The 144,179-nt window shown below is 44.7% G+C and overlaps 2 protein-coding genes across 7 annotated transcripts; both read right to left on the bottom strand.

Annotated features, from left to right (window-relative positions):
• Positions 1–19,351: 19,351 nt before the first annotated feature.
• On the bottom strand, positions 19,352–36,035 carry LOC308222218 (serine/arginine-rich splicing factor 5-like). Of its 4 annotated transcripts, none has more exons than XM_080619958.1 (8): positions 35,902–36,035; positions 33,513–33,651; positions 29,952–30,022; positions 29,105–29,191; positions 26,787–26,859; positions 23,089–23,162; positions 22,063–22,173; positions 19,352–20,888 (listed from the first exon to the last, which is right to left on the bottom strand). In XM_080619958.1, exons 2-8 carry the CDS (start codon positions 33,636–33,638, stop codon positions 20,597–20,599), a joined length of 834 nt encoding a protein of 277 aa, XP_080476084.1. In that variant the 5' UTR covers positions 33,639–33,651; positions 35,902–36,035; the 3' UTR covers positions 19,352–20,596. The 4 variants fall into 4 exon arrangements, with proteins under 4 accessions (XP_080476084.1, XP_080476085.1, XP_080476086.1 ...); XM_080619959.1 differs by lacking the exon at positions 35,902–36,035 and adding an exon at positions 35,329–35,877; XM_080619960.1 differs by lacking the exon at positions 35,902–36,035 and adding an exon at positions 35,437–35,877.
• A 1,349-nt stretch (positions 36,036–37,384) lies between these two features.
• On the bottom strand, positions 37,385–133,698 carry ACTN1 (actinin alpha 1). Of its 3 annotated transcripts, XM_080619956.1 has the most exons (22): positions 133,468–133,698; positions 91,451–91,565; positions 85,951–86,070; positions 78,408–78,494; positions 77,806–77,893; positions 76,783–76,861; positions 71,711–71,792; positions 70,001–70,086; positions 63,228–63,320; positions 58,621–58,851; positions 57,955–58,102; positions 57,232–57,382; positions 54,664–54,772; positions 54,041–54,181; positions 52,060–52,242; positions 51,342–51,476; positions 50,349–50,528; positions 49,304–49,450; positions 47,251–47,331; positions 46,643–46,708; positions 44,988–45,146; positions 37,385–43,189 (listed from the first exon to the last, which is right to left on the bottom strand). In XM_080619956.1, the coding sequence occupies exons 1-22, from the start codon at positions 133,570–133,572 to the stop codon at positions 43,031–43,033; spliced, it is 2,745 nt and encodes a 914-aa protein (XP_080476082.1). In that variant the 5' UTR covers positions 133,573–133,698; the 3' UTR covers positions 37,385–43,030. The 3 variants fall into 3 exon arrangements, with proteins under 3 accessions (XP_080476082.1, XP_080476080.1, XP_080476081.1); XM_080619954.1 differs by lacking the exon at positions 46,643–46,708 and having other exon boundaries at positions 37,386–43,189; XM_080619955.1 differs by lacking the exon at positions 47,251–47,331 and having other exon boundaries at positions 37,390–43,189.
• Between the last annotated feature and the right edge of the window lie 10,481 nt (positions 133,699–144,179).

Here is a 144,179-nt window from a genome sequence, read left to right as displayed (position 1 = left end):
GGAAGTGAAACCTAAGATCACGGTACCATTAAAAAAAAAAAAATTGGTCACAGCTCATTTGTTTTTCTACTTTATTCTTTCTTTCATTTTAAAAAGTTACTTTGCTTTGCCTTGAATGGAATTTATTGAAATTACTGGTAACATATTAAGTCTTCACTCTCTGTTTCTCTCCTGAGGAAATATCTCATTTGCTCTTATTTGAAACTGTTGACTCTGAGGGGGGTGTTTACAGCTCATGACGTACTCACAGTATGGTGCAACCCAGAGCAGAGGGAACAACACGGGTTCCTCCTAAGCACAGCCAGAGCTGGCCTGTGCACTGCTCACAAGGTGTCTTGTAAACATTTATTCATTCTTGCACACACACTCCCTTCCCTCCCCCCATCAGGTGAGGAAATATTATTGTCACCATTTCACAGATGGAAGAAGTGAATGCAGATAGGTTTGGTGACTCACCCACAGCCACTGAGGCAGATCTAGAGCTGAGGTGTTAAGCTCCTAGCCACCTAATTTAACCCAGCAGGTCACGTTCCCACCCAGGGCTGACAATATAGGCAGTGTCAGCTCTATCTACCTGCCACCTACTTGTCCTGTGAAGCAGTAATGCTCATCTTTACGTTTGCAGAATGAGATCAGATTGCTGTGGCCTACTCCATGCAATGGTGTCATCACAGTGCGATATATTATTATGATATCATGATGTGATTATGCATGAAACTAACGCAAGGACACACAGAGAACAGAGGTAGGCAGCTGGAAATCAGCGACCATTGCTCTCCAACCACATCAAACATACACCCTAAAACAGGGTGTTGGTTGATCCCACCACACTGCAAAGATCTGCAAATGATCTGTATGCTGGGCAGCGGCTCCCCACCTTCTTTGTTGGGACCTGGGTTAATTTCTGCCCTATGCAGTCCTGGTGCAAACAGCCAAAGTAGGAAAGATGGCTCTGTGAGGCAGTGGAAGGAAAATATTTGCTTCTCCAGTGGAAATCGCTCTCAAAGCCTATGGTCAGTAGATAAAGATCATGGTCCCAGTTCTCCAGTGAGGCTGGCTGTCTTTGAGTGCTAAGCACTTACTGGAAACTAAGCCTCCTCCTGAAGGTGGTTCAATACAAGCACTCAGGAAATCGAGCCTTCAGTGTCTCATCACAGCTGAACATTCAGGGCTACATGTTGCCACTGTTTGCTCTGTTTTGCTATTTAAGATCCTCTCCCACACGGAATCAAGAACAAAAACAATAAAAATACCCCACTCCTTATTATCTTGTTTGCTTTTCACACTGTTTACATGGGGCATGATTTCACTCATGTCCAATTCATCCCAGATGACTCAGATTAGTCAGTTCCACTTTCTGAGATGGGTCTGTCTGTCTGTCTGCTGCTCAAGCCCTGCAGGATGCTGGCACAACCAGCCTCACATTACAAGAGGGGAGGTTAGATTTCCCTGTGCGAATCTTAACTTTTATTTTTAAATAAATCGCTTGGTATTTCCTTCTGTTAAATATCACCTTTGTAACATGTCATTCCAATTAAGCTGGTGTTGCTTTTTGCTTTGCCACATGCAAAACTTGTTTCCACCACCACAATGAAGTTTGCAGAGAGATTCTCCTTGATTTCTGTGAGCTTCAGACCCATCTCTCAGGAGCTGTTACTGCACCTCTTGAGAGAAACAGCAAAACACCCACTGATTTCAAGGTGTCAGAGATTAGGGTCTCAGAAGGACTTGGGAGTGGGAAGGGAATGCATTTGAGTACCTGGAATGTTCAAAGGCCTCCCTACATCTCTTCTACCATGGTGAATGGTTTTGGGGTGTCCTGGGACTCTACAGTTGTAGGGAAATGGAGAGGCAGAAGAATCTCTTGAGCATCTAGAAGGAGGATGGCTCGCTCTTCTTCCTCTGGCCCTCCTTAAGGGACTAAGTGCCAGCCAAACAGTGCTGGCTTGTAAACAGTCATGACACCTTTCTGGACAATTGTCTCTGGACTTGAGGTTTCCTTTCCTTACTGAGGGTTGAACCGGAGTTTTCAGGATGTAGAGGAAGGCAGGGTGGCCAGTGCTGTGATGGGTGTCAGGAGAGCATGGGCTGCTGTGTGGAAGAGCCTCGAGTCAGCACCTTTCATCCACAGAAACAGAAGAGCCCCTGTTGTTGAACTGGCAGAGAGTTAATCTCATAGTTAAAGTATTACTGAGCTCTACCTGCTCTTATCCTTCCACAGTGCAAGGGGCAATGGGCTCAGTAGGTCAACTGGCCAGTACCTGACAGCAGCTAAAGGGACCCAGTCAAGGCCCAGAATTTGACCTGTGCCTCCTTGGTTAGATCCTTTTCCACAGTCATGTCATTCTTTTATAGCCCTTATGCATGCTTCAGTGTGTTTTGTGCTAAACAGAACAAAGTAAAAACCCTGCAGAGAAGAAAGCCCAGGCTGAAGCTAGATACAATCAGTACAGGCTTCATCAGCTGTCCTGCAGCAACACAGGGGTGCACAGGGTGCTTGTGAGAGCAGCCTTGGCACCCGTGGCTGAGAAGAGAAAGTCAAATCGTTAGAACAGTGCAAAACACAGTGCCTCAATTTCAGGAGTCCCCAGTGGGGAAGACAGTGTGCCAGCTGTGAGAGACAAATAAAACAACTAGTTGAGGAGTCACAAATTCAGGGCAGACGCCCAGGCAACACCCCGCCTTCTTCTCTTAAGAGGCATATAGCCAACACCAGTGGCACTAGTAATCAGAGTCCTGGGGGCTTGTTTGCTGCTGTGCCTACCCTAGCCACAGATCTCTGCCCCCAGACCTAAACCACCAACACTGCAAGTTACTATTTTGCTGGCCAAAAGCTCTCTAACTTGGAACAGGGAACAATCCTTGCTATCTCTACAGGTTCCAGCTCGGTGATGTGCGCTACACCCATTCATCTAAATGCAGAATTAACTCTGAAACAAATGATAAGGTTTTAAATGCCATCACACAGCTGATTTATTTCCCCACTGTCCCAAAGTGCTTCCCAGGTGCTGAAAAGCTTAGCTGCCAAGATCTCCATAGCCTCTGCTGACAACCTCAGAGACGCAGCTCTGTATTGCATCATCTTTCCTACTTGTGCAGGCCCCAAATGCTTTCAGCCATCAACATGCTCAGCCACAGAGCCCCCTGCAGTGGTGGTGTCACAGTTCTTCCCCTGACGCAGCCGAGGAGACATGAGGAGGCTCAGCAAGAAGTGACTTGTCCCTGCTGATAGGGCAAGTGGGTGCTGGAGCAGCACCACCAGCTGATTCCTCCAGTCTTCCATGCGTGTCTTCCCACCTCACAGCAGTGTGTTTTGCCTTGATGTTAGTGGAGTTACAACAAGCGCAAGCTAGGTGTGAGCTCACACTACAACACATTGGTTGTGCTGAAGACACAAGGTCATCCCACCCTTGGGAAGGAGACAGAGGACACAGGTGTATGTATGCACACATGAGCACACCTCCATGGCTGTGTGTAAACACACATGTCTACACAGAGCTTCCATTTGGAACTGTGCCCTGCGTGGCAAATATCTCTTCAGGCAGAAAAACATCACTGCCTCAGTTCCTGCAACAGAATCATTTTTGTTTTTCTTTCAGGTTCTGGAGTTACTTCTGGTTTACAAAAATAGCACCGCTCGAGGCAGCCTTCCTGATAGGTGGAATAGTTTCCCCTTGAGAAGAAACTGGTGGAAATCCCCTCTTCTGAGACATTTTTAACTTTGCCAGAAAATGTACAATGGGAGTGACTGCTTTAACTAGTGAGCTGACTGGGATGAGCTAATGGGTTTTTCCATCTCTGGTGTCTAGTTCCAGGGATTTCCATGAATTGCTGTCAGGACAGAAGAAGGCAAGAGATTGCAACTGTGGGATCTGCTGTTTCAGCTCCACTGACACGTCATTCCCTCAGGACACCCAATGACCTGGTTAATCTAGTTCTTTGCTTCTGACTTCTCCTCGTAAATGATTTATCAACTGGCGTGGATCCCTGTTTGCTTAAGGAGGCGTGTGACGACCTCTAGCAGACCAGCTGCACAAAGCTACAGCCTGCATTTGGCACCCAGCTGCTGGTCCCAGCTCGTGACCCTTGGCACAGGGAGCACAAGGACGGGGCTCCAGCAGAGACGGGTGGCAAGGGCTGAGGCAGGGAACTGTGGGTAGTGTTTACATGGCTCTGTGGAGAGCCCTGGTGACTAAGCCATCAGCTCATCAGCAAGGGTGCTTGAAGGCTTGCCTCGGCCTGTCCTGACCCCCACAACACAGAGTCCTGACTGGGCAGCCGGATGCCATGTTCAGTGTATACAGACTGTGGGGTACAGGTCATGGGAAGCATTAGCTGTGCCAGAGCCAGCCTTGGGGTCCATGTGCTCCAGAAGAAAAAATAACGTGAACATCCACCACCTTATCCATCCTCACAAAGTAGCATCAGTGGCAATGACACTCTGGTGCAGCTCTGGAGGTCTTCATCATCTGCACACGTAGGTCAATATATGTGTCACCACACACAAAACACTGCAACTAAAAAGACGATGGTGCAGATCTAAACTCAAGCACTCAAGCCAGGGAGGAGAGGGATGATCCTGCAAGCTTTACATCCTGCCTTTGTATGTGAGGCTAAAGGAGTGTGGAGAGAGATCAGATATCACTAACTGGGTATCCTCCTAAAAAATTGTCTATGGGCAACTCCCTGCCTTCCCTCCAGACCAGTTATTGCTGCTTCCTGCTCTGATTGTTTCAAATCCAGTTATCTTGAGTTATGCCTGTTCCAGCAAATACAGTGCAGCAGAGGGGAGGTCCCGTTCATGTCGATGTTGTATGCATGCCACAGATCACAGAGATTAGCATGGGAGGAATAACCCAGATGATCTGCTTGAGTCAGGTATTGGGAAGCTTACAACAGAGCTGTGTAACCATTAGAAATGTAAAACTGTTTAACAGATGAAAAGCCATGCTGAATTTCCAGATGGCTGGAGGCTGTTTCACAGGGGCAGCACACAGCAGAAAAGGAAGCTGAGGAAGCCCACTCCAGCACTGGCCCGGACAGCACTGTTTCCAGAAGCATGGTGTTACACCACCCAAGGGCCACATCATCAGGCAGGGCTGGCTTAGGCTGCGGCAAGGAACCTGCAGCCACACGTAGGCAGAGGCATGGGGTGTGTTTTTCTCTCACATAAAGGTGGACCTGGAGCAGCTTTCAGTTTCCTGGGACCTGAGAGGTAGTTTTGTTCATATCACAAGAGGACTGAAGGTGCAACTTCTCTTTCCTTTTCTGGGGGCACACCACCGCCTTCCTTTCCTTGTGCCTCAACGGGAACTCTCTGTTCATGCATCACAAGCTCCCACTCTATACATTGTACAGCACATCAACATCACAGAACAACAACCAGCTGGTGGGATGTGTGAGTGGTAATTCCACCTGGCCAGGAGCAGCTGTAAGTACCCTGTGGCTCAAAACCCCAAACTATGTCCCCAGGAATGTATTCAGTCTAGGCTGACCCCACACACCCTGTGATATCCTAGTTGTAGTTGCAGAGCAGAGGGGCAGGACAGGGAAAGAAAGGAAGGCTAGCAAGTTATCCCAAAATAGTATTTCCAAGCTTTTAATATGGGTGGATGTATTTTAGGTATAACCTTCAATGTGAATTCCCAAGTACTGATAGATTATATATAGGTAACTCAGGGTTCAGGCTTAGCTTCAAGCCTGATCTCACTAAGTGTTCACACCGCAGTCCTACTCTGCAAACAGCAGAAAAGAGCCTGGTCCATAGAGAAACTATGTCCTTACCAGCAGCACAAGTACTCTTGGCTTTGCAAACCCAAAAACTTTTACTGAGGATAGCACAGATGTAGAGTGATGCAAGTGCAAAATTCCCCAAAAGCATTACCCTGTCCCTAGGGAGCTGAAACAAGAGCCGAATTTTCTTATTGACTTCTTCTGTGGCAGATGCACAGATTTAAGAACAGAACATAAAAAAAGCACCCAGAAACTCTTTGGCAGAGCCAGGACTGGAACCTGTTTCTTCTCATCTGCAGTCTCCCAGGTTGTGAGAGAGATTGCTTCCAGGTGCCTGGCTTTGTTCTGGTCCTGGCAACAGAAGGCCATTTTCTGGTCCATTCTCTGTCTTTCCCAAAGGGGTTTTAATTTGCATTTTGACCACAACCAAACAGATATTTTCATTGAGCTGTTCATGCAGAAACCATTTTATTGAGCTGTTCTGATTTTGGTGTGCTAAATTCACCCATCTGGCAGAGCACTTTACTGCAAGACAGAACTCACGTATCTATTAGTTGGGTCTTACCATAGGAGATCCTACCGGGATGCTCTGGTCAAGGCTACAGCTACCTGCTGTGTCAGGGGTATGCTCCTTTACCACCACCGTTCTGGGAAGGCTGGCTCAGAGTTAAGAGGCAGCTGATGTGTCTTATTCGGGTCCATTGCTGATGAGGTTCACATTAAATCTACTGGCAAGATCTAAACAACAAGATTGAATGCAGAAGGGCACAGTTATGGATGAATAAAAGTAAAGGGAATAATAACCTGCTTTTCCTGGACCTGGCCCAGAATTCACTAAAGGGATTTCCATGAGCATTAGTAGGATTCAAATCAGACCATAAATTTATTGCAAATTTTCTTCTGCTTTATTAAAGTGGGGGAAAAAAAACCCAAACCCACAACCTAAACCCCTATATGTTTAAGGTTGTTTCCCCTTTTTCTCATATATTTATTCTTTCTGCTCCTTCCTGGCACTGAGAAGACTATACCCCACCTCTGAGAAGACCATGATCTGACAACTACCCATAAAATGAGAAGTGCATTCCCGAGCCCCCAGCTTTGCTGGTCCTGAGAAACAACCAACTCAGCCCTGCTCTGCTTCGAGGCTCATCACTCGTACTGGGCACTGTCATAACAGAATTACACACTGAGGGAATGTTCTTCCTATCCGACTGTCATTTCCCCAAATATCAATTAAAAATTGTCACATTTCTGTACTCTGTGGATGTCATCTGCCTTATGTGTGCACTTTGTTAATGCTGGGTTGTGACACACACTTCCCACAAGTTGTCTAGGGAGGAGAATTACAAGTATCGAGGCACTTTAAGATGCCAGCAGAGTGCCTAATTGGATTACAAAAGGGCATTCCTCCTGCCACCTTTTGATTTCAGTGCAGGCTGGACATGTAACTATTCCCATCCCTAGATACCAAACAACTTTAGTAGACAGCCTGAGTTCCCTCTTAGACTATGGCACTTAGCTCTCAATGTGTTGCGAGGATGGAAGAAATAATGACTATGAGTTCTCAGGAAATACAGAAATGGGGTCAACTAAGTAACTTTTAAGTCAGTTAGAAAGACAATTTATTAACACTTTCTGCTAACAGCCAGCTTTGATAGATTCCCATGATTCTCACTGCCAGCATCTCCATTCCCATAAATAAATATTTATGACCCTTCTCCCTCAAAAGGCTGGTTTATCTCCTTTAAAATAGAAAGAGCATGAAGATACGTCTATCAACATTAGGGATATTAACTCTACCTTTTTATCCCCATGTTTAAAAAAGAAGCAAAGCATTCAAAGCTTAAAGTGGAAAGTCAATCACACAGAATGGCTATGGATGGGAGTCATTAAATGCCGGCTGCATTTTTTTTTATCGAAACAATAAAGCAATTTACTGTACAAATAGCTTTGGCAAAGTAGGGTTTAGGTTCTGTCAAAGTTTACAGCCCTGTATCCCTGAAAGTCAAGTATAGCAGCAAAGCCTTTGACCCTTCTGAGCACTGAGGAGGGGCTGGCTCTCACCCCAGGAGAGCTGCTGGCACATCAGGCAAAGCACACACCAAATGTGTGCAAGTGTGAGGCCTAAAGGAGCTACTGCATCTTGGCTTTGATTTCCATGTAACTTCACAAATGTTAGGGTCAATTCCCAGGAAACAACTCCTGGTCCATTACAGGCAATGTGGAGTCCAGAGAGGATCAAAGCCATACTCCTCATTTTAAACAAGAGGGAAAAAAAAAAACCCCAAACAAATCCAGTTTGTTTCAATGCAGTATTACCTGCCCATATATTTTGTCTGAACTACTGAAGTGTGAGGCCTGTCTCACACTTTATGCTCCTTTTTCAGAAGGAAAGCCTTTCTGTATTTTTCAGCATTGTGGTGCATGAGCGATAGCGCTGCCACCTAGAGGCCACAGTGACTTTCCAGCACATTCCCTTGGACAGCAATGGCACTGGCAATAACCTGTTACCCTTATTACCCCTTTGTAAAGAATTTCTCATTCCTGAATCAACATCTCTCATTCAAGAATTGTGTATTCTGCCTTAAACAATCCAGCTTAAGAATAGGCTATATAATGAATGTGTCCACCATAGGGCTGAAGGACAGTATGAAATATGAGATACAAAGCAGAGTCTCTCAGAGATATCTGAGGGGCTTTGGGGAGCTCTAGGCTTCTGGGAGTGGTATTAAATATGTGGTTTTGAAAGAGTTATAGCAGGAAGAATTGAGTATGGGACAGGGCTCTGTGTTGCCTTCTTATTCACATCAAGCTCTATAGCCACAGAGTAAGCATGACTTTCACCTGCTCATCCCGTTGCTACTGCTCAGAGCTGCCAGGCTTGGGAAGACTTTGCTCTGGAAATGCCACAGAACTGTATCGGTTTTGGCTCCGAATGTGCTTTTCTCTCATCCCTACAGCAATCTCATTTCTCTCCATCAATAAGCAGTGGGACCAGGTCTGCTGAAACCAGCAGCAAGCTCTGGCTACCAAGGCCTGGACACAGTCCTTCCCAACCTGTCTGTGAACTGAATACTGCAAGTCAAACTGATCCAAACTCCTGACAACTGGAACCAGTCTGGAACTTGTCTTGGTGGTTACAGCCTGTACAGGAGAGTCACATCCCAGCTCACACACTCCATCCCAGTGGCTGCTCTTCTGCCTTGCTGCCTGAACTCTCTAATCTGGTTCAGGAATGGCCTTTCCCCATGCCTTTCCCTACAGCAGGCATAGGAGTCATTTAATACTGGCAAAGGTTAAAAGGAACAACGCAGAGGACATTCATGGCAACCTACTGCTGTCCACAATGCCCCATGCTGATTTGAGGTGTGTTAGACCCTTCCACATCCCACACACCTCAGGCAGCCGTGCAGGCTGAAGTGGAGCAGACAAGTGAGGGTTGCACAGTGATACTCTGGCCTTGCAGCTGGAGAACCCCAATCAAATGCCCTTGCAAAGCACTTCAGTTTTGCTTGCACACTGCCTGCCCTGTGCCCTGCACTGGCTGTATTGCAAAATCCCCGGTTGATGTGACTAAGAGTCATGCTCTGCAGCCTCAGCTTCAGTTTCTACCTCTCACAGACCTGAAATGGAGACAGGGAAGCGTCAGATGCTTTCTGTTCTCCTTACCCAGGACTCTCTAACCATGGGTGGTTTTGAGTCCAAGGAGCTGGAGTGACCTTTCAGTCAATACTGTTGTGTGAGTGGCTAAATAAAAACAGATCTGAACCCAGTCAGTGCTGCTTACATCAAGGAGAAGGGAAGCAGTCACTGACTCCAGCAAGTGCTAGCAAAGTTCTGCAAGAAGTGGCTAAAAATAGGGCTGCCCCCTACAACACTTCCGTCCTGCTTTTGACATACTCACAGCTTTCACATCCTATTGGCCTCACTGTTTCCTTGTTGAGGGCTTGCCTCATGCTCCAGCGTCACAGAGCAGCCCTTCCTGCTGTGGACAACCTCAGGAGCTTTGAAGTACAGGCAGCTCCCTCCCACCCCAGTGTAAGTGGCCACTTCCCCTGCCCTCTTTACATGTACTTCAGCCACAAACAAGAAGTGGGGCAAGCCCCCACTGACGGTCTCGCCCTAAGAAGACACTAAAAGTCTCAGAGATACTGAAGACCAGAAAAGCCTTTCCACAGTGGACTGTTTTCTCAGTAAATTAAATGGTGGGAAGTGTTTGTCTGAATACCCTGAAAATTCCCAAACACTACCTTTCAATTTTCACGCTTATTCTTGGAGAACTTAGAGCTGAAAATGGCCTGAACCTGCCTCTTGAGGAAAAAAGAAAGCAAATGAACCCAGAATGCAGAGGAGGGGATGCAAATGGGAACTCTTCTGAGTGGTCTGAGGCTTAGATGCCTTTGCCCCTGGAGCCAGGGAGATGGCTATTAGGAGGCCAGTGATACTGTGTGGATATCAGATGATGGAGGTGCATTAGCAATGAACTGTAGGAGGAGAAAGAGCATTGCCAGTTCTGCCAGTGCTGTCCACAAGAACAGAATGGGTAGCCATCACTGTTAAGCTGAGGAGAAACCAACAAAGTCTGTTAACCCAGATGAAATGGAGACTGTTGAAAACACCCTCTGCTGTTTGCCCAAGGCTTTCCAAATCCTGGGAAAGTAATGCCTCTGGGAATTTGGGCTGATGGGGAGCTCATTAGCACTTCTGTATTCCCTGCTTTTCAGTCCAGCAGGTACTAGGAGGACAAGGCAGCACATGCTGGATTTCTTGAATTTTCCTTTGGATCAGGGAAATCAAAGACCAGAAATTTGCCTTCTTCTCTGGACCACAGACAATTAAGCAACTCACCACTTTGTTGCCACACTACAGGGGTCCAGGCAATCTGGGAGCTCCTCCAGGAGCCTGGCTGTTGTAGCCTCAAGCTCTCAAGCAGAGGAATCTTGTCTTAAATGAGCAACACTTCACAGAACCTGATTCTACTCCCAGGTAACAGGGGTGATTCAAGAAAGCCAGCTGAATCCCCTTGCTGTAAAAGGACTGATGATGAGAAAGGACTGAGCCCCTTCACTGGGCTGGGGGATGTTGTCCTGGGGTAGCCTTGATGGAGCCCTGAGTTTGGCTGAAGGCTGGAGTGTGGAGAGGCTGCCTTGGGGGGTTGGCTTGGTAAAGGCCATACATCTCTGAAGCGGAACAGGGAAAGGCACACCTGGGGAAGGAGCCCCCAGCCACCCCCCAGGACAGGCTCCATGGAATAACAGCCCTGTTAGGAGAGGGCTGCTTCAGGGCTCTGGGTGGTAAAACACAGCAGAAAAACATTCTGCTCTGAAGTCGCACCTAGACAGCAAGAAATTTTCTCCAGACCAAGCCAAAAGCTATTTCCTGCAGCCTCTTTGTTACCAGACTCCTTTGGGGGAGTGGCAACATTTGGTGCCAGAAATAGGGCCATGGTAGGAGAAGGGTGCAGCCGCAGTCCTGGGCAGCTCCTGTGGGTACACAAGTGTGGTGAGGACGATGGAGGGGTTCCTGGTTCCTCAGCACACAGTTTTACACTTCTCAGTCTGGTGCAGAGGAGGCGCATTTGTAAGTTCTTGCAAAACCTTGCTAACCACTCTCCTCTTAAGACCAGTCTGTGTAGGTTTCCTGGGTGGTTGGTTTGTGGTTTTTACCGTTGCAGTTTAGTTTCTGGATCTTAATTCAACCTCTCCATCTGCCTCCCTAGCTCTGCCAGACTCACAAAGGTGAGCAGCTTGGGCCCTTGGTGAAGCTGTACCTCTGGGTCCTTCAGAAGCTGTTGTGGGATCTGGGGAGCTACCCCGAGGCTGTGGCTGGTCCACAGGCCTTCAGGTCAATCCTCATGGTGGCCTTCATGATGGGTGGACTTCCAAGGGCCTGAGGCAGTGCCAGGGAGTCGGAGGGATGGGACACACAGTATCTGCATGGTCCTTTGAGAAAACTGCACATGCTTCAGCCCCTGAGTTGATTTTTGAGCTCCCCTCCCCTTTTCCTTCCGCTCCGCTGGCAGTTGAGCGTGAAGAAACCACACGAGGGAGGCAAGACTGAGTTTCTCGTGCTCCAGTCAGGGTGTTGTTAGGGTTGTGTGTGTGTGTGTGTGTGTGTGCGCGCGCGTGCTTTGTTTCCACCAAGGCGAAGGCTCGCATCACAGGGGCTATGAGGACGGATGTGGCAACCTGCTCCTGGAAAGGGCGTTTATCTCCCTGAGACAGTGCCACAGCGCCACCTGCTGGCCCTGCCGACCTGCGCCATGGCGGCGGCAGCCCTGCCGCAAATGGCGGCCCTCAGGGGCTGCGCGGCGGCAGGGCGGGGACAAGCCCTGCCGGGGCTCTACCGGAGTTTTTGCCCGCCCCCTGAGGGCGGTGCGGCCATGGCACCAGAGGTGGGGCCTGTGCCCGTGCTCACTGCGCAGCTCTTGTCGAGAGCTCTTGGAGAGCTGTGTATGCTTTGAAAGCCGTGCTTGCAGCCATGCTGTGAGTGCCCCGTTTGCTTCATGGGAACCATCTGATAATAAAGGGTGCTAAAACTTCCCTCTGGGGGACACTGCAGGTGCCTTCAGATCTACTTGCTTAGGTGCCGGACAAACCACATTGTTAGTAAACTGCAGTAAACTGTCATGGTGAAGAAGCACATGGGGCAGCTTTAGACCCACCTCGGATACAGCACCAGCTGCCACATAACATCACAATGTCTTCACCATGAGTACAAGCATAACCACACTCACCAGGCTCTTCTTCCACATACAGCTATTACTGGTGTTCAGGTAGTACAGACAAATGTAGGTCAGGAAAGTGCGCAGTGCAGGGTTGCGAGGTCTGCTGAGCAGCTCGCTCATAGTTTGTGAGGTGTTCGCTGAGTGATTCGGGATCTCGAGTTACTGAGCATCATCTGTTCTGGCTGGGAAATACTGCACAGTCTGATCATTTTGGTGCCTGAGGATAAGAGGTGCAAGCTACTGGACTAAAAGAAGTTCAGGAGAGTAGGTACAATGAGCAGAAAATGTGGATTTTAGACCATACATGTGCCATAACTGAGAAAAGGTAAAGCAAACTGAAACAAAATGAAGGGCAGGTGTGGGCAGAAAACTTGCAGCCAGCATTTTGGCAAACCTGAAAGAGCAGTCTGTATGATCAGTAGTGGTTCATGCACAGTGCCAGAAATGGGCTGTGACAATCTGAAAGAAAAGAACGCAGAAGCTTTTTAAACAAGAAGAAAACTTGTATTTTTGGGCACAACACTTTTCAGTTAGGCATTTACTGGAACTGGCAGCGATGCAGAGAACATGGTAATGGCCATGTGTCTAAGAAACTGCAGAGCTTCTTGCTTATACTTTTTGTTAAACAGCCAGTGTGATCTGAAAGTTTACTGGGAAAAAGAGAAGGAACAAAGCCAAGTGCAATCAAAACCAACACTTCAGGCTGAAGCATTAGATGTGCTTAACTCCAGCTACAGTAAATTCCACCTTTGGCCAGAAGCATGGAAGGGCAAGGCTGCCTACAGAAGCCAGATACTGATTCTCTGGTGGCCAGCACCAGCAGAAAAGCAGACTGCTGATGGTCAAGGCCTAGGCCATGGCACAGCCTGCTTCGGAGGGCTCTGTCTGGCCTCTGGAACGCTGCTGGCTTGGACTCCCCATATCCTGAGGCACTTAGAGATATCCCAACCAGAAGTTACAGTGGCGAGTAGGGCCTAGATCTACAGTCCCGTTCACTGAGTTTGAGGAATAATTCTTTCAGTTGTAGATGTGAAATGCAAAGATTTCACTCAGTTTCCTTTCTTTCCCTGTATATCTTTTCTTTATATCTGTTTCCAGGTACTGCAGAGCCAACATACACTGCACCACCGCAGCCCTCCCATCAACTAAAATCTGGCTCAAATTTATCAGCAGTTTGGGGTACTTCTGCTTTCAAGGCTCTACAGTGGGAGCATTTCACTTTTTAAGTGAATGCTCTTTAGCTTTACTAATGGGTGCTCACTTCTGTGAAAAGAGTGTCCTGCTACCTCTTACCTCTATGAACCACAAAGTAATACCCATGGGTCTTTGATAGGCAAGGAAAAATCAGTTCCCTTAGGACACCAGAGAGTTGGTTGTTGGGTTAAACACATCCAGCATGCAGGTAGGGTGCTGAACCTGATGTCGGGGTCTCCAGTGATGTATCACACCTACACACACACAATTCTTGGTCAGAACTGAAACATCTACTCTAAGGCATCTTGATCTGCACCTTTCCAGGTCAACCTGCCACTGCTAAATGGCCACATAGCACAAGGGTTTTCTAGAGTGGAAAAGGAGAGAGCAGGGGAAGAAGACATTCATCCCTGGTTGCAGGAAAAAGCCATCACACAACACAAAAGTATCATTCATTATCAGTGAAACTCTGTCTTTTATTTTAAGCCCTTCATTAATCTTGAAGAGCAGGTTTTACCATGCACTCTTCTTTCCCTCATCACACCCTCATGGTCCTAGGCCCAGCAAATCAATAGCACTGATTGTCCTTTGAACATTTTGAGACTACCCAGACATACAGAATTGCCTTTAGCTAGTATTTCATTACACCATATAATTTGCCCTTGTTTCTAACCCAGCCCCCCAGCCTGTTGACCCTTGCACTTTCCTCTTGGTTCTGGCTCTATCCAAGGCCTGAATGGCTCCCTTATGTGAAGTCAGCGTTTCTTCTGTCCCCCCTTTAAGGGGATAGGCATAGAGCACTCCGCTTGTGCCTCTCCCTCGGCTTTAGCCCTCCTTCAGGCGTAACTGTCAGCTAATCAACGTTTTTGTCCCGGTGTATCACTCCCAGGGGGGAGGGCTAACGACTCTCTTGTAGGTTTGCAAAGAGAGGGGGTGGAGGGTTAACCGACTGCAGGGCTGGTAACATGGGGAACGTGCCCTCAGGTACTGTACGCACAGATCACTGCGTCTTCTAGCGAAAAATGGCTAAGGAGGGGGAATGAAGGAAACAGACTGGAAATTACACGCTTCCAAAACCCTTGTAAGGAAGCTAAAGCCCCTTAGGAACTGTACAGCACTCGGCTCTAAGATCGGGGTGCAGCAGGAGGAGCGGGCAGAGCGGAGAGCTTGGCACCTCAGAACTCATCGTCCTGGACCCTCTGCTAGAGCAGTGGCAGGGCGCCGCGGCTACAGATTCCTGAGGCATTGTTTCCTATTCGGAAGCGCTCTGCAACCTCGCCTCAGTTTTGGAAGAGACCGTTTTTTTCTCTCCCGAGCGGGAACAAACCCGGGCTCGGCACGTTTCGTGGCTGCACAAGCTGCGGCAGCAAGCACAGCCGATAGACGGCGCGGGCCTGGCCGGTGAGGACCGTGCGGGCACATCCTGCTGCACTCACGTCCGCGTTCGGCACCCGCAGCAAATAACGCCCCACTCACCTCTTTCTCTCATCTGTAAAGCAGAGCCGTGATGTGGCCAGGTAGAATAAAGTTGATCTTCACAAACTGCTGGGACACCCTTGGATGAAGAGCTCTGTTTTAAATGGATAAAAATGTAATTAATAACAAGTGCCACTAACATCACAGATAACACACTCTTAATTTTGGGGTGGGATGTAGCAAGTTACCGAAGTGCAACTAATTGCAGTGATCCACTTCCAGCTGTGTCCTGTGCTGCAGTTACATGCTGTAGCGTAAGGCTTCCACTGGGATGAAAATGTCCTGTGTAAGAGAAGCACAAGAAATGCTGGGCAGGAGACTGAAGGTGTTCTGTTTGGAGACTGACTGCTTGGAGAACAGAACAGGAGGATAAAGTCAGGAAAACCAGCATACCAGTGTTTCTGAGGGAGGCAAACAGAAGGATCACAGAGGAGTTACACCCCAGATCCTAATTCCAACTTCTCCCTCCCAGGGAGGACTGGAAAAAGCAGTGTTGTAAGGGACCCAGAGTACCGACTTTCGTGTTGTAATTGACTTGGCTTCTGGAGGACAGGATGAGCACAAGACAAGGGGCAGGCACAGGGATAGCAGCCTGTCTTGCCAGCAGCGAGCTGCTCTAGTGCAGCTCTATCATCCATATTACCCAACTGCACCCCTAAGGTACAAGTGGAATCTTTGAATCTAATATAAATTTGACATTTGTGTTGTCTTATGCCACCTCCATTTGTTGAGGAGAAACCTGTGAAAACTGTTTTTCGAGGATCAAATTAGCAGAATAAAGGTGGGAGTAATGACAGATTTACTTGTAGATGTATCATTACTTAAGAGCTTTGTTCCTTTCAGCTTTGCAGGGCTGGAAGCAGCAGCTTTCTGCCAGTTGGAAAGGATGATTCCTAGCTTTCTCATGGGAAGTGTCAGATGTTGGAACATTCTGCCTGTAAAAGATGTGACTTTAATACATTAAAGAAGTCTATTTATGGTTATTTTAAAGAGACGCTTGCATTCCTGTGCTCTGTAAAGTTGGAACTAAAGCACCTGATACAGATAATTTGTTCCACTGCAATCTAAAAGTGTTCTATTACTGAAATAATCTGGTTTCTGAAATACATTGTTGTCCTGCTTTTGGCTGGGACAGAGTTAATTTTCTTCCCACTAGCTGGTACAGAGCTGTATTTTGGGTTTAGTATGACAATAATGTTGATAACACTGATGGTTTCAGGAGTCGTTAAGTAATGTTTAAACAGTCCTTAGTCTTTCAGCTTCGCATGACCTATCAGAAGGCTGGAGTTGCACAAGAAGCTGCGAAAGGACACAGCCATGTCTGCTGACTCCAACTCCACAGGGATATTCCATACTGTGATGTCATGCTCAGTGTGACAAACTGTGGGGAAAGCTGGCTGGAGGTTGCTGCTGCTGCTCAGGAACTTGCTGGGCATCAGTCAGTGAGTGCATCACTTGTTATATATATGCTAATTCTTCTATCATTATTTTTTTCCTTTTCTGTCCCATTAAACTGCCTTTATTTCAACCCACAAGTTTTCTCACTTTTACTGTTCTGATCCTCTTCCCCATCCCATGGGGGGGAGCGAGCAAGTGGCTGTGTGGTGGCTAGTTGCTGGCTGGAGTTAAACCACGACAGTAGTTCAGCCAAGTTTCAGTGATAATGTGTTCCCTAAAGAGTCTACCAAGCAAGTCTACATCTGCTAAGCCAGACACCTACCAGACTCGTAGATACCATTTTCTCACAGGAACACTTTAGATTTCTTTAGACCTTTTGCTCTTCAGCAGAACACCAAATACTCTTAAGGAAAACAAGCAAGCACATGTGCTCCCACATTTATATACCTCAAGATAAGTGCTGGAAGAAACCTCTAGATTTCAGCTGTTGATGTGAGTATAAAGGCTGTATTCACTTCTGTGGTCTGTGTGTACCAGTCTTGACATTGAAACTGACACCTCTCAAAACTCAAACTCCCTCTTGGCCTTTTTTTGCCCTTCGCAGCTTCTATATGCCCCAGTCCCTCTCCTTCCTCCTCAAGACTTTCCTACACTTACTGACCACCAAGCAAGTATTTTATCCATCCTGCTGAACTGTCTTTTGAACCCCCTTGCACCAATTCACAATGCCCTAAAACTACAAATTCCGGACTGGGTTTGCTCCAAGTTGAGGTCAGACATAACCAACTTCAGAGTGGCATGAGCTGTCCATCAAAGCAATTAAGTGTACACAGTTGTAGCTTATTTTACACATCAGGTGAGGTCAAAACATTAAACTCCAGTGAAAATAGTAGTTTCCATTTATAACTCTGCTGTGTGTTAACAGGGCTGTGCTGCTCTGAAGACCGAGCAAAATTGTTAAGAATTCCTGGTATGATAGTCCTGAGGTTTAGGCTTGAGGTTTTTGTTGTGGGTTTTTGTTTGGTTCTTTTTTTCCTAAAGGCAAAAAAAAAAAAAAAAATCCAACCTGCTATTGATAGTCTGTCTTCTTTTAGAAAATAGGAAAAAAAAAAGAAAGTGGTGACACAGCAGGAAACAGGGAGCAGGGGATACCACTCTTCCAGCTTCTCCCCCAAGTACATTTTAAAGGATTAAGGTCTTTTGACATGGAAAAAGCCACAGGGGAAAAAAAAATAATAATAAAAAAAATGTCATGTTCACAGTAAGTAAAAATTTGGGCTTTGAAATCCGTAACTTCTCCAGGCACCAAAATTAATATACCAGAAGAAACAACTCAGAGCTTAGTAACCAGGGACTCAACCTCTCCTTTAAGAAAACTGTTTAGCTCTTAAAGGTTCCTATCCTTGACCTTCAAATAAACATTGAGAAAGTTGCCAAGTCCACATCTATCATAACCAAACCTTTCTGCAGAGAAAGATCAGATTAAATATTCTTAGTACTTGAATAGCTCACCTTTTCCTCACCTAAACTCCTTTGTGTATCTTAGGGGAACAAAGAGCCACTGCTTGCCGCCTTGAAAAACATGTAAAAACGTAAGTAAGAAGTCTTGTTTCCATTGTGTCACATTGGTAACACCACCCTACAATCTGCAGTCCTTAGTTACCTGTTGCTACATTTAGAAACCAGTACTACAGTTAACTTAGATGTGACTGTGCTGGCAAAGACATTTAAACCACTACTAAACCAGCACAGGTAAGAAACACCAAAATGGGTGTTTCTACACTAAACAACTGTCAGTTCAATCATACAATTTAAAATAAATTACCCCCCCTGTACTTCTAACCAGTATTAATAGCAACACAACTCTATGGGTAGAGCAGACTTTAGGTTCAGAAATAAGCTGTATGTATTCATAGTTGCAATCACAACAATTATAAACTTTCTTATAACCTCAAGGTATGTGGGGGGGAAGGGAGGGCTGGTTCTTTGGTATACATTCATCTTACTGACTAAATCAACAGAAAATTATGGAAGAGAAATGACATTGTACAAGAAAGAATCAATAATACAGTTCACAAGATCTGCATTAGGTCCGTGTTTAAACAAGTTGCAAGGTAAGCATGCTGTGGTCAGATGCATTCAAGGTCTCCAATAACGCCTTTGCCAATCTCAAAGGTACTACGCGAGGCAGTGGACATTCTGGGATTTTTTGATAACGTAACAAATATCAAAGCAAGCAACACTGACATTTAACACAGCTGAGCATACCCCAGCTTTCCCAGCAGTCGTATCTAGCAAGATTCCTCTGCAAAGTGAGTTCTGTTTGTTCCTTGTGTACTTTCTGAACTGCTGGCATATTGAGATCCATCAAGCCAAACATGAAAGAACATGACTAGCATCAACTTGCTCTAGAAGGGCATGAGCATTGAACTCTTAGATGAACAGAAGTAGTTCGGGCAAGGTAAGAACCTCTGGAACAGTATTTCAAAAGTGACAAATGATTTTACCTATAGAAAGACTCCAACAACTACGGGCATTTGGCTGTTGGTTCTTCTGCTGAACTGCTAGACAAGAAGGTATTGCACAAAACTGTCTGCAAGAAGTGAAGAAAGACTACAATTTGCCATCCATTCAAACAGCCACGACACTAAAATCCCATCATGTCCTCCTATTAGGCAGCATCTGTTCTGTGTCATAACTGGTTTCTAGTTTACATTTTGCTTGCTGCCACATGGCTACACCTTCAAATAAATTTTCTTGTCATCATTCTTGCAAGATTTTATGAAGTGAACAACAGCACAGTAACATTACTGAACAAAATAGCAGAGTAAGCCAGAAAAAGGTTTTATTTTATTAGGAATGGTACATTTAAACACACATAAGACTTTGGGATTAATTTACATAGTTTTCAAAAAATGTTTCCCTTCTTTAACAATACAGAAGCTAAAAAAAAAAAAAAAAAATCTAATTCCAAATTATAAGAACAAACAGTATTTGCAGTGGAAATTTCTATTAATCAGAACAACTCTGCATTCAGGAGATGTAAAGAAATTACCCTCTTTATGCTTTAACACGATTCACTTTTTCTGTCACAACTGACTACAATTTTCCTGGGATTTTTTGCTGCTGTCATTACTAAAGAACCTTCCTTTCCATCAAGACTAATGCTGGTCATACACACATTATTCAGTATCATACTTTTGGGTATGAAAGCTATGTCACTTTTATAAACATCAAAAACATGGACATGCATATTGACATTTCTGTGCAGTTTTATGGAGTCACCTGTCAAATAAGGCCTCTACATACAATACCACATACTACTCAATTACTGGAAAATTATTATAATGGATTCCCAATAGTCCTGACATCCAGATGGTATGTCTCATTTTAATGGGGAATTCCAGCTTTCATTACTGCTTAACATTGTATTGATTCACTATCCAAATGAGCAACATTCAACTAACCAATGTGTATTCCTGAACATCTTTGTCAAATTAAACATATTATCAAGGTCATTTAAAAGTTGGAACTTAAACAGCCTGTTAAGCCAAGCAATGGGGAAAAAAAGTGAACTCTAAACTAAATTCAGCTGGTCCATTCATTCTCACACAGAAAAGTATCCACAGAACCTTAAAGGAATAAAATCTATACTTCCTGTTCTCAGACTTAATACCAAGGACAAAAGCTAACATAATATTTTGGAAGTCAAAGGCCTTGGAGGTGGAAGGGGGAAGTGGAGAACAAGAAAGGGAGAAAGCAGCATATTGTCTCATCCCATTACCTCAGCATTATGTGTATGTAATATATCTATGATAGAAATGTTTACTAATAGCAAGGAAAAAAAAATAAAGACGACTTCCCACTCCAGACTTCACTGAAAGGAGAAAGCTGAGAGCCCCTCCTCACAGAGATGGCCTATTTGATGACAGGCACTTTGGCAATGTAAGAGGAGGTTACCCTTTCATCATGTTAACTCTTCCCCTCCCAGTTCTCATGTACAATTTGCCTCAAGTCTTCAAGAAACTTGAATCAAATTAAATGCATTAAGACATCTCTAAAAGCAGGTTAACTACGGCTATGAGCAGAGCTCGACCTAGAACGAGATTTTCTCTTAGAAGCAGAGGGAGATGGGGAAGAAGCTAGCAAGCTGGAGCGGTGGCTTTTCTGGGAATAACTCTTTTTAGGTGTACGACTGCGAGAACGAGATCGGGATCGAGATCGGGAGCGGGATCGAGATCGGGATCTGGACCTGGACCTTGATCTTGACCTGGACCTGGACCGGCTGTCCGATCTAGAAGATCCTGTAGACCTGGACCTGCTGCGAGATCTTGAGTAACTCCTTGATCGTGATCTGCTTCTGGAGAAACACAATTGAAAGCTGTAGTCTCACCTCCTAACTCAATTTAAAATACTCTGTGTTTAAATTCCAAACTACTTTGTATGCACAGCACATCCATCTGAACGCACTAAACACAGCGTTCACTTATTTCAATGTGCTGCTAGATTTCTGTTATGTTCCACCACAACTTCTTAGTATCTTCTTAGACCAAGGCTAGCCTTAACAATCTCTGCTATCAGGAGCTGCTAGCCTTGACATTCTCTGCTAGCTTGGCAAAGTATGCACTGCCTAATAAAAGCTGCTTTCCTCCACCCCGAGGGGAGGAACTTTAGCCATTTATCAAGAAAAGCCCAAAAATGAAAATTCAAATCTATGGTGTTTGTTCTGTCTAGAAACACCATGTAAATTAGTAAGGGTTTCTTTCAAGATGCTAAAAAAAGTCTCTAAAGCATGGAACACCAGCACACTTTAAGGACTGGAAGTTTAACACCTCTTCTAGCTATGTGTCCCTTTTTCCATCAGAAGAAATGGATTTATTTTTAATTAGAACAATGAAAGAGCTGCAGCTAACAGGGTTTTTAACGACTAAATGGCAGAACTACTTTGGGAATAATGCAAGCAAGCTCACCACTTTTACTCTCATGAGAAAGTTGGCTTTCACAATTTGAGACATGTTTCACAGGACTGTGAAGCAGCTTCCATTAAATTAAAAGGCTTTTGAATACCTTTTTTTTTTTTTTTCATTTAAATACCAATTCTCATCTAAAAATCTTGCCGAAGGAAGCTGTGAATGCTCCATCCCCGGTGGTGTTCAAGGCCAGGATGGAGAGAGCCTTGGGTGACATGGTTTATTGTATGGTGTCCCTGCTCATGGTGGGAGGGTTGGAACTAGATGATCTTAGGTCCTTTCCAACCCTAACTATTCTATGACTCTATGATTCTAAAAAAAACCCAAAACAAAACAAAAAAAACCCCACAAACAAAACCAAACCAAACTAAAACTCTCCTTATTCTGTTCTCTTTATCCTGTTTTCAGCAGATTTGTTCTTATTTAAATCTGTTTACAATGCTAAGAAGTGCTCCTGTGCAGTGGTATTTAGCTTAGGGCCACAGAACTAGATTATAAAACTTTGGCATTGGTACTTCCCAAATCCATGCCCTCAGCAGAATTTTATCAGGTCAGGTGACATACCTATGCCTTCTGTGATCTTCAGTCAATTTAATCCTGCGTCCATTCAGCTCAGTGCCATCCAGTTTTTCCAGTGCACTCTTCATATCACTGTAAGATGCAAATTCCACAACCCTGTATATCATGAGAAAAACAAGACATTTCAGAGAAACTGAAAAAGCAGAAAGAACAAGTTTGGGCTTTTTTCAATCTGTTGATTCATAGCTTGATGTTTTATCTTCTGAAAGGTAATTTTTAATGTGGTTAACAAGAAAATATGATACAGTCTTAGCCATCCATACCCTTCACATCTTCTTAAACATTACCAGAACCCTCATCTGCAATGAGATGGGAGAAAATCCAGAAAGCTCCACATACCTGCACCAGCTGAGGAAATACCTTTCAATCCTCCACTAAACTGCATTCTGCTGTCCAAGAATCAAAATATACTTGCAGGCTCTCCTGCCCTCTTCAGGTTTAACAGTGAACAGAAAAATCCCGTCGTCTTTCTGTTTTCTCAAAAAAACCCCCAAACAAAAACTAAGTAGCATTTGCTTGCAGTAGCTCTAGAGCACAGACACTCTATTCCCTCCTCCTTCCTGCTCTGTCATGCAGGACCTTTAGTCTGCAGAACTAAGAATGGAGAGCAGGGAGCTAGGTATTCCCTATAGAGACTGGTTACACTAATTTCCCATGACTTTGCTGAAACAGTGCAAAGTGGCCACAGACAGGAGGTACTTTAGCCTCAGGAGTTAGATCGTAAATGATTATACATAAATAACCCTAAGTTAAAGACAGCAGAACTCAACTGCTGAAACTGTATTCTCCTTTCCCTTTCTGCTTTGACACAGTGTTCACGGTAGAGAGTAGAGGCTGAGTTCCATACCACTTCTGAACTCCTGTTTACTGACTCTGCTTTATTTCTAAATTGGAGAAATTTCAGCATCTAAGCCACACCACAGATTTAAGTTTTGTTTCTTTTCTATTACAAGGATAATCTTGCCTTTAACAGTTTTGGTTATCATACAGATTTAGACAAAATGAACTTACCCTTCATTCCTGTTGTTTCTGTGAGCATCCACATAGGTGACCTCCCCTGCCTTTCTCATGACATCTTTCAAGTCCTGCAGCAAAAGTTAACTTTTTAGCCAGTTAAACAGGACACAAATAAGTCAGCTAGCAGCAAGGAATACTTCCCTAAAACTTTCCCTTCTAAAACAGCTTAATGCTTGTATTATATATATAAATACATAATTTAGAAGTTTTTGAAATAACCTATGTAATAGCAGCTGCATAAAAGGACCCCTTATTTTTACAACTACAGTGACTAAAACATTGCTTTTAAAATTGTCCTACATCCCAAAACCAGCTGTTCTGAACACATAATGCAATACTTAAAATACCAACATATGCACTGAAATCAGAACTATTACAGATGGAAAAATTAGTATTAAATGCAAATTTTCATGACTAATGCCCCAGTTAAAGGACAATCCAGCATACGTAGACAAATTCATTCTATACGGTCACCTCCCCCAACGTCACAGCAAAATTCAAAGCAAAAAGGTGTAGCTACTTACTGTATAATTAGTAATTTTCCAAAGGGGATTTTTCTTATATTTCACTTGAATATCGGTCACACTACAATGCTACGTCAATAAACACCCTTGTATTTAAATTAATAGAGGCTAAACACACAGACACTGTAAAATTACTTGCTCAGCAACAGGATAAAGTACAAACAAATAATGTAAAAGGTCACTAAAAAGCTAATCATTTGTATAAATTAAAGCAGTACTTTTACCAAACAGTATCTGGTATTTTACAATCCCAGACTACTCACCGCAACACACCACAAGTGGCAGATGATATAAGAAGGTACCTTAAGCAAAGAGCTGCTTGTCCAATACCTAGCTGGCCAAGAGGAACTCTCTTACATGAGAAAGGCAGAGTGATGGCTCATAGCAATACGCTTCACGGAGGTACCAGAGGCCCTGAAAGCACTGGACATAGTCTCCAGAAGTGGCTAAAGAACCCGAGGATGATCTGTGCTAGCCAATCGAGACCAAACCCAGGCAAACCAAGATCTAGATCGCCAAAAAACAGGAGTGTCATAGGAACCAAAAGGAAAATTCAGAACAGGCCAAACCCTAGAATTTCAGCCACTAGAAAACCCCCAAATCTTTGGTTCTTTTTCCTCCACACCAGAAAACCGAGAGTTAACCAAATCAAGGTTGTTAGAAGAGGTTCAAAATGCACTTGGTTAGAAATATGCTTAAGGAAGAAAAGACTACAAAACAAAAAGCCAAGAAAAACTTTAGAACATTTGCTACAGAATATAAGAAGGTTTAGTTTTATCTACTCTTTTAAATGAAAATTCAATAGATTTATTTTAAAAACTGGCATATGCAAACTAGTAGATACTTTGTTTCACATGCGCTTAACAAAAAGAAACCTTAATAGTAAATGGAAAATAGGCCCTACAGCTCCATTAAAAGTATTACTTCAACCTTGATATACTTGTTTAGAGACAAAGAACAAAATTTTGGCTCTGCTCAAGTCAACAAGAGCTTCACTGGACCAGGACTGATAAGTCAAAAGGAAGTTAGAAAATGTTAATCTACATAATTCTTTTCTAATTCAATAAATACGCTTTAAAACTGAGGGCCCTCCCCAGACTTGCCAGACTATACACTGAATCCTAAGGATCATCGTCATGAAATAGCACTTGTAATGTCAACATGATTAAGACACTAACATTACTGCTCAAAAAAGAGTAAGTCTGCATGTGCTATAAAAGCTCATATTATTTGCTATTATTAGAGGAATGTTTGAAAGTTACCTGGTTTTACTTAAACAGTGTAACAGTCAACTTTTATCCTAAGTTTACTGTTGTGGTTCACCTTAAACAGCACAGACTGTGCTGCTGTCCTTAGCAGCAAAGGAAAATAAGGTGTTGGACAAACATAAGTAGAAAAAACACGTATTAAAAATTACATCTTGAGGTAACACAGGTCTACTTTTCCCAACTGCTTGAAAACTCACAAATACTGAAGAACTAATGAGGGTGGTTGGAAAGCTACATATGTTTGCTAAAATAAGGAGAATTCTGACAGTTTGTCTGCTAATCAGATGTAAGAGTATCTGATAACAATACAGACAGCAATTTGATGAAACTGATCTGAATTTTGTTTGTGGTTTGTTTGTTGAATATCCCAACACAATAACCTTTAAAGGAGATAAAAGTTCTCAAAGAATGGGGAGAACCAAAGATGAATATGTGTGTAGGTTTTAAAGCAAGATTCTGTATCGATTGTGCTTGCTAGAAGCTTAGCGATTAGAAAGGAAGAACAGTGCCACTACTGTTAATGTGTTAGCTATTTTAATCTGTTGTGTCAGTAGCATAGTTACAAGAAGTTAAAGTACTATGGTCAGTATCAAAGCAGTACAGCTTCAAAACTAAGTGCATATGGATGTTAGCTTCAAATGATTTCTATTTAGGCAGGTATCAAGAAGTCAAGTCTCTTATGCTAACTGATCATATATTTAAGAGTCATTAAAACATTTCATTAGGATCCTAAAGATTCATCAGTATGAAATCTGAATTGGGTGGGCTTCAGTCTAAAATAGTAAGTACACATAAAGCCATTATAAATATTCACAAGAAAGTTACAGAAATGTTAATTTCTCCCCACCTCAAGTTATGAATTTAACATCAAACAGCATTATAGGATTTGTTCTCCTTAACACTCCATTGTGGCTTACTTCTCTGGTCCTTACTGTTGTTTCCAAGTCCTGTGTTTTATAACAATCTCTTCACATACATCACTGTATAGCACACCCAGAAGATACATAGATTAAATCCACTTGCTCATCACACCAAAAGTGCTCATCGCACCAAAACTCAAAGTTGTTTTTTTTTCTCCAGTTATTCAGTAATTAACCCAACCGTACACTTATGAACCTTTTGAACCTGTCATGCAGAAGATAAACAAACCTAGTTTAACCGTTTATCTGCATGGACTGTACCCAAGCTCTTACGAAACACATCAGTGGAGCTCCAGGCAAGCCAAACAGCCTCCTCATGTGGATGTAGCTGCAAGACCAAGGCTTTGAACATTCAGCATGTTCTACTGCATCTTCCAGTAACCTAATTGAACTCTCTTTAGTCAAAGAATATAAAGGTTAATGAATGAGACTAATATCCACTATTCATTCAGCTTCTGTCAATGGCATCTGTTGCTGTGCCTTTAAGCTTTCTATAGACTGTATACTACTCAGAACACAACTAAAGGAACTGATTATTACCAGACTCTCAATCATGCATCACGTCACCAAAATATTTTGCAAAGCATAAGAAAAGACGGTAAGTTTCACGCAAAAACAAAGGCATGCAATTCCAGGTGTAATAGTACAAAAGGGTGACATAGTTTGAATGGATGCTATGTTTCAAAAGTTTAGAAACAATCTAGAGTCTTGGAAAGTTTTTATCAGTTGGTAAACACAAGTAAGCAAGAATTGGCTTCCAAGTACAAAATATAATTACAGAACTACCTGCACAGCTGTGAAACAAAAGGCTTCTTTAAATGTTTAAATGCTAATTTTCAGCAATCACTGGAGCTTTTTTGCACATTTTGAAATTCAGGTTAAATATTTATGATGGCTTTATTAAGAAATTGGTCTGAGAACAGTCTATTTACAGGGTAAGAAAATAAGATGTAAAAAAAGAAGATAAGATGTTAACTCACCTGCCAGCTGATACGGGATGAAAGGTTTTCAACTATGATCCTGTGTTCAGTACGAACAGGAGGTCCATACCGGCTACAAGAGTTCAGAGGGAAACAAAAAAAGGAAAAAGTCTCCAGTGTAACAAATTTAGAACCTAGGAAGTCTGATGTCTTCTAGAGTTTGTTAAGAGATTTAATTATTTTCCTTGTTGCTGGACTGCAGATCTGATTGTACCTAGTAAAGAATATAATTAAGAGTCCACTACAAGAAGAGAGCTGCTACAAAGTGATTGAAAAGGATTTTAATGAAGAACTTTATGCCAACGTAGTCAATATAGCTGCCATTTTTTCTAGATACACTGAAATAAGTGCCTAGTAGAATGTAAACAATGTAGAGAGAATTTGCTTAATTTGGTCCATTTTTTAATCTATTTTTTTTTTTTAGTTGGTAGGATTAATTCTGCTTTACGTCAGGGAGATGGGAGGCACAATTTAAACGCATCTTAGTTCATGCTTCTAAATTCTTGTTAATATTTATAAATGCTACCATGACCTGTATTAGGTATTTCTGTGGATAGAAATACTATTATTTTAGTAAAATGAGCTGCTTGCCCTGAAACAACAGTAGAATTTTTCAGTTCCTGAATTAAAGCCCATGTTTTTCACCTAACCAAAAATTAAAGACGCTCTCAAAAATAAAAATGTGTCTTGAAAACTTTCATACAGAAGAGTAAGGCACCTGGAAAAAATACTGCCCTTGCAGGTCATTTCTGTTCCCAATCATTCTGAATCCAAAGGAATCTGAGAACTATGGGAAAAGGTATGCCAGCCTTTTGACAAGTAATGTGGGATTCCAACAATGGCACTACTTTCTATTACTACCAAAAATTCAAGAATCAAGAACACTGATCTGAAAGAAAATTATTCTCACCTTCTCCTCTCATAGAAACATAATCCTGAATTGTGCATATTGATTTGTACACTGAAGCACAGGCAATTTCATTTCAGGGCATACCTCAAAGTGTCCCAATTTTTTTCAGAACATCCAGATCTTCCAGGCATTTAAACAGAGGTCCCAAAGTCCCAAAACTGGCAGGCTGAGTCTCATTTTTCCATTATTGCAAACCGCAGTCTCTTCCTGTCTGGCATCGGCAGTCTGACATCATGAACATGACTACAACGTCAGATGCCCAGGACCTCCAATCACACTTCCTACTTTAAAAGTCCACTTTTAGCCTGGACCTCGGACCAATTACACCGCATCAAGGTTACTGCCACTAAAGAAAAAATAATCTAATTAGCATACTTGCATATGCAAATTAGATGCTCCAGACACTGGTTTGTAACTGGCAGTAATTCTCACTTTGAAACAGAGGTTTATGTCAGTTAAGTCTCCGTCTTCCTTCCAAGCTCTACTCTGCATATGCCACAGCGAGAAGTGTTTCTACAGAGTAAATTATTCCATACATATTTACTTCACGCAGATAAAGTACGAAGATGTAACATGTAGTTGTTTGGTGGAATATATATGCAAATCTGCAGAACTTTCACCAACTCCGCTGCAAGCTAGTGCAAAGTTCACCATTGGCTCAAATCACTGACCGTGAATAACTCGACAACTACTCCAGGTCCACTACAGGTATTCTAGATATGAGCTACATCCTGGTTTTCAGATTCTGCTGCTGAACAGAGACTTTAATTCTCCAAGGCACCTTCTCAGTCAGAAAAGTTAGTCATCTGGTATTTAAACACTTCTGCACATGCTGGTATCTTGTGCCCTAGCACTGGTTCTCAAATACAGTTCCTTTTGTATGCTGTGCTGAAGTAAGCATTTTGATAAACATACAGGTGGAAATATGAAAGTTTGGTTAGGCAGTAAATACCCTGAACTACTGCTCTACAATTACTCTAATTAGCCTGTTTAACAATTACTCTAATTAGTCAGTTTAATGACAAAAGCCTCAAAAGAAAAGCTCTGGCATTTTTCTTGATTCCATGTTAAGGACAGCCAATCCAACTGCAGCATTACTCCTTCACATCATTTACACAACAGCAGGAAGCAAGACCATTGTATTGCCTACAACACAGAGACGGAGCGCTTCATACTGGGTTTGTGAATCTCTTTGACAGTTAAATTGCTTTAAAATCCAGATTCTACTCAGCCAGAGGAGGTAAATAACAGTTACAGACCTCCAACATTTGAAAACATGAAACTGCTCTTGTGAAGCTATACAAGGAAATAGAGCTGGATCCCTAACTCCAACCACAGGAAGAAAACAGTATTTCAGTACAGGTCTTAAGTTACTGTGTTAGCAGGTAACAGAGTCCAGATCACCTACCTAGATCCACTTTGCGACTGGTAATAACTGAACCGTTGTGGGAATCTGCCCCTCCCTCTTCGGGCTCGAGCATGCTCAATTGTAACCCTTATGAGAGGAATAAAACAAGCAAACAAAAAATATAACACAAATTTTAGGTATTGGACACTGACTTAAATCTTTCACAAGCACACTGTGCACATGTGCACAAACAAGAATTATCTTGCCCTTGCAAGCAATGATTTATAACACAGTCACCGATGTTTCTTAAAGTGCCAGAACAGTAGTATTCTCATCTCCCTCTGATTTCCATGAAAGTTGTCACAGCTCTGTAATTCAGACTGAAAATTGAATTTGCTCAACTGGAGCTGAAGGGTAATCACAGAGGAAAACAGAGTACCAAAAGAAGTAATAACAAACTAATGATCTAAACCCAGCTTCCACAATCAAACTTAAAATTACTGTAACATACAATGACTATAATCCACATTGTTGCAAACTGAAGGGCAACATCTCAAATGAAAGGCTATCAACTTATCTTCTGATATCAACAGGCAGATAAATAACAAATTCAATTCACTTTTGCTTAGAGACAAGACCTTGAGTTAGCTCTGAAGGAGAAATAAGTGCAAGTGCAGAAAACAGCCAGCCATACTCCAAACCATCTCTCCTCCAATCCCAAACTATTTTTGCCTTATGTAAGACTATATATAGCCAGGATCCCAATGAATCTCTTCAGATGAAGTTATGGAAGGTGTATCCCACCACAGAGCCACAAGAAATGGATGTCAGAGCACAAGCTAATGCACTGTATTTGTATGCAAAGCACTTTTGCTGTTCTAAAGCGAAATCATGGTATCACACTTACCTTTCATCACACAGCTCTTTACCATTAAGTTCATAAATTGCATCATCAGCATCCCTGTGGTCTTCAAATTCCTAGAAAGAATAAGGAATAAAACCATGTTTTTCCTGCACAGTATATGCAAATGCTACAAAAAAGTTGTTTTTGTTTTTTTTTTTTAATTTTACATTCCTACAGCAAGTATCAGCCAGACCTTCGAACAAAGAAGCGAATTCCTAGTGTATTTATGACTGAAAACCAAGATGTTCCCATTCATGATCATTTCTTCTCCCTCCACCCCACAAAGTCTTTTGCCTCCCTCAGTTGTTTCAGTATAGCTACTTGCAGGACCTATACAAAATAAATTAATTGAATGACCTGGCTTATTACAGACATACCCAAATCCTTTTTGGGAGAGTGGTGTGTGTGGGATTACTTCAAGGCATACAGTTTAAAACAAAGCCCTACAAACAAGGGAAATCCTATATAATGGCATGAACTGACCAACTGCAAAAAAAGCAGTGCACTCCCAAAATCCTCTGAGGAATTCTGAGGCTGATTCAATTCTTACTGAACTGACAAAGAGTAAATCAGAAAAGAAAAAACAAACCCAAACCCAACCAAATATGCCCTTCTGATTTTTCTCTGAGCTAATTCAGCTCACTAGTCTGTGCAAGAAGAGTAAGAAACATAAGCCCCTCTTCAGAATTTGCCACCTATGGGTCTGGATCAGCTAGAATATGTAATTCCATATATTGTTGCAATGGAATCTGTCACTTCACTTTTGGCAGCAATGCTACTTTAGTCAGCATGAGTAGCCTCTGCCCACTATCCAGCCCACTAGTTCTTGGCAAAGTTGTTTGTACAGCTCTGCAGGAAACTAGGTCAAGAAACCCATCCAGATGAAAAACAGCACACTTCGTGCAGTAGGTGGAGTGGAAAAGACTGTTATTTTTCTACTAGATCAGCTTCCCAGGTAGGTTTGTTATGTGGCTGAACAATAGGGGTAATTCCACGTGAGGCAAGGGGAGAAAGGAAAGAAAAAGCAGTGAGAACAAGCAGCTGCTTGAACCAGAAATGTGGATGGAGAAAGAAAATTATGGAAGCACAGCGGAAGAGCAGCAAACAACAGAGAAGCAGCTTCTCAAGTTGAAGAAAGCACTTGCGTAACTATTAACAGCCTTTCAGAAGCAATACTGGCTTAAGCAATCTTCCCCCTTCTGCACTGGAATCTGTTTCACTACCAAGTGCAACACCACACATTCTTACATGATGATGCAAAGATTATATTCAGAAAATTAATGTAGGCCCAGTATTTAAGAGTATCAATAGCTAGCACCTACAACTCCCCATTATTTCAGCTAGTTTCTAACAAACTGAGTGTCTGCAAGTCTGTCTCGCTTCACATACTAGTTTTATGGTCTGAAGTTTGAAAACATTCTGTGCTGAAATCTACAAAATCTGAGTAAATGTAATTAGTTTCAAAGATCAAGCAATTACTTCAATTAAGCACAATGAAATATGCTTTTAACACTACCAAAATGTTAAGATCAAAATCCCTGGGTTTTTAAGACGTTTTATAAATACAGATTTTAAATAACCAAACCCAAAGATGAACTGAGAGCCCATGACAAGTGAGGTACTGCAAAGGATAATGCTATTCAATGTATTTATAAATGATCTAGATGATGAGATTGAGTGCACCCTCACCAATTTTGTGGCTGACACTACAGTGGGAGAAGAAATAGACAAAACAGAAGGAAAAAACACTACACAGAGACACCCTGATAGGCTGAAAGATTAGGCCAACAAGAACTGCAAGTTTTAACAAAACATGACAACAGTGAAGTCCTGCACCTGGAATAGAATGATCAGGCTGGGATCTGAGTGGCTGGAGTGTAGCTCTGCTGTTAAAGACATGAACAGACTCTCCTTGTGGAGAGTCAGCAACATGGCTTTGCTGCAACTAAAGCATACCATGTCCTGCCTGGGCTGCAGCAGCCAGCAGACTAAGGGATGTGATTATTCCACCTTGGCAACTTTTATGCCACACCTGGAACAGTGTTCCAGTTCTGGTCCCTCCAGCTCAAGAAAGACTGGAGCAGGACCAGCAGAGGGCTACCATAACTGATCACAAGGTTTGAGAACAAGGAAAGGTCGGTTGAGAGAGCTGTGTTTGCTCAGCCTGAAGAAAAGGCAGCTCAAAGGTCTTCCAAAACCTAGAACACAGTTACAGAGGTGATAGAAGGGCTTTACTCAGCTGGATGCACAGTGACAGTATGATATGTAAAGGTCAGGAAGGTTTTGATCAGATGTAAGGAAAAAATTCTTCACCATGAGAACAATTAAAATTTTTAGACAGAGTTACGAGACAATTATTCAAGCTTATTAGTGAGCGCTGAAAAGAAAATACTTCTGCCTAGGAACTGGAAGAAGAGAGGAAGGAGGGTTGACTGATTCATGTGCAGGAGTTGAACACAAGTAGCTCCTGAGTGAGTCAACAGTCCTGCCCAAGAAGAAAAGAGGAATGCTCAAGCAAAGGTGATTAAGAAATAGTAGCAATTGGAAATGACACTCTAAATAAACTCAGGCTCACATCTAGATCAGCCTTTTATCTCTGGACTTCACAAGGCAGGTATTTACCTATTGGCAGTCAACAAGTAGCAGCTCATACTGCAAGGCAATCAGGAACCAGCACATATAAACGTCAAGAAGCAATACTTGCATGACACTAAAGTAGGCAAAGCCTGTTGTTTTATTCTTTCCCCACAGCTTCACCCAAGGGATTGATCATGGCAGAACAAGCATATAAGTTTGCCGTAGTGTGAGGGCAGTAGCTGCATTTCCAGTTAGAACTCAGTGCTGCAGAACAGCTAATTCTCTGCTCTCAGGAGCCAATAGTTAAGGAACTGGCTGAGCCTGAGTCAGCTTGGGAATCTAAAGCTATAAAAATTTGGACAACAGTTTAGGACCATAAAGCCCTAGAAAGCAGTGGTAGGAAACTAAGATTCAATGAACTGTGAATATCATTTAATAGTTTGACAGACATATACGCCCTGTGAACATGTATTGATGGTGAACATGCCTTACTTTAGCCACAGAAGAGTTAAAAGCTGTGCTGCTTAAATCCAACAGCAAGCACCTATTACAGCTTCTCACCTGTTGCCGTAGCCAACTACTTTGCTTTTATGTCAGGTCATTACTTAGAGACAAAACCAAGCAGACTAGAACTGAGAGAGAAACATAAGTGACTCTTATAAACTTTTCTCCAGGTCAAGACTTTGTTGAGTTTTGTAATGCTGCAACAGGACATTTATACTGTCTCCTGAAATAAATGATAAAATTAAAATCCATGGAAGATTATGATCAATGTACTTAATGTAACTAGAATATTACCAAGATTTTGAGAAAAAAACAGCCAAAACCAGGTAAAACTGTAATCCTAATATCTGAAAAGCAGCCTGAAATGTATATTAATATCTTCCATGGGAAATACTGCTCTCTTAAGCATCTTCCCTTCTTTGACATGAGCCTAGCAAGGCTAGTACCTGCAAGCAAGAGAAAGGAAAACAAAGTATTACTTACCACAAATCCAAATCCATTTTTAAGATGTATTTCTCTTATGCGTCCATATCCTTTGAAGAATTTCTCCACATCCCGTTCGCGAGCACGTGAGCTTAGGTGTCCAACAAAGACACGGCAGCCACTCATCTTTAGGTTGATGCTAAAAAAAACCCCCACTACTGTTTATCAGATTAACAAACTTAAAATAAGTTGATTAAGATCATGTTTGACATCTCAGAAATCTCAGTTAAGTAGGATTCAATTTTATTGTTCTCCAGGTATATATATTAAATCCCCCGTTCTCTATAGCCAGAGAAGTCATAAAGTCCTGTCTTACTAACTTCTAGCAGATCCTATGCAGGACTCTCAGCTTTGTCCTTTCTAGTCATATAAACTTAAGGGTTCTTGTAGCTGAAATAATGGTTTTGTTTGCTCTTAGACTAGTAAGGCTTTTGTATCACAGAGCATGAAAACCCCCCACTCAATCAGCTCCACAATGAACTTACTCGGCTAGCAGCAGTTAAAAAAAAACCCTAAACCTAAACTGTTATCCCAGTGACTAGTATAACATTCTCAAACTTTTGCTTTCACCTGAAAGAACTGCTGCAACAAAAGTTATATTAGCATTCAAAAGATAAAAGGCAGCCATCAAACTATTTTGATTTGCATTAACCATAAAATAACTTACTGTAACAAATTATAAATAAGAAACGTTTTATTATTACAAGATTTCAACAACAACAAAACCAAAGGCTATTTTGGACGTTAAGATTTTGAAAACTACCTATCAATGCAGGATACATAATCTGAAATACTTTATGGAAGCTCCACTGTCTACTTTGCGTATGTCACTTTTTCAGTTTATGCGATTTAGGGTTTTTTTTTTTAGTTTCTGTAACTGGAAAATATTAATAATTTGGCTCACTCACTAAGCTTGCTGTCATACAAACCCCAAAAAATCCAAGCCCTAAGGAACAAAAATACAGCATGACCTTATATTACAATACTGGGCTGTAAAGCAGATAGAGTAAACAGACAAGGTGTCACATTAGCTGTGAATGTAGTTCCAATCTGGATGCAGTATTTTGAATTAGTGTTCCCTTCCATGTTAACACCCATTGGGTTTCTATAGATCAGATTCTTTACTTGGGTTTGCTGTGCCATCAGAGATATGCCAGAACTTTGGAAGACATGGTACTGGCCTTCTTATAGGGCAAGGGGTAAACGTGTGTCAGCACGCTCCTAGAGTAGCCTAAACTGTTCCCAAATCATGTCCTGAGGTGACAGCTATTTAATTGCTTTCACGTGAGAAGTTTTGTTCTTCCCTTAGAAAAACCTATGCTGCCCTTTGTAACCATTTCTCCTTTGTGCTCACTTGCATTTTTATGCCCACTTGGAAATCCAGCTCAAACTGATTCAGCTCCCTCACAGAGTAGCTAGTCTTCCGACATATTGTTTCCTTGATGCACCCTGACCACACAAACACTGGCAAGGCCAGCAGTGGGTATTAAGGGCAGGCCAGGCCTTTGCAGAGAAAAGGCAGACTTACGTAACTACGTGCTTTAAAACACGGTGAGAAGAGTCACTTTATCAACAAGCACTCATTTTGGGAACGATATAGGTTTGACAGATTATAAAATGCCTGCATAACTGCTGTTCATACTTTTAGCTGTCAATTCCAGTAAAACAAGAATCGCAGAAAGAAATAAACATGAGGTGGATGGAATTGCTTGAGAAACTGTCACAGATACAGTATAAGATGTGCAAACGATCTGTCTATGTATTATTTACTCGAACATCAGGGAGCATAACGGATGCGAGATCTCGAGGTCTGTACCGATACAAGAAAGACGCAGTCTCACGCGTTGCTCCTAACACAATGAAACCGCGTTTGCTCACTGGCTCACAAGATACCACATAGGGGCAGAAAAGCACGGGCCCGCACCGAAAGACCAGCTGCTCGCTCCTCTTTTCGAGTAGGGTAGGCCCGGCCACCTTCAAAGGCGGAAAAAACCCTCCCTCTGTTCACCGGCACAGAAGAGTCCGCTCGCCCCGTGACGGTAGCCCCTCCGCAGGACACGAAAGCTTTACACTAGCCTCCAAGCCCTGAAGGCTGCCGGCCATCCCTCCGACCTAAACGACTAGGTTCAGCCCTCCCCTCCGCGGTGATGAAGCGCGCCGTCCTCCGCGGCCTGCTGCCTCCGCGCCCCGGTTACCCAACGGGCAGCGGCCTAGCGGCGCTGCGCGACGCCAGCGAGGCCTTCGAGAACAGCTTCCCTCCACAAGGAAGGCTGGGCCCATCCCTGCCCCGCAGCAGGGTCCAGCTACAAGAACCCTGCTCGCAACCTAGCGTCCCGCCGTCCCCTGGCCCTCCCGCCACCGAGCGAGCCAAGCAGGAGCGGACATTCACCGTCGCCGAGCGCTGAGTCCTGAGGGCCGTGAAGAAACCGTTCGCTCTGGGCCGAGGCCGCAATGGCTGCCGTGCTCCTCAGAGAGACCAACCCCGCCGCGCGCCCCCAGCGGATGTGCGCAACCGCCAACGCCCGACTCCAACCCCCAGCATGCAGCGCGGCGGTACCGCTCCCGCCCCGCGCCCGAGCGGAGGGGGGTGGGGCCGGGAGGCTGCGGCCATGTAAGGGCGAGTGGCAGAGCTGGGACCTGCTGTGGCGACGCGGTTGGGGCTGTGCGGTGGAGGCGCGCCTTGTGGCAGCGGTTGACGTGGGGCACCTTGAGGTAAATCGCTCTCTTTTCCTGCTGGAGCGACGCTGTGCCGATGGATCCCTGCCAACTGCCTCCTGGCCATTCTGCTGCGTCCTGAACTGCCCGTGACTTCTGACCGAGACATGGCAAAAAATTTGGCCGTCTGTGCTGGTTAATAAGTAGAGGAGCGAAGGCACAGTGCCAGAGAGTTCCACCGAAACGTTGCGCGTTAGCTCAGCGACCACAGTTCTGCTAACTGTAGTTCGCTGTGGCCTGCCCCTTATCTACCTACAAGTCACTGCCACCTTCGTGTCTTTAGCACAGGACTACGGGCCTTTGGATAAACCCGCAATACTGCTACTGTGGCTGACACCAGGGGGAAACCTTGGGTGGGGAAAAGCGGCCAGTGAACATAGAAGCCACTATGGAGTGCTAGGCAGAAGCAGTTCTTCCGTGCATATACACGCAGCACACTACTTCTCTGCGTTGTTGGTGCCCGAGATGGACTCATGGAATTCTTACGGTGTAATTCAAGAGAGTTTACGGTATGATGATTAGGATTAAAATTGCTGTTTCTTCAGTATAGCATAGCTTGTTAAATTTTACCATCCAGATTCGTAACATACAGCTGCGGTTTGTTTTGCCCATTTCCCCCCTCATCTGATAGCATTATGTCTGGATTTCCTGATTTAACTTGGAGAAAAAATCTAAGTTACATTTATAGCATTGTATCATTCAAATTTCTTGTCCTCTGATTATTCTTCAGGATGGAGATAACTTATACATTCAACATACATAATAAATGGAATCATTTAGGTTGGAAGGGACCCCTTGAGATCCTCTGGTCCAAGTCCCGATGCTGCCCAGGTCCATGTCCAGTCAGCTTTTTAATACCTCCACAGATGGCAGCTCCACAACCTCTCTGGACAACCCAATCCAGTGTTTTACCACCCTTACAGTAAAAACAAGTGTTCAGATGGTATTTCATGGGGTTTAATTGTCAGTGGATGCTACTGAGAAGAGTCTGGCTCCCTCCTCTCCATTCCATCCCATCAGGTATTTACACACATTTAGCCTTCTGCAGGCTGAGCAGTTCCAGCATCTCTCCTTGTATGAGGTGCTTCAGTCCCACAGTTATCTTTGTGGCTCTGTGCTGGCCTTGCTCCAGTAAGTCCATAGCTCTTTTGTGTGGGAAGGCCAGTGGAAGACACAAGGTTTCAGGCATGACCTCACCAGTGCTGAATGGCAGGGTCACCTGCCTTGGCCTCACAGCAGTGTTATGCCTTATGCAGCCCAGCATTCTGTCGCTTTGGCTGCAAGGCAACTGGAGTGAACTCTTTTTGGTAAGAAAATGGAATGATGTGACAGCTTAACAAAGCTAACTGTTGTTAAAAACAAAAAAGTGGGTAGCCGTAACAAGTATGTTGTACCATTTTGAATACAATGTTCTGTTGTTTTACTTCTTTATTTGTAAAGATAAAGACGCTCAAAATGCGTCCAGGGTGCTCAAAATGGCACCCCTGTGACTCTTACTGTGCAAATTCTGCACAGAAGCAGAGCTGGACTCCTGAAGGAGTAGCACTGGAGACGCTGTGTGTTTGAATTGCTGTGCAAGAAGCTCAGAAGGAGAAAAAAACTCTTTAGGTGGCAGTCTTGGAATGATATTGGTAAAATAGGGATTTGAGTTATTTGCAGTAATGAAGATAAGTCATGCTGGAAGCCAAATAAGAGCTTTTTTGGTTTTATCCTGCATCTCTGCAGCCTCTGGGGTGGTGTCAGTGGGGAAGAATGCGGTTGTGCATCTGGAATGTGGCTCCGGCTGCTCTGGCAGTGCCTGAACTGGGCTGGAGTCCCTTTTTCCCTTTCTTGGTTGTGGACACTCTGCACGGGTGGCAAAAGGCATGAAATATATCATTAGAAGAATCTGCAGCATTGCCTCTAGTGTGTGGGTTGTGTTTATGGAAGCTACCATGTGCAAAATCAACTTTTGTAATAGAGCTGTGGCTTAGTTTGCTCGTTATTTTGGTTGCACAGAAAGATTGGTCTCTTAGAAGGCTATCTGAGAGCCTGCTGGGAACTATTAGCATCCTGACTACACACCTGCAAATGCAAATCAATACTTAGCTGGAATCAGGATACTTAAAAAACACAGTATGTTGATTGCTGGGGTAAGTGAGCTGCTTTCTTGCTTTCCCAAAGAAAACATCTTATTTTCTCCATAGCAGAAAGCAGGATGCTATGATTCAGTGCCACAGGTTAGAGATTGTGCCCTATTCAAGTGAGAAGTAGCAGGAGAGAAATTCTTCTTTAAAGTGATGGTGGTATTGTTTAAATGTTCTTAATAATAAGGTATAAAATGCTGTCCTAACTCTGCAGTTTAAAATAATCCTTGTGTTTACAAATCTGTACAACAAAAGCCACAGGGTTCATACTAAAAGCCATGACAGCAAACGAGGAACTGGCAGGAAGGGTCTGGAAAGAGGCTTGAGATAGTTGCAGGATGACTGCAGCACTTAAGACTGGAATGTGACAGAGCTGGGCTCAGTTCTCTGCTCCGCCACTGCTTGCCTTCACTGAAGCACCACAGATGGAATCCAGGACCTAAAGCCAGAATTTGCACAGGATGCAGGGGAAGGTAGACATTTTGGGACCAAAAATGCCCACATGCTAGTGAGTGAGTGAGGAGCTGCTAGGAGGAAGTGGTGAGAGTCTTAATGAGCCGGTGCTCAGTACAAATGCACCTGCTTGTGGCTGGGAAACCAGAGCCTTGTTCCATTTGGGATCCACAGCTCACAGAAAAGTGCCAGCATCTGTTTCTAGGAAGGACTAGCTAGGACTTGTTCTTTTCTTTAGCTGCCAGAAGATGTGTTGAGACCAACAGGTACGTTTTATAAAATGGTGTGGTGTTTAAAACACCCGTCTCTCTGGAGGCATGTGTCCACTGTCTTCCTCAGAGTGAAGATTCAGGCTCCCACCTGCCACAGGGTGCCCTAACCACAGTGTGAGGCTGTAGTGATGGAGGAGGAAGGCTCCTCTCACTCAAGCTGTGCCACTGTAGAGCAGACAACTGAGGGAGAGCAAGTATCAGGGCAGACGTAGCAGCTGTGCTCCTGGGAGAGGCATTCTAGGTCTTGTTTCCCACCCTGAAGCTTTTTTCTGTATTTTACCCTTTGTTTAATAGAAAACACCTAAAACCTGCTTCTGTTGGGGGCCTGAAAGGCAGGGTTCTTTCTGCAAACTGATTTCCCAAACCATGAGGATCTGGGTTCATGAACATCCTTCCCTGTGCAAGATCTAATCATCCAGCTCTATCCTTCACAATGGCTGACTTCTTACTGACTGCAGCACTGAACACATTTTGTTGGTGTGTGCTAGGGAATGTTCTGATTACCTGTTTGTCTCATGATGTGTCTTAGACTTTGTTAATCTAGGTTTATTATGTGAAGACTTTCCAGCAGCTTAGAGCTGATGCAGTGCATTTTAAGGGTTTATACAGTAGCAACTCTTTCAGTAGCCAGAGTAATTTTCAGTCACCTTGGCACTTTGATTATTTCAACAGGATTAAGCTTTCTTAGTATTTGGCTACCAGAGGGTGGAAAAAAATCTGTCCTACCCCAGCAACTGTAGTGGAAGTAATCTCATACAAATAATCTTGTTATGGTCTGAAAATCATGCCTGCATTCCAATATCTTAATGAGTAGTTTCAGTTCTAGCTGTTCCTTTTCTCCAGCTGTTACAGTCACCCTCTCTTTAGTTCTCACTCTCTCCATTATTTCCCCGATATAACCAGTCTGATTCATCTGGATGGATCCTCCACAGATGTATGAATACTTCTTTGAAACCAAGTTCATTCAAGGTTGCAAACTAGTTTCCTTTCATTGTCTTCTGAGACTCCTGCCTCTGATCCTCCCCTCCAAAACCAGATGCTGGCAGCACTGAAGACATGCAACAGTCACAAGATAGACTCGAGGCTTTTGGAAATGTGGTTGACATTCTGGCAGGCAAGACAGACCCATGTGGTCTGAGCACTGATGTGTTTTTTGCCCCTATACTCTCAGACAGTCATGCTGGGGCTGGTACCGAGATCTCAGCAGCCAAAGATAGCAGCAGCCATGAAAGGAAAATGGTTAATTTATTGGGAAAGCAGTATTTCAACTTCTGTGCCTGGAAACAGTAGGTGGGCTGACAAAAACAGTTTGCCCCTGAATAGGTGATGTGAGCTTGAAGTGGATTCTCTGCTTCTGTTCTTGGCAGAGGAGGGAACAGTCACTGAGCTGCAAACAGCTGCTTCCAGAGACAAATTTTGCGAAGGCTGATGTCAGGACTTGGCTAAGAAACATCATGTTAGCTGCAAAAACACAAGCCTGAGACAAAAGGCTGTTTTCAAATTTTAGCATACTAAGTGCCAGAGACTGTTAGCCCAAGATACATCTTGTGCTGCGTACGAGGAAGGTGAACATGTTGCTAGTGCTCCTCCTCCTCAAGTGGGATGAGAATGGGGAGGTTTTACCTACAGCCTAGGGGGAAAGGCCAGGTCAGGGAGGCTCTAGCCAGTTCGTCAAAGGCCATGCCGCCTAAGCATAAGTACCACCAGTATAGCAGTGTTAGCAATGCTGGAGCCCACACACTGCTACCAGTGTGTGGTGTAAGCAGGGACAAGCCACCTGTTTTGTGTCTCATAAATGCAGGAATGCTTACACCCAGCTGGAGTTTTGTGTGGAACCTGGTCATAGAGCGCACATTACCACAGCTCAGTAAAAACGTTTATTGTAAAGACCGCTGGAATCTCCAAGCAGAGACTTGCAGAGTGCTGTCACTAGGATCATTTAAACTAGTTTGGCTCCATTCTCAGAGTGGTAGCAGACCTAGGCCCAAGGTGATGGTCAGGGTGCACCTATGCTCCTTTACCACCCCCATTGTGAAATAACATGGGTTTTTTCTCCAGAGAGTGGTCATTTAATACCCCAACAGATGTTCTCCCTGTCCCTGGTGTTACTGTTTAAATAAAATAAAATCATAAAAAAAAGGGTACCATTACATTTTTTTAGAGTGGGTACAACTACAGAGAACTGTTTGGTTTACAGTGCAAATGCCCTTTTCCACATGCAGCAAACCAAGGACAGGGCAACTACTGTGGAAGAGGACACAGGGTTATTAAAGCAAATACAGTATGCAGATACTGCCAGGTTGGGATACATCACAACACACTGCTGTGATTTTTATTGGCCTACTCAAGGTCTGCGCCAAACCCCAACCCACCATGTACAATGCCTTCCTCAGGACTTAGCTCTGTGCTGGAGAACAGAGGGCAATGCTACTGCAAGTTGCAGGAGCTCCTTGTGAACCTGTGCATGAATTCTCTGCTCCTGCAGTCATTCCGTCAAAGTGAAAACTGCCTTTAGCACTAAAGACAGCAGTATGTGGTTACAGGTAAAAAACACTTGCAACATATCATGAAGCAGTAATGATGTTTCTTGCACTAACTCCATGTTTCCTAAAAAATACTGTGGGAGGGCAGGAAATACACCTGTAGTACCTGCAATGGCTGGGAAGGAATTAGCTGCTTCCCTTTACTTCTTTCCAGGCATGCATGCATATGTGTGTATACACTTCATGACTCATTAAAGGTCCCAAAGGAGTTGTTCTGAAGACCGGTTTCTTTAGAATGTCAATACAAAGATGATCTTGAGGTCTCTGGAAGAATTTATAATGTCAGAAGATGTGATATCAAAAGCAGTGAGATATTTAATGCTGAGCATGGAACAGAGGATGAATCTTTTGTAGATGGTTTAAGATACAGCAGTTGTTTGTTTGCACAGGTCTAGTAACTAATTCTGTGCTGTTTTTTAAGGAATAACAAGAATATTGTTCCTAGAGATGTGGATCTATCAGGGATAGTTAAAAATCACATAAAAGTTGCTAGTTCAAAGTGGTCATAAAGCTCTGAAAATTCCAACATCATTCAAAAAGAATAAAAGGTTGGGGGGGGGAGATTGTAATTTCTGTTTAAAAAAAACAACATTAATTTTGGATTCTCTTAATCATGTTTTCTGTTTTAACTAAATAGGAATGAACAATTTTACTATACAAATGAATAAAGTCTAGAATTGTTATCACAAGAAATTTTTAATATGGTTTGTGACAAGCAATATCAAAGTTACCAACTCTCAAGCTTCATGTTCTGAAACCAGACAACTCTCAGCAACAAAAAAAAGTTGTGCACTGATAAACATAGGAGGCATATTGTATTTTTTAATTAAATATGAAAACGAGCTGTGTACATTATTTTTTCCCTAGAAAACACAGCAATTTCAAAAGTTTATCATAAAATATTTTCATGAAATGAGTGAACCAGCAAACACATGCACTTGTGTGCCTTCCCCCCTCCCAAGATAAACATGATAAGAGAGACATACATAAATGTAGAAGTTAACAGAACAAGTGGTGTTTTGTTGTTGTTTGGTTCTTTTTGGAAAGGATGGAATGTAACATTGTGCTTGACTTTCTATGTCACAACAAAAAATATTTGGTGCAATATTTTAACATTTTCTTTTTAAGTTTCAATCTGGTGGAGAAAAATACCTTTTTCTATAATAAAATATGTCTGTTCTTTTTAAAATGTAACTTTTTTGCACAAAATAATTTTGTAAACTTCTCATTTCAAGGGCAAGGTAGGCTGTGCCATGTCAATGTCCTCCCCCCCACTTAAAAATGTGATCTGTTATCTGAAGCAAAACAGGGAAACACAAAAAGAGCGGAGCAGAGGCTGCTTTGCAAAGAGAAAGAAGGGCGTGTTGGACGGGAGAGGGGGAGGGAGCGTGTGGTGGGACAGAAAAAAGTTAAAGGTCACTTTCGCCGTAAAGCGCTGTGGAGAAGGACATGTAGTCCAGGGCACCGGGTACAGCATCACGGCCATTGTAGGGTGCCATTCTAGCAATGCAGTATTCAGCCTGATCAGGAGGCAGTTCCCGCCGTAGTTCATCCACAGTGATGTAGTTCTGCAAAGAGGACAAACGATAAGGAGATGGTTACTTCAGAAAACTGACCTTTCTCAGAGGGACAACCACCCCCTGCCCCACCAGGACAGCAGACAACAGTCAGGGACAGGGCCCCAACAACTAGACTAGTACTGTACACCCATGCAGGGAGCTCTCTGCGCATACACCCTGGGGGGAAATGCAGTTCTTCCCTGCTGTTTGGACAAGAAAATTGTTTTTACAACAGAGAGAAAGATCGCTTTTGCAGGAGTACCAGCACATCTATGGAAAAGACCTGGAGGTAAGGAAGGTAATTGTCCATGTAAGACTGTGCCTTCCTGCTGACAGTGGAGGTCCTGCTGAAAGCAAATGGAAGGAAGCAGAAATTTCATTTGGATCCTGTCCTTACTGGCAGGAGGTAACAGCTGCTTGTGCTGCTTGGAAGTTGCCATTCTCTTGAGAGCAAGGAAAGGAGCCATCCCCACTAGCTCTGGCTGGTGACACCAATGCAAGACAAGCAGACAAGCAAACACTTTGTATTGCTTCCACAGCTCCCTCAACAATCCTTGCCTTTCCCAGCAGACATTTTTAATAAGCAAGAGAAACTACTTCTATAAATTCAGCTTCTGATGACTCGCTGAGGTGAGGTAGCTTGGCTTCTCTCCATGCAGTAGGTAGCAGTAGCTGCGTGTTTGCTAACCAGTACATTGTCTTCAGCTAACTGACTCATGGGCATTTGCAGCGGGTCTGAACAGTGGTTCAAGTTTCACACCATCTCTCTCTCTTGCGACTTTTTATTCTCTCCCCTTCCCCCAAGCCACCACCTTTCAGCTTAATGATTGGAAAAGAGGTATTTTTCTTCGTAACAAAATACTGTCTGATTCATGTTATAGTCACTACAGCATATGAAACACTGACAAGTATATTTAACATACTGTACAGAGTAAAGGAGTTAATAATTTTTATCCAAAAGCACCCACACACTCCGTGATTTGCTTATCTGAATAATGTAGATTTTTCAGGTCTTGAAAGAGGAGAGGACTGGCTTCAGTCATGTAGGTGCCTAAAGGACAGTCATTATGGGTTTCTACATTATAGATTATGAAAGGTTATTAGGGAAAATAGAAACCAGTACTGGATTTAAGGATAACTTGTTACTATCTGAGAAATGCTATCTGACATTTCAAGTGAGATGAATAAAATCATTAGTAACTATAGAGATAAAAAAATTAGTAGGGATTGTTATATAAGAAAAACAAGGTTACATAATTTTTCTATCAATTGGTTCCATCCATTTGATAATGCGAATTCAGGAAATTAGCACTTTTAGTATCATCCTGTAAGTTTTCCTGCTTTTGACCAATTTCTATGATTAAAAGATGCTCCTCTGCAGATACAGCAATTCTTCAATGAAAATCTACTCCTGCTTGTATAACAACTGATAGTGACACCTGTATATAAGAGAAAGGTCATCTCAAGTTTGCAACTGTCAGTAATTGTTTTTCAAGACTAATCAAGAACCATCTGTTGAATTTGTTCGTACATTTTAAAATAACAAATCGCAACCAAACTCTTAATTAAATAAAGCAAGAGTGGGCAGCAAAGTTCTGACTGACAGCTGAACAGGACTTTCAAGTGCTGTGGCAGGCTGCTCGTTAACCCACACTTTAGCCTTGCACTCCTCCATCAATGCACAGTGTTCCTGTGAAAATGCCCTCCATGCTACACAGTGCTTCCCTTGACGCTTTCTCTCTGTGACGAGAGAAAAAGGGAAGCAGGAACCAAAGCAGATACAGGAAAGGAAGGCGTGGAGGCTGACCTTATCTCCAGCCAGGATCTTGAAGGAAGCCATAACCTGGTCAGCAGTATCTGTATCTGCTGTTTCCCGGGACATGAAGTCGATGAAGGCCTGGAACGTCACTACACCCAGACGGTTAGGGTCGACGATGCTCATGATGCGGGCAAACTCTGCCTCCCCCTGGAGAACAACACAGTCATGTAAGCCTGGGCATTTGGGCAGCAGTGCTATGAAAGTGGGCAGAAACTGTTCAGCAGCACATTTCACAGCTAGAGAAACAAAGCCTAACAGAAATGACTTTTAGGTTTTGTTCTTTTATCAGGATATTCTTTTTTAACTTGCTGTTGTGTACAAATGCTTGCCACTCATTTTGTCCTTTGGATAAAATATTCTCAGCTATGCCCTAGGATAACATCCAGGCTCCGTCTTGCTCAAGGACAATACTTATTAATCAGGGATCAAAATCACACAGACTTCAGGGAAGACATGAATTTCCCTGTAACACGTCATGCTAGATGTCTGTAGCAATATTGGAAGATCTGCATTCCTCAAATCCTTTTACTTTCAATTGCTAAAAAAGAACTGTTACAGTTCTCTTCATCTGCCAGAACAGAAACCACTAGAAAGAAACGTCTCTGGGGTCTTTAATAGTATCTGATTCATATTAACTAGACAGGCTTTGGAAAGAAGGACTTGCTTATCTGGAGTGGCCCAGGGAAGCAGCCTTTGTAGGAAAGTTCCTACAGAGATGTTTGCTACAGAAGCCATTACCTTGCAGTGTAGTTTGATGCTTTTTTTTTTTTTTTTTGCATATAAACAAAATATCATCTGTTCTCATCTCTGGGACTCCTTCTTCCCCATGTAAGGAGAAGGGGAAAGCAGAGCTGAGTCTTCTGGGAACAGGCTCTTCTAATGCATCTAGAACTGTATACTTTCAAGAGTAATTGCAGTATCTAATCAAATGTTACTGCGACTTGGCATGCTACATTGAAGGGTCTGTATTTTTACTGGGCTAATGAGTAAGATGTATAAACACTGCTTTGCCTGACATCAGGGTCAAAGACACTAAGAGCACAGGTGAATATTTCTGCACTATCATCTTCTGCCCTTTGATGAGCATCAGTCTTCCTATTTCTATCAGTTATCGTGCCCCTCAAGGTGCCACATGTTAATGTTCTGAATATGCAGGTACTTTGGTGAGGGAAAAGGTACAGGGAGGATGACTGGAACTGGAACTTACATGTATAGGAAGAGAGATGTGAAATAAATGGTAGGAATGAGTGGAGCAGCATTTGAGTGTATTCAGAAATCAGGTCATGTGTACTTCCAGATGAGTTCAACTGATACTTAATGCTGGGGAGGTTGTGTGTGCTGTGCAGAGTGCAGGTGCCGATAAGAGGAAGTTTATTGTTTCTTCCACTTGTAGCTACACCGTTTGATAAATATAATTCCTATTTGAAATACACAGGAACTAGACAATGATTTTAATCTTTTTAACTTCAGCTGCAGCTGTGAGACAAGAATTTTATGTGTACCACTAATACTAGATACAACATTGCTGATAGTTCTGGAAGATAAAACTATATATTTACCTAGATTCACTGCACATTCTCTCTATTTTTGAAGGTGCCTATAAGAATCACTTTGAACAGGAGTGACAGAGGGCTCTACATTACCATATTGTAACCCATGGAGATAAGGCAGGCTCGGAAATCTTCACAATCCATCATACCAGTCTTCTTCTACAGGGAATGATGCAAAGATGGAGAAAGACGAGAAAGAAAAGGGAGTCCAGCAGTCCAGGGAGAAATGAACCCACATGAGACATTACAAAGAATGAGTTTCAGAGGGGAGGAGATGGAAGGAAGGGTTTACAGGACAATAAAAAACAATAGAGAAAAAGTAGTTTGTGAATCATGAAGAAGCAAAGGTGGTTTTGGACATGGAATATTCACACACAGGGAACATTGATGATAAAAAAAGGAATGAAAATAGCAAACAAGACAGATTGAGGGGTAGACAAGGAAAGGAATGTTAAGTGACACAAATAAATGGAATAGTTTGAAGACATGAAAGGATTCCCCCAAGACAAACAATTAGAAAATTAAGAAGGTAAAGGTACGAAAGTACATTTAGAAAGGAAGCAGTACAGAGAAGTGATGTGTATATAGTCAGACACAAGAATAGCAATGACAGATGGATTAAGACAAACAAGAAAAGAAAGGAAAAAACCTGTTATTTTTTCACAGTTTAATATCTGGTTGCGTTCACTAGCTTTCAGTACCTGTGCATCGTTTCCAATATCGTAACCCAAGCTGATGAGACAGGCTTTGAATTCCTCAGGGCCAAGTGTGCCGGAGTGGTCCTGGTTATGCGGTGTGCCAGGCAGCAGGACATGCAGTGCCAGTGCGGTGACCGTGTGGAGCAGAAGGAAGGAGACACAGAGGAGATCAAAGGGAGGTGGAAGGACAACAAAGAGGTGCACCATGCAGTGGGTGAGGAGAGAGGGAGAGGAAGAATGACATGCAGATAGAAAGACAGGGAAGAAAAATAAAAAGTGCACAACATTAGATATCACAATGACATTTCAGAATGTGCTAAAAATGCTCTTGGAACAGTTCCTTCTCAGAGAGATCATCACATCTTGAGAGCATTTGAATGACAAAAACAGTTGATGCTCAGAAGCCTCAAGGTCTCCATCTCCCAAGTGAGTTACTTGCATCACTGCTCGTTATCTATAGTGTCAGAAGCCCTGTGTTTCACTAGTAACCCAGAGTGCAGGTAAGCAGGCAGAGGCAGGGGGGAAGCATTGCCTTAATCTTCTAGTCAAAAAGTCCCACTAAAGGAGTAAGTGAGGGCAGGTATGTTTGGAACACGCCCAAGGAAGCTTATCTGTCAGGGCATCCCAGGAACAGACAAGGAAAACCAGCTGAAGCTCAGGGGAGAAGTGTTATGGCTGTATTTATGCGGCCTGCACGTGAGGTGGAGCTTTGACTGACAAAGCTATTTCAAGTGCTCAGCTCTGCAAACAGCACTGCTGTACAGCGCAGCACAACACAGCTTGGCAGCTGCTCCTCCCTTTGCTCTCCCTGTGCTTGGATGTCCCCATCAAACTATACACAAGCTACCACAGGAGCTGGGAATCACCATCCGCCCTGCAGGATTTTAGCTCAGGACCGCTCTCAAGCACTGAAAAGTCCTTGTGTGCCACCACCATCTCTGGCCAGATCAAGGAAGCTACAAACAGGCAAACAGGTTGGTGGAGCCAGTTCCAAGTGATTTTCCTCAGAAAATCAGCTTTTAAAGTCAGCATTAAGCCTCCATAAATTAAAGACACAGTTGAATATGGGAAACCAATGTTTCCTTCACATGATCAATCAGGCTGTTGTGGAGGAAGGGGCAGGCAATAAAATATAAAATCTATAGGGCTTTTATGGGTCCCTCTCTAAGAAAAGCAGCCATGGTTTTGTTTTTCTTTGGCAGCTAGAGAAGGGCTGAAATAGCCAGTGTTCAGCTGTCTCAAAGTGTTGCCAATCTCTGAGGGAAGGCTGCAGCCCTGTTCTCTGGAGACCTTTCTAACAGCTTGGCTGGGGCAGCAAGTGGTGGAGAGCAACCTCTATTTGCATCACTGCCTTAGTATCTTTGCAGGCTGCTTTTGGATTTCCAGACAACACTGAAGGGGTTGATAACGGAGCTGTTTTCAGGCTTTGGCTGCTCTCTCTGCTTCCCTGCATGACACCTTTGTGATTTAGGTTGTAGCAGGAAGAGCTGCAGACAAGCTGGCAAATTGCGGGGAAGAGAATTTTCTTTGAGGAATTCCTTACTGATTGCACCCGCTAGTGGCTTGCATGTATTTCCATGGTAAGGCATGGCAGGTTTTACATCAGGGTTTATCTATGTCATGCAACACCTGGTGCATATAGATTCTCCTGTTTGCTCCACACAAGAGCAATACTGGTTTCTTTGATGCAGATCTATGCTATGTCAGAGCGAAGGACAGCTGCTCCAATGAAATGTATACATTAAGATAGTAACCTGCTTTCTTGAGAAGGTGGGGTAAAAGTCTAATTTCTTAAACAAGCCTTCAAACTTTTCTATACTTCAGCTGTGTCAGGAAATGTAGCAGTTTCCTATCAAGGTATATTTCTCTCAGACTAATGAACACTCAACAGTCTTCACAGGAATGACTGCTCCACAGGCGTGGCATTATTAAGAATGAATTCTCTTCTACTTGTCTAGTTTTATCTTAGTGATAAAACTTATCTTTGTTTTTTATTGCACTATGCAGTCTACATGGAAGCTCATTGCTTATCAAGCTGCAGTCAGCACTGACTTACCCTGTCAAAATGGTTGAAAGAAGCCCGGAACTCATTCATCTGTTCCTGGCTGATTCCTTTGGCGTCACGGGTCAGAATCTGGTTTTCCACTTCATTGATGGTTCTAGCAATTGTTGTTAGTAACTGTTCCCAGCCCACTCGGATATGCTGGAAAAGAGGACAGGACAATTTTTAAATTAAAAAGTAGCTTTCCTGCCTCTGAGGCCAGTGGATGGAATGTGCTACTTGCTGCAAATTAAATAATGCTGGTGGCCAAGGCAGAAGTCATTTGCCCAGAAAACCTGCAGTGTGAGCCAACCAGATGTTTAAAATCTGAATTTTGACTGAAAAAAGAAACTGAAGAGGCCAATTTGTGATCTGAAGGAAGTCTTGGTCTTACTGTAAAGTTCCTTTGCCATGTCAGAGCAACATATTGTGGGCCTTCAACACAAATGAGAATCAAACCCAGTGATTCTAGGACTTAGTTGGGCAGAAAACTTTCCTTACCAGGAAAATAAATAAACCATAGTCTCTGGAAGACACTGCCTCTGTTGCTTAATAGAGAGCTGGCCAAAAACCAGAAGACAAGTTTCAAAGCCTCTGTGTGTTCTGCTGGACTCATATCAAGCTCAGATTGCCTCCAAGAAACCTCACATTGTTAACAGAAAGCCAGACTCCAATTTTAAAAAGCATTTGTTTGAGGTTTTTTTCTTCTGCCAGGCTGTGGCAGCTCAAAATCACCAGTGCTTCCCTGGTCTTTCTAATCGCAGCTAATAGGCTGCCATAATCGGGTGGCAGGAGAAATGAAACCAGCCAATTTTTCAAGCAATACTGTTGATCTCATTTGGGTTATTTCTATTGTCTGTATTTGGAAGTACATTGGAATAGGTTGGCATGAAGTACAGCAAGGCAAAAAAGAAATTCAGCAACACGTTGTTGCATGCTTGGCCACACTGTCAAGCTCTCCATTTTCCAGAGAATCACAACACATTGCCAGAGCTAGATGTGGCTGATGCTAACTGGCCACAGCAGTTGAGGCTGGCTGATCTACTGCCAAAATGTTTACCTCCATGGTGTAGTTGGTGTGCTTGTTGTCGAAGATAAGAGCTTCCTGGATCTGTTGATGGTCTCCTTCCAACTGGTCAATCTTTGGTTTGTAATTCACAATGCTTTTCTCGTACTGCCGCAAGTGGTTGAGCTGGTCCTCCAGGGTCCCATGCATCTCTATTGAAATGCGGCCAATCTCCTGCAATAGCAAAGCCAAAGGAGTTAGACCCCATTGGAAGGACAAGTCTCAACATGCTTGGCATTTATTGCAGCCATTTCACACTCACACAGGATGATGATTCAAGAAAAAAAAGCTCATGGAGCAGTTACTTTAAATGAGCCGAGACATTGTCAGCAAAAACATTAGTAGAGCCCTGAACACTTTCCAAGTGAGGTGAGTCACAGGAGATGTGTCTAATACAAAGATACAAGAGAAAAGGAAACTACAGACCATAAGCTAATAATGTGCCAAGCCAAATCTTTTTCTGATGTACTGTCATCCACTGATTTAGTCTGTTCATACAGATATATTTCTGTAATTGCTCTCTTTTTTACATCTCCTGTCATCAGTAATAGCTTCATATTTTTCCATTTCATCAACTCCAATTACTTTAAGTCAAATCTTAACTAAAGAGAGAAGATCTCCTTTAAAAATATGTCTCCTCTGCTGATGCTTGATGTGCTAGCTGTATTTATTTTGTTATGTGTATCAAGACCACTGCTGTAAAAAGTTACAAAACCATGCCTCTGATCTAGGGGTTTTAACTTCCTGCATATAAACACAACCTCATTAAAATACCAGTCATGTTTTTTATCTCTGTACTAAGGAGTTAGGGGAAGAAAAGTACAAGCACTTCTGTAACTGTTATCCATCTTGGGATTCTCTGCATTTTCTATATAAGTGTCTCTTGCTGCAACCTGAAGAAAGAATGACCATGGCAGTTGTGAAGAAAGACCAAGGATAAGAATATCACTGAAGAGGAAAACAGTTTCAAAAGGAGCAAAGCACTACCTCCATCTTAGTCTGGATCCAGGGTCCGATGACATTGGCCTGTGCACCAAACTGTTTGCGAAGTCGTTCATTTTGCTGCTGACGAGCATGTTCTTCCATCAGGGCTTGATCTCTTCTGGGAACCAGTTGCCGCACCTACAGCAAAGAGTAACAAAGTGTGCAGCTTACACATAAAGACATGTAATAGTAAATGTAGAAATTGCTGGAAGGAAGGGAGGGGTGGGTGTTTGCATGGAAAACAAGCAGTTATATGGTTTAGGACACAGTGGGCAGGCTTATGGAATGTGAATCCTATCTGCTGTAGGGTGTGTGATGCAAACACATCTCAGGCCATGGAAGACCAGAAGAAGCTTCCATTCACTACTTGGGTTTTTGGTGGCTCACATTAACTGAATTGCAGGACCCTGTTCAGATCTCATTTTGGTGATCTTGTTTGATAGTAAGAACCATCAACACAGCTGGTATGGAGAGTAGCCTCTTTCATTATAAAAATATAAAGTAAAATGGATCTGACACCCCATAGGCATTTATCAGAAAGATCTTTTCTACTTTACAGACGTATGGCAAATGAGCTGAAAACAAAGGGCAAAAAAATCAATAAAGCTCAGCAGTGAGCATGTGAGGGTAGCTGAAGAGTAAATAATCCACTCCCTGGGGCCCCCAGTGACTGAACAGCAGCAGCCTCCCACACTAACTTGCGAGGCTGGAAAGAACTCACATGTTCCCATTTGCTATTGATCTCGTGTGGTGTGATCGTAGTGTAAGGATTTGTTCCTGCCATGTTAACATGGTATGTCTGAACAATCTTTGAAACTTCATTGTGGATTCCCAGGATGGCCTGGCGCTCCTTGTCGGCATCTGGCAAAGTGGCTTTGAACTGTTCATGAGCTGTGGTCAATCCCTGCAGAAAGGTGGCAGCAAAAACAGGGTGAGAACATTAGTTACTGAGTAGCCTCTTGAGCAAATATTTCCTGCAGAAGTGACTGTAAAAGCTTACATATTCCCAGGATACAAAGCAGGCTACTCTAACACACTTTCCAGGTTCTCTCATCATCACTAAACAGCCTGTTTTAAGTATTTAAATGATGTGAAGTCTCATTTTCCTCAAGTTCAGTATGAGTCCCTCTGTCTCATGTTGCTCAGCGACAGAGATCACATCCCCAAAAAATGGTGGAATAATTTTGGCTCATCATTTAGGGGGAACTATTTCTCCAACACTGCTCAGTGACTGCCTGTCAGCCCCTTTGGGAAGTGATCTGACTACTAGCATTACTATAAAGCAGTCATGTCTCACTAGTGTAAAGGCAACATATTTTTATTCTCCCATTAAGTATGCACTAGTTGCACACTTAGCATAACTCCAGATGAATAATAAGAGTCAGATTCAGTCTGATCACACTCAGTTAGAACTAGGTGAAGGTCTTCCAGCCAGCAGCAAACTTGCACAGGCAGCATATGCTCCTGCTGTGGAAAACCAGCTCCTTCTCCCTGAACATGAACACAACAGGCCCTTTCTGCTTCCATCTTGCTGCGGTGCCCAGGCAGTGCTCCAAGGACTGATGGTGAGGCATGCTTGCTGGTTGGTTGTGGACAGCTGACAAGCCAGTTGATCCTGGCTCATCTCCCACTGCTTCTACAGGCCTTTAAGGTACTTCATCCCAGAAGCCTGGAAGACCAAGACTAGGGAAGCAAACACAGGGAAAGAGACAGCAAAAAGATTGGGGGACAGAGAGGCATGTGCAGGGATAATTGAGGGAACAGTGTGGATAGAAAAGGGAATGAAAAATGTAAACCACATGATTGAACCACTCTCTTACAACTCACACACTGTAACTACTTTTGCAAAATTGCTTCCTTACATGGTGACTCATTACTTTGCAGCTGCTGCAGTGGCCATAGAAATATAATGCAAGTCTGGGGGCTGGGAAGGATACTCCAAACAGTCACAAAGGGACCAGGGAAGTGTTTAAATGTTGTTCAGGTTTGCTCTGCATTATGAAAGACTTAATGAACCCCTTTGTTCAAGAGGGAAGGGTGGAAGAAAAAAGTAGCAGCGTAGTAACAGAGCTGATACCAGGCTAGGGCTATTGCACTACCCCCTCAAAGGTCTGAAAATCACTTGTAACGTTGCTTTTGTAACACCCTTTTGGAAGGGGCAAAACCGAGATACTCGCTATCTGTCCTACTGGAGGAAAGTCAACTTTTGCTTCAAATGGTAACCCAGCACCAAAGCAGACAATTCTGACTTTTTTTTGCGCAGCACTGAAATCCAGCTGGTAGCTCAACAACTGCCCTCATGGCACATCCTATCGTGCAATGTCATGTCCAGGTCATTTGGTCCTACATGGAACAACTGACCTGCAGAACCCATGAGCAGCACTAAGCTTTGCTCATGTGGGTTAAAAAAACCACAAGGCCCTGAAAGATTCTCTCCATTTTCAGGTTTTCATTAATGCAATTTTCAAATTACACTGAAAAAATCCACTTTCAGTTCTTTGCGTCCAGATACGATGGTGTGAGCATGCTTTATACCTATTCAGATCCAGGATTTTGGAGGAAATCAAGGAGAAACATACTCTTATTTTTCACTAGAGCAGAAGCACCAAAATATGACCTAGAAATTCGGCACCGCTAGGAATTCAGGAGACCTCTGACTTCTCTCTTTCTAACCTTAACTGATGCAAATGACTGCTCTGTACCTGGATCTCCTCAATGGTGTGAACAATGAACGTGTCCTGCAGGTCCTCCATGGCCCCTTCCATCCAATTATTGAAAGGGGCAGCTCGTTTGGCATATTCAAGGTACAACTGGTCAATCGTTTCCAGTAGCTTCTCTGTCCTCTGGGCATGCACAAAAAAGAAAGAAAATCAGGAAAGATGGTTACAGAAGAATGATCACAGAGAAACGTGGATTGTCTGAGCTGCTCCTTCCTTTCAGATCTCCTTGGTGCTCCCAGGTCAGTGCTACAGTACAAATCTCTCTACTGTTAAGAGATTAAGCACAGGATGGATTTCTTCCTTTGAGGGAAAAATCTGAGGTCCTTTGAAATAAAACAGAAGAAGGACAGTCTGTTCAAGCAGAACAATACCACAAACCACAAAAGTAGAAAAAATCAATAGCCCAAGGAAACAAATGGCAGCATAATTGGGCTGTAAAGGGAAAAGCAGGCTAAATATGCTGAAATGTCGCCCTCGTTTACAGTCAAGAATGTTTTAGGAGTGCACAAAAGAACTGAAATTGGTTGCTTGTGCCCACTGCAGCTTGCTTCCCAGAAGTAACCTCCCCATGTAATTCCAAAGGTCCGATTTGTAATAGGTCTCACCTCCAAGGCTTCTCTACGTTTCTGCGTTAGGGCACCCAGATTATCCCACTGATCACAGATCTTCTGGCACCTGGCATTGACACTGGGAGAGTCATAATAGTCCAGCTCACTATAAAGGGTGGGGGAAAAAAGGACAAAAGATCAAATAAAGAATTTTTGGAGAAGAACGAGAAACCCATTAGAAATCTTTATCAGCTTTGAGGACAGACTCAAACAAAGAGCTCCTGGTCTCTGCAAGTAAAATGAGCCAGGAAGGCAGCAGTATCTAGTTTTGGAGACACTTGTATGTTATGATACATCAAACAGCACGGAACAGGAAGAAAAACAACCACCACCCAAGGGCTCAACAAACACTGGTGCTGACTGCCTGGTGGGAATAACTTGGCACTGGGGGAAGGGAGTACAGACTTGTTCAAGCTGGGAATAAGCAAATTATGAGCAGACCAATATGCCCCTGTATTCTGCTTAAGAACATCATGCAGGCTAACTACTTGCACTTTGTACATCAGAACGGACAGCAAAGATTTTACTATGGCTGCAAAGAAATGCTTAAGATCGTTCTGAGGGTTGTATAGTAGAGGCAGCAAGGGAATAACTAAATTACACAAGCCATTCATTTATTTAGGACAATCCAGAATTAGTGTAGGTTTCTCTCCTATATGCCTGACAGGAACTGCTTTGCTGAGATGTCTATAGGCTGGCACTCACTGAAGGCCAGCTGGTAAGAGTATGACTAAGGAAAGAGCACAGGTGAATGAAGCTTGTGGTCTTGTATTGTTTAATGCACTTGATTTTGCTCATGGTCAGAGAGGAAGAAACCTGCAGGCAGAGGGAGACCAGCCAAACTGGGATGTATCAGCATCCAAAGAGAAAGCAGAATAATTCACTGAGCTACTGAGTGACCATGGGCCATCTGATGAGCATTTCTCTAAGCAGTGCTGCAGGTTTGACAGTTTCCTCTTGCCTTCCCCAGCCCTGTTTCTTCCCACTATTGTATTGCCCTCCTGAGGCATGTGGTCACAACTGTTGGTGGAGCCTTATGATAAACTAGTCAGGAAACTGATTTGGGCTAAAAATAACTTCTTTGCTGGGTTTTAAATCCAGATCAGTTCCTTGATCTACTTTGCTGCAGAGCCAGCACTGCAGATGAAAGAACTGCTTCTGAAAGCCTGGCCTGTAATGCACCCATGCTGAACCGCTACTGCTGGCAGGGGAACATGCTGTGCCCCAAAAAATGCCTGGCATGGGCAGCTGCAGTGGCTTCCTCCAGACCCTCACCCTCTCCCTCTCCTTGGCAGTCTATCTCTGGGGGAAAAAAGAGCTCAGCTATGTTTTTTTCAGGGCATGGCTTCTTTGCTGAGATGGAAGATGGCTTTCGGAAGGATGGCAGAGCTCGCTGTTCTCAGACTTTAGAAGAAATCACCTCTCCCCCATCTTAGGGCCCAGCCTTCCCTGCTGTTCTTAGACCTGCAGCTACTCTGGCTGGCATGTAGTATGTGCTTTGGAAGTGGCAGGTCAGCTAATGCTTGCTGACTAGCCAGCCTTGGTTTTAATCTTACTGACATGGAGGATTGCCTTGAACCCTCCTCCTGTTTCAAGGTCAATCCTCCAGTGGACAAGGGAGCAATTCTGTAAATCTGTGTTGTTAAAGGAGATAATGATCTTGATCCAATAATCTTGATTTTTTAGAGGAAAACAGTCCTTCAGACAAGAGCAGTGACCTTGGCCCAGCCACTAACTTGAGACAAGCCAGTATGATATATAAATATTTAAAAAATAGGAAACACAGTCAAAGCCAAGTTGTTCAGGCTGCTTTTGCCAAGAAACACGCAGGGTTTCAGAGTCTCTCTCCCTGTGCTGCAGAGGCCAGCTCTTTACCTGCCTGCTGCCCCTAGCCATCAACCTCCTGCCTTGATGAGACCTCATTTTTCCTGGTAACTTGCATCAGCCCTCACCCCAGGAAGAGGAGTGGAGGTGAAGGTTTCCAAGCTGGGGAGAAGCAGAGAGGGAGCTGAGCTGCTGTCAGGATGCCCTGGAGCAAGTGCCAATCAGAGTGCACATGGGCCAGTATCCCTGGGGCAAAGGATCTGATGTGGCAGCAGAGGCTGTGATGGGCTCAAGCATCAGCAGATATTTTCCTGCTAGAATAAGGAGGATTTTTTTGGATAAAAGAGAACAAGCTGAGAACCTGCTATCCTCTGCTATTTCCTTCTGTTCCTGGAAAAGTACGACAGTGCTATAACTTTGAAACCTAACAGGCGCCAGTGGCAGGTCAGACTCTTTAGGAAAGGGTTCACAGCAACGTAACAAGCTGGAAGAGGATGGAAACTTGGCTTGGGAATGTAATTATGCCGCCCCCTCATCAGCACCCACGACTCATCCATTTTCTGGCCTGCTCTTCTGGTGCATCCGGACACTGGAGAGCAGTATCCTAGATACTGTTTGGAAACACTGTGACTTCCCAACATTTTTGCATGGGGATGGATTTATGGCTCTCCAGAGGGCAGAGGGCAAAGCTGATTAAGCCTCCCTGGCCCCAAGGATGGGACGTGCGCTAGGGTGCCGTACTTGAGCTCTTGTGCAATAGCAGCAATCTGTTCCACGCGGTCCTGGTGTGCGGCCAGGTCGCTCTCAAAGGCCTCGTGTTTCTTCAGCAGGGCCTTTATCTCCGAGAGGGTAGCAGTTTCGTAATCCTTCTGCTGCAGCATTGCTTCTTTACCTGCGGAGGGAGCCAAAGGACAGGAGAATAAAGAACAGGCCTAAAGCCAGCTCCCTGCCACCGAGTCAGGCCCAGGAGCCCTTCAAAAGGGCATTTGCCTTACTCCAGACACCCTGCCCAAGGCTTGCCCTCACCTGTGCTGGCCTAGAGATGCACAATCCTCACTTTAAAACCACGGCGTGTGAGTTTGCCATTAACAACAGAGAAGGGCACTAGTGTAGCTCAAGTCAGTGCTCCCACAGTTTATACTGGTCTTGTCTCATAGCCCTGTGTGTGCAAACTGGGCTATGCTCATCCTGTAAAGGCCACCTGTAGCATTACTGTACAGTAACTTTTCCTCTGTAGCTCTTTTCTACTCAAAGTTCCCACTTTGCCACAGTTAGTGAATGCTGATGTGGCTGCATCGTGTAGGAGAACAGAGATCAAGCCAATTTTCATACATTATTTTCCAATAAAAAGAGAAATAAACCTAGCCTTCTCAAGAAGAAAATCTCATGCACAATCCACCTCTTCCTCCCTACATAAGGTACAGCACTATGTCAGGCAATAGGAAGCACGTTGGTTGGCATTACCGTCTGTCCAGGACTCATGAATGGATGCCTTCTGCCGGAACTTCTCTGCCAGGTGATCCAGCCTCTCTAGCCTCCGGATTTCATTCAACAGCCACTCCTCATAGCCCTTCTCAGCCTGCTCTAGGCCACCCCAGGCATTGTTTATATCCTAGAGACAGGGGCATGAGAAGAAAATGCAGGTTAGAAGATTGGGAGGGAGAAGGTATTCATCAGCACTAGCCTCAGTGAGCTACCTCCAATTGGTTGGAGGGAGTGAGTGTGGGCTTTTAATATCACAGTGTTGTGCAGACAGGCCAGGAAGACAAAGGCCAAATTGAGAGACAGGACTAGCAGTGTCAGGACCTGTCTGCACAGAAGTCCCTCTCCAAACACATGTGAAACTTCAATAAAACCCAACCATTTATGAATCAGAAAGAGTAAGAGACACCCAGACATCTCCTCGTAAAGGCATGTGGCTTGTGAAGGGCCTCAGAGTCTGGTTTAGAACAGGGAAGCAATGATTGCTCAATCATCTCTCATTCTGGTCTCACTGAACTGTATTCTTCAGGGTTCCTACTGTAGAGTAGCTCACCCTGAAGGTGGGCAGGCTCTGCCCATCCAAAGGCAGAAAAGGACTCCCATTTTTAAGCATGACTGGGGTATATATGAGTGGTTACCCCCACTCACCGAGACCATTTTCCCTTCTGAAGGCATGAAGGCTGGCCTGTTGCTGAGCCGCAGCTTGGTCTGCAAGGTGTTGAAGTTGATCTCAAGTTGGCACTTCTCTTGGACCTTGGGGGGCTTGTGCAGGCGGCGGTAGTCCCGGAAGTCCTCCAGTTTCTGCTGCATGGCTTGCATGGTGTTCTCTGGGGCTCGGTTCTCCAGCCAGGGTATGGTGCGACGGATCCACTCCAGCAGCTGGAAAGAGCAATGACAAGAAGCCTTGAACTGAAGACTGTGTTTAAACTACAGGTGTTGCTTTGATCTCATTAGGGACCATTTAGTTTTATGTTTGCTGTCAGAAAGATTCTGCCATGAGCAGGGCTTGTAAAGAAAAGTTTGCCAGCTTTTCTAATGAGCAGCCCATTCCCTACCACACTAAATAGTACTGCTTGTTGCAGCACTGCCAACCCAACATGCTTAAGGCATAACTTGCACAGTCAGGACCAAACTATGTCCTCAGCTTACACTAAAGCCTTAGATTTTTGCAGGACTGTTGAATAACTGAAGGATGGGGCGGATGGTGAAAGAGTCTGGGGCTCAAGTGATCTTCTCCTCACTCCTTCCATCTTCGGGTGATGATGTGGGACTGAATAGGAAAATTCAGTCTGTAAACGATTGGCTACGAGACTGGTGCTTTAGGCAGGGCTTTGGGTTCTTTGATAACAGCTGGTTTTATAAGGCTCCAGTCCAGATGATGGCACGTGGGAAAGGTTTAACTCACAGAGGCAAAAGGATGCTGGGGCATGAATTAGCAGGGCTCATTTGGAGAGCTTTAAACTAGATTCGAAGGGGGATGGGGTTGTAACTGGGCTTGCCCCAGTGGGGCAGCACTCTAGAATTGATGAAGACTGAGAGGCCTCCTATAATCCTAGGGTGAAATTGGTGAGCTCAGCTCCCTCCTTGAAATGCCTGTACACCAATGCGTGCAGCATGGGAAATAAGCAGGAGGAGTTGGAGACCTGTGTTAAGTCAGGAGATTATGATCTGGTGGCAATTACAGAGACGTGGTGGGACAGCTCACATGACTGGAATATAGTCATGGAGGGCTATGTCCTTTTCAGGAAAGACAGGCCAGCCAGGCGGGGTGGTGGGGTTGCTCTTTATGTGCGAGAGCAGCTGTAATGTACTGAGCTCTGTCCAGGGGCAGAGGACGAGCGAGTTGAGAGTCTGTGGGTGAGAATTAAGGGGCAGGCTGGCAGGGGCGATACTGTTGTGGGTGTCTGTTACAGGCCACCAGATCAGGGTGAGGAAGTTGATGAGGCCTTCTACAGGCAGCTGAGAGCAGCCTCACAGTCACAGGCCGTGGTCGTCGTGGGGGATTTTAATTTCCCTGATGTTTGCTGGAAGGACTACTCAGCAACCCAGCCACAGTCCAGGAGGTTCCTCCAGTGTATGGATGATAACTTCCTCATCCAAATGGTGGATGAGCCAACCAGGAGAGGAGCGCTGCTGGATCTCATCCTCACTAACAAGGAGGGTCTGGTCGAAGCAGTAAAGGTTGAGGGCTGTCTTGGTTGCAGCGACCACGAGATGGTGGAATTCAGGATCTTGTGTGGTAGGACCAGTGGAATAGCAAGTAGAATTGCAACCCTGGACTTTAGCAGGGCAAACTTTGGCCTTTCCAAGCAATTGCTAGGGGAAATCCCTTGGGCAAGGCTGCTTGAAGGTAAAGGGGCCCAAGATAGTTGGTTGACATTCAAGAATTGCTTATTCCAAGCTCAAGAGCGGAGCATCCCGACACGTAGGAAGTCAAGGAAGAGGGCCAAGAGACCTGCGTGGCTAAATAAGGAACTGCTGGGTATGCTCAAGTGGAAGAGCAGAGTTTACAGGTCATGGAAGGAGGGGCTGGCCACTCGGGAGGAATATAAGGCTGCTGCTAGAGGATGTAGGAAGGCAGCTAGGATGGCTAAGGCCTCCTTAGAATTAAATCTGGCCAGAGGGGTCAAGGACAGCAGAAAGAGCTTTTTCAAATACATAGCTGATAAAACTAACACCAGAGGCAAGGTTGGCCCACTGGTGAACGGGATGGGTGCCCTGGTGACAGAAGATACAGAGATGGCAGAGTTACTGAATGCCTTCTTTGTCTCTGTCTACTCTGCCGGAGGCAGTCCTGAAGAGCCCTGTACTCCTGAGACCTCAGATGAAGTCAGGTCACTGGAGCGGTTTGCCTTAGTCGACGAGGAATGGCTTAGGGACCAGTTGAGCAATCTGGACATCCATAAATCCATGGGTCCAGATGGGATGCACCCGCGGGTGCTGAGGGAACTGGCGGAAGTCATTGCTAGACCACTCTCCATCATCTTTACCAACTCTTGGGAAACGGGAGAGGTGCCTGAGGACTGGAGGAAAGCAAATGTCACTCCAGTCTTCAAAAAGGGCAAGAAGGAGGACCCGGGTAACTATAGACCGGTCAGCCTCACCTCCATCCCTGGGAAAGTGATGGAACACCTTATCCTTGGTGCCATCTTAAGGCATGTCAAGGATAAGAGGGTTATGAGGGGCAGTCAACATGGCTTTACCAAGGGGAAGTCATGCTTGACCAACCTCATAGCCTTTTATGAGGAAATAACATTGTGGATGGATGATGGCAGAGCGGTGGACGTGGTCTACCTTGACTTCAGCAAAGCATTTGACACAGTCTCCCACAGCATCCTCATAGCTAAACTGAGGAAGTGTGGCCTGGATGATCAGGTAGTGAGGTGGACTGCAAACTGGCTGAAGGACAGAAGCCAGAGAGTTGTAGTCTATGGGGCGGAGTCTAGTTGGAGGCCTGTATCTAGTGGAGTGCCTCAAGGGTCAGTATTGGGACCAGTATTATTTAATATATTCATCAATGATTTAGATGAGGGAATTGAGTGTACTGTCAGCAAGTTTGCTGATGACACTAAGCTGGGAGGAGTGGCTGACACGCCAGAAGGCTGTGCTGCCATCCAGCGAGACCTGGACACGCTGGAGAGTTGGGCAGGGAATAACTTGATGAAATATAACAAGGGAAAGTGTAGAGTCCTGCATCTGGGCAGGAACAACCCCAGGTTCCAGTATAGGTTGGGGAATGACCTGTTAGAGAGTAATGTAGGGGAGAGGGACCTGGGGGTCCTAGTGGATGGCAGGATGACCATGAGCCAACACTGTGCCCTTGTGGCCAAGAAGGCCAATGGCATCCTAGGGTGTATTAGAAGGGGGGTGGTCAGTAGGTCGAGAGAGGTCCTCCTTCCCCTCTACTCTGCCCTGGTGAGACCGCACCTGGAATATTGTGTCCAGTTCTGGGCCCCTCAGTTCAAGAAGGACAGGGACCTGCTGGAGAGAGTCCAGCGCAGGGCGACAAAGATGATTAAGGGAGTGGAGCATCTCCCTTATGAGGAAAGGCTGAGGGAGCTGGGTCTCTATAGTTTGGAGAAGAGGAGACTGAGGGGTGACCTTATTAGTGTATATAAATATATAAAGGGGGAGTGTCACGAGGATGGAGCCAGGCTCTTCTCAGTGGCAAACAATGATAGGACAAGGGGTAATGGGTATAAACTGGAACACAAGAGGTTCCACTTAAACTTGAGAAGAAACTTCTTCTCAGTGAGGGTGACGGAACACTGGAACAGGCTGCCCAGGGAGGTTGTGGAGTCTCCTTCTCTGGAGACATTCAAAACCCGCCTGGACACATTCCTGTGTAACCTCATCTAGGTGTTCCTGCTCCGGCAGGGGGATTGGACTAGATGATCTTTTGAGGTCCCTTCCAATCTCTAACATACTGTGATACTGTGATACTGTGGATGCTGTAACTCTTATCTCCAGAACAGTCTGACGAGAGAAATCAAGTTCTTGCCTCCAGTTGTGCTTTTCCCACTCTAGCTTCCTTGAAATCAGTGTTGCTATATGAATAGCCCTCCCTAGCAAAGCTACATGGGAAGCTGGCAAAATGCTAATGCAATGAGCAGTCTATAGTGTGAATGGAGTAATGTCCTATGCTTTTCAGACCAGGCTGAAACCAGGCTCATGGGCTACGCTTGCCTTTCTGTTCTCCATCTTCTTCTCCCTACTTACTTTCCATAAATATAGTCCAGTCCATGGTTGGTCATTTCTGTAGCTCCATGGCTGTCAGACTGTCAGCCGTCTTTCTCAGTTAACCAAAGCAGCCTCCAGCTTGTAACTTACACAGATTCTTTCCTACTGTCAGCAAATGCACATTTCTTTCCTCAATTATCTCTAACTTCCATTCTCGCTGATCCAGTTTCTGACTTCTGCAGTGTATTAGCATACAATTTGCATGAAAGATGTTATGAAGTTTTATAGTCCTGAGGAATGCAAGTTAAACCAGCTTGATTTTTTTCTTTAATTTTAGCATTTCTATGGCTGCTGTTAATAAAATGAGAATCTCAGAGCTGCTCAATGGGAGCTTTCTTCTTTAAAGTAGACTGCCCTTGCCTTTAAGGTAAGTTCAATCTCTACTTTTTCTCAAGCTAGAAGAGGAGGAAAACAATTTTCCAGGGAAACACCAGCCAGTAGCATTCCCCAGGATTAGTTATCAGGGTTAAATGAAATTCCTTTCCACACAGCACCACCCAGAAACCAGCACCTACATCACTGGCCAGTTTTTCGTAGTCTTCCATGAGCTGCTCGTTTTCCTGGTTGACTGCCAGCACCTTGCAGATACGATTTGCTGCCGTTTCCGCCTGGTGAAGAGAAATAAAACAGAAGAAGGGAAAGGTGTGAAAAAAATAAAATAAACCAAACCAAAGCTTGTGGCTTAGCTTCCTGCTACATACCTGTGGGTAAAGTCTCCTACCCTTGGCTCTAGCAACCTGTCCATGCTTCAAAACATCTGTCCTGATCGCTTTGCTTTCCATCTGGCCTGATTTATCTTTCCCTTCTCAGGTGAATACATTCCTTCAGAGATTCTCAGCTCTTCTGAGCCCACCCTGTGTGTTATAGAACAGCCGTATTTCTATGCCTTTTCTGAAGCTGCTTCTAGGAGAGAGCTTACCAGAAGGAACCTGGCTGCCTCTTTACAAAGATAGGGGGTTTCTGCCACTCCCTCCACAGCATTCAGAGCTGCAACGCCAGTAACAGAGTGGTGTCAGGCTGGTGAGATTTTCTACATGTTTTTACCCCACAAAAGAACTACCTAAACAGAGTTAATCCATAGACTGGACTTTGGAAGTGTCATAATTCTGATGGAAGACGCAGTGGCAGATGCTGCTCTGAACCTTAAATTCTGCCCAGCTTGTCTTCCAGCTTTCCCTTTATTTCTGGCACTCATTACAGGGCTACCTCCTCCAGCATCTTGCTGCATGACACCTACAACATATTCAAGGTCTCATGATCCAGCTGAGAAGAGGATTTTCTTTTCCTCTTTCTGTGTAATCTTTCTGCTTACTCTTCCAAAACAAGTCTCACTAAAAAAGAGCCTGTTGGTTTTTTGTTCCATTGTGGAACCTAAGCCTTGTTTTCTGCAGGGAGCTGAACACGTTAAAACATGAATTTGGAACAAAGTAAGGATCAGAAAAATCCGAGCTATGAACTCAGGAGCAGACGCTCTGCCCTCGAGTGCCATGCATCTGTTTGGCATGGGGAACATACAGCAGGCTGGTCTTTGTACAGCATATATCTATGGATATCAGCTCCTTTTATCATTATCATGGTGGGTGCCATGCCACAAATCCTCAGAGGATGTGTCCGTGTGATGGGTGTCAAGGCATTGCTCAACACCATCCTACTACAGTACAGCTATGGCGCTGGTGCCTGGGGAAGGTGCTAGTGCTACCCACAGGGCCCCTATGGAGTAATCCTTCTTACAGATGCTAAGTGGAAATGAAGAGGAGAGGGTACATGCCAACACTACAACACACCAGTTGTGAATGTTGTGTCCTGCCTTTAAACTACATATGGGACTGATGCCAAAAGAAGTTTTGCTGAGCTTATAGCTGGCAATTTTCAACCTTTTTCTATTTTTAAAAGGCCTTTTATTATCTGCTTATTCAATCTCAAGGCCATTTGAGAAAAATCCTCTAATTTTCGCAGCTGATGCAAGGCAGCAAGAATAGCAATAAAGTCATAGGCTATACAGTGATGTATGGATTGCTAAGGTCCTAGGGGATCTGGCAATCTTATTCATTTGTAAGAAGCTGTAAGAACATATATTCAGTCATCTGTCCCTTCACTAAAGTGGGCCAGCTAGCAGATGCACAGGTATTAACTAATTTAAAACACATCAGAGGGATCTGTACAGGAGAAAGAGCAATTTCACTTAAAAAAAAAAATGCAAACAATGCTTACATTTAAGAAAGCTTGTACTTTGTTCTGTTCTTAACCACAGTTTGTACTTTAATGGAGCACTTTTTGATATCCAGAGAAAACTTTATAGATATGGGACCAAATAGTATGTCAAAAAGACATTGCCAGAGCCCCACCATGATGTGTTTAGTGACTGGAGAGAACTGACAGTGCCAAATGTTTATTTCAGTTGTCCCAGGAGAGGAGCTCCCTGCACACCCTTAACTTTCTTCTTTTTACACCCCAGGAGCTCACTGCTGCCAGCTGTGCAGAAGGGACCCCATTTCACAGAGGCATATTTACATGTATACAACAACAGATTTCCTCCCGCTGCCCAAGTTAAGTGTGTGTGTGCATATATGCGTGTTGAACATCTGTCCAAACACAAAAGCCTCTGTCAGCATTATGACATTATTTGTATTAACCTAATGGCTGAAGTGTAGAGGCTTTCTCTCCCTACCAGTACTTGCTTCCTAACAGTTCTTGTCTACTCCAGACTGCTCTATGCAAATATGCTGCTGCTGCAGCAGCAGAAAAAGCTCTGTGGCTGCTATCATCACTAATGTCATGAGCAACATGTTACACTGACTTGGTCTGAGGAAGGTAGGACAAAAGGATCCCTGTGGTTTCAAGGTAAGCTCCACAAATACCTCCTACACTGCTGCTAATGAGCTGATCTGTGGTGATGGCAACCTCAGTGAAACACTTTTAAGGTAAAAGAACGGCACTCTGAAGATGTTTACATGAGCCAAGGCAGCTCCCCCACGCCTTCATTAGTGGAGTGGAAAAAGTCATTTTGGCTTCCCCACACTGCTAAAGGCAACAATGCATTTAGGATGCTCATGCTGGCTCCAAAAAAGCCAGGCTGCCCACAAGGCATGGAGAGCACTGAGAAGATGCACCATCTTAGGGTTTGGAAGCTGCATACCTGTGTTCTCAGGGAACCTGTGTGAGCTGATCAGCTTCAGTGCAGCATTATGCTGGCACATTATACGGCTTGCACTGAGACTGAGAGGAGGGCAAGCCCAGGGCATTCTGCTCACTACCACAATGCTCTGTGATACACATGTGCTGTTTGTTGAACTCAAAATGGAAAGCTGAATAGCCAAAGTAATGGTAATTTCTCTGCCTTTTGTCTTTTCTGCACTTCTCAAGCCTGACTTGGACTGCTTAGGATGGAAGTGGAGTAAGCTATCTCTCTGGCTTATGGATTTAGGTCTGTTTGATGAGAAGGATCATACAGAAAGGCATTCCCAGTGTGCTGCGTAGGAAGATGCCAGCCAGTTGTTGTCCTCTAGCCTCAGGAGGCTATACTCCAGAACACTGTATGCCAAACACAATCTCTTAATAAAATGGTAAAACATTAGTTAGAAATTTTCAACCCAGAAATCAAAGTTTACAAAATATCAAGCCAACCAGTAGTTTCATGCATTTAGTGTGAAAGTTAGAAGCGGTTAGAAAACAAGCAAACCAACCAAAGCAAGTATACCTACAAATATATATATAAAAATGGCATAAAGAAAAAGCAGCGATCTACACACACATGTCAGGCTGGGGACCCTGTACCTTCAAAGGCTCAGTATAAGAGAGTGAAAGAAGCAGAAAGCAGCTCATGGGACTTCCCCTTCAGGACTGGTGGCAGTAATGAAAAATCTGAATGAAAAATGGAGCGATATCAGAGTAAGTCACCTAACCATGCATGAGGAAGCAACACATTATAATCTGACTGGCACTTGTACTCAGTAATCACTGCGTGTGCCTGGGTGTTTGAGTCAGTGTCACTCAGCGGCTGGCTAACATATGGCCAGGGCAGCTCCAAAAAGGAGCTGTGCCCCTCCTGCCAGCACACAGTTGAGTTGCTGACCCATCAGGACTGCTAAAAAATGAATAAACTATTAAATCTTTAATCTTCCCTGTAAGTCAGTTAGATTACATGGGATTGAAGCTTCCATGACAAAGAAGCTCCATCTCCAGTTCTTGCCCCAGCTACTTGGTTCAGGTCCTGAGGCAGTAAAAGGTTGTTTTCAGTTATTCCAGGAAACCTAGCATCGACCTAAACTGCTGATGAAAATTTGTGACCTGCTAAGCAGGTTTCCAAATCGTGGAATGGGCACAGAGAGAAGAGGAAGGGATTGGCGAGGGCTGTTCCTGCAGCAGGCCACATCTCTCCTTGTACTGGAGTTTGCCATTTCCTCAATCTGGAGCTCTTCAGATTAAGCAGACAGCATAGAGCAGTCCCTCAGGGGCACCTGGCAAACAGCAGATCTTATCACCAGGCTGGCATGAGTTCTGAGACTACAGTCTTCCTGAGCAAGTATCGGCTGGCTGGAGCTTGCAGCCTGGTCTGAAGGGTTTCAAACTATTCACAAAGCAGGATCCTAGTGGAAAAGCCATGACTGCACAAACGATGCCAAACAGGCAAGTCTACTGCACTGCTGTGGAACACGTTCCCAGTTCCTTGGAAACAAGACAGTATCATGTAATTTATATGGAACAGGGCAGAGAACAAAAAGCTTGAGCTAAAGAGCTGCTCCCTGGAACCTCTTGCCTGCATTTGCCCTCTGAAAGCTGCATCAGCACAGTATCTTCTTCAAGGCTGCAACCATCAGCACAGTTTTGTACAAGAGAGATGGACTCTTCCTGAAGTCAAGTTAGCTCTCAAGCTGGGCAACACATGGACTGCCTCTCAGATAGAAAAGGCCTAGTGAGAAAAACAAGTTGTAGCTGGGGGAACAGGGAGATTTTACATCTGTTCATAACTTGAAGAATGAAGTCTTGAACTTCGGATTTTATTATTCCAAAGCCTACAACCTGAAATTAGCAGTGATCTTATGGAAAGGCTGCAGCCCAGCCAGGCTATGGTATGGGAGGAAAAGATGAACCATTGGATTGCAGGGTAATTGCTGTTTTGAAGGAAGTTTGCCCAAAGGCGAACTGTGACTGTTTGGTTCCTCTGAGGACAAATGTCCTGATGCCAGGCAAAGAGACTTTGGAGTCAAGAGGAAGCAGAGGAAGGACTGAAGTTATGGGAATGGGCAAAGCAGAGGAAAGAGAAATAAAACATATAGGGAGTTTGGGAAACAGAAGGGAATTACCAGGTGTCCAGCACCATCTGCTAAAGAAGGAGAAAAATGGCTGCTACTGCTGAACCCAGGACACCAGTGAGAAGCAAGGAATGGAGAAGTGTGTGGATTCGGGAAAGCTCAAGCCTGGTAGGAATAGATTTTGTGGCTGGAGCACAAAAGTGCTATGTGACCAGCTCACGGATGATTCAGCCTAGGAAAAGACCACTGATGTAGTGGGGGCTGAATGTCGAAGGCAGGCTGGCAGCTCAAGGAGGACAGGCTGATTTCCTGGAGTAGGCTGATCTGATTGTGGTAATACTGGAGGTGCATTGCCTGGCCAGGAGGGCCCACTAGTCAGTGAAATGGTACTGACTGTCAGAGCAGGTATTCATTCATCTTTCGATGCCAGATTTACCAAATGTTTTCTCCACTGCTGGGGTGTGGAACTGGAAGGAAGGAGCAGCTCAAGTCTGTTGGAAGGACGTTTACATCACTTCTCCAGCAAGATTACAGATGGCACATCCAAGCACATCACTAGATGCACTGGGCTTCCCTGCAAATGCCCTGGGGCGGATGGGGGCTCTGGTCCATTCCTCGGTGGAGAGGAGTGGTGGGCAGGGCAGGGAGAGGGGAGGGAGTTGTTAGTGGTAAAGTCTCACCTTCTGCGCCCCTGAGAAGGCGTGGTAGTAACATGAGACATAGGTCATTATGGCCTTCTCATCCGGCCTTAGCGTGCCTATAATATCTGTGCAGAGAAGGAAAAGAGGTTGAAAGGATAAAGTAAGAAGCAGCACATAGGATAAAACAAAACAATCATGGGTGGCGTGAGAGAGGGGAGAAAACTTCCCATCATGCATTGCAGGACAGGCCAAACAGATTTCCATGCGGAGAGCTGGGAATTCGGATCAGAAGGTGGCTAGCAGCGTTGGCTTGTGGCTCAAAGCGGCACCCCTCCCGCCCACCCCCCGAGTCCAGGCTCTGTACCTGCACAGCTGCACCCTGAGGGCCTGGCCCAAGGATGCAAATGGGCTGTTTGGAGTTTTGAACGCCTGTGCTCAAGGCCTTTCTGTATGCTAAAGAGCCAGAGATCAGAGCCTTCCTACACAGTGTGCTTCCTACACAGTATCTGCTCTTCTGCAACACGCACCACCTGTTCCTACAGCACTGGAGTACAAGCGGCTGCTTGGGTTTGGAGAGAGAGATGTTTACAATGTTTTCCTTACATGACTCCATTACCAACAGGAAAATGGCTAAGCCAGACACAGCAAGGACTCAACTGCCCGATTTCCAGCATGGTGAGTGAGAAAAAAGAATTAAAAACTCAAATGAACAAAACCAGGCATTCTCAGTCATGATAAGCAATGCACTGTTTGCCAAATCATCATGGATGTACTTGTTAGACATACTTTGTAAGCCCCAGGTGACTGGGGCTGAATTTGTGGCTCAACTTGAGAAAGCAGCAGGTCCAAGCCTTGAAGCAAGGGTGAGGAAACCTGCAGCATATGTAAGGTAAAAGATAAAGCTTTGAGCATTCATTGAACCCTTCATAAAGCCACTAAGTCAGCTCTGCTTCCCTATCTTTGAAAAAGAATAGGTATCAGCATTGTTTCCAGTGAGAGCAGGCTGCAGTGTCCTGCTGAGCAGAGCACCTATGTGGTGGCCTCCACCTTTGTAAGACCAAGCGTCTTAGCTGAGACTTCCCAGGAACCCGAGGGTGCAGGTCCTCAGCTGTCAGGGCAGCAGTTTGGAGAAGGCAGAGCTCCCTAATCCCTTGTGTGCCAAGGTGCAGGCATATGTAAATGCCACTGGAAGTACCACTGACTACATGGACTCCTGGCTCCCTTGCCCCATGTATTATGTCTGGGGCACCACTTTGAACCAACAGCCAACTCTACCAAGAACATAATAATAAAGATGCCCGTAGCTAGAGAGGAGAGAGAGAAAGAAAAAAAGGTTTGGACATTAGCAACGGCACCAGGTGTGCTCTGTGGAGGGAGCTTGGGATCCTGCGATACCTTCTGGGCTCCTGAGAAGGCGTGGTAGAAGCTAGAAACATAGGTCATGATGGCTTTCTCGTCAGGACGGGCAGTTCCAACAATGTCTGTCAAAAAAAACCTCACGTTAAGAGCATAATCAACTGATGGGAGGAAAGCAAAGGAGAGAGAGGGAGAACCACAACTGTCCAGGAGGCCTGCTGGGGTATATGCTTGTCACAGCAATTCCATGGGACTTCCCAGCATTCCCTTGAAGATGTGTCTCTCTCAGAAGCCAGGATCATCTTCCTGGTTCCCTCCCTCATGACAAAATTGCTTCCATGGACTGGCCAGGCTAATGCAGCCATATGTCAGCATGTCTCATGTCACAGCACTTCCCCATCCTGAGAACATTACTGTGAATGGAGGGTTGAGTCAATCCATACTGGTAGCAGGTTGACATGGCTTTCATAGATGTATTATACTGCAATTCCTCCACGCAATTCTTCAGGAAAGATCCTTTCTGCCTTCCTTTCCATGACCTCATCCTCCATTTCCACACAATGATGGCTTGAATTCCAAAAGGCCCTTTCATTAGTTTCAAGGGAAACTCAACATCTCCAGAGATCAGAATTGATGGTGTGGAGGAATGCACATTAACTCTACTCCATGAGGGAGGAGAATGATCAGGAAAAAGCAATGGGAGCATCTGCAATGGGCCCTCTTCATCACTGCTAGCTTTGATGAGATCTGAAGCTAGATCCGCTTATTTGGAGGTGGCTTTATTTCCTACAGAATGGCAGGAAGCATTTGAATCTACTCCAGAAACCTCATGATTTTTTTGTGACCTCAGCATGATGAAGGCAGGGAAAGCAAGACTCATCCCTGTGGATGGCAAATATTACCTAGGAACATGAACATCCTGGTTCCCCCAAAACAGGTTCACTGCTTTCAGCTGTCCTGTCTCCACCTTTCCCCCTTGTTCCCCTCACTTCCTTATTTAACAAAAGCCTTTAACTGCTTCTGTTGTCCAAACCAAAGCCTGAAATACAGCTTCTACCATTGAAAACAGCTGGCTTCAGGCAAACAGCCAACGATTTCAGGCAGTTGTTTGTATTCCAGAGTTACAGTCTTCAAAGTCTATTGCCAAGCTGGTCCTGACAAGGCTCTGAAAAGTAATCCTTGCTGTCCCAGTGGCCTCAGAGAAGCACTGTCAGTAGCAAAAGCACCTTTGAACAACATGGATCTCTGCCTTGGGCTCCAGACTCAGTCTGAGAAGGGTCTTCATGCCCAACACTTCTGAATAGTCAAGAAGCAGCAGCTTATACTACTGTCATGCCCCCAGAAGGAAGATTGCCAGCAATGTCAGAAAGAGCTCAGGAATAAATAATTCTGGAGCAAACAGAACACAGTCCTACACCATATTTTAATTCAGTATTAAGCCTGATTCCTGAAAGGGAACACTTCCGTCAGCAGTGGACATAGCCAGACGTTACCCATCTCTGCCTAGTGTTCTAACCCCAGGTTAAGATCTCCACACCAGACCCAGAAGGCTGGGTGGCACAGAAAGAAGAGGAGAGCCGAACATGTGATTCATTGTTCCATTTTAACTTCTTCCCTATACATTTACTATGTGGTGATGGAGGCAGCATTTGGAGGTTACTGAATTCTTGTACAGCACATGTCCACCTAGAAGAAGTGGGAAATTTCTTGAGGAAAAAGCAACTTAAAACGCACTGAGTTTTACTTTACCTTCTGCATCCAGCATCTTGGGAATATCCAGATATTTCTCAGCCACATCAAAAGCTGTGTTTAGATTAGTGAGAGGATCATCCTGGGAAAGAAACAGAGCCAGAGTATCAGCATCAACTTGTAACAAAGTACACAGCATTTCTCTCAAAACAGAGCTATTGATCTTGGTTTGGTTCAGGTAACTGTGCAGTCCAGACAAAACTATGTGTGAATCCTCGTGTAGCAGAATGAAACAATTAGCTTTCCTTTGAAAGCAGAGCCTGGAGACTCATGATACGATAACTAATGTATAATCTATGCACTTGCAACAAGAAGGAATAATACATTTTGTCTTGAACCTAGTTTAAAGTAAAATAAGTTTCACGCCATACTGATAGTAAACGGCCATATCTCACATTTACATGTCATGCTTATATTAGGTTTGCAACTTCCATTGTAAAGAACTGCAGAGCAGTGGATCTGTTAGAACATCTAAGCAATGCTAAAATAGTAACAACATCTGCAGTGGGTGCTGTCCTTAGCTAGCGTACAGTTTGTTGAACACCAGTTGAGTAGGAGGAAGAGAAATATTTTAATAAATCTCTAAAAAATAAATATATATAAAAGTACCCATTTTGTCTTGAGCATTGCTTCTCCTCCTAGGCACTGCACAGGACTTGTCATTTCCTTAGTACATATCTATTCTTCTCTGTATAAACCTTCTGCTGTGACAGGATGCACTTCACATACAGACATTAATACACAATAATCAAATCCTATCTGAAGTCAAATATGACTTATCATCATGAGTCACATCATAAAGGTAACTAGATTTTAAAGAGCCATACAAGAGAATATGAAACGCAGATGTCACTGGAAATGAAAGACCTCTGCAAATTGCTTCCAGCATTCAAGCGTAATGATCAGCAGCAAGACACCTACCAACCAGTATGAGACCCTCATACAAGCCTGATTCCTGTATTCCTGTATACCCACTTCATGGATGACAAATGACATATGCACTATCAATTTCTGCTGTTGAGACAAGTGGCTTATGCTGGGGAAAGGTTGTGAATAAACTGCTAGTGTTTAGTCACGTTGTTTGCTAAATGTCTTTTGGGAGACAGGAAGGATTGGGGTGCCACTCCATACTGTCACTTGTGCCACTCACACTGAGACCCACCTTAAAAATTAGGAAATAATGAGTATAATTATTTCCCCTCCTTTCTAGAGTGGCATCCATGTTCTGTTTCTTTTCTGTTTGAGGTCATGTGCTTTTGCTTATTGCATTGACTTGGAAGATTAAGCTGTTCCTGAACTCTAATCAACATGCAGTTTCCTTTGAACCTACTCAGCATGAAAGATGAAGCTAGGCAGGCTTGGGTAGACAGGGTATGGGCATGCAGAAGAGTTCCTTTATAGCACTGGTCATTATGTAGCCCTTGGATTACAGCCTTCATGAAACTAGGAAACTGAGCTATTCTGAAAAGTAATTTCCTGCAGCATTTCCCTAGGAATTAATGGATGTATTATGTTGACATCACATATTAGCATCATATTCTTTTGGCTGAATGTACCTAGTAGTCATTAATATTTCACCTACCAAAGTAAATCACATGCAGATGCCATCAGAACAGTCATGACCAGTGATCCATATTCAGTCCACTGGGACAAGTCAATATTAAGCAAGGAAATGCTGCATTGGCACACTGTGATGAAACCAGCAGCTGTCACAGATGGTAACAGATCCCCATTTCAATGTCAAATAGTACTTTATTCCTATATAATACTCTTTCGGTGCTAACTACATCAGATATATCTATATGCACCTCTTCAGAGCTTAGCAGCAATGCAGGCAGGGGATTTTTATTATCCTCCAGCACAAGGAACCACCTTATGCCATGGAAATGGAGGCTGATACCATTTCAGCTTCAGCTGACTTGTCTCCTTTGCCTGCTGTGAGAAACCTCTATGAATCCAAAGTGTAACCAAAAGCCTTATCTGAGGAGGTGAGACTAGCTGGTATATAACATATTTTGCTCACTATGCGTAGACAGGGACGTAGCTCCCTTTAGGAAGGAAAGTGCACCTTCTTCCCCTCAAGTGTAGAAGCATTCAGAAATGAGATGTGGCAGCTCCCTTGCCAGTCCTCCCCCTAGCGCATGTGCCACTTTCTACGTCACCACTGCATACCAAATTTCAACCTATGCTGACCACGAACACCATGGCATTGCTAATGCCCTGGCAGAGTGGTCAGTAACACAGACCCTTCCTGAGCACAGACCCATCTGAATGGGCTGCCTGACAATCTGTCAGCCTCTCCTGGAGGAAAGGGAGGAGCAAACTCACTGCAGATAGCTTTCCTATCAGTTTGCAAGTAACACCAGGAGCAATGTTGCCAAAGGTTAAAAAGAAATTTTAAGCTGCAAAGTGGGAGAGGTTTCCTGATGGGAAAACTTACTGGGCTTGGGCACTCCCAAAGGAAGGGCTGGAAGTCTTAACATGCGGGAAACTGGAGACTCATCTAGATGAAGCCAGCAGACTTCCACTTCATATGTAAGACAGATATGTGATCACACAGTCTCCTGGGGAATGAAGCTAAACACAGTGCTACTAAAAACAAGCTACCTCAGAGATGAGCAGAGAGCTAAACCCGAACCTGTTCCCTGTGGGAACACACCCTTCACCCCTCATGGGCAGTGGAACTGCTCATCACAAAAGTGATGCTTCTTTGTGTAAGAGATGGGGTTTCCCTGGGGGCTTGTCCAAAATAACAACAGCTTCTTGAGCCCTGTGAAATTCCTCTGAACTCCATCACTCTCAGTTCCATCCCATCTTACACCAGCTAATCATTATTTCAAGTCACCAGTTCCAGTTAATTCCCACAAGGGATAAAATAGTAGAGACTGGTCTGGCAGCTATAAGTCTCGCAGTGCTGCACTGCAGCACCATGGCTGCAGGCATGCTTTAGGAACCCAAAGGCTGCAAAGCAAACAAATGCCAAGTCACCTGTGCCCTGATTCCTTCCAAGGCTAAAACACACATTCCAAAAGAGTGCTGACCCTGATCAGATTCTGCAGAGGTGCCTTGGTTCCCCCTCTGCTCATATGAACATAGAACCAGCAGAGACATAAGAAGCAGTAACTTGCCATGCTCCACTGGGCCAACTGCAAGGAAAGCTATCCATGGAGGAATTACATTTTTTAATGGTGGCAGAGAGCAAACCTGCCCTCAGCAGATGCCCATCAGTCACGTTCTCCACTTTTGCTGAATAAAGACTGCTGTGGCTCCTCCTCTTTCACCACAACCCTAACTCACATGGGGAATCTTCTTCTCTACTCCTCCAGCTATTTCCAAATCCTAGCAGCACACATGGTTGCCATGGTAATTATTGCACTGTGACATAAAAAAATACCTTCTATTAACTAGGAATCAGGAAAGGAGATGGAGGGGGAGGAAAGTCAAGAGAGCAAGCACTTACTATATCTGCCAGAGCTGAAGACACTAGGAAAGAAATCCAAAATTCATCTTTTCAGGAATATCTGTAATAAATGCACCCAACATGGCAGGACACAGACCATGTTTCTATATGGATTGCGGTATATGAGGGGGCATCTCAGTCATCAGTCAACCATTGTACTTGATAAAAAGATCTTAGATGTGGCTCACAGTTGAGCTACAGTCAGGGGTAAAAGGAGAAAGGGAAACCCCATCTTCTGCATATCCCTCCCACGCAGACTATGACCTAATCTTGAGCTCTTGTCTACAGTGAGCTGAACAATAGCAGGCAGACCTGCAGTGAATAGAAACCATCTAAACAAATAAGTGGCTGTGGTGTCAGGGAATCACTAATACCAAGCTGATAGACTTGCACCTTTTATTCTGGGGCCTGGACTGTACAAGCAACTTCAGCTAGACAATGCATGTAGGCAGAAAAGAATTGTACTTGCTCCACTAATACAGCCAGACTAGGAAAAATACCTAGGAACATAAACTCAATACAAAACCATGCTGATGAAAGAAGTTGCTAATTTTTGGGAAGAAGACATGCTACACTGGCTACCTTTGAAAGGCATATCCATCTTGTGCTGACTGCAGACACTAAAACTGATCAGATAATATAATTGACTGCTCTGCAAGACAGTAAAGATCTAAAAGGTTACTGAAAAGCAGATCAGGCATTGTACAATTCATTGCTTCAAGGATGCAGATAATCTGATTAACTGCTTTACATGCTATTTGCACAATGGTTCATGAGCCCAAGTCTATTAGTGACGGGCTTTCATGTTCATGTCCCCAGTAACAACACATGAATGATGCTCTTGGTGACATTTCACTCCAAATGTGCACAGATACAGTGAAACCAGATCTCAGCCAACTGCAGGAATGCCAGTAGGATGAGAACCCACTTTGGTCTTCCATCACCCTGCTGGGTCAAGATGCTGCTGGCAGCACAAGCCACAGATAGCTTATTTGCATCATCTGCTTTGCAACCTTGTCTCCAAGACATGCAGGAAGCAAACTCTGGAGCAGCTAGATATCATGATATCAGTGGCAACTTCAAAAGTAAAACCGAGTGTTACAGCAAATGCTTTTCTGGTACGATACCTACATGCTATGAGAAGCTCAGTACTGCAGGTGGCTCAGTGCTAAACTGGAAGCAGATGACAAGTGTCCAGTGAGGGCACACAGGCCCCTCAAGGAGCTTTTGCATTGAACACGAAGTATCTAATTTCTACCCAACTCTCCAAGAAATGTTAAGTCTGATTCGACTCGCTAGTCTGTGACATTAGCACAGAACTAGTCCCACATTTGGTATTACTGAATTTGACAGCTTTTGCTCATCAGCTGGGATTGGGGCATGTGTGTCTCATATAAGGCAGCCTGAAAGCAGGGAAAGTCAAGCAGGAAGCTCATTAAGTTCACGCTTCACTAAGAAGCCTGAATGTACTGATTCATCCCTTCTTCCTTCCCCCAGTCCTGTAACTGCCAGCTTGTGCTGAAGTTCTCCAATTATGTTTATCAAGCTAATTCTTCTCCCTCTTTACTTTCAAGGACCCAAGCATCCAGTCTGGCAAACAAATTGAGCGTACCTTTCGTAGCTTCCCGTAGTCGATGAGCTCTGGACGGTGTCTATGAATTAAAGCGCAAAAACCAAGGCCATCCTTCCAACTATGACAGAGATGGAAGAGAGGACAATGAACGGTGTGCTCAGCCAGGGAGACAGACAGTAACAGGTATAAGCATGACGGAAGGCACCAAGATAGCAGGAAGACTAATTCTGGTTTAGTTTCTAGCTAACAGTGCCTCTGTAAGTGCATGTCTTCTACCTGCATGAGACTGCAATAAAAATTCCTTTCAATCCCTACAAAAATCCACTGTGATTAGAACAAGCCCTTTGCACTGTCACTTCCTTTTTGCCAGTTCTCTGTGCTGAACTCTCTGTTCATATCCTGTGGAGCATGGAAGGACAAGTGTAGAGTTCAGGGTTGGAAAAAGGTGTAGATACAAACCATAAAGGAGGAACAAGTTCATTCTTTAGGGAAAAGGCAGACTCTCATAGCTAGCTCCACCACAGTACAGACTGGAGTGGATAGCACTTAAGCTCTCAGAAAAAGTGCTTTACATTTATATGGTTCATACAGCTCTCCAAGCTGTGATGGAAAAAGCACTATTGTGCAGAACCTTCACCGAAACATCTGCCAATTCGAAAATATCAAGAGCAGAGCAAGAAAATCTCTCATCCCTTCCCAGCTCTGCCATAATACATAGTTTCTGAGGCAGCCCTTATTTCACTGCTCCTGAAGTGTTTTCATGGAGCAAAAGCTGTCTTATTTAACCTGTAGCACATCTGCTGCTTTCAGAGGACTTCATGTTCGGAAGAACTTTATGAAAGCAGCAATTGTAACTGAACTGAGGAACAGGGATGTCAGTTCTCTGGGTTATAACCTCAGTCTTTAATTTCCTAGGTGTTTCTCTGGACTACACCATTACGCACCATCTAGGAATGACCTCTAGGGAGGTCTGTCAGGAACATTGCTATGCACACATCGTCAGCACACATTGTCATGTACCAAGAGACATATTGTATAGCTAAGTTCCTGCTTGTAACTCACCTGATATGGAAGTTCTGGATGTTTACATTTTTGTAGGGGGCTGTCTTCCGCTGACACCATAACAAAAGTCCTTCTTTAGCAGATGTCTCTGCAGAAAGAAATAAAATGCACCAATTAACTATTTTTCTTAGAAAGCAGGACTCTCTGGAGCATACGCTAGAAAAACATGACCAACTCAATGCCTTGTTTGGAAGAGCCTACTAGGACAGTTTTATTACTTTCTTAATGAGGTTCTGTAGCAAGCAGATAGCTTTTTGGGATTAGAAAGGAGAGTTTTGTAGGACTTGTAAGAGACACCTCTATTTTCAGTAGTAGTCCCTGAATCTACCTGCAAGAAATGCAATGGATTCCAATATCAATGTTGGCTTTGAGGTTAGCCATAATTTTGAGCTGCTCTTAAAATCTCTTACAAGAAGAGGGTGTGAAAAACTTCCCAGTATACCTGAACCTGTCCAGAAATGCCAGTGAAATGACAGGGCAGCTTGCCTAGGATCTTCCAGTGATTCAACTGAGAGCACATTCCGGGCCTTTTAAGTGGCAAAGCCATTTAGTGACCTCAGTTATTCATTGCTGAACAGTGGCTGGAAAGAACTAAGATTTACCTTCAACTGAGATATCCTGAATGGCAAAACGAAGGATGATGGTCCAAATCATTCCAAGAGTCATTTTAACATTGCCATCCACGATTTCTAGGGGAAAAAAAAAAAAAAAGAAAAAATGTTAGAAAGAGAAGAAATAAAAGGCATCAAGTTTCAAGTGCAAATCCTAGTGAAATAGGAAAATTGGGAAGCTTTCCCTTTTGTAGATGGAAGAACTGGAATTCCTGCTGAAAACTCGAATTCCAATTCTTCCCTGCCTCCCCAGTCTTGCCCAGCAGTACCTAGTGAGCAGACTGGTTCTCTTGCAGTATAATACCAGCATAAAACAGACACTGCTGATCTAAAAGACCAGGAATGAGGACCAATTTTGATTAGTTTAATTCCTTACAGAGGCCTAAAACCACCTTGTTCAGGTTTAGTTCCTATCACTTTGAAGTCATAGAAGCCAAACTGGGAAAAAGAAAAGTCTTCCTCTCTTACTCTGATATGCCTACTCTAAGTCAGCTATGTAAGAGCCTCAGTGAAATTATACCAGAAGAACCACTGAGACTCCCCACTGCAGATGAGCTCTGACAGCTGATGCCATCCTGTGAAGAAGATATCACCAAAAATCCCAAGAAACATCAACATTTTAATTTGAAAATGTTGTTTCAAACATACGCCAGACTGCCTGTATAGGACTTCTTTCAGTCATATAATTACCAAAAGACACAACAGAGCATTCCTCAAAATACATGCTTCCTGCTTAGAAAGGAAGCAAAGACCCATGCTGGCCTGCCTGAGCAGACCATAACATAAACTAAGATGTTAAGCAGATTGTGCTTTATTGCTCAGTAGGCTCCGCAATGTAAATAGGCAAGGGTCAACAACTCATAGCCTTTAGAAAGTAACCACTTGCATGTGTGAGGTGATCTGTTTTGGATGGGGGATCAGGGTTCTGAGGGAAGGTGTTGGGGAGATGCTGGCCCAGAAGGGGCTTCTACCATGTGTAGATTAGCACCAAACAGTCCAAACAGGGAGCAGCTGTGCCTCAAGTGCTGATCCTCAGCATGTACAAAACTTCCACACAGACTATACATACACATTACAGAATCTACAGCCTTAACTTTTTTGGGTGATGAAACTAGCTGAGCTAGTTTCTTCTCCTACTCATTCTCTGGCAGGTTCCTGCATGACAGACGTATCTCTCACAAACAACTTGACAAGTTAGTAGGGTATTTTCAGTAAGAAAAGGATTTGAGTTAACCTACTGTTTGGAGGTAGAATAATTCAAGTCCTAACAAGGCTACCAGAAGCCATTTTTGTACTCCTGTAGACACCCCTGTGCTGCTGCTTCCATAAAGTTTCCCAGCGGGAATGTATCATGCTGGGGGGCAAGCAGAAATTTGCTGTATAGGCAACTGCCACCTGTCTGAATCCTGTCACAAAAGCAACAATATTTAAAGTCTTCCTTTTAATCCATTAAGAAAAGGTTCTTGTATTATGAAAAATTTTCAAAATGTGAATTCAAGTGTATTCAAGCCAACAAGCAGCACACACCCCAAAGACAGCAGTTCAGAAACTGTGTCTGTCTGGTCCAAACTCCTGAAAGCCTGTGATTTAGTGACACATACAGTGTAACTTCCAGTGTAGATTAGAAGGATAATCTCTGCTGTGCTTTGACATACATTTGCATTTGGGATTTACAGATTTAAAAGGCAGAAAATAAGACATGCCACCTTGTGCTACTGCAGTAAGCCGCTGTGTCCTCTCTGCTCTGCACTTAAAGAGTACACACTTGTACTTATCTTGGTGGGCCGTCAGTTTGCCCAGAATTAAATAGCCAACAACTTTTCACTGCAGTACAAAAGAACTACAGCTATTGTTGCTGGCATGAAAAAAATGTGTTTGTCTGTTGATAGTTTTCTCACAAATTAATTTTTTACAGGTATTTTGGGGTTATCTGCTAGGCTGATGAAAGAAAATATAATGTGATGGCAAGTATATTCAGTTCTGGACTTTTTGCATTCTTCACCCCTTCAATAAAGCACCATAATCAACTTAAAGGAAAATCCTTATTATCTTTAGAAATACCCAAGATGCTGCAGCTAAATTCCAAAAGAAAGCATCCATGTTTTCAGCTTGTTTGCTGTGTTCATGATATATCTTTGTGGGGATTTCAGAAAAGCAAAAACCCCCAATGCTTGTGAAAACCAGAGCAGTTGGTAGGAGGACCCTAGGATATATTTAAGATCCACAGCTAAATTGAGCTCTTTATTTTAACGAACTAGATTAAAATCTGATGGCAATATTTTAATGTTGAAATGTGCTTTATGAACACTAATAAATCAATCAGTGAGCTGGAACAGGTAACTAATGTTACTGTTCCACAGATTTTAATTGGAAATAAAGGTCAAGATGCTTACATAAAAACAGATGGCGTCAAGTTGCTAATGTGGCATTAGAACTATGCTCAGGTCAAGTTCTCAAATTCAAGTTTTATAAAGTTAGCTGGTGGAGTTAAGGTGGAAAGTACCTCGTCTCCCCCCACCCTCTTCACTGCATTATTCACTTAAAAAGGAAGATGTGTGCTCCCTGCTCCCATTTCTTATTCTTCCTTAGCAGTGAACCAAAGCAAAGCTGCTACAGAAGAAGCCCAGAATATTTCACCACTTCACTTCTACGTGTCATTTTATTTTTTCTTGACATAGAGAAAACCCACCACCTACCAAACAGATACTGATGTGAGTGAGGTTAATGAGTGATCCATCCTGGGATGCACATTTAATGAACCACACCATCCCCAGTCCTTTTCTGATTTTTTTTTCCTTTTTATAGCTAACAAAACTGTTGTTATCTGTTAGAAGTGGGTAAGCATTTTTTATTTCTAGAGCTAAAAAACTTCTGGCAACCCAGTTACAAAGTCAGCCAGCCTGATCAGAAACGCCATATGTTCTTTGGCCTTCACTCACTTGGTTTTCCACCTCTGAATTCTCCAATGCCAACCTCCTTTTCCTTTAGGATTCCTTCAGCTGCTGCCAGTCTCTTTTCAATATAGTGGAATATGGCCAAGAAAGAAAAGTGAAAAACATGGTTGCAAAACAGGTTTGCATGAAGCTTTCTGCTTCCTGGTGATGAACAGAAAGTGAGTCCACAGGACTTGTTGAAAAGTTGAACACAACACTGCAAAGCTAGAAGAACCTAATGCTTAACTGAAGATACTGTGTTTGTTCCCTGCTGATATAAGTAAAGCTCAGTAATGTGAGAGCAGTTCAAATATTAAAAGGCTAATATTCAGACAGTATCTTCTGCCTAACTGTGCCTTCCAAATGATCTTCCTAGGCAGGACTCTGCAAAGTCTTGTCTGCACTTACTCCACCACCAGCAGCTGTTTGCTGAACATCAGCAGCAAGTACATGTTATTAATGTGATTTACATTCAGCGTGGGGGTGGATCACTTGCTGGCTAAAGCTAGTGAGGCATCTACACCCACTGGAAGGAAATTTTTTTGCAACAGTGAACATGCTTCCCCCCAGCTCGCACAACTGTAACAAATACCACGAACAAAGTACACGAAACCCACAGTACTCTCACCCATTTGCTGGTAGCCAGTTAAATGCCTGACATATATTCAGTCCTTAGGAGCAAGACTGGCTGGCTACATGAATGTGGCTTTTAAAATGCCACCACATTTTCTAAATACATGAACTCGTTTTGAAAAATGCCAAAATTATTAAGCTTACTTTTGTACCCTGGCCTGGGTACTTAGAAGCAGAATCAATGCCACAGAAATTGTTTTCTCCCTAGCTACTTCTGAGTTGCCCATGAGAGCACAGCCTCTAGTTACCCCATGGTCAACTGGCAGGATAGCATTATGATCTGTAAATTGGAGACACAGAGCACCAGTGGTGACACAAAATAAAAGCTGGCCTGCATTTTGTTTATCCTAACAAAAGCCAAATAAAATAAGATAGGCCATCCATGCCCCTGTCTTTAGAAAGCATGTTGGTAATGATGGTCCAGCCAGACTTAGGACAGATGGGTGGCATTGTTGATGAGAGTGTACATCTTGGCTCCCTAATTGTGAGTGGGCAGGTGACAGGGACAAACATGCTATGTTTCACTCACTGACATAGAGAGACCTTATTTTCCCCTCTTTCTACTGTCAAATGTATGCTTGCTCTGCCTGATGCTGCAGTAGATATTTTGCTCAAATGGGACTTCTGCAACTGAAATCTCTAAGCTTTATTTCTCCTTTTCACTTGTGAAGGTGAAAATAGGGATCAGTTAATTCAAAGTTATCTTTATACTGAACTGAGTCACATCTGTCTAAAAAAGCCACAACTTTCTATGTAGATTAGAGCTGCAAATAAAACAGTCTTAGGGTCACATACTTGACCTATTCAATCTGTTAAATCCCAGGAGCATTTGACACCATAGTATGGAATCTATTACAGCAAAAGAAGCCTTCTGAGGTGTCAGATGACAGTGAGATTTAAAAGCAGATGAAAAAAGTTTTGGAAGCCTCAACAGCCAAGAGACTTCCTTGATTCAGATTTACACAGATCTGCTGTATGCCACAACTACTTTGATCCTATGTACTCTGGCTAACAAAGATGTTTAGAATCATCTTGAATTGTTAACAGTCAAAGACGGTTGTAAAAAGCAGCTCTTATTCTGTCTGCTCAGTTCATCCTCCATTGAATGTGGACACGGAATTTGTCCTGCACTCATGCTGTGTGTAGGGAGTCCTTTTCAACTCTGATTCTCTTTTACTGGGACACATCTGAAGAGCTCGGCTTGTAAACAGCTGAGAGGGATTTTTATTTGATGAAATGCGAGATAAATGCCGTGAAAATTTTTTTGCTGGCTTTAGCTCTGATTAAACACAAGGTTGCACAAGGCTTAAGCTAATCTGAGAGTCTCCTTGGGATGCGTTCTGGAGCTCATTTTTTAACAAAAAACCCCAACCAACTAGCCCAGAACATTGATGGCCAATGCCATTTGTATAGTGCACACAGAGAACTACAGCTGAACTACAGGTTCACACAGAACCCTGTTTCCCAGCAGATAGCCAGGCATGGAGAAAGCCACTTCGAGGCAAGGAGTGTGCTGCCTTAGCCAGTACGACCACACTGCTGCTGGATGGTGGTTTTATCCCCTGGGGGAAAAGCCACCTGGAAAACTTCCTAGATCAGTCCAACCTGCTTGAGACATTTACAGCTCATTTTCTTGGTGTCTTAGTGTACGTCTGCCTCATTTGCTTTTATCTTCTACTTTGCTGCTGCATGATGTCTTCTTACAGTCTGAAAGTACGCTCTTAAAATTCATGCTCCAGGAAGTTTATAATCCCTTCCATGGACAGAGTTACTGCTGTGCTCTTCAAAGTAAAATTTCATTTTTATGGCTGATATGTAGTTTACTGTCCACCGAGCACCTGGGTGGAACAGGCAGAAGCTGGAGTGGGGGAGCCCTTACTGTGATCACACTTACATGGCCTGAGCTGTCATCGCAGCATGGGCTCAGCATAAAAACCAAAGCTAACCTTGGTCCAAACTTCAGTGCTGTACTACCTTTGCTAGTATGAAGAAACCCATATTGAGTTGTAGCTGCATGGGCACAATGACATAGGAAAGACAGGAACATTTGGCAGAGGAGGTCAGGCTCACTCTTTGAACTGATAGAAATCATGGCTTCTGTCACAAAAGGGCACCTCTCAGCCTCTTTCTGAACAGGGTAACTGCCATGAATACATATTGAACAATTGGGCTCTGGAGATATTTGGTCACAAACCATTTTACTTGTAAATGGTTTCTAAGTGCTGTGAGGGTACAGTCACAGCTGATTCAGGAGCAGAGAGCAAAAAACAAGAATCCAGTGGAAGGAGAGGAAAAGGCAAACTAGTGTCAGGGAGAGCAGAACGAGAAAAATAAAAATAGGGGATAGAGCAGGCAAGATAGGCCTTACGCATGCTCTAGGCTCCCAGAAAAATCCAAATGTCTGCCCAAGATCCAAATGACAGCAGGAGCTGTCCTAAGGCAGAAGGCCTCTGGCTACAGATCCAGTTTGAAAAGGGTCTCATATAGATATGGATTACCACATCAGACATTGCATCAGTTTTCTGTAAGGGCACAAAATGACCTTAGATGTGCATTTGTGCTACATAAACAGTACTCAGGGCCAGCAACGCCGTCAGGTTGCTCCTGTGGGAAAAGCTGAGAAAATTGAAGAAAAATTTTGCATGCAAAATATCAATATCATTGAGCCACTCGCCTCTTGCATTTTGCTCTTAATACCAAATAAAGTAGCGTCAGCAATATCCCTGGACACTAGTTTGAAATTGTTTCCAAGTCTCAGTATGCTGAGGTAAAGGTAAGCAAACATAAGCACCTGTAGTGGCTGAGGTATTCTGCCTGATCTGACACAGTACAAGTGGATCACAGGATGGGCACATGTCTTTGGAGATGCCCACAAAAGCATGCCTGAAAGGCCATAACTGGGGACAGTCAACACTGCTTTGACCTCCTGGGCTAAGAACAGGCAGGGCTCAGCCCTGCAGCCGCGTGACTCTCCCAGAGGAGAAATGCCCATCCAGAACTGTGTCATGGGCTTCTTTCCTGGCTCTGACATGAGTTTCTCTGGAGAAACCACATAATTCCATCTGTAAGAAGGAGATAACAAACCTCCCTCATTTTCTGTGGTCACTGTAAAGGCAAACATAGAAATACCATAGAAGCAGAGTGTCTCCACAGCAACAGTGACAACAGGAATTCATAGGCAGGATCACACACAGGTCCAAAGCAGAGGAAAACAAGTGTCATGAAAACACAAACCAGATAAGGTGACAAGTTGTTAAGGTTTATAAAAGAGCAAACTATCTTAGCAACCTGCAAGCCTTTCTGAATCTTGGGTGACATAGCTGCAAAACACTCACCACTTTTGCTAAGAAGACAAAAATCCTACACAACTCCCTGCCACCTGCATGATCTGCAAGTTCATCTCGGGGGCATCCCTGATGCTGCCCACAGTGGTCTCTACACAACAATACCCAGGCTTCCAGACAGAGCACCCACCTTTCTGGAGTGCACAAGAAGCCTGGAAGCACTGAAAATTGGAGTCTCTGGAGTCCCTGACTTGTGCTGGGGATTGCACTTGGCTTTGACCCATGGGATATCCTACCACAATAGGGGATCTTTCCCAGCAGCTCTCCAACAAGCTGAATACAAGCAGCTGCTATGCTTCAGATGAGACTTTCCTTGATTTGAGAAAGAAACCACTCAATTTGTTTCTGCCACTGCTCAATGTTTTCCTTAACTCATGAAAACCAGAAGAAAATCAGGAGGACCTGACCAAGAAGCCCATGTGAGAATCAGGTTTGGCAGTTTGGTGAGAAGGTGAGATTTAAATTCAGAGTAAAGGCATAATATATCCTACATTCCCCTCTGTAGCTTATTCTACAAGGATGTGGTAGAGCTAGGGAGATGCAAAGGGAAATGACATGCAGGTGTGAGAGAAAGGCAACAGCTCAGCACAGCTTGGGCCTAGACAAATCTGCTGGTTTCTTTACCTTCTGCTCCAATAGATACTAGTTTGACTCCTTTGCTGGCAATGAAATCCAAGGCCTTGTTCACATTGGATATTTTGTGCACTCGCATTTTGCCTCTTTCTGGCTTAGCCAAACGTTCACCTAATAAGAGAAAAAAATACAAATTAGAAAACAGTTTTAAACCCTTTCTTCCCTGTTTCCCTAAGCTGGTAGCTCCTGCTGCTCAGCCAGGCAGAGGGTAGACCTCCCTGCACCCTTTCTCAACAGTGAATGCAGGACAGCGCTCACTGTTAAGTAATCCCAGAAAGAATTAGACAGAAGAGTATCTTTTTGTTGCATCCCAGATAACTTAATAACAGAGGAACTGTTGGCACTGAGCCCTCTCCACAGCAGGTTTATAGCAGAGGTGAAAAGGTCCTTCAAAACCACACTAAGCTAGACAGTGGTACTAACCTCCATATAATCAATCACAGATAAGGTGACTGGAAGCCACCTTAGTTGGCTTAGTTGTTTAGCCTGGAGAAAAGGAGACTCAGAGGTGACCTTATCACTCTCTACAACCTCCTGAAAGGAGGTTGTAGACAGGTGGGGGTTGGTCTCTTTTATCAGGCAACAACTGATAGAACGAGAGGACACAGTCTCAAACTGCGCCAAGGAAGGTACAGGTTGGATATTAGGAAGAAATTTTTCACAGAAAGAATAATAAAATATTGGAACGGTCTGCCCAGGGTGGTGGTGGAGTCTCCATCCCTGGATGTGTTTAAAAAGAGATTGGATGTGATACTTGGTGATATGGTTTAGTCGAGGTATAAGGTATGGGTTGGACTCGATGATCTTGAAGGTCCCTTCCAACCTGGTAATTCTGATTCTGATTCTGAAAAGACACAAACTACCTCCCCCCCCAAAGACAGGTTAGGAGCTCCCCTCAGCATTTTACAAAGAAAATCCCTCCTTAGAACTCTCTATAAATATGAGAGTGAACTTGTATCTTGCTGCTTCGTTTTCCCAGCCAGGATACAGACCTCCTTTCTCTCTAGTCTCTTCGCTGAATAGCCACAACTGCCTCTATCAGGAAATAAAATCACTTCTTTGCCAAGTGGCTTTATAACTGTAAGGGCTGTCACCTCAACTCCTTTCCATTACGTATGATGTATTTCTAACTCTATGCAGTGGTCTTTTACAGAGTGGTATGCATTTTAAATGTTTATGAGGCAGAGAGAAGGAAGCAGCCTAGCTCTGAGGTAAATCTCTGATAGAAATAAGTCTTAGGGCAAATGCCAGCTCCTGACAGGAACAAAGCTCTGAACAAAGATCTGAAAAAGAGCTTTCTCGACCTTATTCATTGGAAAGAGTTGCATTAAGTATAGTCATGCCATTCCTGATAGGCTACCAGTAACTACGCTCACAACCTGCTTTTACTAACACTAACCAAACATGCAGAGTAAGAAAATTAAAGCCTAGGCAGACAAACGGACTTTTCAAAGGAACCTCTACTAGAAACATAATCAGAGGGGACATCAGGAACCACCTGTGTGTGACACAACACCAAAATATGAACAGAACAGCTGCTTTCAGATCACAAGCTCCAGAATACAAAAAAGACCAGAACAAAGTGCAAGCAGGTTTTTCACTTTGAAAAGAAGTTATGAGATAATTAAAAAGAGATCAAATGGGCAAGTCCAGGCAAGCAATTACTCACCTGACCTATTCAGTTCTAAAAGTCTCCTGCTATATCTCAAACCTGAATATTTAAATCAGTGTGGCCTGACTCAAAACCTTTATTTGAGGTTGAAGGGTGAGAAAGAAAAGTACTTTTTAAAGAACTCTTTTTCATACTAAAATCCCATGTTTTTTTCCTAACAAAGGAGTGAGGAAAAGGTAAAGGGGAGAAAACCAGATTATTTCCATAGCCATGCCCCACAAAACAAAAAAGTCTGGAAATGAAAATCCTTTCGAAGTGTTTCAGAGTAGGCTGGCGTTATTAGCTCTCAAGCTTAAGGATAAAACTGGATTCACTTTCAAAAGTAAACACTGATGTCTGACAATTTAAGTAGAAAGATTTATTTATGGCACTACCTCTATCCCAGGACTAAAAAAAAATATCTCTTTTGCTTTAATGGAGCCTCCAGTACATGTCATAGCATGTTGCTTTCTTTTTCCGTTTGGATAATGCTAGTCATTCTGCATAAAAGTGGAAGCATTTTTTGTGATAGTGTCATAACGACATCTTTACATGTAGCTTCGCAATAGATTTAAGCAGAACTATGCTGCCAAATACCAACAAATGGGCCGAGTCAGCTAAAAAAATAACCATTTACTTCAGCTCATGTGACTGTAACTAGCCTTGTAAAATGAAAAATAAAGACAAGAGATTAGGTTTCGGCTGGAACAGCAAGCTGATCCAATTCACCTTGTGGCCACATGCGCATGGCCAACACAAGGGAGAGCATCTCACTGTTCTCCCTGGGGTTAAGGAGAGCAGGATTGCTCCCTCTGACAAACACAATCCTCGAGCAATTGATGGTGATTGCAAAACTGCAGTCTCCCTCTCTCAAATACCATAACAGGATATTTGTTCTAGAATATGTTTTGGGGGAACTTGGTCCCAAAACCCAGTGGCTATTTCCTTCAGGCTTGGACTTTGTTACAAACGTAGATTTCCAGAGAAAAAAATCATATGTTTCCACACCATACATTATTAATGACGTAGGCTGTTAAAAGGGAAGCCTGCTAGAAATATGTTCTATTTTCAGCTATTTGCATCATTGCTTCATTTCTTAGTACTTCTCCCAGCTAAGACAATGAGAATGGTCTACTCCCATTCTCCAATTCTCATGTACTAGCCCAAGGCTGCACTTTAAAAGCCAAACAATGCAAGGACATATTGGCATAGAAGTTGTTTACTGCAAATTTGTTTAGGAAAAATTTCAATTAGTCATTCCTTCAGCTTGGGGGCAGGGTGGAGGGGAGGTGCCTTATAATTTTATTTTGGAAGGACTAAATATGAGCTTTGCCTTTTTATGTCTTGTACATTATTTTTAAAATGGCTTTGTCAGGGGAAGGAAACACATGCGGTAAAAAATGAAAGGGCGATTTCTAAGGGGAGGCCCGTCTGTTACTTCCCACCATGGAGGCCAACAGGAGTAGTCTTGGAATGAAGAAGTCCCAGGACTGTCTGAGGAGCTTTTCCCACTGCACAGTATCTGGGGGACCGAGGGGCTCTGGCTGGGCTGGAAGGGGAGCCATCAGCAGCACAGCTCACCACAAGAAGGTACCAAGCTGAGTAAAACTGAGGCGCTCTCCTCTTGCAGGACATAGCTGCTTCCCATACTTAGGGAAGTCGCATCAGATGGGAAAACAGCTTCCTACCTGCCTTAGCTGCCTGGCAGCAACGTATCCCCAAGGACATGTGGGCCTGTGGGAGACCTGTTTCAGGGCATAGTCCATCTCACACCCTAGGGTCTCCAGCAGCTCCCCTGGTGGAGGCTCCATCCTTCCTCCAGCAGCAGCCACTGCTGGAAGGAGGCAGAGGAGGACAGCACTCCCTCAGACCCGCACACCCCAGCCAGGCAGAGGAGCCAGGCTCTACATAGCCCAGCCTAGTGCTTTCACTGCTGAAGACTCTTTATGGCCATCACCCTCTGTGCTAGAGGAAATGATCAGTCTGCTATGGAGCAATCCTGCACATGCCAAATTCCCATAGGCAGCCCTGCAGTCCCCTAGCATACAGGAAGACGAAGGTGTGGAATAAGCCAAGAGCTGAAAGGAAAGGCCAGAAGCTGTAAGTGGAGGGCTAACATCACCCTTTTGGCAGGTGATCAGTAGGAACATACAGGCAAGCCCTGGCCAACCAACAAGAGACTCCTTACCCCCATGCTGCTCCCAGACTGGGCTGCTCCTTCCCCAGCTATGGCCAAAGGGGCTACTAACAGGGCCAGCAGCTGGAAAAAGGGCTCACAAGGGGAAATGGAACCACCAATTATGGATATGAAATGCAGAAAAAGCAACTATGTAATATTTCTCCTCTTTTGCCACTGTACCTGAGGAGAATTATGGTTCTAGCTTCTGCTGGCTCTAAGGAAAGGGTGCTCGGTCCTTAGTGCATGAAGGACCATGGCCTCAGGTGGGATGCAGCCCACAACTGCTCCCCATGCCTTTGCCCCCTGATCATCTATTGGCTGGCTGCAGACATGGAGCCGCTCTGCAGCGGATGGGGGAGTGCCATGCCCACACCACCAGTGCACTTGGAAGCCATCATCTTCTGCCCAGACTGGGAGGGGTCTGGACAATCCCTGCCAGTGGGCTCATAAAAGGACAATACGAGAGGAAAAGTGGGAGGTGAGGCAAGAAAACCAAGCAGTGTGAAATATGAGACCCCCTGCTTCAGGACCAAGGCAAGGAAATGAACTAGGACTCTGGCACCTTGTTTCTTACAAGTACTGCAGAAGCAGTGTGTGTGCTGCAAAGCCCTGATAATATTTTGAATTCTGATCCCTCCAAACTACCAGCATGGGCAACCCCCCTGAGGTTTTATCCTGTGTTCACAAATTCTGAAAAACACATATAATGACTGCATTATTGCAGGAGCTGGCAAAGGGAAAGAGAAGAGAATGAAAGGAAAGGAGAGGCAGAGAGAAGGCAGTCTGAGTGCTTCTATTATGGCAATGTTATTGGAAAATGTACCAAGAAGGTCAGGCATGCAAGCCACTGGGTTGCCATTACCAGCTGAAAAGCCATCAAAAGGAAGTCTGTGAGCACACAACCCCTGTTTCATATATACATTCTTATCCCCCACTCGATGCCTCCCACATCGGAGGCATCCCACTTTATTTCATTGGCACATCAGTAAGGATTACTGCTTATATGAAATAATCCCTGTAGCTATCTGTCCAGTAGTGGGACATTTGTGATAGGTAGTGAAAACAAATGTGACCTAACTTATTCATGCCCCTGTTGTGGGATTGTGCTTTTCTTCGGGATTTTTTTCCCTGAAGGTTTGAGCACTGAGCTCAGAAACTGGAATAGGAAAACTTGAGTCACAGCTGAAATGAATGACACAGAAGATTTACTGGTTTGACTCTCCTCTTCCAATAACTTCTATCCTGTTCCCACTGTCATGTGGCTTTGGTATGATTTGCCAGTGCAACATTCCCACACTTCCCAGAGTTGCTTTTGTCAGCCCTGACAAGCAGTAAGGGCCATTGCCTGAGCCTTCACAGGAGGCTGTGCATTCCTGATGGGCAGAGGAAAGACCAGAGGCAGGAGCAGGAATGCCGTGGGCAGCCAGCACAGGCCATGAGGCTTGGAGTACATTCCAAAAGCACACTAACGGTCACTGCTGGAGACAAGATATTCGTTAGGGAGAAATTTGTTCTGAATCAGGAAGCAGCTGTTTTTATATTCCATCGAAACCTGCAGCATTACAGCTCTTGCTGTCCCCATTCTGCGGGAAAGGGGAAGAACAGATTTCAAAATGGAGATGCTCAGGACACTTAAGAGCACCACACAGAACCTCTCTCACCTGAAATGACTTCCAGAAGTAACATGAGTTTAAGACCATCCCTGAAGTCTTCCTCTATGTTCTCAATCTGTGTCCCAGCCTTGCGGAGGTGAGAATTACACCATGCTGTAAACGTCTGAAACACAGGAAAGAGAGGCAAAAAAAAAAAAAAAAGCAGTCAGTAATCTTCCCAGAAGCCAAACAAGAGTTCACAACCAAAGCAGTGCTGCTAGGCACCATAACATAGATTCAAATGCTTGTTCAGTTATCATCTTTCCAGCCCTTGTCCTTGTGGGGCACAAGTGTTAGTACCTAAATATCCCAAGAAGTTGCAGGGTGTTCCTGTGACAGGTGGAGTCTGAGAGACACAGTCACTTCATGGCTCCAGCATGTCTGATTTTCTGGAGAGGTCCCTACACTTTGTGTTTTGTTTAGAATACCTTGAAACTGATTTTAAGGCATGCTAATTGCTCAGATTGCTATGGACTCCAGTGGTGCTAGATGACGCATCTTAACATGATATGAAGGAGAAAAGAAAACAGCATTTCAGAACTCATCTCTAGACAGGTGCTTGAACAAAAAAGAACTATTCTTCTATGACCAGCTGTCTCTGGCCTACTTCATCCCCAGCAAACACTGCAGCCCTTAGACACAGAGAGACACAGCACCGAGCTCTTCAGTCATGTAAAATACATCCCAGTAGGGTCTGTCCTGCAGCCTCTGTTCCCACTGACTCACTTCTAAGCAGACTTCCTTTCCCTTCGTGACTGTGCCCATCATGTAGAGGAGTTCATGTTTTCTGGATAACAGTGCTATCACACATCTTAGCAGAAGTCTAGGTCCTAGAAAGCATGTAAGTAAACCATTACTTAGCTATGCTACACTCTAGTGCAGTCCCAGACTCCTACTGTTTGAGAGCCTCTGGCAGAAAAATCATGGCAGCCACCTCAATGACAGAAATCACAGCCACTCTGTAATTAGCAATATTATGCACCACCAACACAATAATAACATGAGTTTGAAGTGCAGGAGGGACTGATGCCCAAACTACAATACAGCCAGAGGCATTCAGGCTAAACAAAACTCTTTCTGGAAACACCTTCTGACCTCAAGTGGTCCGGATAAGAGGATCTCTCATATGAGAGAAATTAATTTCACCACAACTGATGACAAGACACATTTTTTGTGGTTGCAATCCATCAGCTCATGTTATGAACCATGTTCATGTGGGGCACTGACAGGGAAGGGACCATCTCATCCAAGAGATGTGATAGTAAGGATTGTCTCGAAGGAGCACCACATGAATGGGTACGAAAGAGAAAAATAAATGCTACCGCTCAACAGTCAAAATACAAGAAGCAAATGGCACAGCGTGGCATGGTCTTAAATAGGTGAATCAGAGTCCAACCTGGAGATGCAGAAGCTCTTTGACACAAAAGTACTGTTTGAAGGGTAAATGGTAGCGGATAGTTCTTTTAAGGCAGACAGGTTTGTCCAAGTGCTAATGAATGTGTTTCACAATGTTTGAACAGGATACCAAGTGAACCCTTTTCTTTGTACAAACTGATAACCCCTCAATCACTCTTCAGTAGAAGGGTGAGGTTACTCAAGTAATGAGCAGCTTCAAAAGCTCAGTGCTACCACAAGGAAAGGAGGTCTTTTTTCCTCTCCCAGATGTGCTCCCAGAGCCAATTCAACTCACTGACCCAGCAAAGAACTGTTTACTTTCTTTGGGTAAGGTTAGTCTTCTGCTCAGCAGTGCATGAAGGCAGTTTAGCAGTGTCTAACAAGCCTCTGCAAAAGAGAATTTGGCATACATGGGCTAAGCAGGAGGGTGGAGTAGACCACAGTACCCATGCCATCTTGGGCTGTTATAAAACCACAGCACAAAGGACTCAGCTGATACTGAGGGATGGCATGCTAGAAATTTAGAAATGCTTCACCACTGCTTACACCATGCAGGGGATTCCAAAAGAGAAATCATCCCAAATGACAAAGAGCATCAGGGCTTTTTCTTATTTGTCTGGAAACTAGGCTGCTTCTATTAACCTGCCCGCATTTGTGCTTACGTGACTACAAATAGCGCATCAGAATCCTTCCTTGGAAAAAGCACCGCTCAACAGTTGCCGAGCTTCCCACTGCTGTGCTCTGGCCTTGCTCTCCGCTGGGGCTGTGGGATGGAGCAGGATAACAGTGCAGCTGTAAACACTTTCATGGCAATGGCTCTTTGGACGGATACATGTATTGTGAAAGTCTGGGATCTCTTTTTTCAAGATGGCCCAGTTTCCTTCCAGATTTGGAAGCTTTAAAAGAAGAGTAAGTCATTAAGCACCATTTATTGCTTTTTATTGTTATTCCCCTGAGAAATAAATGTGGTGCATTTTTTTGGTTGTGTATTGGGTTCGGTTCCCCCCCCCCCCCCCCAAAAAAAAGAGCAGTTTTATTTGAAGCTGGATTCTGTATCCCGAAGTACATCCTTCTCTTCATTCCACTGCCTGTGCTGTATTATGTGAGAAAAGGTTCATTTATTTGGCTTCATTTCTGCAGCCAGGCTCCTTTACTCCTCCAGAGGTCCAAATGACAGCAGAGATGCTTTCAAATGCTACATCATCACACATCAAAGCATGAGAGCAAGTCATGTCAGGAAGGTGGTGAATGCCCATGAACCTCTCATATTTCGAACGCAGAAAAAGCAGGATATCTAGAGCTAGTGACAGGCCCTGAGTGACACTACCAAATCCACGTTGAATTGAGAAGAAATCCAACAGGCTGCACTTTTATTTCTTGTATAACTTCTTTGAAGCCATTTCATTTTACTTTCTATCAGCCCAAAACAGATCAGGAAGTTCTACTTTAAATCATCAGTAATGCTGGTATAGCTCAACTTGGCATCTCTTTGCACATTTTGAGGGTTGAAGTGGGCAACTGGGTCTATACTTCTAAGAAACACAGATGAAATTAAAAGCTAACCACAAACTTGAGAGAGAACTCCAACTTCTCTGCTGGAGCCATCTTCACCACGTGACAGCTTCTGACACGCTGAAGTGAGACGACTCTGCAAAATACTGCCGCTAATCACCAGTGGCAGAGCTGACACCTCAGCTCCTCAAGGATAAGATTCCTCAAGGACTCCTCCTTCAAGACCATGAAGGGCTAAGTCATAGAGCACATGTTGTTCCCACTAGACAACTCCCCAGTGTGCAGACATTTTCTCAAGGCACCCTTCCGGTCCTACATAAATTCCAGTAAGCATAATGCCTAAAGTAGCACAACAGCATATGGGGACAGCAACAACTAGCAACCCAGTGTGGATGCATTAGGCCATTTTGCAAGAGAGCAGGATTACGAATGCTTTTAATAACTGCAATGGGATTCCCAAGCTATATGCTTCACAGACCAATTCAGAACAACATCCATCAAAACGTAATAGTCAGAAAACAGATTTATGTTGCATTAGCTGCATATACTGCACAGGAGTAAACTATCTTCTTACTTCAAAGTGCTAAATCAGAAGGAGATTTGACAGATAGGAGAAGGCTGGAGAAGTGCAGCAGAAAAGTTGGGGGATCAATAGAAGAAGGCAGAGCTGAAATTTTTTGCTGTCCGCTGGGCCTTGCAATGCTGGCAGTCTTGTTTAGAACCATTTTTACTGCCTCAGCTTCAGCATCTGCACAGGATCCTTTTTGTTATTCTAGGAAACCTACTGAAACCACCCACTCGCCCCACCCACCTTCTGGGCAACACAACTGCTCCTCCACACGCCCTGAGTCACTGCTAGCAATGGCAGTCAGCTCGGGGTGCTGTGCTGCCTGCCACCAGCAAACAAGCTTTCGGAAGTGGAGAGGGCTGCCGGCTTTCTGGTGCAGGCCCAGCCCTGGAGCGGTCAAACAAAAACCAAACCCAAACCAAATCACCTGTATTTGCTGGGGTGAGGGTAAGGTGCGCCTCAATGTGGAGGGCACAAATGCACTGCCAGGTGGGAAGCACTGTCTCCTCAGCGATGAGCTGAACCTGCTCCTCTGAGGCAGCAGATGTGCTCCTTGCTGCCTGCAGACACAGAAGCCTAGAGATTACTCCCCTGCTCACCTCTAACTCCCTGTCCCAAAGAGGAGGAAACAAATGCTCTGTTAATCTTGAGGCTTATGGAAACTTCACAGAGCTGGAAAACTACTTACTGTTAAATAATAGCACAAAATCATACCATCAACTGGATTTTCTTCACACAAGCCTGTCCTGGCTTCAGCAGCAGCAGTCATTTTTTCTCCTTCTTAGTAGCTGGTGCAGTGCTGTGTTTTTGACTTTCGGCCTGGGAACAGCGCTGATAACACCGATGTTTTTAGTTACTGCTCAAATGTTTAGCCTGACCAAGGACTTTCTGAGTCTCATGCTCTGCCAGGGAGGAGAGGAAGCCAGGAGGAAGCAGAGACAGGACACCTGACCCAAACTAGCCAAAGAGGAATTCCATACCACAGCACGTCATGCCCAGAACGTAACTGGAAGTAACCCGGAAGGGCTGGCTCACTGCTGGGTGGGAGCGACGTATCGGTCGACGGGTTGTGAGGTGTTGTATTCTCTTCCCTTGTTATTTCCCTTATCATTATTATTATTGGTGGTAGCAGCAGTGGTTTGTGTAATACTTCAGTTACTAAACTGTTCTTATCTCAACCTGTGGGAGTCACATTCTTTTCTATTCTCCTTCTCGTCCCTCCGGGAGTAGGGGGAGGGAAAGAAGGGGGGGGGAGTGAGAGAGTGAGAGAGAGAGAGAGAGAGAGAGAGAGAGAGATAGACTGTGTGGCTAACTTGACGACAGGGTTTAAACCACGACAAGTCTCACACCATAAATCTTCTGTGGCAACTTCACAACAGGTGCAAATGGAGCAGTGTTTCTTGGCCCTTGTATCTTTCCATATACTGTAGTCTTAATTTCATTTTTGGACACAATAGGTTGCCAGGACACCCCTGCAGGTCAGCCTCTTGTTCAGTGTTCACAATGGAGGATGACAATGCAGGAGCATGTGTGCATTTGTGTATACAGGCACACCTCTCTCATCATTGCTCTCTGCACCTCCTGCTGTGATTTGTAGCTTCTTTTTATTATATCCCAGCTTCATCAGCAAGATCCCTGGCACTGAGATGAGCTCTTGCTATTTGTGTGCTGCTGCTGTACAAACAGTAGACCTTCATATTCTACCACAATATAACCTGTCAGATAAAAAGAGTAACAAACATTACTAAAAGCAAGTAAATATGATTAACTGTTCTGTGGCCTCAGCATGCGGCAGGTTCACTGCTGGGGTAACCTCTACAAGCCTACGTGCATACCTATTTTAACAAGCATGCACACCCCTTTCTCTGACATGACATAGGGAGCCCCTGCTTCTTCAGAGTTCACTTTATTAACCTTTGCCCAGGCACGAGCTAACTACAAACAACAGCCAGGTGACTGCTGGAGGCCCTGTAGCTAAAGCTCTGAATAGGTATGATCTTCAGCTAGCTCCTTTCAGCTATCTCCCAGTCCTCCCAACTGCAAACCTATGTTTGGTTCTCCCTGTATTACACATGTGTGCACACAGGTACTCTCTGGTATTCTTCGCACTCCCCAAACTTTTGCTTTTGTTCCGGAAAACCAATAACCTTTCTTCTTCACACTGTCCTTTCCAAATTCAGTACCTTTCTGCTAGTACCAAAATGGCTCAGGCGATGTTCCTGAAACCTGGGGAAGCAAGACAGTACATCGACATTTTTAAGTTCAAAGAATGCTTCTGCCTGGAAAGCAGCAATGCCATGACACCACTCAGGGTGGATCTAGAGAGATCTTTGCCTCAAGAAAACAGTCATAACACACTTCAGCTGCTGAGCAATTTTAGCAATGTAAATGTCAAAGCTACCACAACCACATAAATGACAGATATTAAAAATAAAAAGGGGGGCGGCAGTTTTATCTCTTTGTGGCTATGACAGTGACATTTCAGCTTTATCTGACCTTTCCAGATGCTCTTACCTCCTTGCTAAAATCACTCTTTCATGCAGCCCTGCATTCCATGGGTGAGTATAAATTTTCTGACACAGCCAAAAGACTGGTATATTTGTGTAACAGCCCTGAAGAAGCTGTAACTGAGTCTGCAGTGCTGCTTGCCTCCTTTCTGACAGGAGAAAGGTCTGCGCTTAAGCAACCAAAGAATTCACTGAAGCACGGCCCCTCCAAAACACCACCACTGTGCTCAAAGGGAGGCAGCGTCCACAGCAACCAAGGCGCACTCCTTGTTTGTGTGAAAGATGAATTTTGAGCAAGTATTTCAACACAGCTCTGCTGTTCAGATGTGTTTATGAAGGTCTGCCTCCTGTTAAGAAGGGGATGGTGCTGCTAGCACACAATCTCAGACCAGTAGCATAGTTTTATGTTGCTTGCACATGTGCTCTGTAAAGTGAGGTCTTGAACAGGCTGAAAGCTATGGGTGCTAGCCCAGGTTTCTTCAAGGATTGCAGGGGAACTGAGAGGAAGACTCCCTTTCCAGCCACCAGAAAAGAAAGCAGGATATTCAAACAATACCTCATGCACAGCTGGAAAACAAAATCAGTTTACCCAGCTGCAAGTGCTGCTCTTCTGCTACTTGTGTGTTCAGAGGAGTGCACCTGGGCCTTCTGACTGCATGGCCAGGCTGCATTCCTTGCATGGCCCGAAAGCAAACTCCCTGCAGCGCCTCCTTGCTACATCGCCATACATTACAAGACTGCTGAGACAGACCTGCTAATTATTGCAACAAGTTCTACAGCCAATTCCATGCTACAGCAGATTTTATTTAAATGAAATTATCTGGAACAACAACTGAGGCACTCAGCTAATAACTAATAGTCTATTAAGAGCAGGCAGGAAACTGCTGCACACATGGCTTTTTTCAAGCAACAGAACTACTAATAAAGCAGTTCCAGCTGCCCCAAAGTGGGATCCTTTCCACGTTGGTAGTCTGGGAGCTGAATATACTGTATCAAATAAGGAGGATGCTAACCCACAGCCATCACAAACCTCTGTTGCTCCTTGAACAGACTAGGCCATCATTAGTTTATTAATCAGAAGTTTTTGGACTGAAAGCCATGAAACAAGTCTCAACCATCCAGTCCAAGTTTCCCTGCACTCAGCACTAATTTATTACCAGCATTAAACCCCAGGGTTTCATGTGATTTTCCCCCCTCCTGGCGACAGTTTCTGTGGCACCCCTTCTCCAAATCTTCCTTTCACACCTTAAAGCACTTAGAAGAACTGCAGGGGTCTCCTGAGAGGCTGCTCATCACCCTCCCCACACTCAACACAGACTCAAAAGACAGGCTTGGCTGTAGTTTCTTTTCCTACCCAAGGCAGTGCTAGAAGCTGACAAGGAGGTTCTCAGTTAATTAGGGAGTAATTACAAAGTAATCCTGGATCCTGTCAACATCTTGGCACAAGAAAGGCCATGGCTGGACAAGACAGATTACACCAAGTCTAGTGAAAGAAAGCTGGGTGCTGAAAGGGCCTTTCATGAAGTGCAATTGTGATGAGATAAGCCAAAACATGGTCTCCTGGCCCAATGAATAGTTTCTGTGCCCACAGGCTGAGAGTGACAGCAGCTTTATACACATACATATTAGTGGTTTTCAGCTGTGATGGGGGAAGTGCAGCCCTACAGCCCTCACCTCTGTATACTACACCTCTTGGTTTACTCCTTGGTGCGCTTGGATGTCTGCTAGGATGCCCACTAATCCTCACAAACAGCTGTCCTTTCCCCACAGAGGAGCTCTAGGGATTGGAGTTCCTCTACTCAGTCCTCATCACAAGTCCAGGGAGCCATCCAAAGTGCCTTTTGTTTGAACTTGAATTAAGAGATCAGCCACCATTTGCCATAACCTTCAAATTCATCTTCTAACCTGAAATACCTCCACTGCACATTGCTTTGCACTTGAGGCCACCTAACAATTTTGAAAAGAAGAAAAGCATTTCAGCATTTACTCTCCAAGCCCATCCTTCAGGACATGTGGGTGGTTCAAAGACCTTGGTTTGTGTTCAAGAGTTACTCTGTCAGCAGCTGACCTCTAAAGATTTACAGGTGTGATGGTCAACAAGACCAACACTGCAGAATGAAAAGCCTTGCTTTCTAATGGAGTTGTCCAATTCTCTTAGAAAGGCCAGGGAATTACAGATATTCAGAAGGAATCATTACAAACACAGCACTATTCCACCAGCTGCACAAAGGGAGTTTAGCACCACTAGCATCAGTGTTAATGTCTTGTTCTGGTTTAATTGCAGCTGTTGAGTTTGAGGCGTGGCTGAAAGACAAAATATAGCCCACGCTGCTTCTGAAGCACTGCAGCCTGAAAATGGGAGGTATCATTACACCGTAGTACGTGTTACCAGCATTCACTTAAAGAACCATTTGGTGTCTGTGTAAGGAATTACTGAGGGTGAAAAGGGAAACTGTAAGTTTACTTGCATTTCACAACTCCAGAACATAGCCCCTGAAACCTGGAAACACAGAGCTCACTCACTGCTTCTTAACCACTTCCCATGACCCATCTCTGCAGTTGAGGATGAGAGCAACACTATAGCAGTAACAGCCCCAGCCCTAGTTGTAACTGCATAATCCAGGCTGGATCCCAGTGGGAATGTGAAATTCACCTCCAGAGCCTCTCCTTGTCCAGAGAAATTAGAAACCGCTGCATAGGGAAAATAAATCCTCCTAACAATCAGTGCATCCTTTTGGATGACGGCAGTGAATCAGCACATCACTTGCAAGAATCACAACTACATTCAGTGTAGGAGTTTTCATTTTTGTTCAGTAGAACGCAGTTCTCAGTGTCTTGCACACTTTTTAGTTTTCCTCTCCTGGAAGACAGGACAAAAAAGAAAAAGCTAGAATCCCTTCCACACTGGTTTTCCACTGGTGTGGTAATATCTGCTTTGAAGTCAGAACAATCTCTTCTATTAGCTAACAACGGGCTAAAGTGGTGAGGGCAGAAATCTCAATTCAGCATACTTCCTGTCCAACACATGGTAAATATTTGTTCTTTACATTTGTGCCTCTGGAGCCTTTAACTCCATTTCTGCTACAGAGCTGCGCCATTTCAGGAAGAATCTGCCTCTGGCATTTGAAAGCTATTGACTATAAAATCAATGAGTCAACTGGCATTTCAGATCAGCAAAGTGCAAGCTCTCTTTATCCCAGTTACCAGGGAGCACTAGTAGCTAGGAACTTACAAGAAGTCTTCAGACATGCAAAAAGCATGCAGAAAAACCCTGTACTAGTAGATCAACCAGCTAGAAGTATAGTCTTTTAGAGCTCATTGTGCAGCTCAGACTAGTGAGACTCTTCATTATGCTCTTCTCTATCCTATGAAATCAGCTCATAAATGTCAACTTACTTCAAGCTCTCTCATAACAAAAATTAAACAGAGTTTGTGTCTGCACTTTATATGCTTAGCTTCCCAAATGCTTTATAGCATTTGAAGATATACTGGAAGAAATCATTTTGCTGAACACTAGAACGCAAGTATTTTTGGACTGTAAAGTAGCAACAAACCACTAAAAGTGGTTTGATTCATGGAGGCTGAGCTCCAACTGCTCCTTGCAGGATTGGGCCAGGACACCAGGATGAAAGCCTTCACAAGCAGCCTTATGCCCCTGACGGCCTGCCTGTGAGCTCCATCTCAGCACCCAGTCAAACTCTCAGAGGGTTTATCCAGACCAGTACTGATTTCATGGAAAGGTGTCACTCACTGGGTCCCAGGAAAAGGTTGGAGGAGAAGACAGCGAACACCTGGAACTGCAACGTGGATCAGGACATGTGGATCTGCTCCAGCCTTAGCTTTTCTGAGAGCACAGGACTTCTTTCAACCTGAAGCAGGTCAGGGAAGCGCCACCCCTCCAGCAGATTCACACTGCTCCACAGGCAGGCATGAACACAACCCCTCTGCATAAGATGTCTTCTGCTTCTGCTCTCAAGGGGTGGGGGGGGAGGGAGAGGGGCTATCAGTCTATCTTAAGTCCACAAAGCCAGCAGCGCAGAAGCTGATCTGGCTGAAAGCCCTTTTGCTGTATAGGTTCAGAGACATCTGGGACTACCAGGAGCCTTTGTGTCCATCTTGCATAATGCTGTGCTAAGGGCCTGCTTCCTTCAGCTTCCTGGGACGATTCACAGGTGTTGCTTTTTCTGTGGCTCCTTGGCTGTTTACTTTGATGATGAAGGGGAAGGGAGGAAGAGGAAGTTACAGCTTAATTTATCAAAGCTTTCTAAATACAGAGGTAAGTAAACAGATTGGATAATTGAGACAACTTAATGTATTTGTCCACTGCTCTGTATAATGCTACAAAATCAGCACAAAGCCTTGCTCTGGGCTTTTCAGGCTGCAGGACTAGAAGGCAGAAAAAACTTGAAATAACCTGTTTTTCTAAAGGATGTTGGTAAGTGTCCTGGCTAAAAGAACCTATAGATGCATTTCAAGTGAGAAAGGGACTCCACAGCAGTGTTTGGCATGAAGCCCCCGGCAAAGAACAAAGGTACCTATATCCAGCAGTTTCTGAAGGCTACATGGCACAGATGTACTACACATTTGGGCTTCACTCCCATCACTGGTGCCACAAGCTCTTAGCTATAATTTACAGGAAGAAAATAAGACTTTTGAATACATTTGTCCCCTTTGCCATTATCACTGTCCCTGACTCCATATGGTGTCAGCGCTCAGAGCCTTCAAGCTTATTTGCAGCTGTGAAATGCATCACTTCCAGCTCTGGAGATTCACTCTGTAAACAAGGCCTGCAATTATTAAGATCGTTCATTTGATACTGGATTTTCCAAAAGTAAGAGAACAGCTCCTGGAACAAGATGACTGTGATGCATGTGTGCTACCAAAGAAATAAGGGCTCTTGAAGACGGGTAGGGATCTTACTGTAGTAGAGACAACACAGACAGTGAAAAGCTGCTCTGTGCTCCAAAGCACTTTCAATATGAGACTCAAGAAGTGAGAGTGGAGACACTGCATTCCAGAACAAGGCAGCGTTAGTAAGGGTGCTTGGCAGTGGTCTCAGCACACCCATAACCTACCTGTTGTCACATTCTTTACCAAGATCATAGTAAACTAAAGAACGATTTAATCCAAAGAAAGACTGGCCCTGCCCGAAAAAAGTGACAAACAGTTCACAATCTCCACAAGCTACATAGCTGCTTCTGAACAGCAGCCTCCCTATGCAAGACCACAGGAACAATCCCTTTGCACTCTCCAGTGTTTGGTGCCATCACCTTGCTCCCAAAAGCTACATTGTGCTGCCATGATGCAGCTTGCTCTAGCTTGATCCGTGCATTTGGTGCTGGCAGCCTAATTGAAGGGAAAACAACAGAACTGTTGTTGTCTAGAGCAGATTACTCCTAAGCAAGAGAGGCAGCACAAACAAGAGCAAGAAAACATCTGTTTGAAAATGTAACGAACAGCCAGTTGGCATCAGGGGCTGGTAGAGGTGAGGTCTGACATCGCACTGTAGAGAGATAAGAAAAATGGGAGAGGCAAAATATGGCCTTGAACACAAAGGCAGGTACCTTATATTTAACAAGGTAAAGAAAGGGGTGCTACTGGAGAGACAGGAACTGAAGGGCATGTTCGTAAGTGATGGGTGAGAAAAATTATTGCTGCAGCTGTTTGGGTGAGTGTGATTGAATTGCTTAATGGAAGTCAGAAAAAAAAGATGTTGCTGCTATTCAGACATAAGATAATTAAGAGCCCATGTGGGAGCTGGATAGGAGATCCATCAGCCATTCTAGAGGGAAACGAAATGTCAGATCAGAGCAGGGAATGTCACATCTATTGTTGGGTGAAAGGATTGAACTGAGCTGGGTGTAGACAAGATATTGAATGTTTAGATAAAGGCACTGCAAAAAAAGTCCCACTGCTAACCCACATGAGCAGTAAACATCCTCTAGAAGGCAAAATATGGAACTGAGCCTTGAGAACACTGAATAGAGACCACCATGGTGCCCCTTCTCCCTTTCACCTCCACCCCTGCAATGCAGACCAACAGTGAGACAGTGAAAAGGCAGATCTGCCTTTCTTTTTTCATTCTCTGCCCCTAAGATATATTCCTTTCACTTACACAGAGCGACAGTTGTAGTCACTTTTTACTGCTGTCACCTCTGTGAAGCAAACACAGATAATTGGGATGGTGCTGAGATCTGCACCTTCTCATGCATGAAGTAGGTCCCTACTTTGGCACAAGCTTGCCAGTGTGCCCACTATATGTCCCATTGAACATGCAAGCCTCCAGCAGTGCACAGAGAAACAGTGTCAGGATGGTCAGGTCCTCAGTGAATTACTGGGAACTGACCGCAAGCATCTCTCCTCCCAGGCTGCAACTTTTAGGTGGGCAGACACACTTGCACAGCTATAGGTTCAATAGTTTTCACTTACAGTTTAAAAACCCAGCACATGAAACATCCAAAAGCAATACAAATACATATATATATATATATATGTATCAGTGTCTGTGTTTCGTCTGTGTTTCCTGTGGTTGTGGGGAAAGGTATTTATCATGACTTATTTTTAATTGTATACTGAAAGTGCTAAAGGTATTGTGGGTGGTGCAATTATGAAGGTGGTCTTTCCTGGGATCTTAAGACATATTCTTTGCAGAGGCATGAATATGTCATCTCAGGGCTAGGATGAAACAGGATTCAAACTGTCTACACTAGCACTACGTAGCAAGCTATTTCTCTGTGTGCAACACAGCCCAAGGAGTGGCCTAATTAGTGAGCATCCTCATGGGCCCTAAGGCATCTGCATGCCACTGCAAGTTTAACACCACCTTACCACCACATGCCCTGCAAGTGATGGGATCTCATATCTTTATGCAGCATATATAGCCATGACTGGTCCTGAGGTGTGCTTTGACGAATCCGTGCCAAGTCTGTGGGTATACCTGGACAGCACAGTGAAAACCAGAGTAGAGGTGTTTGAGTACCTGAGCCAAGGTACCAGAAACAGCATTGGCAGGAAAAAACAGCCTGGCAAGGGTTATCCGATGTAGGAGCCATACCAGAGGTGTAGGGCATTAGTAGAGATTAGTACACAGCAAGTGTAGGAACTGAGGCTCAGTACTGCAGTGGAGCAAAGAAGCAGAGGAGGTCAGGTCTTGCCAGCATGTGTTCAGAGCATGATGGAGATCTTAAAGCAAGAAAAAAAATGCAGTTGAAGATTAAAAATTATGATAAGGGGTAATCACAGCAGGAGCTTTGTTCCAGACTGCTGTGGTTCAGTGTTTCAGGCACTCCAACAGAACAACTGCATTAAGAGAGATGGAGGCAATGCTGGCTCACGCAACATAACACCTGGCTGAGGACAGCACAACACTTCTCTGCTTCCCCAATTTGCTCTTTGCTCCAAATTCATGCTACTTAACCCTGCACATGGCCACCAAGACTCCAGACTGGAAATCTAAGCAGAACACAACCTAACTTTAAGCTTTTAAGGACTTTCTTGATCTCATTACCAAACCCTCATATATTTACCTGGGTTTACCTTGATTATTTGTCTTGAAACTGTTTATGCAGTCTACCAGACTAAGAAACCCTAAAAGAAGCCAGATGTGGGACTGATTACCAAGGATTAAAAAGGAAAGGGAAACATTCGAGCTTGTGGGTTTTTTCTTCCTTTGATCTTTTATTCCGCTTGAACCATTAGTAAAGGCAGTTTTAGTTCTAGCTAGCACAGTAGCTCTGAGCTAATGTCTGTTAGTATCATTTATCATTTAAAAAGCTTGTGCTATGATTTTACACTTTAATTTTTCCAAAACTTTTATGAAAAGGAAAAAAGGAAGTGAGGGTTAAAGACACGTGTACCAGGGAACTGCAATACTTTGGGAGGGGATTGAGCTTGTTAGAATAGCTGTTCTAGGTAAAGCCTGGGAAACACAGTCAGAAAACTTTCTGGACTTGACCCAAAGACTACCAAGGAGAATGTTTCCACTGACTGCAGGGGTTTGGGATCAGATCCTGCACTGCAGGGGATAGTGGCAGAACAACAGAAAATGTCTGGTGACTCCAACCAAGTCCAAAGGAGCCGTAAGGAACTGCTGGGTTATTTAAAAGCAGACACACAGAACACTTTGCCAGATACTAATGGGAAAAATTTGATCTCTTTTTAAACCTAGCAGCAAGATTTTCACCATCCTGATGACAGGAAAGCCTATGGGAACATAAGGGGAAACATTGCAGAAAGAACTGGAAAGAAAACACAGCTACTAACCAGTTCAGCCCATCAGAAAATGTTTGCCTTTTCTACTTTTCCACCTCAAAGAGCTAAAGGCTTCAAAAGATGTTCTCTGAGAAACGGAGCATGAGAGAGTGGCAGGGAAGCGAGTCCAGCATCACCACTCTGTGCAAACAGATATCCCCATTGACTGGCGAGGAGGACTTGGGGACCAGCCCAGGACCACCTTCTGTAAAAGTCACACTCTACTCCTCTGGAAAGATGTGACAAGTCCAGATGTAACCTAGACTTGTAACACCATGCTACTGTATCTGGCTGGGGAATTAACTTGGCGTGTGCGGCAAGCGTATGAATAATCTGAAGGCAGAAGCTGTAGCAGCTCCAGCGGCTGAGGACAGAGTGTGATTTAAGCCCTACCCACAGACACGTTCACATTCCTGCTTTTGCTTATTTCTAGGAGATGAGGTCAAAGACCTCACCACAAGAGAGGATGGATGATGTAAACCGGATGGTGACTGCCAGCACTAGGGTTGGGTTTTTTTCACTGTACTCTGCACATACCCAGAGCCTTTCCATTTATAGGAAAGGCCATTGGTATAAAAGGTGCATTCTTCAGTGGGCCAGAGGAGGAGGCATCACACTGGGTATAAAAATGTTAGTACTGTTTCCAAAGCTCAGCACTCCCAGTTAAGGGATGAGAGAAAAAATACCCCAGTGTTTTCCCTACCTAAGAAGGAGCTTTCAGGTGGGCAGAGGCCTAGAAAAGAGATTCAAGGTGAAAAATCATGTATTTTCATCAAGTAAAATGAGTACACCTCTGGGTTAATGGTGTCTTAGCAATTTTGAATAAAAAGAGCTAGATATCCCCCCTTCCCCTTTTTTTAGCAGATTATGCTGGAAGAAAAAGCACTGGGACACTTCTCATTTGTCATGCCAGATGTCCCAAGATGCAATGCATTAATGCAAATATTATTTTGGGAAAGAGAGAAGATGGAATAACAGTAAAATACCACCAGAAACAAAGTTGTTTTCTTTTTTTTTTTTTTTTTTTTTTGACATTTCTACATTAAAGTCATTAGGATTTTCCCTTTCTCTCTGTAGCTCCATTTCAACCCTAACCACACTCCCAACTACTTTCTTACTGAATAGTGTGTCCAACCAATAGTTGCAATTTCACCCTTTTTAGGTAAGTGAGCAAGTTTCAGGATAGCTTTGACAACTTGAGATATTGAATAGGGTGAATCAGACATATTTCTGCTGCATAAAAAGGGTCCTGTTTTCAGCAAGAACATATATAAGACGTACTTTGTCAAGGGTTGCAGGATTTTACTTCAGCAGTGGAGTTGGGATGTCTTTCAGCAAGTGTAGCTCAGATACCTCATGCTCCCATTTTCTTCTTCTGTGCAGGAAGGAACTCATTTAAAGGCATCTACCACAATAAGCTACCAAGTAGAATGGTACTTCACGGGAATCTGACAGGTGCAAATCCTGGGAGAAGCCATTCCCTTTGGAAAGCACACCACAGATACAACTGAACTACAGCTGCATACCCAAACATATTTTGCACAAGGGAAAGGAAATTGGCCAAAACATTGGGATCTCTGGATTTCCAGTATCTGGCACTTTTTGTTAAACAAACACCGAATAAGAATAATAATAATCATCATCATCATCATCATCCAAACAACCACCACCAAAAAAGCAAACCCAAGATCACCCCAGTATTGTTTTTTCCCCTTGGAAAACACCCTTTTCAATAAAGAAACCCACTGTAATACTACAGTTAAGAGTATATGCATTTTTAGTCAGAGAACTTTTCTAACAGTTTGAGAAGGACTGGCCCTTTGCAGTAATTGCTGAACGTCCACCTTGGTACCAGTGTTCCCCAAAGCATCACCAAGAGAACAAGGCATACATACCATGCTGTCAGTTTTGCCATCAACCCTGCAGTTCCCAAGTGTAGCAAAGGTGTTTTCTCCCCCCTGTGCTAGCAAGCTGTCCCTAGGAGGGCAGTGCCTGGGAAAAGAGTTGTTCAATATGGCAATTCAATAGACTGTGGTTGGTTGGAAGAGGATGGCAGAGAGGCAAGCGTAGGGTTTAACTTTTAATTCATCTGTAGGGAGATGTACTCAGTTCTAAAGGATGACTGGTAGTTGAGGGGAACTGATCTGAATGGGATCAGGCAAAGATTATTTGCCTTTGCTGCTGTCTAAAGAGAAAGGTGATGCAAACTGCAAGATGAGAATTGCTTCTGACTTGTCCTGCAACAGGGAGAAAAAAGGGGAGGTGGGGATGAATTCTGTGGGTTTTTTGGATGAGTGAAATTGCAAAAATAGCTGGGGAACAGCTTATTTGTGTTGTGAGCTCTAATCTCAGTCTGGCAGTGCTGGCAACAGGCTTTGGTCCAGCAGCAGCTGGAGAGAATGACCATATGAAAAATCTGTATTATACATGAACATAAATCCAGAATTTTCCATTCCTCTTCCTTCTGCCTGGAAGCATATGGCATCTATTCCCAGAAGTTTCAAATAGCAGACACTGAAACAATCACCAGCCCTGTGGGCTAGGAATTATTTTTTCATAGCTCTATGTCTAAAAAATTTGTATTTTATCCCTGAACATGAAGAAAGCCTGCAATACAATTGTATTATTACAGAACTCAGGAGAATTTTTAACCTCCCTGCCTGCCAAACAGAACACAGGAGCTCGCTGCAGAGTCCAGCAACTGAACTTTTACAGCAAATGTGACTGGAGGTACAGTCAATCCTCAAGGAGACACACTCCAGGATTCACAAGGTACTGGTAGAAGGGAGTATTTGCATGGGTTACCACAGACTTGTGCAAAGGTCTACTACTTTCTGACAAGTAGCTTGCTCCACTAATACTACTATGTTCAGGTTTCCTTTTGGTGCTTGGCTCTGAAGAAACTGCTCAGAGACCACAAACCACACTTTAATAGACAAAACACACACACAGAGAAGAGAAATTCCACCACAACTAAAACTCAGCCATCCTTCTGCTCTTTCCACCTCCCACGCTGAGCTTCAACCTTGCATTTAGAACAAGTCAGAAGTGACCAGCTCTGTTCAAAGCATTAAAGCAGCCAGGACACAGATGCATCAGCAGTTTTATAGTCTTTGTAGGTAGCCACCAGTCATATGTCTGCATAAACTGATAATCAGGGGACTATTTGCCTCCTTTTCTAGGCTGAGCAAAATGGAAAGCAGCCAGGACAGCAAGCGTTGGATAGCCCTGGAAGATGAAGTGCTGTGCTCAGACACCTCGGGCCCAACAGAGTAACCCTCCTAGCACATCTGGTTCAACAGCCAAGACAGGATTAGTTAAAGAGGCCAAAGGGAGAACACAGGGGTAGCTGCAAGGCATACCCTGAGCTCAGAGTCCCCCAGAAATGAACAGCTTGAGCACCCCCCTCGCTACACATTGAAGAGCTTCACTGTAAACACACCCTCTACTGAAGCAGAGAGCAGTAATATAAACCAGATGCTGCGGGGAATTTTTTTCCCTCTTCGTCTGCACTAAATTTAAATACTGAGTTCTTTTTCTGCCAACTCGTTCTTAAAGGGCCTGTGTGCCGCTATTCATCTCTATCCCTCTTGTCTGAATTTAACAGAGACCTCAGCAGTCCTCCACGCACAGCGACCACCCCAGGAAACACGTGTTCCTGAAGTGTGAGTGAGAACTGGCTTTCTGACTACTGTGTCAGGAGCCCTCACAGCTCCTCTGCCCATTCACCTGGACATGAAGGGAATCTTGCAGTGAAATCATTGCATGAAAGCACTGCTTGTTGCTCTGGCCACATAAATGCTAATGGATTAATGCAGTGCCATCCATTTGCCCAGGTTCTTCCAAGCTGACAAAGGAAGGGAAAGACGCCATGCAAGATACACTTTGGAAGTTGTGTGTCACATTGTAGTAGACGCTGCTTACAACAGGACACAGCATCACATTTCAGCATTGTGCCATGGCTACGTCTAAATTTATGTGAGGATTCCTGGGCTCAAACTTAAGCCATAAGAGCAAAAGAATTAAAGGCAGGCTGACATGTGATGGGCTGTTGAACATTGCAGAACACAGGACTAATTGCACACCATCCAGTGCAGCATAAGCACATAAGCAGCAGCATAATTGCACACTGGGTAACAATGTTCCCAAAAGCTGTTCTTCTATCCTTAACAAGAGGGTAGTCTCAAAAAACCCTCAGCCACAGTTTCAAAGACAATTCAACCCTGCTCCACTGCCAAACACTGCTAGTCCGCTAAGAGGTGCAACAAGGAGAAACATGTGCCTGAACCACAGCTGCTCCACCTCTAAGTCCAAAGTCTTCTTTCAAACCAGATATAAGCCCCAGAAAATTTCCCAATCCTTGAAGTTTTTCATCTTCTGAAGAGATGTGGCAGAGTCAACACAGAAACTTAATTCCCACCTCATGTATGACAAAGAATTGCACTTCACTGTCAAAAAATCACACCAGATCTGATCAACACAAAGTTAGTTTAATTGTGGTGCCAAGAGCAATCCACTAGCCTTGAGTGCCAGGTGGCATTTTTATATGAGGATCCCATCACAGGCCTCACTTCCCAGGCAGAGTAATGGAAATCCATTACTCAAGGCCATACAGATCTCATGACAAAGGGCAGCTGAGGACAACACCCTAGGAGTACAGCTCCTCCAGACAACAGGCTCCACTTTCATTACCACTATCACACTCAAACGGGTTGGCTGCCATAGTACAGCTGAACTGACTGCAACTGCCACAAGCGTTAGGTCAACACCATCTTCCTAATGAAAGCTTTAAGTGATCATGGCTAACCATTAAAATGGCGTCAAGTTCAAACATCACTGGGACTTTGTCTCCATCCTCCCTTCCCTTTACTGGGCTACCAAAGCCCACAGCTGCTTTGGTTATCAGTAGGGCTTTATTTCCAGGAAGGTGCCTTAGCCTCCTAGCACCACTAAACATCAGCTGATCAAGCAAATCACTAATAACGTAACAGGCAATGTGCCATCCTTGAAAGAAAGAGGCAAGGTAACAGTAGTGCACCCCTTCTTATGTACTGTTGTATTAAATTCCTGATTGGTTTTGGCTTTTCTTGAAAATCAGTGCCTTACCCCCAAAGTGAAATATTAACCTATTTATTCTTCGGTAACAAGCCATCAGTAAGCAGCAGTACTAATTAAGTTCGGCTTCCTACACTGCTGCAGTGTGTGTTCACTGGTGTCTAATAAAGAACAAACTTATTTGTCTTCTCCCATCCTGCCACACCTCCAGAGAAGAGCACGCAGTTTGCACTTTTCTTCCTCATTGCCTGACTTCTGACTTGTTTTCTCTGACTTTGTTGTTATCATAACATCATTGACCTTTCAAAGGTAAATAGTCATTAGGCAAGAGGGTTGTTCTCTTTTGGAATATAAACTTATCTAGACAATGGAAAATGAAAGCAAAAAGTGGCTAGTTTCTACCATGAAGAGAACTAGAGGGGATTGGTGGTGGGGAGAGCTACACAGAGTTTCATATAAGCACAAATACTACCTGATGTAATTATTAGTGAAGAAAAATAAGATGATCAATAAGCTGAAATCATATTTTGATTTATAAAGCTTAGCTGTGAATAACTAGAATTAATCAAAGGCAAGTGAATAACATAATGACAAATAACAGTCACTGGTGATAAATCCTCAAGGATTCAGCTGTATTGGAGCCAGAAAAGAGCCCTGAACTGCCCACCAACTCATCTGCTTAATGCACAGCCAGACGCTAGAAATGAGACTGCAGGTACAGGTGAAGAATGAATAGGATGAACAATTGTGGACATTACAATACTAGCACAGCACTCTGTGCTACGCCTGCATGCAGAGCACAGTGGGGTGCTGCACCTGCACAACAAGAGAGCATTTCTATAAGCAAACTCCTCTAAATCAGAGATGTTCCGTTTACTTCTGCTTTACAGTTCAGTAGGAAAAAGCAGAACATAATTATGCAGCAATTGCTCCATACATCTACAGCAGATTTTATGTAGAGTTTGACTTGAGTAAAGGTCAAATCAATACTCTGTGGCTGACAGTTGGTTTGTTTATCTTCTTTAAAGGCAACACAAAGTAAATCTTCTCTTTCCTGCCCCTCCCTTGCCACTCCTGAAAAAAGATGTTGTCAAGGTACAGAAATAATTGTTCAAATCTAGACTTTCTGTGGACATTGTAGTTGCATATTAACTACCAGTGAAAAATGCCGCCCACTACAGCAGCTCTATGGGTAGCATGGGGAGGTGCCCTTCTCTCATAGGCAGAAGGGAAACCATTCGAAGGATGGGGTGCTTTTTAACTTGTGTATTGTAAGTTTTGAAAGTCTTACAAATATTGTAATTTTGGGTGAATAACAGAACTGAGCTGCTTCAGAAAGCTGTGCTTCAACACCCCCTATAATACAGAACTTTGAAAAACCTGTGAACTATCACAACACATTATTTGCCTGAACTCAGTATGCACACAAGCGTATCTCTAACCCATATCCTTTCTTAGCTTTTTTATTTAATATTTTCTCGTAAGCTCTGACCTCACCTGAAATGTATGTTATTTTAGCTACAAGGTCCCCAACTTGCTTACGTTGCTATTGAAACTCTCAGATGTGGCTCCTGACCACAGGAAACAATCTGTGGTCTAGTCTGTTGGGAAGAACAAAGTACAAATACGCCCGTTGTTTTATACCTGCACACAGATAGCTGGAACCACTAACTTTACCTTGAAACTCTCCAGGACATGGGCTTGTCCTGTTTTCTGTGGTGCATGAAGCACTCTGCTGCACAAATTAATGGCCAATAAACCTATGCACTTTATGGCTTTCAAAATAGGGGGCACCCATTAAAAGAATGCAAGAGGTGCTCTACAGCAGTGCTCACAAGCTACCACAGAAGTCCCCAGCCTGGGCCCCTGGCACAGCAGATTGTTTTTTTACCCAGGGACAGTTTCTTTGGCACATGGAACAGGACTTATTCAGCCCAGGAGCATGGTAAAATTCCAGAGAGTTGAGCTTTCTATGGCAATTTTGAAAAAGCCTATGGACCCTAAGCAATATACTGGCAGACTGAAGCTAAACTCATAGAGATGCTCCCCAAGACCAGCAATAGGAAAGGAGTTCCCACAGAACTAGAGCACCTTTCCAGGTTTCTATCATCCCACAATCTTTTAAACCCTTTACTAGTACCTCACTTTAGGCTACATGTGATTTTTCCCAATCCTGGAAAAATCACTTTGAAGACCCTTAGTAATTTACTGGTGTGACATGACAAACGAGAGAGCAGAAAGTTGTGCTCTCCATATCTGTACTCTCAGGCACTGTCTCTGTTTCTGAGCAAGCACAGAGTGAGCTGTGGTCACTCAGTGCTCCCCTGAAGGACACACAGAAGGATTCCTGCTCAACACCCTTGGTTACCAGAGCCGTCTCTCAACTCTTGCCCCTGCTTCCTGACACCAGTCAGCTGATTTCTTGTATTAGCAGATACACCTGCCAAGTTTCCCAGCTTGGTGGACAGAGACAAAGCTACACTGAGGAAGCCCATATATTCACAGGGTGCAGGCATGACCGGCTTGCTAGCCAGGCAGAGTGCTCTCTTGTTGACAGGGAAGGCAGCAACATGGCCATCCCCCCATCTTCCAGATGGACCAACACCCAGCACTGCCCCACTGGGCAGTGGGACCAAGATGGACACCCCTCTTGAGAGAGGCACCCTGTGCTGGGCTAACAAGCAAGCACACAGGCCAAAGCTGAAACAAAGAGAGGAGACACCATTTACTTTCCACTAACCATGTAGCCTTTGGAAAAGCAGGTGAATATGAAGAGCTTTTTCTTTTTTTTCTTTTTTCTTTTTTTTTTTAAACAGTTTTTCTCTATTAATTGCAAGGAAGAGCCAGTCAGTAAAAACAGCACAGGCTTCCCCAGTATCTGCCAGCAGCACCTGCCTCCTGCAGCAGCTGTGGAGGATCCCTAGGGCCTGTTTCAGTGTGCTCACCAGCACAGCTATAAAAGAAAAGCAGAAGGGATCAAGTACAACAGCTAAAGCACTACATCTGTAACAGTAACATGCACCTCTTTACAGGCATGCCTGACACCCCATGGGTTCAGCCAGACAAGGAGGTTGAAGAGGCTCCCGCTCCTGACATGAAGGATAAAATGAGGTCTCTACCTAGGGAAAGGCAAGTGATTTACACAAGTCATTTCAGTTGAGGGGAGGATGCAGTAGTAGGGATTTTACCTTTGTGTGGGAGCTAATGTGGCATACAACAAAGAGGATTCCTGCTAAAGAATGACACAAAACCCATATAGGGCAGCCAGAATGACAGAACTGCAAATTCAAAGCACAGCAAGTGATACCAGTGCTCATACCAGAGCTGCTGCGGCCCACTACAGTGAGGGATGTCCTCTCCTGTTCTTCCACTGCAAGGGACAAGACTTGCAGAAATGTCTCAGACTCAGGTGGAAGACAGTTTCAGAAAGAGATAATATCTTTCTGAAAAGGCGTTACTGCCAGGCCCTTCTGGTTCAAATATGGAGGCTCTCATCTCAGAGAGCTTCCACTTGAGCTACGCTGTCATCTTAGCAAAACACTGATTCCCACCTGCCACATGCTATGCATTTGGGACAGACAAGGAAAAAAGCTTGTAATTAGGAGACAGTGCCCTGGTTCCAGCTAAGCCCTGGTGGGGAAGAGCAATGACAGCACTGTAAACTCTCACTGCAGTGGTGGGATACAGAGAAAACCAAAATCTTCACTCCAAGACTGGGCAAGCAGCCTGGGCAGACCACTACTAAGCTGTACCCTGATCCTTACTTTCTAATATTTTTTTTTTTCACAGAATGTAATAATCAACTAAAAAAGAAGTGCTTAAGACATGAGTTAAGCATCCTCTTATAGATAACCCAATAAAAAGGCTCCCGCACACTCTGAGGTACATCTCATGTACCAGTTCAAGGTAGGTTTCTTTTGCATTTAATAATTTCTCCCATGAATAAGTAACACCTAATGAAAGTGCTCTTACCCTGACAGTATTTGTATTCTGATACCCACCTGCTACTCACATGCCTATCCTCCAATAGTCCCCTGTTAAGGTTACAGTAGCAAGAGTGGGAGATGTGTGGAAGCTGACACTGCGTAACATAAGTGCTTAAAGCAGTCATTTAGTTTATTATCAACTTCTTATTTCAGACTTTAGGCCCAAACCCCACTGAATTAGCCCCCTTCATAGAGTGTCACTCATCATTTTGCCCTTTCTGCCTACGTACTTAAGAGCAGACACACCAGTACCTCATTCACGCCCGTACTTACACCACACTTAACCTTGGTACAGTTCCACAGGAGGGAAATATCAAACATAGTACCAGTCACAGTCCTCTCAGGTACATGATTCATTTTATGGGCAAGCGCCTGGTTTCATGATGAAGAATGACTAAGCCAACCACCATTCTTGAGTTACCATGGTTGTTCAAGGACTAGCTGTAGAAGCTGCTACCACATCAACCTCTTTGACCCCCGCTGCCTTGCCCTAGGAAGCTGCCTAGAGATGCTGCTACACACAGAAAGCCAGCAAGAGCATTTGTGAAGCTAGGGAAATAGACTGAACTTGTGCTAATGCATATTCATAAATGCTCCTATTCTTACATGTTTGTGTAAGAAAATGCCAAATCATTTAGTCACAGATAATACGTCAGAGTACAGCTCATCTCTTAAGCAACGCCTTCCATACTCACCATTCCCAATTTGGTGTTGCCTGACAATTTTCCTTTGCAACAGTTGCTAAGCAAAACATTTGCAATTCAACTTATCACAACAGATAAGTGGTTCCTAGTGGTTACGCAGTAGCATGCATGGCTGGTGAGTTCATGCTTTGACCTACCCTGGGTTGTGTTTTTTTCAGATCTGTGATCTCGGGGTATTTTACTCTTTACCTAAGGAATGCCTGAATCATTTCTACTGCAATCTATGCATTATGGATACAATAGGAATACTAAATTAGCAGATTCCAGCTCCTGCATCATAGTACTTTACGGGGGAAAAAAACCCAAAAACAACCCAAAACCCAAACAAACAAAAAGCCCAACCCCAAAGCCCCATCACTGACAAGAAACATATAACCCAAACAGCAAGACATGCAGTTTGCATAAAATCTACAAGTCCTCATTGCCATGATGTTTGTCATCCATTTTCTTGACTAAGGAATGATCTAAGTGAGGCAAGGTGCATGCAGATGACAGATAGCAGTGTTAGTTACCACATAAAAGTCAAATTACCCCTGGCAGAAACAGCCAGGGAACATTTATTACCACTTGTTTCAGTAGGCAAGGTGCACTCAGGGGACAGATAATGTTGGTTACCTTGCAGAAGGCAAATTACCCCGGTACAAAACAGACAAGGCATATTTATTGCCACTTGTTTCAGAAGTCCCCAAAGCCTCATTCCAGCAATATCCATACAAGGTCTGTCAATATCTACTGAAACCAATACCTTGCTAGCACCTTAAGACATCTACCACAAGTCTTCTAACTAAAGGAATCTGGGATAATTTCCGGAAGTTCAAGTAGCTTTCTGCTTTTCTTATAACAACCCTGTTTAGTGCAAGACCAATACAATAAGGTTAATTCAAGACAGATTCAAACTGCAATATATTTAATATGTGTGGCTAAGGAGCTACCATAGGTTTGCAGTCACAGATAGCATTTAGCAGAATAGGAAGCAGGAACTCATCTCCTTTCCTGCTGAAGTATGAAAGAGTAAACAAAAGTCAACTTTGTTGAGGAAAAAGGAGGGTCCTTCTGACATTAGTAACAAGACAGATGGACAAGCTTATTTCAAGCTTGTGCTTGTCCTATTCCCCTTCAGACCAAGAGCTTCCTAAGCAGATAGACCCCAATAACAACCAGGATGGGTCAAGAGAAGTTCTTTTTCCATTATCTTTTGCTTCATCACAGGAAGGGGAGGGGGGAAGAGGGAAGAGTACACCTCTCCGTCCTTTCTCTTCCAGTAATTCATGCAAACTTTATCCATGGATGATCAGAATTTTCAGGTAAGACAGATGAAAAACATGTAGTGATGGAAAAAAGATCTTCGGAAGCATGAGGGAAAACAGACTTCTGCAACTCCTAAGAGATAATAGGAGGCTTCAGAAACTGCTTTGGAAATTGGCAGCAATGCAGGTTGCTGCCACATGCTGAAGCTCTAAGAAGGACAAGGCAAGTCTTCACAAATGAACTGGCACTGTACTGAAGTGAAAAAGCCCCATGGTGTCTGTATATATGGGCAGAAATGAGTTTGTTAGAGAGAAAAAACAGAGGAATCTGTGTTGTGCAGGAGGAGTATAAGGAAGGTAAATCACACCCTGCCTTTGGGCCCCTTGGAAGTTTGCTACAGTTATGCCCACGCTGATAACAATGGTAAGCTATATACCATGCTGCAAAATTACACCTTCCCGCTTGTCCCAAACCACACCTCAAAATCTAATTTGAATACTGTACTTGGCTCTCCAGCACCTCAACCGCTTGTATTCAGTACTGGCCAAATTGCTGAGTGACACCCATCCAAACCCTCATGCCAAGGGGCACAGTCCCACTTCCTAGACTGGTTAATATCGAGCCTGAACAGCTTCACACACTAATCTCAAACCAGCATCCAGCCAGGACCTGCTTTGGTAGGGATCAAGTTATTATGGAATAAGTTAATTTCTGACAAAACTTCCCTGGCTTCAAACTCAGACCAATAATGAATGTAGTTCACCCGAATCCAGTCTTTGTTCCTAAAACTGTGCATTTTATGTTCTCCCAACAGCTCCCCGAGGGCTGCAGGGATGAGCAGGTCTCTGCAAGTGAGCTTATGGCAGACCGCACAGCTTTACAGGAGTACCAACATGAAACACATTGTTTCAGGGTCTCCGGTTAAGTACTAATCTTCTTCCGGATTTGGATGCCAGCCCCGATTATGAGAAGTAAACAGAACTGTGCCATGTGATACATGTGCTTAAACCTCTTCCTGCTGGCAGCTGGATGTCAGCACAAAGTTGCAAGGGGAACAGCAAAACAGTGTCTCCACAGACTGACTGGCCTTTTGTCTTCAGCTTGGTGCTTGCTGCTGTCTTCCTCTGGAAAACCACGACCACACAATGGAAGGCTGAAGAAGGATGAATGTGATTTCCACCATAACTAGTCCCCTGGAAGTCTGCTTTATTCAGTGATCTACCCTACTCTGACCCAGGCATATGACTGGGCACCAGCGACAGACACATCCAACAACACCACCAGTCTACGTGCAGCTTCACAAAGAAAAGGGTATGGGTAATTAAGATCCCACAGTGGGAGGCTCAAGCTAATCTTGTCTGTGGGCCAGGAAGAAATAATCCCACTCCCAACACACTGAATAACCAGCGGGTGGCCTTGAAGAGCAAGGGCACAGTTGTCCCAACCCTTTCCTCAGCAAGCAATCACGCGATTGTTACAAACTACAGTAGGTTATTGGCCATCACCCAGAGATACCACGGCTGCTGCACAAGCATCCAGTACAAGGCATCATACACTGTGCTCCCACTCCAACTGCTGCCACAAGTGTTGCTCAGTTATGACCATGCAACCCTCTACCAGTACCCACCACAGCTTGGGAAGAGGAATTTCAGCTCCTCTTTCCCATGGGATCCTTTTCCCTCCCATGGGATCACATATCCTATCATCAAGGCACGTAGGATCTAACCTTTGCAGAACTCTTCCTTCCTCTTGTGCCGTCAGATGGCCACAGAGTATTGTGCTTGTAAGGGAAACGTTTTCTTCCTGCACAAATCAGGCAATCCAACTCCGAAAGTGGATTTTCCACAGCATTAAGTTCAACCTGGTACTTAGCAAGCCTAGCTACACTTATTAGTGGCCTAGTACCTCCACACATCCTACCTCCTACATCCTATGCACTGCACTGGCAACTGCCAGAGGAAGTTAGTCATTTCCACGTTACACAGTCTCCCATGCCATGAGCCAGCCAACCCATTCCTGCATGCAGGTAAGGTATTGTTAAGTGAATTAGAATTTATTTCTTCCCTCCTCAGCTGCCAAAACAACTAAGCCTCTTGCATTACTTAGCAAGCTACTCTCTAGGACTTTTTTTCCTCCTGACTTCCTGATGCTTAAGAACCCAACCCTGATAATTTAGAAGCCTGTCTCCAGCTCTGTGTGGTTTCTCTCTATTTAGGACTGCTGTAGGCTAAGCTCTACTCAAGAAGACTCAGCACAGAGCCCTGATGTGTTCATGCCGTAGACTTTGAAGTACACTTGAGCAACAGTTGGCAGAGCAATACAGGTCCATATCAACAGTGACGAGGCAGCAAAAGGAGATCAGAGCACTAAGCATTGTTAGGGAATAAAGAGCCAGGCACCCATCAGTGGAACCACTGCAGGAGAGCATCCCCCTGCTGGCAGGGGATTCCTGCTCAGCTCACTGTAGCGGGAGCTAGTCCTATTGCATTATCCCAACAGGGAAGCACCAGCTCCCAGGCATGAGGGGGCAACCCACAGCACAGCCTTTTGCTCCCCAAACTCTCTACAGCACCCTTGCTGCTCTTTAAAGATGGGGATCAGACTACTGGTACCTGTTCATGGAAGAAGTCTGGTATTCTGCAAAGCAGCATGGCAAAATCCTCAGGTTTTGATCTTTCAGACTTGGAGGGATAAAGACTGCACTTACTGAGCAGCTTTGTTTCCTCAAAGCTTCAGTAACTGGGTTCGTATGAACTGCCCTGAGCTCTGGCAATCTCTGCAGAGCTTAAGAGGAGGGGGCTAATGCTCCTGCATAGACAAGAGAAGCAGCTTCTTTCCCAGCTCAGCAGCTGCTGCACAGCAGTTCTTTGACCAGCTATTAAGCACTCACTTCCAGAAGCCAGGAGACTGCATTGGACTTGAAAATGAGAAAGATGCCAAATCCCAGTCCAGGGCCAGCGCTTGGGGAACCAGGCAATGCAATGTTCAGAACACAGATCCACCTATATTTATTTCCACTGCAAAAACAGTTTGGATGTGGTTTTTTTTGGGGGGTGGGGTTTTTTTTTGGTTTTTTTTTTTTCTTTTTGGGTTTTTTTTTTAACTTAGACTCTCTCCAGCTCTTTCCCATTTTCTTGCTGCTCCCTCACTGTGGGGAACCATCTGTGTTCAACTCTTCTCCCTCTTACAGTTTTGGTGCATTAATTTTAACACCGATTCAGTTCTTTCACATAGCTCACAGTTCATGTCCACAAGCAGTAATGTTGGAGCAATAGAGAAGCCGTGCCTTGCAAGGGAGGGAAGGAACCACTGAGAATACTTACTTCTCAGGCAGCTACTGCTAGTGCAGCCCTCTTTATCAAGTCGTAAACATAGTCTTGCTGCTTTCAACATTACTTACTTGTGGCAGGCTGATTTCTATTCTCCCTCTCCAAATCCCTTCCCCCATAATCTCAAATGTCTTGCATGGCTAGAGGTGGTTTTGAGCTGCATTCCTACCTATGGAGAGTTGGCAGACAGTTTATTCTTTTCACATGCAGACTAGAACTATCACCTGGTCCAAGCTGCAAAAATTCAAGGAATTTGGGCGGGACTTAAAGAAAGTGAGAAAGCATTGCTTTGCTTTCCAACCTAATAAAAGGTATTCAGAAGCCTGGAACACAGCACAAACCTCCAGCTCCTTTTGGCTGCCAGAGCCAGATCCCATCTAAAAACCGTATTGCTGAGGGGCTGGTTTAAGGGCTGGTGTTGACCGCTTTATTGACAAGCTGCCGTTAAAGTGGACAGTCCCACTCTGCACTCACCCTTCAACTTCTCTCACCCTGCCACCCCCTTCTTCTCTTAACCTTAGGCTCAGCAGGATCAACTCTGCTGTCTGGTTGAAAACTCGCTTTGGTGATCATGGGCGCATCCAGCTGAGAACAAGTGTCAGATAAGCACAGTCAAACTGGACTGAAGATTGTGAAACTGCATCTGGAGCAAGTCTTGCCCCAAGTAAATGGATGAAGACAGAACACTCAGCACTTGCATAAGCAAAAGTTACATAAATTAGGTGCAAACCCCGAGATTTTGGCAGGCCTTTGGAATCATTAGGGACTGCCAGTTTGGATATACTTTATGTCACCTTCTGGCAAACTGTCTAGAATACACTTTACAGACTACAGTTAAACAATACATTTATTCAGCCCTTTAGTATAGCTGCAGAAGTACCGAAGGAAGTTCACTACTCAAAAAGCAGCTGAGTGCTACGCAAACTACATCAAGAGCTCAGGAGTGTGCTCTCCCACAGTATACATATGTAAAAATATTTTACCTACTCGTATCCTCTTGGGAAGGCAAAGCAAGTAGCAAATGGAGGGTAAATTAAGCCCCAGTTAGACAGAAAACAGGCATGTTTAGCTAATATTTCTATTCTCTTCCACTAAGATTGGAAAGGTAGCTTTTGTTCTGATGCAACTAACACCAACAAAGTAGTCTCTACATGAAAGAGATTAAAGATAATTGTTAAAAACTTACTAACAAAAAGTTTCAAAAGCACCACACTTTCCAGCACCACATCATTTTGTTGATGTATCAGACCATGAAAGCCAGCAATTCACATAAGCAAAACAGCAATCTTCAAAGCATATAAGATCACTGAACACAATGGCAGAGTAAGATGGGAACACAGATTTCCCTTCCTAGTTCCTGTTAATGAAGGTGAGGCAAGGAAAGGAAGATGAGAAGAAGAGGAGGGAGAATTTCAGATAGGGAACTGTAAGCAGAAAAAGATATCAAGGAGCAGCATGGGAGACTTTCAACTCAAAGCAAAATTTAACAAAAATTAGCATGCTGATGATTTTATTCCCTTTGTTTACACCCACATCAAAAATTTACTACTGAATACTGCTGTATTACACTGACAGAGTTGGAAGGGTGTGGAGAAAGGGTCATGTATACCCGCAAGTTTGTAGCAAGAACTCTGAAAGCAGACATCTGAAGCTAAAGATGCCAGAAATATAGAAGCACCACTCTGAAGTGGCCTATTACTAGATCTCATCCTGAGAACAGACCAGGAAGCACTCAAGCAGGGTGAGCCAGCAGTGGCTGTGCCAACACCTGAAACCAACAGCGAGTCAAATGAATGGTGCTAGTGCAGAATACAGAACTGGAAACAATTTCATCGAGTCAAGTGGATTGAAAGTACCACAAACAGGGAAGCAACTTTTACATGCTATAATCAGCACAACTTGTCTTCAGATAATCGATTTTAAATACAAGTATTTATGCTACCATCTCTTCAGTGCTTGTGGCTTTACAGCACCTAGGAACCATGCTCACAGATCAGTGTTCTGTGGTGGAGGGCGGCGTACAAACACAGCCCAGAAACACTGTCCCTTTCCCCAATTACCCTGCAGGATGTGAGCACGATAAGAGACTGCAGGAAGATGCAAATAGTTGCTAGGACGGAGTGCATGGCACTAGGCAGACTCTGCTCAGGACAGCAGGCAGAGAACTTAGCATGTCACAAGGCCCACCCCATCTATCTCTGGCCACTGGAACTCTAAGACTTCTTCACCTTACTGACCACTCTGACCTACATGGCAACAAGTACATTTTCAGTCTTTCATGCAAGTCAGTGATAGCAGTAGATTTCTGGGGCAACAAGGTAAGTTTACAGACAGCAGTGGCAAAGGCTGACAGCACGCACAAGATTCAGAGGGGTAAGAACATCTCTTCACTTTAACAAGTTCATACTTGTTCCTCACCACTGTCCTCTTCCTCCTCAAGAAGGAAGAGCCTGAGTTACAATAAGCTTCATATAAAGAGGTAAAAATGAAGAAGCAGAACAATGGGTGGAGAAAAGCATGTTGATACTGCCCTCCTGTCAGGAAAGCAGTCTCATTTGCTCCCAAAAGGAGAAGTGGCTGAAGAATGCAGTAGAGGGATGCGTCTGCTTGGAAACCCCTAGTCTTGCAGAATTAATCTGAAGCTGAAGTCTTTGCTGTAGGCCTTGCCTACAAAGTTAGTAATTTGGCGGGTGGGAGGACAGCACAGACATTGTGCAGAGTGACAAGAGGGTACTCTGACAGCAAGAGAAGTCATGTAATAAAACAGATGTCAAGTGCTACTACATCATACCTTCATACCACCAGCTGCCTTGCAAGTTCCACCCAACACTGGTGTCTTCCGACCACAGCTTACAAAGAGAAGGCTTCTTTCTGACAAAGGGGCAGCACATCACCATAATCTGGGCACACGAGCTCACCTCCATGGGCTTCTGAGCTTCTCTGGGCTGTGGGAGGGCCAAGTAGCACCAGCCAGGGCTTGGCATGAGAGACACAGCATGGCCTGTGCCAGCCTTGCCCTGTATCCCCTCTACCCACCCCTAGGCCATCAGATGTAATTAACTCTCACAGGACTGCAAGCAAAAATTGTTCCAGATCTGCAAACACAGAGGACATTATGCTTCAAGTGTTTCAGTTACTGTAAGCAGTTCACTAATTACAGTAGTAATGATTGGATTATGGCCAGTTAACAGCTTTAAAGAAACAAGACATCATAGGAGGGGGTGGGAAATACTCTTTTGGGTCTAGGATGGAAACAGCTTTCAGCAGTCCACCCTGTAGGAGGCTGTCAATAGCTGGTTGGGTCAGACTGTTTGCAACAGGCTGCAAGCAGCAATGTAATGTGTCACTAAATGATATGCTGGCACATTAAAATCATCAGTGTTGGAGGAGGTGTGCTTGCAGGAACAGAAGATCCCGTGTTCACACACTGGCTCTGTCAGCTCCAACACCTCTGCAGGACTGGACTCAGAAGATGGGCTGCAGACGGGGGTGTGCACGCTAACTTACCTACACAGTATGGTGCTGTGAGACTTTGTTTCAGCAGGCAAGGAGATGTGACTACAAGAGTTTTAGAAACATTTTAACGGAGACCTGCTAGCTCCAACCAAACTATCAAATGCGAACACCCACAGTATCAGGAGCCAAAGGTGCTCACCAGAAAGCTCGAAGTCTCCTTTCACTGCCAATCGGTGCACTGCACTGCAAGGACCACAGTATCAGGCTCTAATCCCTTAGTCCTTCCAGTTGCTAAAAGTCCATACAAGGAACACGCTGGGAGAGTCCTGGATTCTCACACATCTTACTCTTCTTCTGCATCTGACTGCAGAGCAGTCTTTGCAGAAAAGCAGGTAGACCAATGGATCCCTGCAAAAAGTCTCATCCCAATGCACTAAGACAGCAACAAGAAGCACTGCCAGCTATGGAAGATGAAATGTTTTGTGGCCATGCCTTTTCTGGAGGGCAATAGGTCTCAGAGGCACAGCCTTCCCTGTGAAGGGCATCTTCTGCCCCATAGCAGCTTCCACAAAAGAAAAGACTATCCTATTTTACACAAGAAATCGCTAGGGTGTTGAAACCGCAATGAAGGGAACAATACTCATTCTCTGATGACAACCCTGACGGCACTGCCAGCAGTACACCCTTGTGGGTTGGGCAGCTCTGCCCAACTAAGGAAAGTCAATCCCTTGCACCCCACTACCCACAACCACCACACCTTGGTGGTGACACCCATTGTGTCTCCTGCACAAGCTCTTCAATGAATTCCCTCACCCCCTCCTCAGCAGTATCTTGCTGTGTTTGGTCTCCTTGTTCCCCTTTCCTTTCAGAGGACTTCAGTTGATGGCTGGCAGAAACTGAGTTTGGTGTCGCTGGCTGGAGGGAGAGGATTTCTGGCAGGAGAGAACCACGGAGCTGGGCACCTTGCCCAGAGTGAGTTCACACTTGGCTCACCACAGCTGGAAATGAGCTCCCAACGGCCCAACAAAACCCTTGGGAAACAGCAAGTTTCCACGTGTTAGCCATTTTGAAAGACTGTGTTCATGGATGTACCACCCCTACCAACCTCCTCTGCACAGCACAGCTGCCTGCAAGTGTCACTGCCAAAAGGTGCTTGATGAGCAAGCGCTGACGAAGCACAAGGACTTGCTTTGTGTGTGGAGTCAGGTGTGGCCAAGATAGAAGCTTCCTCTGGATGTGCTCCTCCCATACAGCAGCACCGGGAGCACAGCTACAGGGAAGGCAGAGGCTTAAACAAAGGTAGCCCCATGCTCCTTTTCCCACCACGCCCTAGCACCGGAGCTACTGCTCTCCCCTCCCTCATCAGTGGGATCTCTACATCTCCCAAACCAGAAGAGACATGTAAGAAACTCACCTGGAAGCATAAATATGTTTAAAAAGCTGGAACTGCTTTTGGCTGCAATCAAAGTTTTCCTTAGGAAATTAAGTATTTTCCGTTGTGATAGGCCCTGACATAGACACAGTCCAAACAGCTTTAAACAAAGTGTCCTTTCTTTGATATTGTTTAGCAGTTAAGAAGTTAAATTGCTCCTTTTTGGTTTTTTTTTTCTTCACCTGTGGAACCAAATTTTAACATTTTCTTGTGGATAATACATTTAACAGCAGAACTAACTCATCTTCTGAAGGATAGATTTAAATAAACCGAGGGGATCACAAGTAGGTACATTGGGTAGCAAGAGAAACTCAGCTGCCATAGACCCAAGGAATCTGGCCAGGAAACAGGGTTCTGGGATGTACGCATCACTTTCCATGATGAAGAAAAGAGCACTCAGCTGGGATACAGAGACCATACATGGTTCTCTCGCTCTCCCTCATCTCTCAGAAGCCTTTACGGGCTAGCTCCTGGAGCAAAGATGTAACAGCACAACTTCCATTTACAGCAGCAGTGAAGTTCATGTGCTTAGCATCATATGCTGCAGCAAGGAGTTGCAAGTGCCCTGGCTGCCTGATCCAAAGGCTATGGAAAGCACAAGTCCTTCCTCTGCTGCCAACTGGCCTTGGTTCAGCACCTGTGTAGGATGGAAGAGTTGTCCTCAGACTCATGAAAGGAAGAACTGAGTATTCCGCATGAAACCTCTCCAGTCTCCTGCACCCTGCTCACAGAAGGGGCAGAGCAAGCAGGCTGCCCATCCACACTGCTCTGTGTGGCACAGAGACACAAAATGTCACAAGGGTTATTCTGCAAACGAGGAGCACATGTTAAGACATACAAGCAGAGCCCACCTGTCCTATCCTGAAGGGCAGGCCCTACACAACAGTAATGCATGGTCACTGCAAAGTCAAGCAGACTGCTAAAGAAGCAACCAGCCGATGCATCAAGTCACCCCTGCCTCCCCATGACCACATAAGCCATCTAAGCAGAAGTGGAAAAAGTTGCTTCTTAAGAAGCCTGCACTTCAGCCTGCCTATCAGCTATCCTCATCACTGGTGTGTTTCTGCAAGATTGCCCAGAAGCCTGGATTGCTGGTATTCAGACCTACTTGAAACCACTCCAGTCTATCACAGATAGGTGATATATGGAGAATCATATAAGTGGTGTCTGCTGTTGTGAGTGTTAATAGCCAAGACAGCCTTTTCACCTGCCAGCACTTCCATCTTGGCTCCAATATAATGGAAAGGCCAGTTTTGCTGCCTTTTCCCACACCACAGGGACAAGTACATTTCCAGGAGACTTTTGGTCTACGTAAGTGGAACGACAAATCAAAGACTCAATCCAGATGAGACACCAAAAGCCCCTACTTATTCATGCATACCCCACCCCTGCCAATGGGAGCTGCTTCAGTGCACTGAGCATGGAGAAGGTCTCTGCAGAGCCTTGTTCATGTTGTAATGCTCCAAAGCAGCAATGAACTTGGAAGGACAAGAAAGGACAAGTGTAAGTAAAAGTCTAAGGTGAACCAGCTGCAGTACTGGTACAAGGGTTGGCTTGCAAAAGCCTGACCCAGACCTTACCAAATAAGATACACACTTTGCCACCTAAACGGGAAAGACACAACGACAGGAAATCCACATGAGGAAAAAAACGGTTCTGCCTTCCTACCTAATAGGGAGCCAAGAGGTTAAACTGGCCCCAGGCCACACCACAAACATCCTATGACAAAGTTCTGCTCTCATGCAGTGGGGGAATGAGAGCAGGGAATGCAACAGTGGGAGGGGAAGAGGAAGCAAGCTTTTTTGGTTAATCATATTAATGCTACTGGTTTTGTTCACTTAGGTAGCTTTTGGGTTGGCCCAAGAAGTCCTCAGTTCAGTCTCAGGGATCTCGGTGACTCTATTAGACCTGTACATCAGTCTCACGTGCCAGGGTCAAAGAAAAGTGGTGGGTAGCTCAATAAAACAGAGGTGGGGGGGTGGGGGGGTGTTGTGGAACCAGATGATCTTAAAGTCCTTCCCAACCCTGACTATTCTATGATTCTATGACTGGCACCAGACAGAAGGTCCTGTTGCTGACAAGCCTATCTCACCACTCTACACCAACTCATCCCAACAGATCCAAGCTCTATGTAACATGCTTCAGACCCAGTGTCCCAGGGTCGGAGCAAATCTTCGGCCTCTATGATGAAGTTATGATTCTGCCTTTCTTGCTTATGTCATGTTTCTCCCACCTAAGCTGCCAAGCATGCTACACATGTTTTTCCCCCTAAACAGAGTTCGCCTATGGCTTTGAGAGAATGAGAGGGTTTTACACAGCTATACAAGATTTGTAGAAGTCACGGTAAGAACATTCCTTACGGTAACTATGCTTCCAATAGTCACAAGTGGCAAGAAAACAGTTTCAGGTTCTTACACATAAGTAAGTTCTACTGCACCATCCCCCATCCTCCTCAAACACCATTGCTTAGACTGTACAAAATCACAGTAATACATCCAGCAAGCCCCTGGGGCAGACACAACACAATAAGGTGAGACCAGTCCACTGTATGTGTCATATTTTAGCAGCTTCACAACATTTCCCCAGACAGCTTCTCCAGCCTCTTTTCTACAGTGGCTGCTTTCTGCACCTCATTGTAGAAAAAGCACAGCCATGTGCTAGTGTAAGTGCACCCCAGAGAACAACCTGAGCATCAGGCACAACAGTGATAATCCACAGGCACCTGGAAATGCTCTCAGTCCCTCCCAGCACATCCGTGCGAGTTTTCACCACCTCTGTCACTGCTGCTTGTGCCAACCTTGAAAGCTTAATTGAGACAGCACAGAAAAGCACACAGAGTCACAACTGGCTGGGGAGGCCAACTGAACCCTGTTCCTCCTCCAGTTAAAAATGCATGAGATCTGCACTGCTCACACAGCACACATGAGAAGAGCCTACAGCAAGAGCAGCTGGAAACATACCACTACCATTCATGGTGATCACCTCAGTGCTGGGAAGAGCAAGTACTACTCACTGAGTCTTCACTGTAACACACACAGCTTCTAAAAATGTGATCCCTGAGTTCATGAACACTTTTACTGAACAGGTTTATCAGCCTACATTACCACAGCTACTATCCAGTTACACTTGAATTTCATAGCCAGACAACATAATCTCATATAAAAGCATGTGCGTCCTTCTAAAGAGACAAGTTCTTATCAGACAGCCAAGAAAACTGAAGCTTCCAAACAGCTTCTGCTTAAAGATGCCCTACGTAGCACTCTAGACACCCCAAGCTATAGCACCGAGCACTGCGAGCAGTCAGGGAGGAAAACAATGTTATCCTCTCCAGCCTTTGCACTTATGCACAGAAAAAAATGTCATTACCAAATTAGATGCACAAGAATTTAAATTGGTTGCCTGAAGCAGCCACAAGAAATTCCCCAGACAGACACACTTTACACCGCTGGGCTTGTAGCTGGATGCCTTTGAGGTGTTTCATCGTCCCCCAGAGGATTAGGAGAAGGAACAGCTCAATACGGTTTGGTAATCATCATGTTCTCTTGAGCTGATCCTTGGGATCTGTTATAGAGCCTCCCACCCAAGCCAAAGAATGCGCAGTCTCCTTTTTAACCCATGCCTGCTTTCTCCTTAGTTTCCCCCCTTAAATAGGATGCTGGATATGTCACTGCAAAGTGCACATACCTCATTCATCACCAAGAAGTTACAATGAATGATAATGTTCTTGCCAAGAACCCACAAGCACATACTTCCTGACAAAACCTGATCATAGAAAAGTATGAGGCAGCTCCCAAATTCAAGGATAAATAACTTATCTACAAAGCCAGTTATTTCCAGAGCCCCAGCTCTGAAGTTTTGAGTTTAACACTTGGAAGAGCAAGTATCTGGCAGTAAGCTACGTATGTTAAACAACAAAAGCTTGATCTGAAAGATAAAGAGATATCTGGTGATCTATATTGCCTGCCTGACTAAAAAAAACAGCTGAGCAAGCAGTCTTATAAATGTCATCATTCTGCTTATGTATTGATACTGGTTGGTGCAAAATAAGACACACAAGGACTATCCCTTTCTATGGCCAGTCAAGTACTACACAGTGTCCCTCACAGTGGGAGCAAAGGAACCCAACATGGTACTATATATTGGTGCTATACATTCACCAACACACATTCATTTACCTCATTGCTGAATCTATGATGGTACTGAAAGAAACTTTAGCAAACTACAGAGTAGGTGTGGTATCACACCTCTGTGTGGGTTCACTTCAGCCTTCTGGAAATCTAGATACCCTTCTCAAAATAGACCCTGTCTGGACAAGAGGACACTCAACCCAAGAGAAAAGGAAGTTGTGATTGTCAGAGATGCCAGTCACACTCATACCACCTGATCCAAGCATGCTACCAGCTTGGAGGTGTGGCATTTCCATAAGGGACCTGAGATCCTTTTAACAACAAAACTCAAATCCTAACAAGAGCAGCAAGATCTGTTGGATGCAGACACAGCAGAGCCATGAGACCCATGGCTTTTTAGGTCATTGTGTTTATGTATATCTTCATAATGCAGGGCATGGCACAGAGTGGTGAGAGGAGACACAGGAGACTGCCTTTTCTAACAGGGAATGTCTGTAAGTTCATGAATAACTGTACTTTGTAAGTACTTGTTTAGGACAGAAAAGGTGTTCCCAAAGTCTGCATTACCACTGCTTCAGCAGCACCGTAAGTTCTCTCAGCCAGCAGTATCATTTACTGCCACATTGTCACATAAATGCCGATCTGGTGAAGCAGAGCAGCAGTGGATAAAGACAAGGCACATCTAGTTCAGTGATCTGATTTTTTAATTATTACTATTTTATGTAAAGAAAAACATTACTATCATTCCTTACAGCATTTAATTTGTATATGGCTGTCTTCTACATGCTGCAAATGAACACTGTTTGAAAAGTCTGAACACGGCAGCTGGCTATTTGTCATTAGAAGGGAGGAATGTCCTTGTGGGCACAAGTACAACCTCTTGGCCAGTAAATGCCTAGGTATGTGTTTTTTACATGGCAAACTATCTCAAAAGCTAGGTGAGACTGTTGCAGTGGCTTTCAGCATTCTTCTCCTGACTCCAGACAGAAAAGAAGAGAGAAGGGAAAGGAAAATAATTGCTATTAGAATAAATTAGTGAGATGAATTCAGCAGTGCAAAAGGAAAAGTATTTTAATCTCAAGAAGAGACCCCCTGCTCCTACACAAAAGGCTGTGCACAGGCTTATATCTAGTGAGAAGCAGCTGAATTTGTTCTGCACATTGTATTTTTTTACTACTTATGAAGAGCTATGCTATGACAAGTCCTTTAAATCCTCTTATAATCTCTTGTGATAGACATGAAAAGTAGGCTTCCCATGGAAAGCCGCTTTCCTCCCAGGAACTGTCACTTTATCCCTGCATTGTAAAACAGTAACTTCCCAGGAAGGGATAGGTGGGAAGAGGCACGAGACTCTTCTCTGTATCATGTTCAAGAGGCTAAGCTTCACCCTTCAAATATGAATTTCCACTCTGCAGCTCACCTATTTACCCACCTCAAAGCAGCTCATGGGATCATACCTCAAGCACCATGCCAGACAGCAAAGGCTGTGTGTATCTGTGCCTCAGCACAGGTAGGAAAACTGTGAAACACCCCCTGAAAACTCAGCAAGCTTCTTACCCTTACAGTGCGTCTGTTGAGGCTGTTACTAAAAAACTGGCAGATCTTCCTGCTTCTGATGTCTGTCATGAGCTCTGCTGAGCCCATGCAGACAGGAGAAGGGGAGCTGGATTCAATTCATCTTTGAGCAACATCTCCAGACTGTTTCTTCCCAAGCCTCAATTAGTCCCAGCTGCACAAATCTGTGCAGGAGAGCACTGAGGCAGAGCTATTGCCAGCCCACAGGGCCTTACTGAGCTACAACACGAGAGGCTGGGTTGGAAACAGCCAGCAGGACATGGCCACTTCTCGCCCTGACATTTGTTCAGTGAATTCACTGGCCATGCCACTGCTTTAGACATGCTATCTCCCCTCCTAGAGGGGGCCTTAGCATGAAAGTTTCAAGTCAGCCCCTCTGGCTGGCTTCAGTGCCATAAATAATAATGGCAATAATTCAGTTGTACTTAAATCAGATTTAGTACTAAATCAGACAGATTTCCTTTGTCAGAAATTCTCTAGGTGTACCTTAGGTGAAGAAAAACCTAAAACACGTGAGTCAGCCAGGAAAGATTAAGCCTGAAGAGAGTCTACAGCAATATTTGGGAGGCACAAATCTCTCTTGTTCACCTCAGCAGGCTATTAACTAATGCGTACGGTAATGAATATTTATACTATTGCAATGATTTCATTTCACAGGTAAGAAGGGGTGACAGCTTTACTACACCACATATCTGAGGTTTATGCTTGGTGGTACACTTATCTCCCCACCTCCAAAGGAAGCAAGCCCAAGACCCCAACAGGGCTTTTGGACACATTCAGCTGCAAGGAGGGGAACAAGACTGTCCCTCAATACCTGCAGAGCCTGCCTACATCGATCCCTCTGGGGGGACATTAGCCTGACAAGCTCAACTGGGAAGAGCAATCTCTCCCAGACCTGATCTTCCTACCTACAGACAACAGAGGGGTGCATCACAATAGAACTATGAGCTTGCACCCACTGCAGAAGGTAGCAGATTCAGCTGCCCATCAGCAGTAAGAGAAACAACCAAGTGACCCCACCAGCAAAGGACGCTTAAACTATGTAGAGCCATCCTGTCCGGCAAGCTGGAGAGAGACACCTAGCACATCAAATCAGCTGGTTGACCATCAAAAGAAATTGGCTTGATTATTTTGAAGTAGATACATTAATTCCTTAAAACTTCCTCTTAGATTCTCCTCTCCTCTGCACAAGTAACCCAAGTTAACAGAGTAGCTCTCTGTCCCCCTCTTGTGATAGCACCAAGAGGACTTAAAATCTCCTGGAAGGAGGTAATATTAAAAGAAGACTATTAAATTATGTCCTTTACAGCACAAAACACAACTTGGTGCTTGAGACTACTTATTAATCCAAAGGTTTAGCTCCTTCTTCTGACAACCAAGTCAGTGTCCCACTATATATAAAATATTTGCCTCGCCCTGCACCCTCACAGCATGACAATCGTTTTCCCTGACAGCCTGTGAACAATACTGCCCATCTCACTCTGAGCCCCTCTGGCTGTTTCTAGATGTATGGGCCAGATACAGGGGTGCAACTAGAGATACAGATCTCAGCCAAATAGATCCTCTGAAGAGGAGGAAACTTCCCTCCTCAAAGGAGTAGAACCCAGTTTTCTGACAAGCCATCCAGCACTCACACCCCAGACCAAGACTGTATTCCTCTCTTTCTCCTTTGTTGAAATGTCAGCTCCCACACCACCTCTTTCTCCATTAAATGCCCTGGTCTGTGTGCTTTAATTCTCCTGTTGTCTACTCTCACCATCGAAGTCCCTTCAAGCGAGTAAACTGCTGGGAGCAGCTCTATTGCTACCGCCTTCAACTAACTCATCAGACTCCAGGGCAAAGACTTTTCAGCAGCACCATTTCAGAGAGCTGCGAACAGGAGAACCTGGAAACCCTTCATCTGGAAGCAGCGGAGGTGGGAAAGGAGACGGACTGAAGAGGAGTCTTCTCACTGGTGCGGCCTCCTTCTCAGTCGCTCCCAGCTCCTTACAGGAAGCCCCACACCATGGGCTACATTATATATACTAATGTATCATTTAAGCACAAATAAGCAACAGCCTCCCCTCTAGCACGGAAGCTTTGAGGATCCTCCTGCCCGCTCACAGCTCAGGCAGAGCCAGGCACAATCCAAAACGTGAGCCCAGAACAAACAAGTGCCTGGCTGGGAAAGCGGCGGGAGACACTGCACTCCGAGGTGCCCCTGCCATGTTAGCATGAGTGTTTGCTTCAAATTCTGCCTTATTGTTGCTCGATGAAGTGACTAAAACGGAAATGTTTCGGGGATTAGGATTCCCGAGTGATCTAATACAGGATGCTTTTGGGTCTAATGGGGGAGGGGAAAAAAGAATACCTAACTAGCGAGCGGCGAGGCTGGCGCTGCTCCTGAGCTCCCCTCCCCACCGCCACCCTTTCGGCTTAAAAAAAAGGGCCGAATGTTACCATTTTTGGACATGAGTCCTCGCAAGCCCTGCCCTAAACCACACCATTCAAACGAGAAGCCAGTCACCGTCCCGCTGCCGGGACGGCGGGGCCGGGGCGCGGGCAGCGGGCAGCCGGCGGGGCTGCGGGGTGGGGCGCGGGGGGGGGGGGGACCCGCCACCGCTCCCCGCTGCCCCCCGGGGTCCCCGCTCCACCCGCGCGCACCTGCGGGCCCTGTGCCGGTGACAGGGCGGACATCTGTTGCTGCGGGGAGACCCGCCGCCGCACCTCCCTCCCCTCCGCGCCCTGCCATCACCTGCCCACCCCACCCGCCCCGCCTCGCAGCGCCAGCCTCGGCCAGGAGCGCACCGGCCCCGCCGCAGCCGGTGGCTGGCGCTGGCGAGGCCGAGTCCCGGGGGCCCCGCGGTGCGTGTGCGTGAGGAAGAGGAGAGCGGTGCGCTCACCTTCCTCTGCTGCTTCTCCCAGGCCGGATCGAGGAGCAGGTCCCGGTCCCAGTCCTCCTCCGGCTGCATGTAGTCGTTGGTCTGCTGCGGGTCGTAGTGATCCATGGCTGCTGATGCTGCGGCCCGTCTCTGTCCCGTCCGTCAGCCCGTCCTCGCGTGTCCCGCCCGCCCCGGTGGCTGCCCGCTGTGCCCGGCCCCGCGGCCGCTCAGCCCGAGCAGGCGGCGGCGGCGCCCGCTCCCACCTCTCAGCCTCAGCCGCGCGCAGCACGGCGGGGGCGGGACGCACCCCCCCCCGCCCGCGGCCTTGCCCCCGCGCCTCCCATTGGCAGGACACCCGCGACAGAGGCTGCATCTCCCAGGCACAGCGCCTCGCTCATTGGTGGTCCAGAGGGTCCGTCACGGCACCCAGCCGCTGTGATAGGTGGGCTGCGCCCGCTGCGTCCCGCCCCCAGCCCAGCCCCACACCTCCCCCGCGGCGGCGGCGGCCGTGGTTGAGGCTGAGTGATGCTGATGCTGAGTGATGCCGGGCCGTGGCCCCGGGATGGGCCGGGCGGTGCCGGGAACCTCAGTGCCGCTTTCGGGGCATTTTTGCCCCAAAAGCTCCGCGGCGGAGGGATGGGGCGTCGGTGCGCGGAAGCGGGCCCCTCAGATCCGCCCTCAAAGGCTGAGCGGCGCTGGGGGGTGGTGGAGCAGCGCGGATCAGGGCAGCATTGTGAACATGTGAGGATGTTTTCACGTGGCACAGCTGGTGGCCCGTCCTCTCTGCCCCAGCCTTCCCGTCCTACAGCCACCCCACTCGGAAGACAGCTTGCTCGTGGGGTCATACGGGTGTGCTCGCACCTAGGGTGCCAAAAATGAACTTATTTTCTCTTGTTCTTGACAGATAACTGCGGGTCAAGGTTAGGATTGCCAGCACTGTCGGCCGAGACCTCACACCCGGAGTCAACAGCCGTGCAGTGCCACAGGCACCCAATGAGATCCTCCCTGCACCAGGCCCATCAGACACGCCTGAGCTTTCTGCCCACGGGGACCCTGTTTAACAAGAGAATGCCAAACGACAGTGCAGTTGGCTCACCTAGTGGCTTCCCAGGAGAGAGACAAACCGTGAAGGAGTGTACAGATGCACAACTGCTTCACATGGATTTGTGTCAGTTGAAGTGAGTGAAGGGATTGAAAAAATTACAATGGCATTATTAGTTTACCCCTATAGTCTTGCAGACAAGAACGATTGTATCAGTCACAAAAGTGAGAGGAAGCCCGAAGAAATGCCTATCCACAACACTATCCAGGGCAGAGTGAGCTCGTGTCCCAGTTCATCCAGATTCAGAGGAAACAGAGTTTGTGGCCCATGAATGTGGGAAAGAGAGGTGCTGAAAATGGACTGGAAGAGTGCTGCAAAGTGTAGGGTTAAGTTGGGCAGAAATGCTCAGCATTAGGCAGGATTTAGACCCAATTTACACCAGTGAGCTCCTCTTCCAAAAGAGGGGAGTTTGTTTCCTGCTTGGTACAAACACTGGAGGTGAAATTGGACGTATTCTTTCACTTCATGGCATAAATAACTGCGCAGACCATAATGGGCAAATGCTCTGTATGGAACTGTCTTCATGTGTCATATGATGCTCCTTGTGTACACTTTGAGACATCATAAATACAAATACAATTGTCAGAGTTATTCTGCACCCTCCAGAGATTTGTACTTACCCTGTCATGCATCACTTGGGGTAGAAATATTATTTAGATATGTAAGTACAGTAATAGCCATGATTTTCAAAAGCAATGTAAGATGTCTCCATTTTGAGACCATCTGTGAAACCAGGCCACTTAGGGCATCCCAGCTCAGGGCAGCCAGACACAAGGAATCCAGTACTACCAGGCACCTTGGGAATCCTTCTGAATACCATTCATGATGAAGTGTTGGGGGATGTAAAATAGTCCTGTCACTCTGGAGAGGTGATAATGGACTTGAAAGAAACTTTCCCCCCTGTTCTGCACTGCAGAGAGGAATGGATGGTGGTGCTTTTTGAGAAGCAGAGTAGAGGACTCTACATTAAGGAAATACGTAAGTCATTAGGGTTTGAAGAGAAACGGCCGATTTTCTTTCTTACAATCATTTGATGAACACCCAGTTACATAAATTATGAACTAACAGCTACAGCCTGATCACATAACAGCTCAGAGACAACAAACGTATCTAAAAATTTTATTATCTTCCAGTTTTTCTTATTTATCAAGGCACTTCCAGCCTGAGGAATCTAGAACAGTGAAAGAATTGGCAAGATCTGGGGAAATAGGGAGGAAGGAAGTAAACATATTCCCTGACAGAAGTCCTGAGCTTTGTATTTTAAGGCAGGGGGTCCTACTGCTTCCCCAGTCTTGTACTTTGAGAGCCCATTATTGAAAGCCACTTTTCACAACTCTGCAGATGTGGGGAGAGGTCTCAGCTGCCACTCAGCGAGGGAGGATTTTCAGTGTTTTCCAGGAGATGCTCGGCACCATGGAGATCCAAGCCCTGAGACGTAGGGTGGGCTTCTGTGAGGCTGAACCTTCAGGATCCTGCCTCTTTGGTTCCTTGGAGTTGAGTTATGAAGTAACTATTGCCATAGTTATAATGTTATTATTTTTAGCTGCATAAAATACACCTAGTGATCTCTCTTAACAGTGCCTGGCAGTACTATAATAATGTTGTTAATTGCCAATATCCCATTAATTGACATATTTCTTCCTGCACAGGGCAGAGGATGGATTAGATGATTTAATGTACAACATCAGTGCAATAAAACACAATGAAATCAAGAACAACTGGGAGGTTTCTACTGTGTTAGAGCCTCTCTCCTAATTGTCCCTGACATTTATATTTTTAACATCACGATTCTCACTTCTCAAAATTCTTACCAAATTTCTAGGAAATATCTTAATTTTTCTCTTCTAACACCATCCCAGCTCTTAGCTTTCTATGGACACATTTGCAAAAGTGAGAGAGTGTTCTTGGCCAGCGCTTTGTGAACTCATGGGCAATAGTGGCAGAGCAAGCAGGGGGAAGATTGTTTCTAAACTTGGGATAGTTTCCAGACCCACTCAACCATTGCCCTTGTGAAAAACTGTTACCAGCACGATGAAGGGGAAAAGACAAGCTCACAATGGGAGAAGGAGGCACAGCAGCGACAGGAGCTACAGAAGCCAGTGCTGCTGATGGGAAAGATGCCCATGGTCATCTAGGGATAACAGGAACTGAAGTGGGAAAGGAACAACCACAGCAGTACTCTAGTTTTCCTTATTTAGTCTCCTAGAGTTCTCCTCTGTACAAGATGGCTGCTGATTTCCTTGGGCTGTTAGTCAAACCTTGCAGGACCACACGGGTCACTAATATGGTCTTCCCAATCCAATGAAGGGAGAGTAGGCTTTTTCTAGGGCAGTGGGCAGATCACTGTGGGAACAGTTGGATGTACATCCTACTTCTTCAGCCTGTAACAGATGAAAAGAGGAAGGACCCCAAGGGCATTGGGATATTTCTGGTTACTATTTGCTGCTTTTTCTCTTTGTGCTTAGCATATTAGCTACAGGTCATGAGATTCCCTGGGGTGATATCTGTTTTCTTGCCAAGAACATCCATAAGCTTCTGTAATGAGGCCCAGCAGGTGAGCTCAGTCACTGTACAACAATGAACAAGGCTGTGTTGAAGTGGCCCTTGACTTTTGTTTTGGGAAGCCTCACAGCCAAGTTTCAGCACTTCTATTCTGCAGATATGCAAAAACTTTGTAGCTCTGAGATTAAGCGCTTGGTTTTGAACTGCATGTTGGGCTCCTACTGTAAAAAATTCAACAAGTTACAGTCTTCCTCATAGCTTTTATTTCCCCAGTCCAGGACCCATTACCAGTAAAAACTCAGTTCCTCTGAAGTGCAGATATTAATTTGGTGGAGTTCAGTGGGGTATATTCCCTACTTCATGGGAGACTAGGGAGGGGAGCAGCTTATGCCCAGAGATTGGGTAAAACTTGTGTTTTTAAGTGGCGCCAGGGATAGCTGAAAATGGGGCAAAAAAAGGAAAAACCAAAGCAGAGATGCTGTGTTTGGAGGAGAGGAGGAACGGGCTTGAACGAAGCTCCCACTTACAAAACATATTCTCTCTCCTTCAGAGCCTCTTCACCCAAGTTGTGTTCCTCTTCAGCTGTGCTTTCACCATCCTAACTTCTCTTTCCCTTAATTTCGTCTCCCATTTACCTGAACTGCCAAAGTTGGCTCCCCAGCCCTGCACCCTGGCAGTAACGCAACTTCTAGGACTGCACAAGTACCTAAAGAAGGTGTTATCTCCTCCTTCTGCTGTCTGGGGTCAGCTGTGCTTGTTCAGAGCACAAGCTTTAAGGCGCAAGTATCTTACAGAGCTGTCTTCACACAGTAAGCATTTGCTAATGTTGTTTGAAGTGTGTAATTCTGAGAAAAAGACTTTTTTTTCCTCCTGTAAAAACCTTGATTTTACTTTTCTAGAAGACTAGATTGCTCCCTTTGCTTTGACATTGTGACTTGAACACTTGAACAATAGAATCTGGAATTATACCTCCAGTTCCATATTCCTGTTATCACATAATATTGTAACTATCGTAACCATTGTAACTATTTTCATCCCGCAAGGCAAATTGAGTACTTGACCAGCATTGCCCATGTACTTCCCTTTGCTTCTTCCCTTCACCCCTAAAGGGGAAGGTATTTGCTGCTCAGAAGTGCACAGGAGCATCATAGGCAAGTGAAGCAGGCTCAACTTGGTCAGCTGCTGAGCTGGTTCTGCAGATGCACGTAGAGGGTAAAATCATCCAGTGGTTTTACTAACCTACACTGTCACATTAGATGCCCATGAGACACACTGTACAATGAAATTACTGTCTCACTGGGGTTAACATCCTTGTTCTATGTCATGGGCACAGATACCTTCAGTCACCAATGGTTAGGGCTTCTCATTTTCATGTTTTACCTACTAGTTGCCCTGTACTGATGAGTAGGTCTCGATGGGCTTGCTTGCTCATCCCTTTCAGTTTTCTGTGTCAGTCTTTAAAGGACACCCCATTTTACAGCCCTGGCACTGTGAAATGGTCAGCCTCTGTCTGGCCCAAACAATAAGGAGGCTTGGGGATCAGAGATGCTAAAACCAACAGCATTTTACATGTTCCTACAAGAAAGAGGGAATGGATTAAAGTGCAGAAGAGGGCACACTTCAAATCAGAGACAGTAAGCATCCAAATCCCTGACAACTGATATATCCATGTACTAAACAAAGGCTTAATCTAGGCCATGCTCAGTGCAGACTCTTCTGTGGAGGCAGCTGAAGAGGAAGGGGCTGCCTTGGGGCACAGGGGAAGCCATAGTGCAGCAGTGCCCACCTCCACAAGCAGAGCTCTGCAGGGCAGAGCCAACCTGTGCCTTTCCACATGGCTGAGGCAGCTGTGTAAGAAAGCAGAAGAGCCTGTTTTTTTTCTGGAGACCGTGGATGAAATCCAGGCTGGCTCATTCCTGGTGCCACCATGGGGGAAGCTCAGATTTGAGTCTCTTGTTCTCACTGTCTGCCTGAGCAGAGCTTGTCAGATGACGCGCCCATGGCTTGCAGAAGCAAGAGACAGCATTTGTTGTTTCTCTCACTTCTTGCATAGCTACCTCAAATTAAACTTCCCAGGCACCAAAACTGGCCATGAAGCAAGTGTGACAAGCTTTGGAGGCAAGTATTGTGAAGTCTTTCTGAAAAGGGAACAGCAGCAAGATGGTAGCAGGAAAGGAAGCACAGGGGCTGGTCTCTTTCCAGCTCCACCCTTGCACTCACAGAAAATCTTTTCTGAGAGAGTCACTGAACTCTCGTACATGTCGCTGTTTAGCCTCAGCTTAAAAACTTCTCTGAAAACCCCTTCCCCTCACTTTGATGCTCTCCATAATTGTACAAGTTTTGCACAAGAGAAGCGTCCTTGGTTGGAGATTTGCAGATTATGTGAAGCAGCCATGGGTCTGCTGCAGTGTACACTGGGCCTGCCAAGGATAACACCACAGAAATGGATTACCAGAAGGCTCAGTGCTCTGGTCACACAGCCCCTCCATCCCCATCAGGCTGTGTATGCACAGAATACAGAGAGCTGCTGTGAGTCCTCATGGTGCATGAAGTGCATTTGCTTGCAATTTTTGCTGCCTCATACAGGCCCAGGATGATCCCACAGGGGGAACCACAGAGGGTGAAGGGTGGTAGAAATCTGGTACAAAGCAAAATGTGTTACAAGCAGACCAGGCAGCTACTGCCGTCTTTGATTTTAGGTGGAGGAGTTCATGGTGTGAGGTGGCATAAGTTTGCATTGCTTTGCTTTTAAGGCTATGTTAGTTATATGTGGCAGAGCAAACACGGAAGGAACAGATATCAAGATCTGGAGCAGGCTGTACTGTGAGTGGCCAGGGAACGCTGTGTGACTGCTGCAACATGGCAAGGGATATGTGCTATGCAGGCTGATGTAATGCCAGGGCTGCAGCTCTCAGGCCTTCCCCTGGAAATCCATGCCCAAAGGTGCACGTACACAGCGGTGTCATTTGTAGGACATGAGAATGAAGCCTTCTGTTCCCCTCAGGATTTGTAAGGCCATGGATGGAGCTCTCTGTCTGGCTCTGTGTGCCAGCTTTTAAGAAATATACACGTCAGCTGGAGGGAGTCCAAAGGAGAACTAACAAGAAGGCTCAGAGGTCTAGAAAACCTGACCTTTGAGGGGAGACTGAAAGAAGCAGGCTTGTTTAGTCTAGGGAGGTAAAAACTGAAGTGAGACACAGTAGCAGACCTCAAATATGTTAGAGTGTACTGTAAAGCAGAAGACAGTACAGCCATTTGCCATAGCCACCGGAGAATGTGAGAACAGCCAGGATAGCAAAGCAATTGAGGAGGCCACCAAAAGAAGCTGCTGAATCTCCACTGCTTGAGGCTTTAAAGAACAAGTAGGACAGGCATCAGAAAGCGTAAACTTCAAGGACAACTAATTCCACCATAAGCCCAGAAGAGCTGGGATCCCCTCCAGCTCTGCTTCGTAGCCCTGCAACACAGCTTCAGAGGGTAAGACAGTACTACAAAGCAAAATCACATGATTGCAAAGAGAATAATGATGGAAGAAAAGTGTTTACAGCTTCAGGGATATAAAAATGTAAAATCAGGCATACAGAACCTGACCTAGACAGTCCCATCAGATGCCCACATGTAAAGCACATTGCAGCCTGACTGTAGCAGGAACTCGACTCAGCTGAGAGAGGTGACTATGGTGAAAAGGGCTGTGTGAAAAAAATACAACCACACTTTTATGTACACTTGCATGGACAAAAACTGCTTTAAATTCACTTGCAGCTTTTTCATAAAGGAAGTGGCAGTTCTCTTTTGAGTTACAACTACCAGCTAAATTCACCATCAGTACTCCAAATGCTGAGAAGAGATGTTTCACTCCTAATTTTAGCATTGAAATGTACCTCTCATGGCCTCTCCATGTCCTCACACTTTTAGCATTGATTGTTTACATCAGTAGCAAGACAGGTTACAGTGACACGGGACTGCAAACTATATTCACAATCCATGCATGGATATGAGGCCGCAATGACACAGAGTTCATAAACGGCTAAGAAAATGCAGATCCATATGGCTGAAGGGAGGTTGACCATCATCATTAGTGCACCAACAGAACATGAGTGTTCTTAAAATTAGGGTTAGTTTTTACCTGTTAGCTGTGGTCTTCAGGATGTGAATCGAGGCTCCTGTAATATCATCTGGTGCTCCAAAGGCTACCCTGGGAGAAACAGCTGATCTGCAAGTTTTTGGTGTCTTCTGTACCACACCAAGCCACCCACCTTCACCAGCAGCAGAGGTGGCACAGCTCAGCACAGTGTGCTGCAGAGGAAGAGCTCACTTCTTTCAGAATAGTAGTTGGTGCAGCTGAAAACCATATCAACAGCCTTCGAGGTATGCCAGATTTTTCCCAGCTTATAGTGGCCCATCAGTGAGTGGTGAATATGATGCTGAGTCAGCGAGGCTGGGATCCAAATTCACACTTGTCTCAGAAGCTGAGCAGGACCCACACATTGAGCCTGAAGCTGCAGCTCCATTCACTTGTCTTCCCAAAGTACGCTTGCTGGAGTCTAAAGTTGTCCATGGTACTAGGAGGGACGGCTGAGGACTTCCCCTGAAGAAGCCCCTTCATTCCACTTCTCTGGAGGGTGCAGGGAGCAGCTGGTGGTTGTCAGCATCCACACAGCAGGTTAAGCTCTTGTGCTCCACAAGCAAAAACTGCTGTACAGCAATGGTTAGGGGTCATATATATTTTTGCACACAAAATCGTCTTGTGCTCATTATGCTTGTCTCCTAACTGGCTCATTCTCCTTGCTGTTTCTTTTCTATACAGTGGGAGCAACTGTGCACAGCTACCTCAAATCAAAACACACACAGTGCAAAGTTACCTCCTACACCAGAAATCTTCTTATTCGGGAAGCAGCAGCAAACCTCATACCTTTATACTCTGTAGTTGCTCCACCATCAGAAAGGTCACATTTGTGGAGCAGTATATCCAGGGCTGTAAAATGGTGTTTGGAGAAGATGAACAACAAGCAGAATGCTGCTGGGCCACACCAACAGCACACAGCAGGGATAGCCACTCAGCAAAGAAAACTAGATAAGCTGCTCTCCCCAGCTTCCTTTAATGTCTTCTTTTGTGGAATTTCCCCCTTCTCCTCATCTTCTCACATAATGTACACCTGTGATTTTGCTCATAAAAGGAGCCTCCAAACCAGCATTGCAAGCTCCAGGCTTTCTGGTAGTCTTGTGCCTCTGTTGGCTTTTCTGAGCTATGACTACTCATTGTGCCTTCCCTCTAAGCCTGCTATAAAACTAGCTTTGAAATATCACAAGTAAAGAGGATTATGAAATGCAAACAGTGGCACTTTCAGACCAAGAGAAGGAGGCTCCCAGCTGCTGACTGTATGCACACCCCACCTGCGCTCTCTGTGGCTGAAGCCCAGCAGCCGTGGCCAGGGCTCAGAAGTCTCTTCACTGTTTAGAGAGCTTGGCCCATGAGCAGGTCCTTCCCTATCCCCAAGAGCTCATCCCAGGGCATCCTGCTCCCCATTTATATATTCTGCTTCAGAATATATAAAAACACTTTATTTTTCTCCCTGAGAAAGCTCCAGCTATTTCCTCAATAGCAGAGAGGGAGATGTAGGGGCTGAGAACTAATAAACAACATGAAGTGGTGGAGCAGACCTCACGTTAAGCCTGCGGTTTGTCTGTCAAGACATCACTCTCCTATTTCTTTTGTTGGGCCAACCACAACCCCTGTGGGCACGTTTGCTTCCTGACTTTTAGGAGATGAGTAGAAAAATCTAGAAAATGCTGCTTTGGCTTTCTCCTTTTTTTTGTCAGGATACACATCAGTGGCCTTCCCTGCAGTTGTGCTCCTGCCATGGGAAGGACAGATGTGCTCCCATGAGGGATGCCTGGGAATCAAACTGTAGGCTTTTACATGACTTCATTTGGAGCTTTAAATGGGGGTTTAGTGCAATTGCTGTCCAGCCGAGCAGCTGGTGACCTGACTGGGTTCCGCCTGCATAAGCCATGCACACAAGCCGGATCACTGCATTACGTGTACGCTGCACTCAGTTACCCACTCTCTCTCTCCCTGGCTCCAGTGGTGGCCAGCACTTGCTATAGCGACAAGAGCCAAATGCCCCTGGCCATCCTGGTGGGCCATGCTACCTGCCCACCCCGGGTTTCCCCTACCCTGGGCTGAGCCTGGCCCCAGGGCTCCTGGCCGGGAGCCCGAAGGTTTGTGTTCACATCCATCTACGGTAAGGCAGGCTCCCGCGGGCCGCACAACCCGCCCCCCCCCCCCCCCCCCCCCCGCCCCCATCACTGCCGCAGGGGGGAAGGAAACGTGGAAACCTTCCAGCCTTGTATGGAGAGTGGAGGCAGCGGAGCAGCCTTGGAGGCTTTAGGACCACAGCTGAGAAACTGAGGGCTAAACGAAAACCAGGGGCAAGAGAAAGAAATACTGAATGGGGAGCTCGGGGTGAACTGACCGCTCCAGACATCGGTGCTGTTTAAGCAACTGTCTAGGTAAAGATGTGCTGCTTTATGTGCTCTTCAACACACAGGCAGAAAGCGGTGGTGCTTTCCTCTCTGGAAATAAAAAGCTGTCTTTACAGCTCCCATGGGTCTTCCCCTGCTGAAAAGGGAGAGCTACTTGTTAATATAAAGGAAGATGTGGTTTTCTCTTGGGTTATGGCCAACAGCAAACTCATCATCCCTATTCCTGGCCAGAAATACCCCTAACGTCCCTACCCCATTCTCTTCACAGGGCAGAAATGAATGGGGTTTCAGCACTTGCACTTTCAGTGGACTGGAGGCAGCCTGTTGGGGCCACAGCACTGGGTCTGGGAAGCAGAAGGCACATAAGCATTCGAGAGGAAGAACAATCCTGTCATGGCCTTCAGCAAACTCGTAGCCATTCATGCTGTTATAACTATGAAATAGAGGGTTTTAAGCATAAGAAATGCACCTCAGGTTTCTATTATCTGTGTGCCAGAGGCCAAATGCAGCATGTCTTTGACCCTATATATTTAGTGAGAGCCGTGCTGTAGGCTCCGCAGCTTTGGGGTGCAGTGGGAGCCCCATCATAGGTAGAAGGTTTCAGGTCTTGGGGCTGATGCAGTGGGACCCACTTCTGCCTCAC

Source organism: Psittacula echo (assembly GCF_963264785.1).
Source record: "Psittacula echo genome assembly, chromosome: 5".
Lineage (NCBI taxonomy): Eukaryota > Metazoa > Chordata > Aves > Psittaciformes > Psittacidae > Psittacula > Psittacula echo.
Note: the sequence above shows the minus strand (reverse complement) of the source record. Positions and strands in the feature narration are given on the sequence as shown.

Excerpts from the sequence above, each read along its gene's own strand:
- LOC308222218 (XM_080619957.1), bottom strand. Across the intron at positions 30,023-33,512 it reads AAAATGGATTTGGATTTGTG|GAATTTGAAGACCACAGGGA; the intron begins GTAAGTAATACT and ends TATTCTTTCTAG. Across the intron at positions 23,163-26,786 it reads CATCCCGTATCAGCTGGCAG|GACTTGAAAGATGTCATGAG; the intron begins GTGAGTTAACAT and ends CTTTTGCTGCAG.
- ACTN1 (XM_080619956.1), bottom strand. The coding sequence starts at position 133,572 with ATGGATCACTACGACCCGCAGCAGACCAACGACTACATGCAGCCGGAG. Across the intron at positions 51,477-52,059 it reads TCAATAGCAAATGGGAACAT|GTGCGGCAACTGGTTCCCAG; the intron begins GTGAGTTCTTTC and ends TCTTTGCTGTAG. Across the intron at positions 50,529-51,341 it reads GGATCCAGACTAAGATGGAG|GAGATTGGCCGCATTTCAAT; the intron begins GTAGTGCTTTGC and ends TTGCTATTGCAG.